Source organism: Sardina pilchardus, chromosome 2 (assembly GCF_963854185.1).
Source record: "Sardina pilchardus chromosome 2, fSarPil1.1, whole genome shotgun sequence".
Taxonomy (NCBI): Eukaryota; Metazoa; Chordata; class Actinopteri; order Clupeiformes; family Clupeidae; genus Sardina; species Sardina pilchardus.
In genome coordinates this window covers 28817554-28930460 of record NC_084995.1, presented here as the reverse complement: position 1 = coordinate 28930460, position 112907 = coordinate 28817554, and the positions used below count along the sequence as shown (strand labels likewise).

The following is a 112907-nucleotide window of genomic DNA, read 5'->3' as shown; positions in this document are numbered from 1 at the left end:
CAGGCTATACCATTTACAAGTTATATTGTATTAGGCTGTTTTGGTAAGGAATGCACGACCAAATTACATCATGCCTACACCAAAACAACCGAAACATCTCACAGTGGGCTAAAAAGCAACATGATTGGAATCGGTAGTGGGCATAGACCTAAAAGAAATGGACAAACAGACTCCGTCGTTCTCAATGAGAGGGGGCTGAAACAAAAAATCGTTTCCTGTTCATCGTACTGCGCAGACTCAAACTCATTTTGTGACGTTGGCCGCCCTGAACATTGCTGTAACTCGTCTGATAGATGTTCATACAGATATTTTGCCATTCGACCTCGACTGACTGCGATTTCTTGGATCTTGTAAGTACAATCTGATTCTTTTTTAAACATATTTTTAGTCTTTGTCTGAATCACTCATTTCTTGCAAAATGGTATTTCTGTACTGTTAAGTCGATGGTCACGTTTTTAAAAACCTACATCGAATAGATTAATAAAGCGTTAGACTCGCTAAAGTCTAGCTATGGCTAAAGTCTGAAGTGGATAGCAAAAGAAAACCGTTAGAGGCAGACAGGCTAACTTTTTACTGTTCATTATAGTTTCACTAACGTCAATCGTAATGTCGACCGTCAGTATTTATCAATATTTATCAGTAGATTGTAAATTATTAGAAGTGTTATATCCTTTAGTAGTGTTTGTACTCTAGGCGCCAGTTAGCATGTAACAGCATGTGAATGAATGAACTGGCCACACTAGCATGGTGCATTTATACCTGACGATCTCTTTCAAGACATTTGAATAAAAAACGGACATCATGGTTAGTATTTATAGGGTCTGTACATGTGGTCCCTAGCCTGGTTTGTCTGAGAATTAAGTAGAAATACCCTTTAGAAGTGTTTGTACTTTAGGCGCTAGTTAGCATGTAACAGCATCTGAATGAATGAACTGACCACTACTGTATGGTGCATTTATACCTGACGATCTCTTTCAAGTCATTTAAATAAAACATGGATATCATGGTTAGTATTTGTAGAGTCTGTAAATGTGGTCCCTTGCTTGGTTTGTCTGAAAATTAAGTGGAAATATCCTTTAGAAGTGTTTGTACTTTAGGCGCTAGTTAGCATGTGCCAGGTGTCATACCACTGCAGTAATCATCTCACTAAACACGTCTTTTCATATCCAATCTGTTCAACAGAGTTTACCAGTCAGACCACTACACCTTTGCCAGCACCACCACCCAGCAAGCTTCATCAACTCCAGCCATGCCGGTAAATACATAATACAGTGCCTATTGACAGCCTACACACCCCTGTTCAAATGCCAGTAGCTTGGTTCATTGTTAAATCCTGTTCTTAAATGTGTTATTGTGTTTTGGAAAGGTATTGCATTACATTACTCTTCACCTTTTGCTTTTGTAGTAGAAAACATGTTGATGGTAGTGAAAAGGTAGTAAATTCAGCTCAATTTTTTTGTATGAACCCTGCCATTGCAGTAATCATCTCACTAAATACGCCTTTTCATTTCTAATCTGTTCAACAGTTTACCAGTCAGACCTACACCTCCGTCAAATTCGCTCACAGCGCTGCCAATAACACCCCAGCAAGGTAGAACTGCATTTTCATTAATCTGGCACCAATATCAAGGGAGAAACAAGCCATGAATGTCTGTCACAACTTCTTTGCATCTTTACTTTTTGTGTCATGCCAATTCCAATCTATTCCTTTTGATTCATAGATTTTTACAGACTTGTTCTGCAGCACTTCTGAACAATTGAGGAGGAGCTGAAGGAGGTAAAGCAGCAGGTGGCTGTGAACACATCTATGCTGCAGAAGCTAGGTGGTGGTGGTGTGGTGGTGTGGCGGATCTTGGCCTCGTGGAGGACAACAACAGGCCATTGAGTAATGTTGAGGACCTGGACGAGTTGGAGAGGCGGCTTGCATCCGATGCGGACCTGAAAAATCAACTGGTATGTCTGTTTTTTAGTTCAAATCACGGAATGGGTGTCGAGAAGTGAGACCATGTGAGTAGCCATTGTTATCTGAAACAACTGTCGCATTTCACATCTCTTTTCCCTTCCCCACTACATTTTTGGGGAACAGACATCATATATTGAGAGCCACGTTATTCAACTCCTTGAGTGTTGTTAAACTTGAATCTCATTCCCAAGTGGAGCGTTGTGTGCTTGATACATGACATGTTGTCACTTTTTGTCATCATATATACCCTCTGTATTTGATGGTTGTGCATGAAATAGCAAAACAGCTTAAGCTGAAAACAGCTAAGATGTTTGACTGGAAGTTATGCCATTGTAATTTTGGTCTTTGTATTTCAGGTGAACATACTTGGGAGGGAAAACCACCGAGATGCTGTTAAGAGGATGCTGGGCCGGGCTTTGAGGAGGTCCCTGACGCTCCAAATTAATTAGACTGGTGCAGCAGGAAAGGTGGCTTTTAAGTCCTTACACCTGAAGAGTGTGTTGCATATTAATATCATTATTAAAAATAATTTTAATAAATTGTTTAAGCATGTAGAAGAAATAAAGCATGTAAATGAGCATGTAAAAGAAATAAACAAAATGTATTGAACCTAATACTATGTGTGGTGAGTCTGTGTGATAGTTGCTGAGGATAAATGTTTTTATATTGGATTATTAAATTACAGAATACATTTATAGGTTTCTCATCAGCAGGCACTGTCTTCACCTTAGTAAATTTGGTAACTTTGGTAAGCCCTGTAAATAATTGTAAATTGTTCTGATTGAGGGCAAATGGAAAGTGTTATAATGTATTATTGCTATATTTTAGTACATAATTTTAATTATTAAGGCCATAAATAAGGCCAATTAGAAGCTGGTGGGTAGTAAGCGGCAAAAGGGTGGCCCTTTATCTGGAGCCGCTTCTGAGCCGCCGGTGGACCGCTAGAGAACAGATGAGCAAAACTCCAGCGGGCCACTGGTGGGTACCGCCGTTGGACCGCCAACTCTGCCGCTGGTGGGCCGCCAGTGGGCCACTGACCTATTGCTATCTGGGTGTCTGTACTGTGACACAATATCAAAGCAACACACACAGATAAATAGTGACAGACACATTTTAGTTTTTTGGAGTTTTGAGAGGTTTTGGACACTTGAGAATGCCTAAATGCACCTATTAGGAATTGCTGTGTAGCACCTACAGCACATACATCTATATGTCTGCTCCAAACGTTGTGCAGTACCTCCCAAGACCATGATGAATCAGGAAATGCATGACCTGCACATACTGTAAACTCTACGACAGTAAACCTCAAAAACAATAGGCAAGTTTTATTTTTTGTATATGATGTTGTGAAAAAGAAACTTCATGAAGTAAATAAAATCCTGAAGGTAAATCTATATCTTGGCCCATGTCATGTGTCTTTAGTTTAAGCCCTGAGTGATCATTGTGCTGCCCGTGGAACTTGGCATAATGACTGTTATTGTATAAAAACAAATCGTTCAAAATTTGTTCAAAATTTGGCAAGAATCTCCATCTGCATTAAGAGGTTAAAGGTAAGTGCAGTATTTCCGCAGTGGAGGCAACACACTACTGAATTTGTTATCACTTATTACTATTTATTAAGCTCTAATAATAAATAAACAGTGATCAGTCATTAAAGTTAAACATTTATTTATGTATGTATTTATTACGTTGAACATTCATTATATCAAGCAGAGTAGAAGATATCATGTCGTGTTCATGTTGAAAACTACCACACATGATCATCTTCAAAACATTAATGGAGGAGAAAAAAGTTTGAGTCTTCTTTTCCAACGTTCGTTTTTAATATTAATATTATGTTGTCTTGCCTATAGGTAATGCTTTACCCTATCAAACAGTAGGCTACCGTGGGCTATACGCTTTTTCACTGATCTTGTGAATGACTTTCCGTCATGGTTTTCGTGCAGGCTGGACTGAGCTCTAACACATAGCTCTAACAGCCAACACTGAGCTTCTGATCCAGACATTACGGGAAATGTGACGTCGAACGTTAGCTTCCCTACAACCGACATGCTAAAATACTTCTTTACGGGAAACCAACGTAATATACGGGGAAACAGTGAATTAATTTTGACTTCGATACCCTATATAGAATACACAGAAGCTATAAGGGAGACAAAGGGCACATGTTACATGAAGTTATGGGATCGCAAAAATCTGAAAGTCTATGGCCGTCCAAGGGAGTTAGCAGAGTGTTGATCACCAGCTCATTTCGTGTTTCTACTTCCGGGAATATGCCTGCCCCCTTGGGTAGTGGGCATAGTGGGTAACGAAGGCGGAAGGACACAGTGTATAGACGAATCCGGCGCTGGATTCTCTATGACGCCATCTGGTGGCAGCGCCATTACTGCGGTTAAGCTACCGCAGCCACGACCTCAGCTCGTAGCGATACATTTGCTAACGTTTACCCGTGGAATGGAGTAAATCGTCTTTTTTCCCTTCGTTTTTTGGCTTACGATGTCGGGAAGAGCATGTTGTGTGTTCGACTGTTACAACAGCAGTGGGAAAATACAGATATGGAACAAAATATATTATTCACCCGCCGTTACACAGCCTGCTCCAGTGTACAACCAGGAGCAGATTTCTAGGGTCCAAGCTCTTCGTCAGAAGTGGAGAAAGGACTTCCAAACAAACATATCACGGTAAGTTTTATTTAACAGTATTAATCTTAAAGCTTGCCAGTTGCCACGATGACAAGCATGCTGTTGTCTAGTCTTGCAGTTGCATGGCTAAACATCAGCTAATTTTAACGATGTTGGTGGGTTAACATGTAGGCTACCAAATATTTGACGTAGCAAAACTGTAAAGTTAGTATGTAGGAACTTAAGTTGTCGTCAGAATAATTTTCTCCATCAACTAAATGGCACTAGTGAAGAATTATTCGCTTGAACTACTAACGTTTGTGCAGCATGGCCATCAACGTATGGTCGGACAGAAAACGCATGATAAGAGTTCGGGGGCAGGTGACACTATGCTAGTTGCATGATTGCTTTCCTTCTTTGTAACGTTAAACATGAAAACATCTATTTGGAAAAAATCTTTGTGCGTTTTCCTCCGTAGTATTGTAGCCTAATAAACAGTTTTTGGGTAGCACTCACATCTAAAACTCACTTGGATATTTGATGTAGATGTTGTGTAAAAATGTTCATGATTGTTTTTAGGTTAAATTTGTAGTCTACATATGGAAGTCAATTTCCTTTTCTCTTTTGTTGTATTTTATCAGGGATCAATGTCATCTGGAAGAGCACCTCCCAAAAGAAGATGTCTTCAGCCCTTACAAGAGGACACATCATCATGTGCTTGGAACTTGTGCACAATGGAATAAAGAACAGTTGTTGATGTATTGATTACAGTTTATTTGAACTTGACAAAGTCACTTCATTTAATTTATACAATACATGTATCACACATACAAATTGTTGTTATATTATTATTATTATTATTATTAAAATGTGACAATGCAAAATAATAGACCATATTACATTATATTTGGCAGATGCTTTTTAGCCAAAACGACTTACAACAGGGCAAAAACTTTTAAAGCTTTTAAGAGCTATTCTAACAACAATATATATATATATATATAAAAACACAATAAGTGCATCAACGAGTGTAGTAAGTACATCAATGAGTGCAATTGTCTGTCGTAGTGCTATGAGAGATGTTCTCTAAAGACCTGGGTTTTCAGACATTTTTTTGAAGATGGCGAGGGATGTCCCTGCTATAGTAGGAACAGGCAGTGCGTTCCACCAACGAGGGACTACAGATGAGAAAAGTTTGTATTGGCCATATGAGAAGGTTCAAAATATGCCAGCCCAGCTTATAGGCTGAAGTCAAATAGACTGGACCAGGTCAGTCTCTGTGGAAAGTATTTAGACAGGATATCAACAGTAATGGCTCAAATTTAAAGTAATGATTCAAAAATAAATGTAATTCTCTGTGTGGATAGGCTGTACAGTAGGGCCAAAAAGGTACACAACACGTAGCGGTTGAAAAGGGAGGTAGCCTATAGATTAATCAATAAATCCCTGTATGGAAGTATGTGTAAAAAAGACACACTAAACAGTAGTTATTCAAAGGTAAGTATAGATTTATCAACAAAATCCTGTGTGGAAGTATGGACGGAGCCTCATGAGCAACAGCTATTCAGGGACAGCTAAGTAACTTGATGGTCCTTATTGTGAGTGAAAAGCAATAATGGCGTACAAAAGTTGCCAAAAACTGTCAATGCCCAAGCAAGCCTATGTAAATTTTGAGTCTTTGTCATCAAATCATAGGCCTACTGTATATGGCCTACACTGATCAGTTTGTGTCAGTTTGTGGTCTGCAGTATCTGCTCACTGGATGCCAGCATTACACTTCTGCAGAGGCATATTTTCCAAATTACTGACATTCACCTCTACCTATCAGATTCAGTAACTTCAGGTTCAGCACATGATGCTCTTGTAAGGGCTGAAGACATCTTTTGGGAGGTGCTCTTCCATGGCATTGACCCCTGATGAAATACAACAAAAGAGAAAAGGAAATTGACTTAATGTAGACTATACCTCAGCACAACAAATTTAACCCACCAACAATCATGAACATTTTTACACAACATCTACATCAAATATCCAAGTGAATTTTAAATGTGAGTGCTACCCAAAAACTGTCAGATCTTTCCAAATAGGCTAACTGATGTTTTCATGGTTAACAACCAAAGAAGGAAATCAATCTTGCTAGTATTGCTTGCCCCCGAACTCCATCATATGTTTTCTGTTTGTAATGCCAATATCATGTTGATTTGATGGCTGCCCGAATAATTTTTCAATAGTGCCTTTTAGTTAATGGAGGTAATTATTCTGGCGACTACCGAAATTCCTAGCACTTACCTAACTTAACAGTTTTGCTTCTACGTCAAATAAAGTAGGCTACCATGTCACCAACAGAATGTAGCCTAGCTGATGTTTCGCCATGCAAGACAACAGCATGCTATTGAGGCAAACTGGCAAGATTTAAGATCAACCCTATTAAACAAAACGTACCATGATATGTTTGTCCTCGATGTCCTTTCGGTTGATGTTTACAATCCACTTCTGATGAACAGTTTGGTCCTCAGCTCGCCCTAGAAATCTGTGTGTTATGTGGTTATGGTTTTACACAGGAGCTGTGTAACTTAATATATTTTGTTCCATATCTGTATTTTCCCACTGCTGTTGTAACAGCCGAAAACACAACATGCTCTTCCCGACATCGTAAGCCAAAAAACGAAGGGAAAAAAGACGATTTACTCCATTCCACGGGTAAACGTTAGCAAATGTATCGCTACGAGCTGCGGTCGTGGCTTGGTAGCTTAACCGCAGTAATGGCGCTGCCACCAGATGGCGTCATAGAGAATCCAGCGCCGGATTCGTCTATAACACACGGAACTGAGAGATCGTTCTCATGTGGGTGGGTGGAACCATAGGGGTGGAACCTAGACCTTGCCTACTATTGAATACGTAGACTTAACTTGTGTCAACGACAGCGTAGTCTCAGAAGAGAAACCGAGAAACGAGGTAATCTAACGTCGAACTGAGAGCGCTTTGAGTGTCGATTGCTTGCTTTCTCTATATTCTGGCCTTAGAGTGTCATTTTCAAGGCGTTCAACAATGGTTGCGAAGCAAAGGATTCGTATGGCTAATGAAAAGCACAGCAAAAACATCACACAGAGAGGCAACGTAGCAAAATCGACGGTAAGGATGGGTTGTCGATCCAGCTGTTTCGGTTAATGGGAGGCCAATGGTTTTCTGTAAAGTTAGAATTGTTTTCTTTAGACATGCAGAATAGGTCTTGTGTACAGTATGTTTTGCCACTCAACGTTGATTCAGAGTTCAGACCCACCTTTACATTCTTTGTGAGATTCTGACGAAGGTCTGAGATCATTAATAACAATCTGGCCTAAACGTTTGTTTTTTCATGCAGAAGAGCAACTCTGATGACAAAGTTTCTGTGGGACCATGGCTTCTGGCTCTCTTTATCTTTGTTGTTTGTGGATCAGGTGGGTATTTCATTACAAAGGTGGAGTAGTTGACTATGGTGCCATCCACATGCATATTTATCCATTCTGACCCGTCATCTGTGTGATTGTGAAATAATGATACTTGGGTTGCTCAGTGAAGCCATATTATTGGGTTGTTGTTGTTGTAGGAAGTTTCTTTTTTTTTTATCAAGTGATTGTGTTGAGATAGGGACTGTGACATGATTTCATATTTGAAAAACCTTGGTGTGAAAGTGAAGGTTAGATCGCCTAGAGATAAAGACACACTGTATACACAAGGTTGGTGTGATATCAGGCATGTTTTTAAATGAGTATGCCTTTGCAGGTGTTCATACTCACATAAAATGCTGAGATCAGTCTTTCACCATTGCCTAGCCCCGCCCACCTAGATATTCTTTCTGGCAGATCTAGTAGTGAGGCTACTAGTGTGGAGCACTAATAGTTCTAACCATTTTCCTCAGGCAAGAAAAATGGCAGGCCAATCAGCGACAAGAGGGCAAGACGAAACAAAAACGTATTGTGATAAACAGTAGTGGGAACACCAAAAAAGAAAGAATGTCAAAAAAAGAAAAAAACATGAAAATACAGTTGGAAAAATGCAAAAAAATATTTACAGCAAAGGTAGACCCACATACATTGTTTCCTGACTGTTGATGCTGTTTATTGTCAGTTGTAAAGTTCAGGCAAATTAGGAAGTAATGTTAGGAATCTCTGATTAATGTGATTGGCAAGGCTGGACCAATGATTTCAAAGTCGGTGCCTGTCGCGATGCAAGTGTAGCAAGCGTTTCCCAATCGAGAGACACTACTCTGTTCACTTTGTGAATGAGTTTGGATTTTTCCAGGCTAGCCCTCTGCCATGGAATCCTGTCAGAGGTTACAGAGCTTAAAGATGATGACCAAGATAGGGCAACTGCCGTTGAGCACTCCTGAATTTAATTGGAACACATTTAAGCTCCTATTTGCCTTGGCACTGTTTTGACATGAGCTTTTTTATGATAGGAAAGTCAAACCACTGCGTAAAGGGTTCTTTAGCTCATTCTATTAACATTTAAATTAATTCTGAAATTCTCGGCAAGCGTTCTAATATGCGTATGTCATCATGGAATAAAAGAATTAATTGATAGGATTACCTGGTCATTCAGTACATTCAGGTAGCCACCTGGTTTTATTTGATAGCCACAGAACATTGCTAAGCCTAGACTAGCCTAGGCTTATACAGTGGGTACTATAAATGATGCATGACGGTTCATGCGCTTCATGTGCCTTGAAATCTTGACTCCTCAGACCTCATGACCTTTTGCCATTGCTCCAAAGAAGAGCAAAGCATTTCTTGTTATGATCTGGGATAATCTCCTCCTCTATGACGGCAGGGGTATATTCCAGGATGACACATGCTTTCCCCTCATTGAATTGGCTTTGGAATTAACAGCCTTTCAGGGCTTGTGTCTGTCTTGGGTTTACTTTTTCATTGTGTGTGTGTGGTTTTCCTCATGCTGATTGTTTTACCCTTTTACAGCAATTTTCCAAATCATTCAGAGCATACGCATGGGCATGTGAAGTGAGAGGACCAACAATGATTCAACATTCCAAAATGTCATCCATTCCAGCATGCCCAGGAGGGCTCAATGACTATGAAGTGATTTAGCTAAGATCCTTGTACCCATGGAGATCAATCTCCTGTTTGTGCCTTAAGACATACACAGAATAACTTCCAAAGAGCCATACAGTTGCATTCCAATTCCAGTTAAGACTGTCTGATTTGATTTAATGGCACTGGGTTGCAGTAGGAGCTGTTAAGACTATATTTTGGGATTCAGGGTGTAATGCTCAAATTCTGTAACCGTATAATGTAATTACCTACACTTGCTTTTTCCTCTCATGAAACATATGATATGACCAGATTTGCACAGGTCTAAATGAGCTTTAGCCTAGAAGATGACTAGAGTATACTATAAGCACACAGAATGTTCTAATTTATGTAGCTTATGTAGGTTTAGCTTGGTTAACTTTCTTGTAACATTGACAAATGAAAGCCACTTGTTTTAACTGCTTTGTACAGATGCTTCTGGGCAGAGATAGCCTATGAATAGGCCTGTTTCTTGAGGGAGTGAAAATGAATAATAAATCAAAGTGGCTAATGAAGGAAAATAAATAAAGATGCCATTTTAAAACTTTGTTACAACCTCATTGCATTATTTTGAAGTGTCTGTATACCAACCATGTCATACTCACTGTATAAATAAGGGTATATGTTTATCAGTTCTGGTCATAGCTATAAAATATCTTAATGCTCAGTAATTTTTTCCATTAAAACAGAGATCATTTATTATTGGCCTACATTTTTCATAATGATAAATGGTGTGCAGCATTTGGCCACTAGAGGGTAGTAAACCTACGGTTATTAGGCCTAATGGTAGGACAACGTAAGGAAATAAAATGTACAAAGGATATTAAAAACAGGCATACATCGACATTATTGATTCGTTCAAATTCTAGTAGGCTGTATTGATTGATTGATTGATTGATTGATTGATTGAAACCTTTATTTAATATTCTCGGGATTACATTGAGGGCAACCCTCTTTTTCAATGCAGCCGAGATAGCCTACAACAAAAGCTATGCATGAGCCTGTCGAGGCTGTGGGTAGTCTGACCAGCAACAACAATAAAAATCAGGCTAAACTAAAATATGCATAAATACACATTCATTACATCACACCATGTTAAAATTAAATAAACACCATGAGCAATAACAATTAGGTAGGCCACACATTTATTTTATTTTGTATAGCCTTTCAGTGCCGTGCACTGCAACTGCCTGCTTGATGTCCTCCTCACCAGCAGATGTCCCACCGTGGGGCGTCGGTTAGGCCTGTTAGTCAAGTTAGAACCAACCTATGGTTAGGTTAGAACTCATGCGACTGAAAAAAACATATCTAAAAAGATCACAGGAATTCATTTTAATAAATATCGGCTACATATTGACAATAAATATATAAGAAATGCTTGACGCATTATTCTGGTCATAGGAAATGATACACCAGTCCATCCTGCATTCCATATCCGTCATTTCCTGATTCCTGATGAGGTAGTAGTTGTAGTTCCGTATTAAACACTGTGAACGCTGTCATCGAGTTTGTACCTGCTACTGTTGCTGGGGTTGATAAAACATCAACCTTGTTGCTTTCTCGAAAGACTTAATGCGCTCTTTCGCCCGGTCTATGTCACTAACAGCCATCACTTACTGTTAATGACGGGAGGGTACACCTCAGATTAGGGTGTCGAGCTAAGAGAAATCAACTTAAAATCAAACTCCCCAGACTCCGACCTCTGCAAGGGTAAGTAAGCGTTTAGCTTTGGGGGAATTGAGCTTTGTGGCAAGCTAGCAAGACACATTTGTAGTCCAAACCATTCCTAATTTGTGCAATGGAAAAGGGTGTTTATTGGAGAATGATTTAAACGACACAAATCGTCATGCTAACACGACGAGTTTATAGTCTTTGCAACATTTTAGATGTTATCTTTGCTGAAGTTGCCTATGTTTACAACATGTCGAAGACTTGATGTTGTGCAATGTTGAATGTCATTTGCATTTATGTTCAGGCCATACACTAACTATAACGTTAGAGATTATATTAGACAACCTTATGTCAATGACAAAACATGCAGTGTTCAGGGCCACCCGGTCGGCTAACTTAATCTATCGTTAGAATGCTTGAGCTGCTTCATCATCTTAACCTTTGTCGGTTAAGGATTTCGAGTTGTGGTCTGTACATAAAACATGTTCAATCTTGTTTTAACGTTAACGTTACTGTGCTAGCCATTAGTACTCTAGCTGCTACTGATGCTAAGTTTGTCGTGATTGCAAAATCTGCAATAAGTTTGCTTTCCAACAACTGAACTGAATAGTGGTAACTTCAGCTGTTTTGTCTGTACAGACTGGGATCTAGGCTCTGTTGCTATTTCAGATGTAGGCTGACTGTAAATAAGATGGCTACAAGGCAGGACAGCTGCAGTAAGGCTACTCCTCGCCTTGGAGACTTGTCATTGTCATAATCAGAACATTTAACTATGCCTATTTTTATGCAAAGAACAGTATCGTTGCTTCCAGTTCTGCACATTTGTCTGCATAGTGGGCGTTACTTGCTTGATCACATGGGCAAGGATGGTGTCACTTAACACGAATCAAGACCTGTTTGCAGACATGTGATAGTACAATATGATTATGATTTGCAGATTTGTGCTTTACAGAGGGCCCGTTTAGAACACACGAGAATCCCAGGCCACCTTATTGCATTACCAGTAGGCTAAACATGGAGTAGTGGCTGCAGCGGTATGACACTTTCTATTTAGTTAGATTTTGGTGATACTGAATATAGCCTGGTGGGAATGCCCCAGCATTTCTGTTGACTATAGCATGACTGTACAATTTAGTCACTTTGCTGAGAACTGTGGCTTGAGTTTCCCACAGCCTAGTCCAAACATACTGTAGGCGATGACAATTTTGACAAGAGCAAAATAAAAACACTCATATGATTGGATGGTGCATAGACCACAAATAAATTAGTCTATGAACATAGTTTCCTTGCTTAATCTACTGTCTCAGGCTGAACCTCATACACTGTGTACCCATTTTACTCTGTGAAACTGTGAAATGAAAGCATTGAGCAGGCACAGTTATGCACTTCTAGTTTAAAGATGCTGTCATTTAGCCTAGCCATTGTCCCTCAAAATGTCCAGACCAAAAAGTGAAATCTCCTGTAAAAACAGCTGTGCTGGTGTACAGTTACACAACAGTGTAAGAGTGGAAAAGTTTTGGGACATTTGTTGTGTGTGTGTGTGTGTGTGTGTGTGTGTGTGTGTGTGTGTGTGTGTGTGTGTGTGTGTGTGTGTGTGTGTGTGTGTGTGTGTGTGTGTGTGTGTGTGTGTGTGTGTGTGTGTGTGTGTCAGGGTTCACCGTTAACCAACCATTAATGTCGAGCCTTGGTCTGTGTTTGTGTTTGTCTGACCTCGGAACTCTTTATGTAATATCTTCCCAGCATGGAGGCGCATGGCTCAGCACGACTGCTGTCCCGGAAGAGAAAAAGAGAGGGGTCAAATGGCGAGGCAGAGGAGGGGGAGCGGCCAGGCAAGATCAAGCGAAGCACTGTGGTCAGTCAGACGACATCTTCCATGTTTTACTTTCCCCCCACTCTACCGGGTCCTAAAAGGCATGCAGCTGTTCAGCAGTTACTCAGCATAGCGTTTAGTCACACACTTATAATAAAAGGGTGGCCCACATATCAAGGTGCACACATTTGTGACATTTGTACTTGACTTTAAGCGGGCGTTAGCCTAATTGTGGAAAAATAATTCAGTAATATTACAATATTGTGATGGAAAATCTTTTGCCTTTAGAATTCTTTCAACATCTTAAGCTAGAAGCATTTTTTAGTGTGAACAAACATTTAATTTCTGTTTTCTGTAAATCCAGTAAGCAGCTTATTATGCAATTGTTTAATGTTATACCAATGTTCTATTATTGCGTAGCCTAGTTTTGTAAGTAGTTGTTAGAGCAGAGAGCAGAGTATTTGCATTTGGTAATATAGCAGCATGACTATGTCGTAAGATAAATGGAGGTCAGATATAGTGTTGTGTTCAGTGTTTCTGTCCTGTTGGTTGCTCAGGCTTTGAGAGACCCAGCACCGTATGCAGATCAACTTGAGTCGGTGGAGAACCGGCCGTATGAGCGCGTGAGCATGGAAGAGGCTCTCAAAGGGACCGCACGTAAGTCTCTCTCTCTGACACAAAACATGATGATGAATTTATTTGTCCTTTGCGGAAAATTGTTCTGTGCCATACAGTACATCTGATACATTTATACAAAGACAGTAAGACAGACAAGACAAAATACAAGACAGAATATACAACAGAATTTCCCTCACCCCAACCACCCCCACCCTACCATACCCCCACACATACACAACATCATGTACATGTAGCCTTTGTAAACCACAACTGGCTCTGGCCGTATGGCAATTGCCGGTTCCATGCTCATGATTGGACGGTGGGCGAAGACCAAGTTAATGTGGAGAGAGAGCCTTGTAATGCCCTTGATCAGGTATTATGCGTAAACTCAAGACTCTTACGAGCCGTGGGAGTTGTAAATGACGGCTCAATGAATTTCAGCGTGGGAAATGCATCTCTCTCTGAGTCCGTTTTCATTCACTAAGAGGTAGCAAAATGGAAAAACATGGGGATTTTTAATCAGTTTTAATTCGTTTTTAATCAGCACGTACAAGTCATATACTTAGTGTGTAACCCCAGTGCCCCAAACCTCTGTGGCTTTGCTGATGTAGCGGACAGACCAGTGCGGGTGTATGCTGACGGAATCTTTGACATGTTCCACTCTGGACATGCGCGAGCCCTGATGCAAGCCAAGGGACTGTTCCCAAACACACACCTCATCGTTGGTGGTGAGCTCATACACATTTTAATGTTTAACTATCTCTTTCTCTCGCTCTCTCTCCCCTTTCACACTCTCTGTCTTGTCTCTTGGTCTGATTTTTGTCTGTTTGCTGATGAATGTTACTGGTGAAGGTTGTTCTGACTCTCAATTCAATTGCTTAGACTATTTCCTCCTTGTTTCCTCCTCTCGGTGTGTCCTTGATCATAAATGTAAGTTATAAAAAATGGATTTTGAGCCAAACGGTTCTTCGGCCCCAGAGCTTCTTAGTACCGATGGAGGTGTAGCCCTTGTGGTAACGGAAGTGTTGTATTCAGTGTCTTTCCCACCTCACCGCAGTGTGCAGCGACGAGCTCACACACAAACTGAAGGGCTTCACCGTCATGAATGATGTTGAGCGCTACGACGCCATCAGCCACTGCCGCTACGTTGACGAGGTCGTCCGGAACGCACCCTGGACACTCACACCTGAGTTTCTGACCAAGCATCGGGTAAGAGGAAAGGAACATTGTTGGGTGTATCCAGAGTGGAGTTCTTTTTTTGTTTAGCGTTAGAACGTGAATTCTTAATGGCTAGGCCTAGGGTCTCCTCTCAGAGAAACTAGTAGAGAAGGTGCTTTTGTATCTGAGTTACTTTTATTTACTGTTACTGTTTAACATAAATGTAGTTCATTGTGGGTGGTGATTGTACTTCCTGGCCTGTTTGTAACATCCTGACTTTTTGTTTTCAGATTGACTTTGTGGCCCATGATGACATCCCATACTCCTCAGCAGGAAGTGATGATGTTTACAAGCACATCAAAGAGGCTGGTAGGTGCTGATAGCCCCTTTAGATGCTGGCTACAGAGTGAACGGTTTCTTCAAAAGCATAAGACTTCCCATAATCTCTAATAATCTCTGTTTGGGGTTTTTTTGCCCCCCCTTTACGGTGATTTTTCAGGAATGTTTGCTCCAACCCAGCGGACAGAGGGCATTTCCACCTCTGATATCATCACGAGGATTGTCCGAGACTATGATGTTTACGTGCGCCGCAACCTGCAGCGTGGATACACTGCGAAGGAGCTGAATGTCAGCTTCATCAATGTAAGAACTGAGTGTCCTTTTTCAATAGGTGTTTCATTTAGCTGATGTCAGTAGATGCTGTGTAATAACTTGATATAGTATGCGTGTTATTATGATCACCGCTAGAGTAGTGCAGTGCAGCATGACCATATAGAGACCCTTTCAACAAGAAAATAAAAAAAAGCGCTTTAACGTTCAATTTTTTCCCCAAACGACTTCCGTTGCATTAAGATAACATATGGAATGTTAAAACGGAAACTTTGTGAGAACAAGACACTGATAATGGAACTCTCTTGAAACGGTCTATAAGTTTTGTCAGATTTGTCCGACAATCCCGGGACCCCGAAACATGGAGGCACATGCAATGTTATGGGCACGCTGCCCCACTAGACTGAGGCATAGAAGCTTGTTTCCCTGAGTCCACTTCCCTGCCCTTCTATTCTAGTTGTGGTTGTGGACGTTGGACGTTGTGTTGGCTAGAACACTATTTAAAACTGTTTTCACTGTTATCATAGGTTATTAGGTATCGTTTGGCAGTGTGGATTTGCCTTTACACCCCCAAAAGGTGCTAGAATGTCAGAGTTGTTTTGCTTTGTACCCTTAGTGCATATGTGTGATTTCCCCACGTTCCAGGAGAAGAAGTACCATTTGCAGGAGAGAGTGGACAAAGTGAAGAAGAAGGTGCGCGATGTGGAGGAGAAGAGCAAGGAGTTTGTGCAGAAGGTGGAGGAGAAGAGCATCGACCTCATCCAGAAGTGGGAGGAGAAGTCCCGGGAGTTCATCGGCAACTTCCTGCAGATGTTCGGTCCAGAGGGTGCCCTGGTGGGTCTCTTAACACTCCAAATGGTGGATGCGGTAGAGAGGTGGAAAAGTGCTGCTTTGTATAGGTTTTAAGTGCACAACACTTCTTACCTCACCTCTTCTCTCGCCAAGACCACTGATATGGATAATAATAGCCTGATGATAATAATAATAATACTGATGAAAATACTGATAAAAAGAAGGCATTACTTTCTTAAGTATCTCTAGTATCTCAAGTAAAACCCAAATGCTTTATTCTCTGCAATATTACTGTAGTTTTGAAGTATTAATCGCGGGAAGACTGAAAACCAGACCCCCGGTGTTTGCTAAAGTGTCTCTCCCCCTCGCTCCAACAGAAGCACATGCTGAAGGAGGGGAAGGGGCGTATGCTGCAGGCCATCAGCCCACGGCAGAGCCCCAGCAGCAGCCCGGCGCGCGAGCGCTCCCCCTCGCCCACCTTCCGCCTGCCCTTCTTCACCAAGACCTCGCCCTCCTCCTCCCCCCACTCCCAGCACGGCGGCGTCTCCCACGGCTACCAGTTTGGGGCGCGGGGACAGGTCATCAGCGAAGACGACGACGATGACGACGACGACGACGACGATGACGAGTAGGCCGATCCATCTCACGCAACTGTTTTAGCTGCTGACTGCAACAACCTCACAATCCTCATCATCAGCATTTTATACCCCAACTGCATTTGTTCCCTTGTCTTTCATATCACCATGTGTTATTATTACATTGATTCTCCCTAGTTCATGGACTAGCTCTTGCAGAAACAAACACACACTAAAACTTTAATTGGGGTTTTGTGTTGAGCGATCTGGATCAAGTTGACAGGGGACAGTATCCCAACAGCTTTGTTTTACTTTGACAATCTTAATGTATGCACTCAGTTTCAACACTCGTAGCATAGCATAGCAGGGTTGGGCGAAGATTGTGTTATCGACAGTCTTGCATATCCAACCCACAATACAGAGAGTTTGATTCTCTGTTGGCACAAAATATATAACTACACCGTTCCCCTGCTCTCTTTCAATTTCAGTATTTGGGAGGTGAAAATGCTCTTTATAACACAGTTATAGTTATTAGTCACAACTAATAAGTAAGTACTAAATAAGTTAACTAATAACTTTTACTATACTAATAGTATAATCATAATCATGATCAAGATCATGAAGATACACAAATGTAAAAGCATTAAACCCTTTAATTTGATCTGCATGTTGCTCATGCAGAGTAGATCTGCTTGTGGGTCATCAAGCTGTCTCTGTAGCCCAGCATGTGTTCAGGTGCAGAGTGTGGTTTTCCACCGTCTGCACACGGCTCTTGTTGGAGCAACACTGTTGTGTGAGCACAGTTGCACATCTGGCTCAGAGCTCCTAGTGACCCCAAGAATTACTTAGCACTGTGAACGTTTGTTTGTCTTTGTGAAAATATGCCAGTGGTTCAATTGTACCGATTCCACAGCAGTCACTTTATTTTCCTTGTGTTTGACCGCTGTATGTTATTTTACTTTTAATACATTTTTTGCACACTTGTTCACTGGAGAAGACTGAAAACAAAACCAGATGTATCTCTCAAATTGGCTGCCACTCTCTCGGTCCTGTGGCTGGGTTGAGTTTTGTATGACACTCATTAGTGGTCTATAAACTCACTCACCTGACACCCACTCAGAGAAAAACAAGGGTTGTTTTCAGGACAGTAGGGCAAAGGCCTCGAGGTCAGTTTGTCTGGATACAGTTAATTTTTCTTTAACTTAAACATATAAGTTCACGTCAGGTGAATCACTCCATGGTCAGTTTGAGTATGATCAAGTGTATGAACAGCTAGAATAGGCATTTTGTTTGTTTTATGAAGGAAGTGTATTCAACATTTCCTGTTTTAAATCAAGTAGATTGATAGAAGAATTTAAATGATCCTACCACTGTTTGTTAAAAAAAATTATATATTGTTTGAAGAATGTTTTATTATTTTCTTCAGGAGAACTGAAATGTTGCTGAAAGCACAGCGACCCTTGAGGCATTTAGCAAAGGTGTGCCTGATTGTTACTGCAAGTATTTTATCTAAGTATTTCCTTAAAAACGTACTGAGTTTTGTTTCTCTATAAAATCATGAGCTGTGTAAAGTTCACAACAGCCTGTTAGTTACATAGATTCACCTCTGCCTCTGATAAGGAACACCAATATTGACACAGACCATATTTCTGTATCAAAAAGACTGTCATGCAGGCCTTTTTGTTAATTTACCCTTGGCTTGTGAATGTACAGTTCATCACAGAAGGGCAAAAGAATCACCTAAATGTAAAATAAATCTCCTACTCCTAAACCTGTCTCTTCAGTTCACTGACACATCTGTAAAAGAGTATTTGACTCATGAATAAAACAACCTACAGACATCTCTCAGAACAAAGAGTGAAACATTTGAAACAGATGACAAAAAAAAAAAAGACACGACACAGCTCTGTTTCCATGATGTATTTTATACTGAACTAGACAGTGACCAAGTTACTGAAAGGGAGATCAGACACAGACACTAAAGGTATGATAGTCAGTAAGGGGCAACAACAGAGACCAATCCACAAAAGTAGAGCTCGCAATGAAGGGGTCCAGTGGCTTAGTCACATCGCATAGGCCTGATGCTCTGGTCCAGGCAAGGAAGGTAGCTGGAGGGTGCTACCCCCGACCCCTGCAAATACTGGGGGGAGGGGGACCAGAAGGTGATGCCTCCTGGTACAACAATTCAGTCCCCATTGGCCCACTGAACCAATTCATTGGGTCACTCAGTACACAGACAGACAAAGAAAACAAGCGTTCACATTTTGCATATTTCTTTTAAGCTTTGCCGTTTTTTGTTATATAATTCGTCCACAAATCGGGAGAGGACTGGGGAGATGGATATACTGTAGGTAGAGATAGAGGAGGGAGGGAGGGGAGGATTTCAGCTGTTCACTGGCTCATTAACAGCGTGTCTCGTAGATGCCACTGCGACCGATGTAACGCACCCATTTGATCACATCGTGGTCGCTGTAGTTCAATTTGGACTCAAACACCTTCAGGTAGCGCACCTTCAGCCCAGATGGTGCAAATGGAACCTGGAGTACATAAAAGGGATTTGAAATTAGTTTTGACCATAACAAACTAAGAAACAAATAGTCAAAGAAAAATGTGGGCAATAACACATGGAGAAATTCTAAATGCAAAAACATGCAACAGGAGGACTGTACCTCGAAGTTCATGGAGATGGGCGGGCGAGCCCACTTTTTCTTGTCATTGGTAGGGAGCAGCTCAATCTCAGCACTGATCTGGGACTCCTTCATTCCAGCCATGCGCTTGATCCTAACCGGAGAGGACGGAGACGTGCGCGCACACACACACACACACACACACACACACAGTCAGTTAGCCCTGCATAACCCACATGTAAGTGCACTATTTTTGTTGGATGCCACTGCATGAGAGAGCAAGAGAGAGGGAGTCAGTGAGTGAGAGTGAGAGAGAATGAGAGTGTGTGTGTGAGAGAGAGAATGAGAATGTGTGAGAGAGACTGAGAGTCAGTGAATGAGTGAGTGTGTGAGAGAGAATGAGAGAGTCAGTGAGTGTGTGAGAGAGAGAGAGAGAGAAAGAGAGGCAAGCCAGCAGAACACGGAGAAGCTCAGCTCCGCACACTCACTTCCACACAATGGCGTTCTCGCTGGCCTTGTACTTGGCCTTTCCCTTCATGCAGATCACCTGAACCCCACTTGTGTTCAGAGGAGTCGGGATGCGGACCTAGAGGAGGCACACAGCGAGGGTCAACACCAGGCTACAGAAAACCATCTGCCTGAAGAGGAGAGCTGGGCCAGGGGATGCAGCCGCTCGGGCACAGGCCTCGCTCACCTCAATCTTCTGTGCCAGTAGGGAGGGCTTGAAGTTGGACTTGATGACCACCTTCACCTCCAGCTTGGTGCGGCCCACCTCTCTCACCAGTGGAATGACACGGAAGGGCAGGATGATGTCCTTAGTGGTCCGATACCTGCCCGCAGCATTCACAATCAGGTTAATGGCAGCCAGAGTGTAGCTCAGCTTATGGACATTTGTAACCACTTGAAATGTTGTGTGTGTCTGTGTGTGTCTGTGTGTGTCTGTGTGTTGCTGTGTGTCTGTGTGTGTCTGTGTGTGTCTGTGTGTGTCTGTGTGTGTCTGTGTGTGTCTGTGTGTGTCTGTGTGTGTCTGTGTGTGTCTGTGTGTGTCTGTGTGTGTCTGTGTGTGTCTGTGTGTGTCTGTGTGTGGGGTAGGGTCCTCATTTTAACTGAATCTGAATTACACAGCAAAACATATCCCCCAAGGACAACTACAACACATGACAATGCACAATTTAAGCAGAGCGTATTTTTGTCATTCTGGGAGGCACACCAACAGCCCAGCAGGGGGGGGGGGGGTGGTGGACTACAGTTCTACTAAAACGTGCACCTCCTCTCATCTCCCAGCCGAATCGCACTTGGTGTCCCCACTCACCTCATGAGCTCATACTCGCCATCTGGAGGGATGAAGCTGATGCTGCGCTCCGAGTCAAACTTGCTGAGCCGCACACACTGGTGGAAGGTGCAGTCGTCGATGGCGATGGACTGCTTCCCGCTGCTACTGGAGAACATACACAGCCGGGGGAGGGAAGAGTGAGCTACGCTTATCTAACCTAAAAGGAGCTTAAAAGTATTGTGAACACACCTGATATCTACCTGATATCTTCAGTGATATCTACACAACCACAAGAACCTTATCTACTAATGGGGGAGGGGGGACACATGGCACAATGACAAGCTTTATGTTAATATCACTAACAGGTTATGAGCTAAATAGAGATGTTTAGTCTGGTGTATGCGATGCCAGTATGCCAAACGGAAAAGGGAGAGCACAAGACACTGAACACAGAGGGGGAGATGGGGGTGAAGGAACGAATGCCAGAGATACAGTACCTGCCCCCTAAATCACTGAGGTACAGCACAGAAAGAGAAAGCAAGGGGAATGCAACAGAAGTACACAGCTTCAGAACTCAAACAAAACCAACCGGGACGTCCACACCTCAAAGCATATACAAACAGCTAGCCTAACGAAATACACTGGATATATCTGTACACATGAACATAATGAAATAAACGTACAGAACAGCAGGACAGAGTTCACTAACAGCCTCCCCTTTACAATTACCCCTTCACATCGGCAGTCAATAAAAATGGCAAAGAAAGGCTTTCACAGACTCACCTCTTCCCTGCCTCATCTGTAGTTCCGCCCTTTCCCTGCTTGTCAATCACAATTTTGTCATTCATGCCAAATTTGCACTCGGGCATTCCGCTCAGGTAGCTCTTCATCACCACTCGCCCCGACACGTGCGCGCTGAGGACCTGACCTGCAACAAGGACACACAGCAGCAGGCTCAGTCAAAACAACATATGCTCCATACTATAACATTGCAACACAGTACAGGGTCATTAGCATAAGTTAGAACATGTGAAGAGGTGGGGTGGGGGGGGGGCTTAGCATTTTTACACTCCCTCTAAATATTAGCCTTAGTGTTTCAACTATAAGCCATTATATCATTTACAGTACATCTACTAAGTTTCCCCCTTAACTTTAGTCTCCATACAGACTTACAAAACTCATCACGGCACACAGCAGACGTTTACCTTGTGGGGACATGAGCAGGTTGACGCTCTCCAGCACGTCCAGGAAGAGCTCGTTGCGGCGGTATTTGATGCCCTCCCGACGCCATCCTATCTGTCCAGTCACCTGGCTGGTGATCTGAGACTGCTCCTCCTTGGTCTGTGGGGTCACAAGCAGAATGGTCGGTCAACAAGCCCCGAATTATGTCTGACATCGGACATTCGTTGATAAATGAGATTAGTCGAGTCCTTACCTGATGCTGTGGGTTTCAAGTTCCATCACAAAAGACAGGTGGGAAATGAAAAGAGAAAAAAGTTGTTTTTGTGAACATTCTTTTTAAATATCAGTAGTTGGATGTGAATTGCATTGATGCTTTTTAATAGCAATAAGCAGGCATCTCACCTGTCCCTTGATGCCCTGTTGGGTGATGAAGGTCTTCAGCGCTCCTGTCTCAGAGTTCTGAGGGTATCCAAAATCAAGGATTTCTGCAGAAACAGACACACGCACACACACACACGCACACACAGTCATGCATATAGTCTTCGCTAATTTAGAGGTCCTGAGCCCCTAGACTTGAAATGTCTATTTCCTTTAATCATCCCCACAGGCCTATTTTACCAGCCAATTAGAGCTACCTTGGTTATTTTATTTATTCAGTATGTCCCTTTCTCATTAAGAGAGCAGTCATGCCTGATGGCTGGATATGGATGCCAAGTAAAAAAATGTCTTGAATTTGCTTTGTCAGACTGACAAAATCCAAAGCGTTGTACTGCCAGATATCTCTATATATAACTAATTTATATCAAATAAATCAACGGTGACAAGACCGCCACGCAAAACCAACACGCTAAGTGGCTCAAAACGCCCTCCTTTACAGCGCACCATAAACAGAGGAAAAGACCAACACAGTGCACACAAAGGACGAGGAGAGTTCTGCTTCCTGTCCGGGCTGGGACAATGCCCATTGTTAAAGTTGCAACGCAAACAAAACTGAAGCGTCCCAACTTGAAAGATGAGAGGGTGAAGGCAGGGACAAGAGTAAGGGGCCATTTTGTCACTTGCCCTCAGAGCTCATATTTAGTCAGATTAGGTCTGGGATTTTTCAGAGACGGCTCGTAATGTTGGCATCGACCTGGCACCACCCATGTAGAACCAGTCCAGGCCTGACCAATGCCACCACTACTCCATCGATCAGATAGGGTCAGAAACTTACATTTGAAAACATGAGTAACATTCAAAGAGCACCAGACTATACAAAAATAGACTTTTTCTGCTATTGATAAATTGCATCAACTAACTAATGCCCTAGCTAGCCCATACCATCAAGCAGTTCGTAGATCAGCACAAAGTTGTTCTTGATGTTCTCCTCACTGATCTTGCCAAAGTAAGCGGTCATGACATCGCACATCTTGTAGAGGAACTCGAACACCATGGCAGCGTTGACATTCTGCTTGGTGACGGCAGCCAGCCAGATGTTGGCTCGCTTGACATGGAAGAAGCTGGTGCGAGCGATGTTGGTGACGGGCGAGCGCACTTGCTGCCGCGCATGGATCACATTCACACGGAACGCATCCACGGCATTGCGCCTGAAGGAGAGAAAGAGGGAGACAGACCAAGGCAAAAACATTAAGATTCATGTTGACAAACAGCCGCTCACAGCACCTCTACATGAACAGTACGCCACAGTTATCAAGGTCACAATGTTAAATCCCTGGAGGCACGCATTCAAGCAAATAGGTTTCCCTCACCACACTACGCCAGACACTTGGCACTTAATGATGTCCTCTATTAAGACAAATCCTCAGCTTGGCTTCCCTTCACGCTGTTCAGCCAACTGATGTCTTCAGTTACTGACCAAGAGTTATTTTCTTAATTCTGCCATGAGATGTTTGAAGAGTGGTATTACCCCTTGAAGGGTATAATATATTGATAATATCAAAGCTAACCTTCCTGGGCCCATTCAAACAATGTGCATGAAGTCATCAATGTACAATGTGTAGGTAAACACATAAATTGGTTAAATTCATCACAGTAAGCTCACTATTTTCACATGGATTAGTGAAAAACACATCTGCGTTGGGGTTCATGGTTCAGTTTACACCATTTCTTGTGAACATGCTTTAAAGGGAAATAAAAAGAGGAGGAACTGAAGAGGAGGATGAGTGGGAAATCACAGCTTGGATGGGACCCCCTATTGTTTAACTGACGGGTCTCTCTCCACGTTAAAGCTTTCCACATCTCATTGGCCTGCCCTGCCGGGCGCACTAAGAGACATCTTATAGCTATGTGCATGTTTGTCAAAGGTCATGCTTGGCGGGTCCTCAAGTCTTTTGCCATTGGTCAGGTGCCATGCGCTTGAGTTTGATCGGTTGCCATGGGTCTGGGAACATGCTTCTGAGGAAGTGATAGGGGGAACATCTCTTACCTACTCCTACAGTTGCCATAATGGAAATGTAGAGGTAGCAATATGGCAAAAAGGGATGGAGAGAATGAGAGGAGAGATACATAAACACAGGTAGGGTAGGCGCGTACTCACCCACACATACAAACTATAGATTGACACACACAAATAGACTACAGGGATGGCTGATGGTGTTACAATGGTACCAAAACACGGATGGCTTTGTACATAACTGCACAGTCAAGTCTTATATTGCACAAGAACAGCAGCATACATTTGAATCAAAATCCTCATTGGGTTTGACCTGCTGACCATTTATGACAACAGGACATGACAGAGTGTGTCTAGCAGAAAGTTCCAGAATCATGATCCCCCAGCCATTCAGAACATACCCAATATCATCACGGTAGACACGGGAGATAAGAACCTCTCCCTTATGGTTGTAGATGAACAGTCCTCCAATCATGGTGGCTGTCCTTCAGTCCTCACGTGTCATGATGGTCCAACACCTACACAAAGAGAGTACGTATGAGCCATATGCTATGCGTTCATGCATTCATTCATTCATTCATTCATAATGTGCAGCCTGGTTACTGTTACTGAGTCACAATGAGAAAGGAGACACCAGTCCGTGATCATGGGGTCAACCCCAAGTCTCCCCTATGGAGGTTGCTTAACATTTTCTCCATCTTTTGCATCTACAAGGCTGCTGACTTGTGGTCAGATCACTTTTGGGTCACCGATTGCTGCAGCTGTGTGGCTGGGTTTGAAAAATGTCTGCAGAACTGTCTGCACTCGAACCAATTATTAGGCTGTCAGAATGACCTCCAACAACACAAACAGAACGTAGTAGGCCTAGGCTATAACATTGGTTAGGATGGCACTGTTCTTATCACATGCTGCATGGCTATTATGAAAACGTGTATCAAAACAGATTTCCAGGATGTGCGCAAGCGAGATCTCGAATTTGACCAGTAGCCTACGTGGATACATGTATGATGGGTATATCCAAACCGCACGCGTTTAAACCAATAAGCAACTAAGGTTCTGAAAGAAGCCATATCCTTTCAGCCGGTTTACTCAAGTCTGTTGGTGTCACTGTCCACTAAGTGACCTAGCCTGGAATGGCAACATCGCTCAGCTAAGGTCAAAAATACCGCAAGATTGTATCATTTTTACTTCGAATCAACTCAAGCACAGAATGCAGTATGGGTGCAAATTGATACAACGTAGCGCTAGCAAATTCGGACATTACAATGGTGAAAATACAGGAAGTAGGCTATCATTCCCGTGGCTCGTTTATCGCAATATAATTGGTCCAAGATGTCTGCCTCACTCAACGGAAAGAAAATGCTCATGAAATGTTAATGTTTTTCACCCTTCCGTGTTCATTAGATTTTTAGTGATGTCTGCGCATACATAGCCTACATTCATCATTCTTTATAACCAACACGGACAAGGCATTTTCCAATAATGGTAATATAATTTGCTATCAAGCTACCAGTCCTCTTGCGAAATAGGGCAGAGAATTGCCGCTTATAATGAGGTCGTGACCGACGAAACAACACTGGGGCACTGGACCTACAGTTTTGTACTATTTTATAGGAGTGTGTTAAATCTTACCTGATAAATACCGCTACACAAAAAGCGCGGTATCGCCCTTTCCTTTTGCTTGGTTATTTCCAGGATCAAAGGGATTAGCGGGATTCTTGCTTCACCGACTCAAGCCCCTCCCTCCCATCATGGTCAGTCAGCTGACAACCATCAGTAGGCTACGCGCTTACGTCATTACCGAAATGTACTGTGCGTGGCCAATACTAAAAAAAAAAAAAAAAAAACCCAATGCATCCAAAACTGAATCGATATAACGTTATTTCTATCGAGGCTAAGAATCACACACACACACACACACACACACACACAGTGCCTAAGTTATCATACCCCTTTGAAATAGTTATTTTTTGTCATACAGCCTGAAATCAAAACCATTTTTTTTTTAAATATACTTTTCCAGTTTTATTTACAAATGTACATGGACAACATCAAAATAATGAAATAACAGCAATGGCCTGCTCTCTTCAAGTCAATCCACAGATTTTCTATAGGATTTAAGTCAGGGCCCTGACTTGGCTACTCAAGGACCTTCACCTTCCTATGTTTAAGCCACTGCTTTGTTCTTTTGGTAGTATGTTTAGGATCATTGCCATGTTGGAAGGTGAATGACCTGCCCATCTTCAGCTGTCTAGCAGAGGGACGAATGTTTTCCTCAAGAATTTGGGTGTACTTGGCAGCATCCATTTCCCCTTCTATCTTGACCAATTGCCCCTGCTGAAGAGAAACATCCCCACAACATAATGTTGCCCCCACCATGTTTCACAGTAAGTATGGTGTGTTTTGGGTGGTGTATGTGTATGTGTAGAAAATCTGTGGATTGACTTGAAGAGAGCAGTCCATTGCCGTTACCCACAGAATTTGACTGAATTTGAACAATTCTGCAAGGAAGATTGGGCAAATATCCCCCAGTCTAGGTGTGCAAAGCTAATAGACATATCCAAACAAATGAATGGCTGTAATGAAAGCAAAAGAAAGCTCTACAAAGTATTGAATCAGAGGTATGATGACTTTTCCAACCCTGTTATTCTAGGGTTTGTTTTTTTTTCATTTTTAAAATTAATTTTCAGAACTGTTGTCTTTTCTTTCATTATTTTGATGTTGAACAGCTACATTTGTAAAGGCTGCAAGACTTTCTATAGGCATTGTATACACACACACACACACACACACACACAATTCCCTTTTATTATACCTTTTTAACAATGTAGTCAGAATTACGCTGGAGTCATTTGGTCAGCTGGCTGAGTTTCCACTGCAGAAACTCGGCACAGTGCAGGGACATGTTGTTTAATCAGTTCATTAGGGGTCCAAGTAGTGAAGCTACAAGAACCTTATTATTCTATTTCTATACATTTACATGGTCTTAATTATTCCCGTCTCTTATTCTTCCCAAAAGTATATGGCCAGAAAACACTGACACAGACACCGAACTTGAGAAGGTTCCTGGCCATGCTATGATCTCATAATTGTAATTACCTCGTTAGGACTTTAGGAGGGTGCTACAATACATTTTGTGGCATGGCCTGTATGGCCAGGGGCAAGTGCAAAATCAGAACGTTATGCACCATTCTGCTGTGGTTTCCAGACTGAATGACCTGTTTGGTCACAACTGCGTGTAAGATTGTGCAACTGGCTTTTGAGGTAGTTTCCTCTCATTAGGTGGGACGGCCATGTGAATCATTAAACATTTGGTACACATTACCCACAAACCACGCAGACAAACATTTTTTTTTTTTTTTTTTTAAACTTGTCACTACGTTTCAGAGTTTCTCGCCAATCAAATTTTGGGCCATGGCCTGTATGACTCTATTGCTCATATCTTCTAATGTAAAGGTCCAATCATAACTAAACTTGGTACAATCACCCACAACATTCTCTGGATATAAGCAAATGTCATGAAATTCCATCCATGGAACAATCAAGAAACAGTTAACATATTATTTGGCCTCATTTGAAAACATTTAGAAAATAGCCAGTTAACTCAATAAAATGACCGATCCAATCAAATTTCAGCAGTCAATATGCCAGTGTAACTGGTTGATCTTTATGGAACTTCATGCTTATTCATAATGGCACAAAGAAGCTACCCATTGTGAAACAAATCATCCTCAAGGGGGCACTGCAATAAGTGCATTTAATGATTTAGTTGACATCACAGTAACTGCACAGTTGATGCACAGTTAATGATTTAGTTGACATGCACATCAACTGTTTAGATTCTACATAATGTATAGAACACGCCTACAACCACCAAATAATCTAATATTCTTTAACTGCCACTTCTGAATCCAACATTGGTTTAGAGTGTTGCTATATATTTGCAACTGTTGCTATACTGCTTGGACCCCCTTAATCTCCGCTTGCATCCATATTCTAAAACGTGATTGAATTTGGGGTTGCCTATATGCAAGTGGGTGTGTATCCCTAATAAACCCAGATACATAACACGCTTCAAAGAAAGACACACTTCATACTACAGATATAGTGATGATCATTTACCACAATTATTCATGTCTGCATATATCAAATAGTTAATTACAAAGCAATATTGTTTTGGGTCTTGTCAATTTCACTGCTAGTGCTAAATTCCACCTGAAAAACACATTCACACTTAATTTATTGAGCAAATAGTTAATTTATGATTGCAAAGAAACTAGTGAACTTTGTCCAAATGTCGTTTAAGGGGAAATTCTTTCTGGCCACACCCTTGATCTTTGTGGACTGGACGCCTAGCATTGCATTCCGGAGCTGCTGAAATGGTTTTCACCGTTCCAAACGAAAGCTTTCTATAAATGGTTTGCATGTCTGGTACAGTGTGCATTTCACTACATACATAATGGTCCCAGTGGCAATAACCAAGTACAAACTGGCTCCTACCCAGACAATCCAAACATAAGCAATTAGAACCTTAGCCACAGCTCCTTTCCAAAAGAGCAATGTGTGTCATTCTGTCTATTTAGACACTGAAACTGCTGCTTTGTTATGAGGAGAGAACACACACACACACACACACACACACACACACACACAAACACAAACACACACAGACACACAAACACACACACACACACACACACACACACACACACATCTGGATTCCAGATAACATTCCAACAAACATTCCGGGCCTGTAAAGTGAAATTCCTCACTTGTTTTAAGTGCACTCAACACGTCCAGCTAAAGGACAGTTATAGGCCCTGCTGGCCTTCTTAATAAACACACAGTCACACACAGAGGGATATCCCAAGCTTAGGCAATAAAACTATATTTATAAATAAAAAACATTTTCTCATCAAATGGAGTTTGTTTTAGGCAATGCATTTCTGTCAAGTTTAGCCTCAAGGTAAAAAAAAAAAGAAATGTTGACAAAATGGAAATGACCAGTACTAAAAGTATATGTCTGTGAGATACATTCTATCAGCATACTCATGCTCAAATGATGGCAGATGAAGCCGGAGCGAAAGCAGAGGCAGAAGGGGAGTACAGCCCTCAGTTCTCTTTTGTCACATCTTGAAATGGGTGCTTGCTTTGCTTTTCTTTCCTTTCTTACACTTTTTAAAAGTTTATCCACATTGATGCTGTTGTTCACTCTCTCTGACCTACATCTCCTTGCCAGGTGGCCACTAGAGACGTAGGAAGCCTATCACGAATACGGCACGTCTTTAAGTCTCTTTCATGAAGCAGGGGAAACACACATGCACACATCATCCGTCTAATCCATCCGTCCCGTTTGTCTGAACAACAGTGCAGGCGCCGCTTCACATGATGTCAACAAAGAACTCGCCCTGGCTGCCCACCGTGTGGCAGGACTGGCGCGAGCCGGAGAGTTCGGGGGGCATGGACACCAGCGTGCGGCCCGAGGGGGAGCCTGGCGCCGCCGCGGCTGCTGCCGCTGCCATGAAGGGGGGGTGGGCCAGGCGTACGGAGCCGGAGCTGTGGCCGTGGGAACGGGGGTTGCGCAGGCTGTGGGAGCTGCGCATGCTGCACTCGCTGGGGGCCGAGCGCTCGCTGGGAGCCCTCTCTCTCCTGACGTCCGATTCGCTGCCGTGGGACCCACTGCTACGGCTCCCTGACAAAACACAGACAGACAGAAGATCGTAACTGGGGTCTTATCTCAGTGAAAAATTAAGCATCAACCAAACATTTCAGTCTGTGTGTGTGTGTGTGTGTCTGTGTGTTTATTTGTATTTGTGAGTGATCTAGTACTCTATTTTCACAGCTATGTGTGTGAGTGTGTGTGTATGTGTGTGTATATATGTATCTAGTCACCACCACCAGTCATATAATCCCCTCACCCTCACTATGCTGGCTGCCGGCGCTACCGCCCCCTGCTTCACTGAAGCCATGGGGCAGCTCGGGAGCGTGGGGAACTGGGTACTGGTACGGGAAGGACACCGGCCACGCCGGCTCGCCGCCGGAGTGCAGGAGGGGAGCCAGAGTGTCCTGATCCGATGCCCCACTCGACCCATCGTGGTCTTGCAGGGACATGTGAGCCATGTCTGACAGGACGGGTAGAAAATCAGTATTAGGTCACACACACAAGCTAGTAGCATAAGTACAGTTAGCAGACAATCAGTTGGTTCTTGATTGAGTCCAGGAAAAAACACTAACAATATTATGACAGCCTTATTGTGCTCAGTCACTGTTATGCTCATGAGATAGAGAACAACTACCGTTTTCTGATTGGCTGTTAATGGTGGCTTTTAATTCTGAATAACAGGACAACTTTAAATTAGAACTGCCAAAAAAAGCGTAATCACTTTTCCATATCAATGCTTATTGAACGGTAACTATGACAACAACGGTTGAGCTAGGAAAGAGGCTACGGCTACGCAACAATGGAATCAACTGTAAACAAGTTAACTGTCCAATGTTATCACCGTCAGGACCAAAGAAGGTTGAACTGAACATGTCGGCCAATTTTTTAACTGAACTGCTTGTTTCCTTTGCCTGCTATAAAGGCATGACTATTGCCTATAGTGGAAACTGGCCGCTGTGGTGTCCCGATATACGGAATTAATTGACGAGGTGGAGGAACAGGAATCCCTGATGCACAAGCTCTATATCTAAGATTTATATTCTATAAACTGTGCAGTGCCTGAGGAGCTAGCCCCTGGCGAGGCATTTTAGTTCAAAAAGGAGCCACTGTATTAAGAAAGTCTTCAGTATTGGAATCAACAGGGGAGGTCACTCAATTAGAACACATAAATCAGAAGGTACCATGGAGGATAGAAGAGAGCCACATCATAAAAAGGACTTACTGCCACAGAGATCACCAAATATGTAGTAGCACTGCTCAGAGAAGGTGATCTTGTTGACAGTGTGGCGGATGAATCCCGCCTTCAAAAGGTTGCTGGCATACTTGCGGGCCTCACGGCGATCAGTAAAGCCCTCGACGTGATGGAAGAGCCAGTCCACTACATCTGACCCTGGAAACAGGATCTGACTTTAGTGCTAGAGTTGAAATGTTACTAAAAAGAGCCATACACCACTATTACCTAGACAGAGGGAGGCTAACTGTACCAACACAGGAGACAGGTAGATGACAACCATTAAGATGATAACAATCACTATCTGTACATAAACAATATTCACTAGTCTGTGCAGCAGTTCTATTGACTATTGATATTCAGACAGACAGAATGAAGACCGTCTATACTGCACCTATGAAGGCATTAGCAATGGTTATCTTCAGCCACAACCGATCACGAACTTCCAATCCAGAATCGGGACATGCCATTGCTTTAGCAACAGTTGCCATGTCACTGTGAACTGAGAGGTGGTAATCATCAAAGCCTGCAAAAGAAACAGATGAGGCAACAGTAGCCCAGTAAATCTTCTTCATCATCATCATCATCATCATCATATATTCACACCAGTGGGGTGTCCTACGAAGCAAGTTAGACAAATCTAGTGTGTGTATGTGTATGTGTGTGTGTGTGTGTGTGTGTGTGTGTGTGTGTGTGTGTGTGTGTGTGTGTGTGTGCGTGCGTGAGAGTGCATGCAGGTGGTCCTTACGCTCGGTCTCGGGGATGGAGCTGGTGATGGAGGAGCTGGTGGAGGTGACCGTGCTCATGGAGGGGCTCATGCCATAGGCGGGGTACACCCCAGTCATGGCTGCCGTGTGGGACACCCACGCCGCCGGGTCAATGGGCCTGATGGGCTCGCCTACAGAGGGCAGGACACAGCAGGGGTCACACAGGGCCAAGCGGCAATAATACTGATGCACAATACAAAGGGCAAGGCTGTCCGAGAGAACGGGGTCGGGGTCGGGGTGGTTGCAGAGCAAAAATACTCACTTCTGGGTAACGCAAAGCAGCTGTTTGGGTTTGGGTCCCAGCACTTGGCCACAGTCAGAGAAACGGGTCTAGGCAGATCGAGAATTCAAAATTGATTTCAAGGTTTTCATCTCTAAATCCATATGTTCATGGAATATTGTTAAGAAAAAATCTACAGTGTCATATGCCAAAGGCTTGTCATTCACCCCGGCTTGTGAACGATGTCCCTCAGAACACGCACTGCATCGTCGTTGCACATGTTCTCAAAGTTGATGTCGTTCACCTGCAAGAGGAGAGCGAATCCAACAGTCCATTCAATGCAAAATCATGTGAATCTACACAAAGCCCCATCAGGCATCTGCCACAGTATTCCACAGTTCTCTCTGGCTAATGTAAGCGTGTTACGTGTGCAGTGTTTACACACCTGAAGAAGCATATCGCCCGGTTCAATGCGTCCGTCAGCTGCCACTGCCCCACCTTTCATGATGGAGCCGATGTAGATGCCTCCATCTCCCCTCTCGTTGCTCTGACCCACAATACTGATACCCAGGAAGTTATACTTCTCTGTAGGGCGGAGGAGTGAAATAGGACAAGATAACACAGATGGTAAATGGAAAGACTGAAGAGAACTGGGAAAACAGTGATAAACAAGATGTGATAATTCAGGTTTTGTAAGTAGTTGGGGTTGTTATAGCTATGTTAGATCAGCAATGAACCAACCCAACTGGTTTGACTAATTGGGTTGTATCTCCTGGTTCTCAGAAGGCTGGTATTAAATACTGGGTACTGGGTGGATGTCGTAAACAGTGATTCAGATGTAGGACATGTAGGCAACCAAGAGGAGGGCCATGACACTCACCCATGTTTAGTGTAACAGTGATTATGTTGAGGGACATGGTGGAGTCCGTAATGCTGCTGAAGGATGAGGACTAAACGGAGAGGAGAGGCCGACAGGGATGTTATGCAACTATCATTGCACCACGCCGCTCAAACATGGCTCCATTTCAATTGCAAAAAATGTGAAACAAAACAAACAACAACAAAAAAGTAAACATGCTCACCCGTTCCATGTTTTGTTTAGGTCTCCGTCGCCGACGGCGAGGGCGTCTGACCAGACGTGATGAGCCGCTCTGCTCCGTAACACTGCTGAACCTGACAAGACACACAGCACTGAACATCACTCTCTCCAAGCCAGGGTAGGGCGTTGGTGAAAGTGGTGAAAGTGACAATATTCAAATGTATACATGGCTATCTGAACCAAGGGGGTTTATACGGTTTCCTGAATATAGCTGTTTGTGTTTGGAAAAGATCTGGAGTTGGACTGGGTCTACGGTCCTGACTCCTGTCATCACTCAGAACAGTCCTCTGGGCTGACGACTGGCGGTGGACCACTGCCAGCACATTAGCTCTGATGGAGCATGTGAGCCGAGCTTTCATTAGCACTGGGCCAAGTGGACGCCGTCCAGTGTCATCTGAGGAAGCGCGTTCCATGGATCAAATGAATGCACGTTCCGTGCACCAAGTTCCATGAATCAAGTTATTTTCATGAATGTATGGCTGACTGTGGTGATGCCTTTAATATAATTTGGGGTTTTGCCTTCATTCGGATGTAAAAGTGGAGAATGATAGGAGGCAAGTGGGAGACAGATGGACTGGGATTGGGATTGGATGACCGTGGGTCGGATTCAAACCCAGGTCCCCATGGGCACTTGGACCGGAATGTAGTGCGCTTACGCCACAGCTTCCCCATGGTGGAGTCTCTTACCGGCTGGTGGATCCATCGTCTTCCGAGTCGAAGCAGCTACTGGACTCTAGTTCGCTGCTCATGAGGGACGAGCGGCTGTCGTACCCGCCCAGGTCCAGGCCTCGGCCGCCCCGTGTGTAACCATTCATCCTCCCTCCTGGACCAAGAAAAACATCCCAGGATCAGAGCAGGCACATGGAAATTCACCATCACCAAGGCCAATGATGCAGTTGCTGTTCCTTCACCCAAACTCATGAAGAGTCACAGGGCAGAGATAAGTCATTTGTTCTGCTCATTTTAAGTGCCTTTTTTGATCGTTTAAAAAGAGCTTCTCATACAAACAACCATATACCCTTCCACAAAACTACTGTACAAAGATGAGACCCTGTGTATGACTATTTTAAATTACTATTCACAGTGCGATTTCCCCCAGGTACTTCACCTTAAATCATTGTGGTCACCAAAAGTCCTCGGGAGGGCTTTAGTACACAAGTGAAAAGAGAGAGACAAACAGTGAAAGAATAGTGCCAAAGAGAGCAGACCTGGATGGAAGTCACACAAGGCAGGAAATGAAAGAACAGACAGTGGAGGAGTGGCAAAGGACAGAATGATGGGAAACATGAAAGACAGCCAGAGCGAGACGAGTGGCCAACCTGTGTGGTCCTGGGTATGTTTCCGGCGTGACCGTTCCTTGTCCCTGTCCCGGCGATGAGACACCACGGAGTCGGTCTCGGTGTTGTCGTCCATGCCGTCACGACTGCCAGCCGACTTTGCACTGAGCCACACATAGAACAGGACATGGAGGAGGGAGGTTATGCTGATGATGATTTGTGATGCCATTAATGGCTATTACTCTTGACATGTTGGATTAAAAAAAAAACACGCTATACATTACAAGGTCTTATAACTTGACCTCATAAAGAATTTATTTGGCATATTTGCTGCAGAGCAATGGTTTGGATCTAAATCAACTCGACACATAGTTAAGCACATAATGAATTAATTAATGTGAGACAGGGCAAACAAGACAGAGAAACACAAAAAGAAAGCGAGAGAGGGATAGAGGCACAGAAAAAAAATGAAAACATAGCACAGACAGAGAGAGAAAAGGAAGTGAGTGTGGTGGTGGTACTAACTGAAAGGAGGGTGGTCGGGAGTCTCCGATGCCTTGGCACCTTTCAAGGGATGGGGGGCGATCTGACTGGCTCTCAGCCACAGAGCCACCATCTGAATGAGAGCCATCAGCAGACACCAGCTACAGAGAGAGAGAGAGAGAGAGAGAGAGAGAGAGAGAGAGAGAGAGAGAGAGAGAAAGAGAGAGGAGAGAGAGAAAGAAAGAAAGAAAGAAAGACAAAGAGAGAGAGTGAGAACACCACAACCAGCTTGCTATCATTACACTCACAGATCAGATTTTAAAGTTAACTAAAACTTGGATCAGAAAAAGGATGTGGTCATATCTATGTACACATAATGCCACATGTGACATTTCCAAAAGATTCTCTGTCCACATTCATCCTGTGACTGTTTCTTTTGGTTTGATTGAACCAGGTCCTGTGATTCAAGTTAGATTCATTAAGTCAGTCTTGTCCTTGGGAGGAATTGGCCTTTGCAGCAGACGGAGTTGAAATGAAGTGTTGTTGGTCTATTCCAGTGGATCTGAAGTATGTATAAATAAGATGCACTGAGATTTTATTAATGGCAACATATGCAACAAGCGCCATGCTTCTCGCGTATGTCTGTCACACTGTGAGAGCACGTGGATCCACCAGATGGGCGCAAATGACATCCCCTCACAGGCTACTGAGCATGTGGCAGGCGTAGGCTACATAAAGGGAGGTTGAGGTGCACTCTGGGTCAGGCGCCACTGATTTGGGAAAGATGTCCGTCTTCGAGCTTACCCAAGCAATGACACGTCCATTGTAGCAAGGAAGCCTTGCATTGTCGTCCGAAATCTCTTCCTTCACCACCCTGAAACAGCGCACAAGAGGAAGGGGAGACATTAGCCCACCAGCATTACTACATGAGATCTACGCTACGCAAGTCTGTGTAAGTGTTCGACGAAAATGTCAAATTAGCACAGTGCATGAGATCAAAGCACATCAATCACCTACAGCTTGGCTGGGAGTTCTGATGAATAAATTAGATGGAATCAAATAAATACAAAATGTCATTAGGATGCAGGGTGGGGGGGAGGGGACTCTAATCTGCTGAGCATACATCAAATAGGCACAGACACACATGTATGCATACAAACTCAAATACAAAAGCGAGATGAGCATGACAAGAAAATAAAACAGCAGAAAAACTGGGTCATCGATTGGGAGTAAGACCAAGAAAGAAAGAGATTCTTTCTGAGCATAACATGGGGATAGAGACAGACATGAGAGAGAGAGAGCAACTGGGAGTATTTTACGCAATTCATGATCCCACAAAACAGACACAGTAAACACACACACCCACACACACACACCATATCCATCATCATCAAACAGCCAACAGCTGTGTGAGAAGACTACAATCTGACATTTCTAACTGTCAATTCCAGCCCCTGGCTCACTCGCCTGCACTTAGCCTAATGTACAAATCATGAGCTAGGGGTGGCTGGTGTCCCTGTTGTGGGGAAAGTGGCTGGATGAGTCTTGGAGTTTTTAATTTGCACGTGGGGAGAGGAACCCTTCCTTGGGTGGAGTCTGACCTGGAACACATTTCACAGCTGAGGCCGCAGCAGTAAAGCTGCCAGCCCTCAGTGTGATCAGGACATTCCTGAGTGACTGACTGCAGTTGTTTCAAGGCAGCATTCCTGTCCAGCTTTAATGTACAGACACAAGCAGAAGGCCATTGGCAAGACAGGAGATAAATAGGTTGTGGGAAACAAGCCCAATAGGGTATGAGAGCCAGAGCATGTGAGTAAAAAGAGATATAAAGACACTTGAAACAATTGTTACTGTAATGGAAAACTGTGCTTTTCTCATCACTCAGAGATATTGTCCCTCAGGGAAGTTTCTCAGGATGGTGCAGTTATTAGAAAACGACCACATTGTTGTACAGTTAAGTGTAGTTTAGTTTTTGCAAGTAACCCAGGACTCCAGATGAAATATGTTAATAGAGGGTTTCAAACCTGATTTCCAGTGTGAACACATTAGCCTAATCCTCCATGAAGCTACGTTTCACTGTCAGCTGACCAAACATTCTATAGAATTAATAACCTAGATAATAAAAATGACAAGGGAGTGGGGGGTTCCAAATCTTTGATTTGACTACATGCTAGAGCCTAAATAGCCCAGGCTATACTATATGGGACAAAGACAGGTCCTCCCGAGTCAGCCTACTAGCGCACATGTGAATGGACCTAGAGATTGAAGGGATGGATTTGTGTACAGCCTTCGTACATTCAAAAAAGAGCATCTCTGGCTGTTCGGAATTACAATAAATAGCTATTTTACCTTGTAAAAAAACACATTACATGGTCAAAGACTAGGCTATGTAACACAAGCTGTAATCCAATTCACACTAACTTAGTGGTCTCAAAATCACTAACACAACTAGCTTAAGTGAAAAAGGCCTCTTGTGTTCATTTGCGAAAGAGGCTAGCTTACTACGGGGAGCTGTGGACGCGGCCACATTTTGAAGACTGTTAGCTACGTCTATTATTCTCTCACGGACTCCCCCATTCACTATACGTCGTAATCGAGATACAAAAATCCGTATTTGGAAACTAATCAGGTTGAACATGCGTACCGTTGGTGGAATCTGGCTAAATATGTCACTTCTCAATCAAATAAAACGTCTTGGGCATGTGTATCAAGGACAAAATGCAAGCGACTAAAACTGGTTAGGGAGACCTTGCTGACTCTTGTTGTAGTTGCCAAGTATGGAGGGAGACGCGAACAAAAAAATGTTAACAGTTTAACTGCTGTAAAAATGCAAGGTTGGACCATAATACAAAACAGAAGACAGGTTTACTAAGCAAACACACTCACCCGAAGTCATCATCCATTGATTTAAAGAAAAACTTAAAGTTCGGTTTCTTGAGAGCATTTTTTAGGTCCAAGAGAGTGACCCTATCGGCTGGGATGGGCAATTTGACCAGGTAAGGAGTTTCCTGGTCGTCGAGATGATATATTATTTTGGTCTCCCCCATTGCAGACCACCGGGGAAAGGTAGTCTTTGATCATCCAGCTTTAGTGGTTCTTGGATTTGTCTCCGGAACCGGCTTGTGCTGTGGTAGTTGCCTTTATTACAGTGTTTTTCTTTCTTTACTTTCGCAGACAGCGAGGCTTCCTCTGGACCTCTATGGAGCTCACACCGCCAAATGGACCATTCCTCCGTTCCCGTTTTCGTCTCTTTTGATCGCGAATAAGCAACTCCAACTTCGACGACAACACTCTTTTCTTAGATAAAGACTTCTGTAACAAATATGAACCGAAATCTGTTCAGTATCCAATGTCGCGGTTCCACTACTCGCACGGCTTTGTGGTGGTGTGAACAGTATTCCATAAAACTCCCTCTACTGGAGAGAAATTGTAAGCAAGGAACGTCGAGGAAGAAAAGTTACATTGTATCCATTCCATAGTGGAACACAGCGACCTCTGATGTTACATGACACTAAACGCCAGACAAATATTTTGCTACACCATATCAAATGTTACATGTAACACCTTCTGTTTATCATATGCTTGCCATTATTACGATCTATTCTAGGCAATCTGGGAATAATGATAGAGCCATATAATTTCAATTAAAAAAAAAGTTAAAATAAAAATCTTCAATATTTTATTCAATATTTAAACCCATCACTATGTCCACTTCAAAGTGTAGGTTGGAACCCAATCATTGTGTCAGGGAGAAAACCAGAGAAGTCCGTATGGAATTTAGTAGATACATGCATTGATAGGGGAGATTCATATGCACTCATCCAGTAAACATATATTGGAAAGATGTTATATATCTTACAAAGGAACCACTCAAGAATTAGATAAGGAAAACTTTATTTTGTACAAATGCAGTACATACACCCCCTCTCACACATACATACAACAAAAATAACTTCATATATATTAACACCCAAATAAACAGAAACATCAGCCCCATTCACTGTACCAAAGGACAGGCAACACAGGCCATGAAATTGCCTTTGCACACCTCTGTTGTAAGCCTCTAGACCTTCAAACACACAATGTTCATGAGACTTCTTCCAAATGGTGCATTTTGGTTCCTCTGTTACATCCATTTCATCCACACCTCAATACACATATCCCTTCACCAATGCTCCTGACAGCTTCCCCATGTGGACAAAATGGAGGTGTCGAATGGAAGATTGGAAGCATCCACCACCACTGACCGAACTCCGGTTTAGGTCTTGCTATGATCTTGATGGATTGCTGTTGAAATGGGTTCAATTAGCTAGACCTAATTAACATTAAATGACAAAAATAGACATCCAGTATAACAATCAGCTAAGGCCATCACTAGCCAATTACAGGTACTGGCAAAAATAAACAGAATAACAAATAAACAGCGAACATCTAAAACACAGACAATACAATGTTCTTGAAGAAAATGTCCAAAGTGCAAAATGCATGCATCTCTAGGTTGAAATCCCGTCAAGAATTAATGTATGCCTCAGTAGACACCACGCATCATCACTGAGAAATGAACGGGCAACACAAAGGCAAAGACCTCGTCCCACTGTTTTGACAATACAACAGAAACAAGGTTGCTGAAAGCCAACCTCATGTCATGACCTCACCTGGGTCTTGTAGAGGTCATTTAGGTGTACACGGCTGACTGATGTTGACACCAAACTTTACTGGAGTTGAGTGAACTTGCATTGGTTTTCTGCAAAAGACATTTACAAATCTAATTAAATTTGACAGCAGTAATATATTTGTAGAATTATTTCTCAGTGCCCAATGCCCATCATAACTTATGCCTTTGTTGACACCGCATTCACTCAATATACAATGATTTTTTTAGCTTATGTAGCTCTTACGTAGCTAAAAAACAAACAAAATATTTGTGTGATTCACGACCTCCATTACATGTGTTGACCACATGCTTAGGCCTACCATGTTTATCAGATGCTGTGCTGTAATCAAACAGCTCAGTAGTGCACCATGGCACAGACATGCTGTGGCATCACCCCATTACCAAGTCTCACTTGATACAACGCTCAACAAGTAACCTGCATAGAGACAAACCAAAATCAATCAATATGAATTTATTATTCACTGCTCAAACTTATGAAAACATTAAACACTAGGAGAATGTGCCTGAAGAGAAAGTGAAAAGTGCAAAGTTCACTTTTCAACTATATTCTCATTTAGAGTTGATGTATGCCTTAGTTGACACCACATTCACCAGTGACAAAGTGAACAGGCAACACATGAAGGCAAACCTTGCACTAGTCTTCAATCCATGGTGACGATCATAGGATGAAGTTTGGGTAACAAAAAACTAAAATGAGACAAACAGCATGGCTCCAATCACTGCAAAACCTACCTTTCGGGTCGGGATCCTCCCTAGAAACCAAGTCATACAGGGTCATCGTAGGCAACCATTTCGCCACCCCGATCTTGCACCGTCTGTAGGAAAACGTAACGTGACATGAAGCATATTCGCCATGGATCTGGACAATGTTGCAGATGGAATCACTTAAATTAAGATTCACGACAACAATACTCTGGAGTTCAGACTGATTTCCTCGGTTAGTTCAATTTTCGATAGCAAAGTCGTTTTGTTTAAAGTCGATAACACAATTTGTTCCTGGTCACTAACGTCAACATGTGGTTGCAAGCGAATGCTGGTCCACCATAAACGCCGAACCAAAGCTTTGCGCCGAACGCCTGTTTTGGACGCATCTCATGAAATTGCGCACTAAATAACAGTAACTCAAAGACTGATTTACTTTATCATTTCAAAACGTTAACAGAACGTTAATGTTACCAGACGACGAAATGCTCCATACATTAATTTCTTACAAAGTAGCCTACTGCCATAGCGAAAACGGACATTATTATTTTTTTAATGTTAATTTCGTAACGTAAAATATACATTACCATTCTAGTTCTGCAGTTTAGCTGACTCTTGCTTGGCTGTCCCCACGTGCGAAGTGCGTATGCGTGCAATGAACCTTAAAGAACAATCGACGCAGAGCATGCTGGGAAGACCATCATCATCAAAACCGCTCCATAGATTTTGGTTTCTATTTATAGTGGTATTGTTTACCTGTAGGCTAAATGAATATGTGGTGGTGTATAGGGTCTGTTAAAATGTAACAATGTTCACTCTAAACTTCCTCATAAACTTTATAGATTTCATGAACAAGTAGGCTACTATACATTCAAACTTGTCATAAGCTATGACCCCCATCATGATGAACTGCTTTAACCAACTGGTCAAGAAACATATTGGCTGAATCTCAATCTCAACCTTGAGTTAAGGTTCACATGTTCACAAGGAAAGGGTTCAGAAAGGGTGTGAGCGAGCTCTCAAGCACTTCACAATTTTACAGTGAGACAGCCCTAAAGCCTCCACGAAGTTTGCGGGAACACACATCAGAACATGTAAGTGCATATGGGATTGGGGCATTCTCTCCTCCCTCTCCACCTCACTAGACCTCCTGCAATTTCTTTACTGCCATCTCCTTCACTCTGCACTCAGCTTGATCACACTTGGAAAATAAGGACTGCTGTTCATCGATTTCAGTTCAGCTTCATTTTACACAATCGTCCCCCAGCAGCTGCATGGGGAGAAATCTTTGCAACTTCCAGACTACCTGACAGAGACCTCAGTCAGTGTGCATTGACAGCAGAACCTCAGGCACCAACATACTGAACACTGGCACCCCCCAAGGCTGTGTGCTCAGCCCACTGCTGTTCCCCCACAACTGCACTGCCAAGCGGGAATCCAACCTCATCAAGAAGTTTGGAAAAACTCCCTAGAATTGGAGATACATATAAGAAGAAACCTCGGACAGATCCACGACACAAGGGCCCAACCCATCTGCCTAGGTCCAGTTATACAGTAAGGTCATTTTTAGTGTCAGAAAGTTCAAATAGTCCAGTGTAGCAAATAAATTGTCCATTGCGATTAGGAATTGTCTTAAGGAAAGTAACTGATCGCTAGGATGTGTGGGCCAGGAATCTGGGCAAGGAGACAACAGGCGATGATAGGGCAGTCACAGGGATGGGACTTCAGGTGTGATGAGGGCCAGCCTAGCCCACCCCGTCCCCTAGTGTCAAACCTTGGTACTGTTGTATTCGCTACTGTTGTGTATGCCCGTTATTGTACCATAATGGTGACTTATTGGCCAGTCAGTCCGGGTGCGCCTTTTGGATGAGTTAGTTTGTGATTGGACCCAGAAGATGTGGACAGGAAGCAAGAGAGATAGATGTGCAGGTTTCCAGCCTGAACTGCAGGGCGAAATCCAAATCGCCGGTAGATGAGGCAGGGTTTACCCAGCCTACCTTCCCCCCCCATTTTTTTTAATTGTGTTTATTTCATTCTAAAATATCCACCAATACAGATATTCTCATTTTAATGAAAATTATAATATTAACTTGCTCTGGCTATCACCACTAAGCTCAATCTTTTAAGATGGAACATAGTCTCAGGAGTCAGCGCTTTATGCCTACTGCACTAGAGGGCTGATCAATGGGCATACCGGTAGTTCAAATTACACTGTACGCTTGGAACCAATCAGGGGATCAGGCAGGGGAGATTGATGTGCAGGTTTCCAGGCATAATCCAAATTCTTTAGTTTTAATGAAATGTTGACATTATGGCACACTAAATTCTGACTCTAACCAAGCTCCTAGTCTTTAAGTATTGTTCAGAGTGTAAGCTTGACTGCTCCTATAGCCAACAATCCTCACCCTACCCTTTGGGAATTTGCCTATTGAATATGATACTTGGGTGATGTTAAATAATTAAAATCATGAAAATCCACTCTTTTTGGTCTTGCCTCCTCAAAGACTTGGTGTCAGCTGCATTTAAAAACCAACGGTCTGGGTCTCAACTTGGTCTTAGTATATATTTCAATATGCCTTTATTTATTCTTCTTTTCTCACAAAGTTAAAAATAATCTGGTAAGTGAGTAAAAAAACAGTAACATTGTGAAAACAGCAAGGAAGTCATCTCATCTTTCAACATTTAGTTCCACTGGTGCTACAGATCTACAAATCGGTGGTAATGACGGGAGCGACTCCGTGAATAAGCAAAGTGGGCCCTACATCCCGACTCAACAGGTCCAGCTGGTGAAGGTAGGGGGCGTAGCGCCGCGTGTCTGCAGGGGGGCGGGGCAGATACAGGAAGCGAACGGCAGGGGGCGGATCGCCATTCTCACGAATCAACTGATTGATGGCGCGCAGATACTCATCTGACAGCAGTGTGGTGTTGCTGGGAAAGCTGTTGTGCACACCCTCCGGGGCTCCCTCAGTCTGGGCACTGGGATGGACCTGGGTGTCTTTCGCCCGCCTCTGTCCGTGCAGCGCCACCACGTGGTCCCAGGGCACAGTGTAGACGTCGGCCGTCATGCGCAGGTCCTTCAGCATCTGCTGGAGCATTTCCTCTGCCCCTTGCACGCAGCTGCCCACCTCCACACACAGGAAGAGGCGGAGCCTGGCGTGGCGCCACGCGTGCGACATGTGCAACACGCAAGCGAGCTGGAGCAGGAAGAGGGAGCAAGTGTCCACGTAGCCACAGTTGTCGGGGCGCAGCAGGTTCAGTGGCCACACATCAATATAGAGGCCAGACTGGCCTGGCTTGGCTCTGGCTAAAACCTCCGACTGGTTAAAAGAGCAGAAATATCGCGCTAGGGCCACACTCTTCTGCATCTTCACAGCGTCTGCGATGACATAGACGTACTCCTCAATGGACAGGTGTTTGGCAGAGGCAGCCTCGCCGCTCATTCGATCGCTACATACGGACGGGAAATGAAATATTCTCTTTTGTTCTTTAGCAGAGTGGGCACTAGCAGAAAGGACACAGTCCTGCAGGTTGTCCTTGGGAGGGCAGTCGTCATAGAAACCCAGTACAAGGATGTTGGGCCTCATTCCTCCTGCAGGGAAGGAAAAGAGTCAAAGTTGCCTGCAAATGTAAATATAACACATCTGACATTGATCTGAGCATAAACACAAATGCCTCGAAAAGCTTGTGTGTCAGCATTTTAACTGCACCAAGCAGCACCCAGTGTAGACACTGCAAAACAAAGGTCATGAATGAACATACCTAGACCAGAAATGAATAACAGGTGCTGGATTCCATGTCGAACTGAGTCAGCCAGAGTGAGACTGATAAAGGCCTTAATGTTAAGATAGTCGACCAGAGAGAACCAGGAGTCGTAGCATGACTGCAGTGGATCAGCAGGCAGCATCTCTTTAAGAGGAAAGACAGTCATCAGGATATTCATTCATCTAACTGCATAGTGCATACATTTTCCTCTTATGTCTTCATCGTATTGCACCTTATCCTTACAAGTGGTCTCAAATCATCACGTTAAATTGACTTGAATGCATTTTATGCAGTGCCTCTTGAAGTTCAGGACAATGTGCAATTATGAAAGAGTAAGCAGATACTAAGCTACATACTTAATACATGTATGCTAATTCTAAAGCTAAGCTAGATAGCTCTAGGTAACACTGAGCATAGGTATTTTTGAAATGGTTCAATTATTATTTCTCCACATTCAGTTGCCAATATGGGTCATTTATTTGAAACAAAATAACTAAATATCCTATGCATAGCACCTTTAACCGTGTGAGACAGGAACCAAATGGATCTGGCCATGTCAACGACAATAATCTGACATAATTCAAAATGTTTGGCCACACTGGAAAACTTCACGACACCATGAAGGTCCTGCTGCCTAGAGAGCTGCACATTTTGCTTACATCCTCTGGCTCCATTCTGGCTGTGACAATGTGACATGAATGACAAACTGCCAGCTTTTGTTTCTGATTTAGAGAACTGAATGAGATTTCAATGTAAATGAGACAGAATATGATTTGCCATAGACTATTCTGTTAATGGAATCTTAGTTTAAAAAAAAGTAAAAGAAAAAACAGCCAATGAGCTCCAGAACAGTCATTTGCTGGGCCACTTCCTCCTGCCAGAAAATGGCAATGTACCAAGATGATCTAAGCATAAATTATTCAAGCAATATGACAGCAGTGGGAATGGGGTTGGTAAAGGATCACCCGGACAGCTGTGATTTGATCATAAGCCAGAGGCCGAGGATTGAAGATAGTTTATGATCGAGCAGAATCTTTGCCATTATATTAAGTTGTCATATTAATCATTTATGGGGCTTTAAATATAGAGAATCGTCTAGGTATGCCATTTGGCTGAACCTCATCTTTGAGTGCTTATCCAGAGGTTTTGTTTTCAGTTGTTGCATCACAAATACTGCCAGCAGCCACTGAAGACGAAGTGTATCTGATAAACGATTCAAATTTTGAACCCCAATTTTCTCTGAGATGTTATCTATTCTCTTTCTACCCCACATCCGTCTTTCCACCCTCTCACCATTCATAGTGTGGTTCTAAAGTCATACATGCATCATTTTAGAATCAGTAGTAGGAAACTTAGGCCGTTGCTGGGTATTTTTTAAAAACTGAGATTTTTTTTAATGGATATTGAACTTGGTCACTGAAAATTGATTGACCAATATCGCCATCTGTTCGGTGTGTTCTTGGCAGCCTTCGACAGATGCTTTTGCGTATCTGTGTGGATGGAATTATTTTGCAATAAGAAGGATGAAAACATCTCAGTTTTTAAAAATACCCAGCTATGTGTGGACATGGCCTAAATGTGGATCACAGTCTTTCTCATCTTGAAATAATTGTTGATAGAAGTGGCAGCTGTTCAGTGTAATGTAATGCAATGGACATTTCTATACAAATACAACGTCATACCCAGCTCTCCTAACTGAACATGGCCGAGTACGTAGAGTCCACTCTTCTTCACATCGTTGATGAAGGTGATGAGGCCAGTGCTGCTCCGTGGATTGGCCACCATTAGCAGCACCTGTGGTCTCCAGAACTTCACATGGTCCTTTCTCACGTCCAGCATCAGCAGGTATTTGCGCACCTGGTTTGAGAGTGTGAGCAACATGTTTGCAGGTCAAGTCCAATTCCCATCTCCAATAACTAAATACGCCAACTAGTACAAACTTGTTGAGTAAATGTTGAGTTTGTTTGCCTTTCTGGGAAAAAAAAACATAGTAGGATTTCAGAGTGTGGACTTTTGCCCCACCTGCGTCACTAATCCCATAGAGAGGGATATTTGCACTTTCCAGAGAGGAGAGGTCTTTCATAACCATATAGCTTTAATGAACTCAAAGATCTACACTACGTTTGTAGCTTTTACATCTTTTAGAGAAATGTACGAGACAGAAGGAACCTTCTTTTCCATAACACATGTTAAACAACATGAATGTATAGACAACACTAATGACAACCTCTTTGCTTGATATGCTAGTGACAGTAGAACTGGAATGAGGTTACTCCAGAAAAAAAGGGAAACTAGAACATATAACAATCAAATATCTTGTTTCTAGACTGCATATTCAAGTCTGTATTTCTGTGGTATAAGCATACCTGATGAAAGATGAGGGCCTGAGAAACATATCCCCAACTACTTGTGGGACACAGGTAGTGGATAAGTAGCAGCAACACCAGCATGAAAGCAATACTGACCGAGGCGTAAATGGCATTGATCAGGAACATCATCACCAGACAACCCATGATGCCAAGCGCACAGGTATGCCAGGTGAAGTACCGAAAGGTAGGTCTATAATAATAATAATAATAATAGTAATAATTGTTATAATAAAAGCTTTGTTTGCATAGCACCATTCATACACAAAATTATTTAACACAATTAGTGAAAAAAAACTATGTTATCAGCCTGAGCCGTGCGCATCAGCACAGTTCACAAAACTGCAAATATACGTGAATATTATTTTCTACACATTTCTCAAATTAGGCTATAGCAATCGATCCATATTTGTGGAATAACTGGAAAAGTACCGAAAGTTTGGAGCAGAGGCCCATTCCAGGGCTAGACAAGCCAGATCAACAGCAGCATACACCAGCAAAAAAAATATGGTGACAATGCTAGCAATGGTGTTTAATTTCCCGATCAGCAGTACCACCTGTGGACACACACACACACACACACACACACACACACACACACACAAACTTGTTCAATCAGTGTCTAAAAGCAGTGTAACCTGGTTCCATTGCTTCTTGTATCCACCTCACCTGGACAAGTGACCAGGAGATAAGGACAGACACCCATGGGTTTCCGCCTTCAGATGTCCGACTTGCTGGAGCTAGTACTCCACCTGTAAAACAACATGGAAACATTTGGCCTTTATTCAAGTATATAGCTTCATTTTCAACTTGAACTGCGAGAATACAATGTGCTGCTCACCAAATAGATTGTCTCTTGATAAAGCAAAGAGAATCCGTGAAGCCCCAATAAGATTACTCATGGCTGCTGACAGGGTGGATAAGTATATGCCCACCATCACAAGAGGACACCAGATATTAATATCACGGAGAAAACTGTAGTTTCGTTGGAGTAGTAGACTGAGGATTGGGAAGCAATGAAAGTTGAAAAATAATTTAAACATATATTTTAATTAACAAAAGATACATCTCTGCTCAGAGACGCAGCAAAGTAACCATGTCCTGTTCCTCTGCCAGACACAACAACAACAACAACAAAAAGACAAAACGAAAAACGAAATTATCCATTTCTAAATAAAGTGTAAGTGTGCATTGAATTACCGGTCACAAGAGCATGACACCAACAAAGCTAGAAGGTTGTATGTGATGAATGTGAAGACGACTGCAGTCAGAGTTCCACGAGGAATGGAATAACTGGGGTTCTTTAAGTCACCTTGGAAGCACCGTGGCAACCGTTTGAAAGAGAGATACAAGATGTGTCAGTCAGAGAGACAACCCTGGCATTATGTTGAAATACCCTTTCTCTAAAGCACTCTGACATGGCAATGCACTCAGACAGCCCCTGGAGATAGTGTTGAAAGCTCACCTGACATATTGGAGCCAGCCATAATGCCAGTGCAGCCATTGAACATGACAGCAAAGACTGTGGTGAAACTCATCATGGAACCTGTGGTGTAGTCCACCGTGTAACTCCCTTTGACAAAGTTTAAATGACTATCAGCATCCATGGTCAGACAAAGAGTCATGACAACTTAATTTCCTGAGTTCACTACTTGCTTAACATGGCCATGTCAGTCAAATCTGTCAGTATCAGATATAGCATCGTTTCCCAACTGTGGGGTCGCCTGAAATTCAAATGGGGTCAGCTGAGATACAGGGTCTTACACAGGTACATTACATAAAAATATGTATTAAATAAAACATATTAAAAACATATGATATCCAAGTTAAGGAACTGATCCTTCTTTACAATCTAACAAGGTAAAAATAAAGTTAGACAGCCTGCAAGACATGTTTGATTAACAGAATTATGCTGCTTGATCAATATTCAAAACAAAGAAGCAAAGCAAAGGGTACATTTGGGTTAAATCAAAGTACCACTTTTGTCTGGATGTTACAGTAGTAGAGCTTAGATTCTCAACCCGAGTCTGCGTAAGGTGGGGCTGGATTTGTTGGGCCTGATCTAAGCTCTAATAGTAATGTACTAGAGATGAATTGCGCTCTCTCTCACAACATGCGAATGATTGGGGTCTGTGACATCAAAATAGGGTCACCTGCTAAAAAAAGTTGAGAACCCCTTGGATATAGCAATCAATACAAATCACCTATAGTATAGGAAGCTTGTTCAATAGGTGTAACAGATAACAGATATTTTAAGGCAACAAGAAGCAGCTACTATTTCAAGCATGTCTTAAAGGGCAAAGGGCTTCAGAAACATCATATTCATTTAGATTGAATCATGACGTGACGACTGAAGAAACCATGCATCAAGTTGCTCGGACTGCAAGGACTGCTAAACACACATTTCAGCTTTCTACCCAGACTATGTATTATGCAGTTATTTGGTGCTAGTTAGGCACTGCAGAAATGTACGATGCAATCAACTACACACCAAGATAAAATAGTAGAATGCTAGCGAGCCTTTATCAATGGAAACTGCTTGCTGTTGGTGGGGCAAGATTTTTTACGAGATAATTAGCTTGATCATTCTAGACCAAAACCCTCTCTTGCTGCTTTGAAGAAACAACATACATTTCATTTCTAACTGACTCAAGAGATTGGTCATAAAGCCAAGAACACCAGTTGAACCATGATTAACAGTTGGTCAGACACATTTACATTTATTCATTTGGCAGACGCGTTTATCCAAAGCGACTGACAGACAGCAATATGATAACATTTAAGATATTAACATTTAAGCATTTTAATAGGCTAACTGAAGATGCCCGACCAAGACTGTTGCACAAAAGTTGCATAAACTTACCCCACAAATTACCCAACAACGTGTCCAGCTTGAAGCCGGTGAAGTTGGCAGAGGCTGCCTGGGTAGAATTGCCCGACACTGCCGGCAAGACAACTACCCTTGGTCCAACAACGAAGAAGCTGATAAATATAGAGCTCAACACGGTCATGACGATGAGGAAAATGAGAAAGGTAGCCTTGGCATAGATATGGGCACCAACCAGACACACCCCGAGGCAAAGGAGAAGAATGGCTGAGGCATACAGGAGGGACCACCAGTACCCCAATGGAAGCACGTGATAGGGATTTGCCAAACCAGCTTCACCTATTAAAAGAACATTTCAGGATTATCTAATGGACACATTTATTTGAAGTGGCATTAGGTTTTCAAACCACACATTTCTTAATTTAACTCTTTCCAGACAATGGATCTGCAACTTTGACCATTTACCACATCAATTCAGAGCGCTATGCAACTGTGTGCAATTATGTGCATTCACTGAGGAGTGTGCTGCAGTTTATCTAAACTTTGTGTTCTGTGATAAACACACATGCACAATGTGCTCCCAGACAACAGTCAACCCAGGATATGACAACAGTACCAGCCACAGTGCTCTAATTTCCATAACACATTAAATGTATCACAATGACAATTGACTGGGATTCAGTCAGATAGGAGAGGCAGGAGGACATGTTTCAAACCTTCAGAAATGCCGAAAGACACAGTGATCGCTTCCACAAGGCCCAGAACATAGAGGGCACCTCCACAAACGTTGGCAAAAAAGAACATGATGCCTATGCTACCTCCAAATTCTGGGCCTAAGGCTCGACTGATCATATCTGAGGGAAGATGTTAGGGACAATGCCATGCCGTACCAACGCACAGCAATTTAGGTGTTAGGAAATGTGCACAGCACATCAAGAGACATTCTTCAGTGTGTTGGTGACAAATAGACCATCTGATTCAATCAGACAGCTGTATAACATAGGGACCATCTATGCTTCAAAGGCTGCAACGTCTTTCATCGTTGTGACTCATAGAGCAAAGAAAACACCTAAAATGGAGTGTAAAATGGTGATATATAATTTCAGGGGAAAAAATGAAGCACCCACGATTTGTCATGGGTGAAAGAAAATGTTTGAATTTACCAGGCAGTCAGTTAAGCACAGTGGAACTGAGACATTTAAACATTTGATTGGGTTCTTGTGTAAAAAGGATACAGTAGGCCCCACCAGCATCCAATGCTCCAGTAGTTGAAATAGCACAAACCGAAAGAACAGTCATAGTAATGATTAGATAAGCTACTAAGAACATCAGGATAGACTGATACAACCCTGCATGACCGACAACAAACCCTGCAGATAAACAGAGAGATCACTTATTATTTAGTCTGTCAAAGCGCCTTGTGATTAAGTGGAAAATCAGTTTTAACATCCGCCTTCACACACTCACCAATCCGAAGAAATAAAACAACGCTAAACATGGATAGGACAGTTGGTATGATTACTCCGAAGAACATCGATAGTTTCTTTGGAGGCTTATTTTCGGTGGTCTTCCGAGACACACGCGGCGATTTATCAACGGTGACCCCGACTGAATTACCCGAGCCATGGATGCTTGAGGATAGTCGGTAATGCAGCAGAGGCGTTTTCTCGGACATTTTGGTGGCGCTACACTACAAAGGTGAGTAAGATAAGCGACTGTTCACTTGCACACCTGCTTCTGATAGCCAACCAAAATTATTAAATGTTCAAAATGAACAGGGCTTGCACCTGGGCAAAAACATACAGCCTACTTTGTCGGGTTCTCTCTGTCGCCTATAGCTTTCACCTGCAGTCCTGAAATATAAGAAATGCTACAAGAATGTTTGTGTAATTTGACATGACCCAATTCACGGAAGAACCCACAAACGCAGCCATGTTTTAGGGGTAGGCCACTTATCCTAACTTGATCACATGGTCTACAGGTCAGGTCAGGTCAAGTCAAAATGTATTAGTATTTATAGAGCATCTTTATTAATTAAAAAAAAATCATGTTACAAAGTTATTAACAAATATAACATAATAAAACAAACAATAGAATTAGTTTTTTTTCAATTGTTTACACACAATTTCTGGTACTTGAGACACAATTCCAATAATATGTAGCTCATGCACCAACCTCCTGAACCGATTCTGCTGAACTATAAGCACAATTTCTGCTTTACACTCAAATTGCCGTTCTAAAACACACTGTTTTCAAAACACTACACACAATTCTCTGCATTTGACACAATTTTCATGAAGAAAATGTCTTGTTCTCTCAAGGAACACACTGCCATTCAAATTCTAAAGCTAACTGCCCTACCATGCACACTGACTCATCACATGGGCAAACACCTGTCACACAGTTTTACAATGATCAATCACAGCTTCAGTATACAGTAGTAGTACAGGCAGAGGCAGAGGCAGAGGCAGAGGAGTGAGAGTAAGAGGAGGAGGACGGGGAGTGTTTTACACTGAGCACATCAGTGTTCAACTGGTCCTTATAAATGTCTTGATATATAATGGTTTGTGTGTGTCTCTTGAGAACAAAAGAGCATTTGAGGAGAAATTACATTGTTTACATTTACATTGTACAAGTGTCATTTTGCAGGAGAATGGCAGGGTTTTGCCCATTGTGTTGTTTTGGATTTGTGTGTAGAGTTCTGAGAGTATGAGGCATGTTTTCAGAAAATGTGTGGTAACAACTGAGAAAAACTGTAATCAATAGCCTAGGAAGTGCATACAAATTCTATTTTATGAAATTAAAGACAGATCAAAGAAAATGTAAAGTCAAGAAAAAAAAATAAGGGACTTCAATTTAGTCACTCTGTTAACCAGATTCCCTTAGGCAGATCATTTCAGACCCTCATGGCACTGATGCTCTGTCCACTTTTTTTTGTAAGTGGGCTCTACCCGAGGATCTCGATAGGCTCCATGCAGGTGCAAAAGGCACAAAGACATACAGTAATATACAGTTCATGAAGTGTCCATGAAGTGTCTTAAATGTTATCAGTAAAATCTTGAAATCTATTCCAAGGTTGCCTTCACACTGGGTCCATTTACAGTGTTTGCCTATTGCTTACACACATTTTGCAGAATTTGGCTCATTATTTCAAAACTCTACACACAGCTACATAACACAGAGCACTTGGGGATAAACAACTCACATCTATGCCAAAATGAAACACTGCAATCAAAACATAACTCCTTTTTAAAAACGAAATTCTTGCAAAAAAAACCTAAACACACAAGCACCATTTGAATTACCCTACATATCACCAGTAAAACACTGATGCACTTTATATAAAACACTGCCGTCTTTGTGTTTCTATTTTTGTATTTTATTTGGTCATTTTCTCAGACCTTCTGTAAAAACTCAAAAGTAGAATTTCTGCAATATCACACACACACACACACACACACACATACAATGGGGGGGATTTATTCCCAATGTCTCCACGTATGCCTCTTGCCACATTGCCTGCAGAAGAGGTATGCAGGCGTGTGGTTGGCAATCATTTACTTTCCACCGCCATGCAGAACTATTTCCTCAATTGCATTCAGAAAGGGGCTGTAAGGGGGCAGGTATACAACTTTTGATATATGAATTGTCTCCATGCTTGCAAAGCTCTCAAAATGGCTTACTGGAGGCCTATTTGTAGTGTTAAGGTTCAGACCGATTGGTGTTCTGTTTTCTGTGCAAGTGTTTTCAAGGCTGTATGTAAGTGCCTACAATTGCCAGATGAGTTTTGCATTTTGAACAAGGTATTTTCCCAATGATACCAGGGGATTTTGTTTTTGCACAAAGTGTCTGTACGAAACGTGTGTAGTGTTTCGCAAAAAGTGTTTTGCAGAATTGCAAACAATGTGCAAAGCAGAGAATGTGTTTAAGCTATGGTTACACTGTGTGTAAAGTATAATACAAGAAGTTTAGGTATTGAGGCTTTGGTGTAAGCATTTGATTTTAGTGGGTAAGCCATAGGCAAAAACTGTAACTGGACTGTAGGCCTACCAGAAGGCGATTACTCCCCCTAGCCCTGGCCTAGCTGGACATTAACATTGCAGACTTGGGTCCATTTATGTCATAAACACTAACTTCTATTTACCAATATCACTTGGCAAGGGTGCAAAAACAGGAGTTCTAAAGTAGGGTTCAGACCAAAGATTCCCAATGAGACGAGCCACGACGTTCTAAAACCTTGCAACTGCGACTAAACATGTTGAATGCTCTGCGACGGCTTGCGACGGCCTGCAATACGTGCCACTTCTAATTCACACCACTGCAACTCGTCGGTCTCGTCGCGTCAGGAATCTTACTAGCCTAGAAATGTAGACGCTCCTAGCGACAGCAAATCTCATTTGCTGCCGGGGTAGTCTAGCAACTCTCCGTTTGACTTCGGAGCAATCACCGAACCAATCACATCGTGTATAGAGTGGGTGGGCGGGCTTAACATAATGATGGCTGACATGAGACCAGAAGTTGCGACCGTTACGGATCCTGCGTGGAGAGGAATTTGAAAGACAACTGTTTATCCCACCCCTCTGATTGAGCCCTGCTATGGTGAGTTTCTAGACCCTAAATCTCAACGTGGGTCTAGCTCGCTAGGCTACCAGACCACAGTTTTCTAGCAGACCCTTGTCTGCACCCGGGTATGGTAGACTGCGTTCACATTTGCAAACATCAGTGAACCATTGGTCCAAACAAACTCAGGTCCAGACCAAATGCGGAGTCAGTGCAGAGACCAAAACAGGTTTCAGGCAGTCTGAAATCAGCTCAGCTGCCACCGCCTCGTCCACTGGTGAACTCCCGCCATACTCACTGACTGCCTAGTCAGCTGGCACAGACCCATCCATTGGCTTCTGTATCATCCTCGGTCTCACACTTGAACACCATGGATAGCCAAATGCTCGTCCAGTCTTCTCTATATGGGTGAAGTGGTAGAGCCTGCCTGAAGGTTTTTCACATCCAGTTGCTAGACCTTGCCAAACACAGCAGTTCCTTAGGTGCATCAAAACAGATGAACATCTTGCTGATCAGGGGGTCATTTGTGGGGGAAGCACTAGTGCCACTCCTTGTAGTCTATCGTCACAAAGACATAATGGTTCCCTTGCTTGGATATGAGAATAGGGCCCCATGTTATCTGTCCATGCATCACACTTAGTCAACATGTATCCTACTGGCAGAGGGGGCAGTAGAATCTGGCCTGAATAAGCGGGAGCGTCCTTCTAAGACAAAATGACTGGCCCCTGCCAAGCCATGGACCAATTAGGAGTTGCAGGTAGAGAGGCACCAGCAGCTGCTTCTCCTTGCACTCGTCATGTAGTCCCTGCCAGAGTCCATGGCTGGTGGAGAAGGCGATCTTTGCTTGGTGTCAGCTCTTTGAGCGAGCTGCACCGGCAGGACCCAGCCACCTAAGCCATCTAATGCATCAATGCCGAAGCAGCACAAACTATCTTTCCTCTTCACCGAAATGCAGGGAAGGCCCAGGGCCCACTGCTGCTTGACCTGGGATGGGACATTCAGCTCCCATATACATATCCACCACAGCCGCCAACCCACTGCAGTCACGTCCACAGTATAGTCCCTCGCCTAGCCAGCAGGTCCAGGGGCCTTGATTTTGCTGTCTAGCAAGCTTAGAATATGTCTTTCAGACATTCTCCTGTCTTGTCAGGCATAAGTCATCCCTGCTGTTTATTGGGTACACACAAAGAACTATTTAGACACCGGCAAGGATGTAAACATGCACAAAGAGCAAAGGTGACACAAAGACAGGAGAAACAGGGGAAAGCACACTATAAAAACTCAGATTCACATTTCCTAAAAGGCGCATTCACCATTTTTTTACATTAGGTCTCATTCAGAATTACTAGATGCTACACTCACAATGATTACATCATTCACAAAACACAGAGCCCAGAATGCTTACTGCATAGTGTATACGGTCAGGTTTAGGATTTCCTTAAAGCTTGATGGCTCACATGCGTAGGCTTACATAATTTCCACAAAACTGACATTGAAGACTAAGAGACATACTGTACTGTGCATTGGCTGAATATAACAAAGACACTTTTTGATTTTGGACTATGTGATGATCCTTTTGTTAGCTACAGGAGAAATATCAGCAGACCTCAGCATAAGTCGATTCTTTCACAATCTTGGATATTGTCATTCCCTTCTTTTTTCACCTGTACTCAAAATATCAGTTGAATACAATAAAAAATAACATATTAACATCATAAAGGTAAAATAATAATAAAAAACAACAACAACCAGGAAATATGTAGGCACTGCATCATCCTCTACCTTTGGTCCTGGAGGAGTGTAATATTGTAGGAGTGGTTATGATCCATGTCCCTTAGCGTCACTCATTTACAAATGATAGTACAGCTGTGATTTCTACAACATGATACATTTAAGATTTGAAACAAATGACTAGCTCACTGTTGCCAATGTCTACACTGTGTCATACTGTATGCTGTGCTCTGTCAGTGTAGTTCAAAGTCTGACCGTTAGAGGGAGCAGTAATTCCATAACATGAGTCCTTCCCACGGTAAAGCAGTTCCCCAAAACTAAAACTTTTGTCACTTCTTTCCTGTTCCACAGTTCAATCAGTGACAACCAACGTCTAGTTCCGTCATGAGCCATTCCAATTTGCCTTTTAATAAGTTGTCAAAATATCTCAGGATCTGCTTGAGGTCAGAAGAGGACTTTTGGATTATGGGTGGTCTGCTCATCTCCCCCTGAAATAAAAACATATACACAGCCACACCCAGAGAAAGAATGAGTGTTGAAAGATCTGAGAGGACAGGCAAGATTAAAGTTTCTTAATAAGCTTTTTCTGTTTAACAAACATGATGATTCTACACTGTACCAGGCCAACGTGGATTGGTAGTTGAGTGGTGTGATAAAAACACTCTCATTATTAACACTGTGAAAAGCCCACTAATTGTCAACTGCCCCCAGTAGATTCACAATCCAGAAATCAATCAAGTCCCAACCAACACATATTTGGGTGTAATGACTAAAATCTCTCATGGACCCCTCACAAAGAACAGTGTGTTTATCTTCTCCATAGATTGAGATCCTTTGGAGCTAGTAGCCAAATCATTTCTTTATTTTTTAGAACAGGGATTCAGAGTATCATGCTCTATTGTAGCACAGCATGGCTGAGTAGCCTATTATTATTACAGTGCATGAAAATGCACTGTACTGTTCTTCCTAGACTTCTTATTATTATTATTCCGCTGACAGCTTTTTCTAACCGCAATTTCTCTTCAACCGTTTAACTTAGCAACTTCATTCAAACTTTGTAACGTAGGTATTCTAATGGATCGGGTTGCTATGACTTTTCAACTTTGTAACTTTTATACTTTTTGAACTATTAAATAAAAACTATTAAAATTTCCCCATAGACTTAACATTGGCCTCTATGACATCACAATCGGGTCGTTGAGCAATTAGAATCTTATGCCAGGTGGCCAGCCCCACCTGCAGCAGCCCTCTCTCTCTCAGGCTTTAAGCATACAATCTCTCTGTGAAGACTACATATCCTGTTAACTATTTCCTCTGTCCACAACTGTTTCAAAATAAAAGTCCTCACTGCAATAATACACTATTAAATCATTTACCCACTGAAACTACTCAACTATTTAACTGTTCAACCATTCCAACTGTCAGTTATCATCAACTATGCCTCCAGTCAACTAAATGAAACCTCCATGTACCTAGCAACCAACATAGCAACCATTAAAATTAAGCGTTTTTGGCAGTTTCCATAGCAACCAACATGATTATACTACAGTAACTTCTTTATTCCTGATAGTGGGCACCATGGATACCCTAGCAACTACTGTTTCAAAATAAAAGTCCTCACTAGCAAGTTAGCATTGTTAGCATGGTTAGCATAGTTAACATTGTTAGCATAGTTAGCATTTTTAGCATAACTGCTAAAAATGATTAGCTAAGTTAGCTAATCAACCTGGTTAGCATTGTTAGCATAGTTAGCATTGTTAGCATAGTTAGCATTTTTAGCACAACTGCTAAAATGATTAGCTAAGTTAGCTAATCAACGTGGTTAGCATTGTTAACATAGTTAGCAATGTTAGCATAGTTAGCATTTTTAGCATTACTGCTAGAAATCATCAGCTAAGTTAACTTATCAACCTGGTTAGCATTGTTAGCATAGTTAACATTGTAGAATCCCTGTTAGAAATTATTAGTTAAAGGGATATTCCGCCATTTTTGGAAATACGCTCATTTTCCACCTCCCCTCGAGCAAAACAATCGATATTTACCTTGTTCCCGTTCATCCAGCCATTCTGTGAGTCTGGCGATACAACTTTTAGCTTCAGCCTAGCATAGATCACTGAATCGGATTAGACCATTAGCTTCTCGCCTGCTAGCTTCATGTTTAAAAGTGACTAAGATTTCTGATAATTTTCCCATTTAAAACGTGTCTCCTCTCAAGTTAGAAAGTGCAATAAGACCAACTGAAAATGAAACCTGGCGTTTTTCTAGGCTGATTTGACATGGAACTACACTCTCATCTGGCGTAATAATCAAGGCAACTTGCAAACGTACCATAGGCGCAGAGATATCGTACGCAGCATCTGAAAATAGTCCCCATAGACATCAAGCAGTAGTAGTGCCAGTAGCTGCAAGTTGCCTTGATTATTACGCCAGATGAGAATGTAGTTCCATGTCAAATCAGCCTAGAAAAACGGCAGGGTTCATTTTCAGTTGGTCTTATTGCACTTTCTAACTTGAGAGGACACACGTTTTAAATGGGAAAATTACCAGAAATATTAGTCACTTTTAAACATGAAGCTAGCAGGCGAGAAGCTAATGGTCTAATCCGATTCAATGATCTATGCTAGGCTGAAGCTAAAAGTTGTATCGCCAGACTCACAGAATGGCTGGATGAACGGGAACAAGGTAAATATCGATTGTTTTGCTCGAGGGAAGGTGGAAAATGAGCGTATTTCCACAAATGGCGGAATATCCCTTTAAGTTAGAACAGGAATGTTTAAGCTTTAAAATGTCTACCTTAACACTATCAACTCTCTTTAAACTATGCAACCACCATGTTTACCCTAGCTACACCTTAGTAGCCATATCTACATTTTTTTGCATTTTCATGCACTGGTAATTCCTTGGAATTGCATTTCTAGTTATTATTATAATTACTCTTTGCCCATCTATGCTTTTATCTACTTTTACTGTTTGTTTTTTGTTTACATAAAGCACACTGAATGACCTCTGTGTATGAAATGCACTATATAAATAAACTTGATTTGACTATCAGTTACAAATAAAACAATATTTTATAATCAAATTAGAATTTGTTCAAAGATTATCAGACTACCTGTAGCATACCCCTTTCAGGAAGCTCATAGAGCTTAATTTCTTGAATTTCCCCTTGGGGATCAATAAAATATCTATCTATCTATCTATCTATCTATCTATCTATCTATCTATCTATCTAGAGCATGCTCAGGCTGCCCAGAAACATGTCCACTGACTCCTCACATGTTTTACACAAAGACTATCAGCTTCTTCCAAATTAAAACCCAAAGCAATATTTATTCGAGGTTACAAGTCTTCATGACCTTGTTTTTATGTTCCTGTCATCTTGTGAGACATGTATGCTTTGTCTTCTCTCTTGTGTGTTTTCTGTCTTCTCACGTGTGTTTACTGTTTATGTAATTTGTGGAAATGTTTCATGTGTATCCACTGGTGTTATACTTCTCACATTTATTTTATGTTGTTTTTCTTGAATGAGCTGCCCTGGGACACAAAAACAATTTCAGCCCTGACTGACAAATAAAAAGTTGTAATACTGCTCACAAAAAGTAAGGAAACTTGACTTTGGCCCATAATATCTCCCCTTTAGTAATACCAACTAGTAAAGTGTCTCATATCATTTTTATCGTCGATTTGCCACCTTTACAATGAGCAATACAGCCAAATGTCTGAGTAGTGCCAACCAAAAATGTGCCAAAATGGCCAGTAATAGGGTTCTGCTGCCAGACATCTCGTTTTGGGCTTCAAGTGCTACCAGGTGAGTTTAGATACCCAGATGAGATTCTGGAGCCAGTGGCAATTCCATATCTCCAGAATATGGGACAAAATGCCATCCTCCAGGATGACAACGCTCGCCCCCATAGAGCTGGGATCATCAGAGAGTACCTCCAGAATGTGGGAGTGGAGAGGATAGAATGGCCTGCCGTGACGTGAGTCCAGACCTCAACCCAATTGAACACTTGTGGGATCAGCTTGGGCGTGCTGTACGTGCCAGAGTCACCAACAGAACCAGGTTGGCTGACTTAACAGATCCTTATCGAGGAATGGAATGCCATCCCACAGCAGGATGTAGCCAGGTTGGTGACCAGCATGAGAAGAAGGTGCCAAGCTGTTGTGGCTACATATGGATCCTCTACACGCTACTGAGGACCCTGACACTGAGTATAAAATGAACGAATGTATGCCTAACATGCTTTGTTTTCCTCATTTCTATGGGAGAGTGCAATCGTCAATGAAGTAACAAAGGTGAATTCCAACAGCATAACAGGCCATTTTGGCACATTTTTCGTTGGCACTACTTACACGTTTGCTTGTGTTGCTCATTCCATGGGAGCACAATGCTTACAAGCTGTACCTCATTGTAAAGGTGACTAATAAACGATGAAAATGACATAAAACACTTTAGTGATTGGTATTATTAAAGTGGAGATATAATGGGCCAAAGTCAAGTTTCCTTACTTTTTGTGAGCGGTTTATTTGATAGAGTGGCTCTATATTTTAAAGAAGAATCCACACACTTCAAGTCTTTGTGCAAAAAAGCTTTACTGATTGCTAGCTTTCGGCCGTTAGACCCTCATCAGGTGGAGTGAATCATAGAATGGCTCTATGAAATGACGAAATAACAATGAGAAAAGAGAAGCATTTTTCATTCTTGACCAAGCATGTCATACTCTGTTCTGTCTCACTTGTCAAGTACGCTTATCTGTTTAGCATGTTCCTGAAGAAGGAAGTTGCTTGAGGTCAAACACGTGGTCATTATACTTTGGGTATGTGCCCATTTCTGTACTATTTTGGGGAAATGGTGGAATTTCGTGCAAATTAAGCATTACAGCTACTAAAACTATAGTACACTTTTCTTTATGACCACATTAAGAAAGTTTGTGCTCATGACGCCTGGTCTAGGTGGCGTCAGTGTCAATAAATGTTTATGTGGTATGCCTGCCAGTGGACTTACAGGATGTAGTCGTTCTACCTCATCAGCGACGCTGGGATGAGTCAGAATACCCTGGTAGTTCCTGGCGTTATGTTCCAATCTCTCTAGTAGGGAGGAACCACAGCCAGATTGCATGCGCTCCCTGGCAGCCTCCACATCCTGCACCAGATTACGCAGCGACTGCAGGACTTCAGCCATTCTGTCCTTAAACTGTAGACCGCACAGAGACACAGTGGTCAGTGTCTTTAAATATGGCCTACTAACAGCATAATGACATAAATTAAGCAATCGTGGAATATTAAAAACACAAAATACTGGCAGACTGACTTACGTGAATCTTCTCCCACGTCTTTTTATGTATCTTGGTGTCAGGCAACCGAATTTGAGAAGAGAGAGGCTGAGTAAGGTCACTGCAATTATCCTGTGTGGGAGAGACAAATATCAAAAGACTCGAAAGAATGGACATGTATTACAAATAAGACATAACATGTTTATATACATTCCTTTCCCAGCTTTTCTCTTGTCATTAAGCCCACCTCTCTAGATGTGTACTCTGCTTTGTCCATGTACCTGTGTTTTTTTTTTCTCTGTTTATGTAACTGTGTCCCTTGTCCATTGTTAATTACCTATGTGAAAACTGTAAAGCGTCTTTGAATGTTTTGAAAAGCAATACACAAATGAAATGTATTATTACCGATTGGACAATATATATTTTCTGGAGAATTAATTCAAGTTAAATTACAATCATTACAATTGCCTCAAAACACATGGAATCGATCACATGGCTATTCTTCAAGAAGTTGCCCCACCTTCACATGATTTGGAAATGTTTTGGATTGTTTTGGATTTAATGGTTACAACTAGAGAAAAAAAGAGCTGAAATTCTCACCATTACTTTGCACAAGTTCTCAGCTTGGTTCAGTCTTTGTCTTTCCACCTCATTGCAGAGAAACTCGCTTGGCTTGATGTGACTGTCACACACTGTTGATGCTACCCAGAACAGCAACAGGAGTAGGACTCCTAACGGTGAACACGTGCTGTTACTAACGTGTACTCTTCTATGTATGAACAACTTCGACAGACAAGTGTTTCTAAACTTTTTTCCTGAAAATGCGTAGCCTATATCATAATTGGTCTACGAGTCTGTTCTGTCTGACAAAGCATCTACCTAAATTATCTCTAAATTACATCCTAATAATTCAATCCTGATAAATGTTAATTGATTAGGCTATACTATTGATTACAACATGTAATACTCACTGCTTACAGCCATACCCCCCTCGCTGCATGAAGCGAGCGATTGGGTTCCATTAAATCTGTTCAAGCATGCGTGTATTGTATAAATCCTTTCCGCGAAATATCTTGCCTCTTGACTGTCATTTTGATTACAACTGTAATAGCTGTTCAGCTCGAATTCGCACTTTCCCAGGGTAATTCTTGAAGTCCCGAAACTCCTCCCCTCTAAACAAAACAGCATTCCACTGACAATCAGATCATAGCCTACATTTAGAACAATGCAAGAAGATGTGACCACTCATGTCGACGTTTTGTGATGTTGCTTCTCAATGCCCCGGAGGAAAGAGGGTGGTTTGAAGAGAGTAATGTATCAGTGCTAACATGCAAGATAAGGTTTAAGTGTTTTTTTTTTTTTTTAACTAAAGGCCTTGATTAAAGGGCGCGTTTCACTTTCGTCGACGATGCGATCTGTAGCCTACGGACTTCAACTGAGTAAATATTTACAGGAAGTGCCTAAACCATTGACATTGTATTTGACTTAGAATAGACCTTGCTCACTAACTATCCAATTTAGGTCCAAGCCTGCAGTTTCTCTAAACCATGCCATAGGCCTACTATCAGAAAAAAACCCTTATTTTTGGTTGACACTAGCATACAAATTAGGCATAGCCTACCGATAGCCCAAGATTTTCTCGAAGATTACTAGAATAGACTATATTTCCCCAGACACCTGTTGTAGGCCTAGGCTTTTGGATTCGTTGGCGAGTAGGCCAATCAGTTTCACTGGACTATGGCAGCCAAGGTGAGCACAATTCGCAAGCCTATGTTAAGTGGAAAATTAGGCTACAACTGGGTGATCACATTCGTTGGATAAAGCAATATGTTGAGGTCACTGCAAGGCATGCAATGTGATCATCTCTAAAGCATGGACATCTTGCCCCTAACATGCTTGAATAAATAAGGATGTAAGGACGTAACGTCGACAAACAAGCCCATATTTGCAGATCGTGTGAGCAGCAAGCACCGTCAATATTGATACAGATAAGTTTGCCTACTAGCTGTAATAGTAGCCTATAATAAAAACAATAATAATAATAATAATAAAACGAGCCGAAACTGCATTTGAAGACTACGTTAGAAAATAAAAGGAATCGCAGCGTTGTGTGATCATATCATGCGTCCACTTAGGCTACATACTTGTTCTTCCGAAGGTCGCGAGATTTAATTGTGACAAAATGCGCCACCGCATGTTGGAGAGATCAAGCGCGTCTGGAGTTTCTGCGGGGAGCTGAGTGAGCGAAGAACTAAGGCTGTGACGGAACCCGCATTGCATCACAGAATCGTTGCCCAGCCGCCACTCGAGCTACGGGCAGCATCTATTCGGTTAATTATTTCAGAGAAAAAGCAGCATGCCTTACGAAGGAATGTTGCAGCTGGATGGACTGCTGGTAGCATGTTGTTTTTTAATCAGTTAAGCATTCGTTGCATTGTTGTGAACTTTTTGGTTTCCGTGAATATAGATTTTGCTACGCCGAGTCATCAGCAACAGGGCGTCAAAGATTCAACAATTAAGCTGAACGGAGTAACCTGTTTGTAGGACTCAGTACAGTCACAAGCAGCGTTAAAGTTCTCGGCCGTTACTCGCAGATTGTATGATTTTTTGGAAATAATTAATGCATCATTCTCGCTAAATGGATCATCGTAGGTGACGGTCGGATTATTGGCTTTTTGAGGAGATCTGAACCATTTAGGAATCCAAAGCCGGAGTAGGAAAAATGTGAGTAGCGATGAGAAATGTACAACCTGTTTCTCCACCGCACATCTTTCAGAGACTTAACGAGCACGAGTTTCTCTCTGTCGGGTGAATGTAAGACAAGTGTTATCATCTTATAGCCTACATTTTATGTCATAGGGATGCGCACTTGGTCATCTTACTTATCGTGTTTGCTCAAGGGCATCATGATGTTCACGCGGGGATTCGAGCCTGCGCCAGTATTTCAACTGACTGTCTATTGTTAGAGCTAAATAGGGAGAAGAATGATTGTATCGTTTTCGTCCAGTTACAACAAACTTTGCAGACGAATGTAGGCTGCATAATGTAGACCCCCCCTCAAGGACCTCTATGAGTCTCGTCTACGGTGATATTTATCTGATGCTGCTTGCATGAATTCATGTCAGAATTGAAGTATAGGGCAGCTACAGTAGGGCTACTACACTTTAGAGTAAATCACGGTTATCCTGTGAATAGACAGGGTGATTTTTATTCAGTCGACCTTTATATAGTTAGTGACATAAAGTTTCATCTGACATATGACCTATACAAATGTTAGGGGAAGCTTGTGCCTGGCATCTGATATACCAGTTTGTTTTGGCAGCTAAACAGCAATGCTGTTGACTTCATTAGTGTACAGGCCTCTTATGCCCTGATTTATTGATTTTGAATTGATGTTATTAGACCATCTCATTTTAAGACACTACACTGCACCATACATGAAAACAGTAATGGCAGCAGCACACAAAGCCCCAAGGCCTATTTCCATTTTGGTCCCAGGGGAGGGTGAAAGGGCAAGTCACAGTGGCAAATGGTCTGTGCTTAATCGTGGCATTAGCTGAAAATTGAGGCAACAAGGCAGTCCACGTGGTCAAAGAAAAACAGGCTAATTTAGAAAACACTGGGGAAGTTTCAGGATGGAAGAGAAAGTGAATTGGGTCAGTATGCTAGTGCTCCTGGCTCCAGAGCACCCAGTTCCACTGCCACAGGGCTGTCGAGGCAGTTGTTTAAGAAAGGTGATGAGCTCCTTCCTTCCACCATATGACACGCCAGCAGCATGGATGAAGCATAATTGTCTGACCACTGTCTGTCACTTTAGTTCAGCATTACATGATTTCAGTTTGTGTATCAAGGCACTGATCACATATGAATCCTTCTGTAGTGCAGCTTAGAAGAATGAGTGCCTGTGGCAGCTTACTGAATGAAATCATTTGTAGACTGGTTTTCCTGGAGCTTGGGAAATACACCTGTAGCTGCTGTAGGCCCACACAAACCTAATTAAACTTTAATTAGCATTTTAACAACCTCTTATTGGTGTGTTTGACAGATAAACTGGTTTGATTCGTACATGGAATTCTTCGAGATAATGTAGCAGTACAGACTAAAAGCTCATTAAATCTGTTGAGATGCAATTGCATGGACTTCTGTCATATGGAAGCTTTTGGTCTGTTTGATAAGCACGGTCGTAGGCTATACTTGATACATGCACTGTAGAGATTGCATGTTGCCTGACTGCACCATGTGATAGTATGGATCAAGGCTGAAACTTTTATGTGAGAGTGTGAAGGTCTTTGTGGGAAAAAAAACACATATCACATCGAATTCAAGGCTTTCCCTGGTCCGTGCGCTGGCTCCAGACCTGTTACCATTCCACATGATAGCCTATCACAGGCTGTGACTCTATAGGGAAATTAGTTTGACAGCATGTCGAAGGCTTCAATACCCAGGAGAATTCTGTCTTTTATCCAGCAGAAAGAGTGTGCAGCAGATGCCTGGGGAATGAGGGTGAGATAGACACCGAGTAGCGCACGCAGCCTCCACTTGCCTATATTTAGTATTTACTGTAGCACTCCATGTAATATTTATAATATTAATGGTTGCTGTGCTGCCCACTCACACAGTGTTTAAACGTACTGCAAATGTAATTGAAAAACATAAGAAGGTGGACTTGAAGTTAAATCGCCTTGAACAAATTGCATGCTCGTAACCTTTTTTAGGATTCATCCCTAACTAGCTCCAATATCCTCTTTGCTTTAAGGGATAATTCACGGTCAGTTTGTTGTTACCTACTTAGCCTGTGAAATAAGGCCTACAAATAGAGATCAATAGCAGAGTGTCTCTCATGTGAGTAGTAGTACATTCTTTGTAATTCGTGACTGTTCATTCTGTGATGGAACAAACAGTCAAGCATTCCCATGAGCGAAGAGATAGTTGTACCTGTAGTACCTGTAAAACATTTTGATGCCATTACTGACTTCATTTTACTCCTACAGCGGAGGAGGATGCTTTTGCTTTTTATTAACCATCATTTAAAGCTGCCGTCTTCAAAATTCCGAGTCTAAAGTCGGAAAATTCAAACTGACACAACTTTCAGGTGCCTCCTCCAACCTCTACCAAGCTCCAAACCACCCCCCAACCCCCTCCCCCTCTGGAGACGAGGTTGTGCACGTGAGTAGCAGTGGCTCGATAGCATAAGCTGTGATTGAGGTAGCGATTCCTCCCCCCTAACGTGATTGCTTAAACAAACCGGGGAGCGCTCGATTTTTGCAAGCACGATTACAGGCTTTAGAGGGAGCTGGAGAATTCAGGATTTTTCCTAAACAGCCTATTTAACATTCTACTTCCAGAATCCCATGACAGTTCAAGCTATATGACTCAAAAAATGTTGCTGACGACAGCTTTAAAGTGGGAGGGAGATACTGTATGTCTATGTGTTTTTGTCAGAGCCATTTAGTCAGTGTTTGATAATAATTAACCCAATTCCTGTGGAGAACGGGGAAAAGAACACTAGTCAACTGAAGAGCCAGCTGCTCTTCTGCCTGTGGATAAATGGTTCATAAAACTGTGTAGCAAAGACACAGCATTCTAGAATTGCATTATACACTACTCCATGCTCTGTATTTGATCCGGCCCTGTGACAATGGAAAGTGAAGCAAGTGTCTTCATCACTCTGTGTGCCTTAGTAACAGTGGGTATGTGCTATGTAGTGTAATCTACCTTCACCAACATGACAATCAGGAATTGAATAGTCCAAGTGGTGCCATAGACCGAAACTGAGAGTTAGGTCATTGGGTCTTTGGAGTAGGGTCTATTGGGTGGCCAGTGGATTTGGGTTTGGGTCGGTTGCACCACAGTCCCTCCATTTCCTTATATTTCAAGTTTGAGTAAGAATAATTTGGCGTTTAAAGCAGCAGAGAGCTTTTCAGTGTGGTGACAAGAAGAGAAAACATGTTGACACTCAGGTCTTTGGGGATGGATGGAAACCAAATGGATGAGCTGAAAATGCATCCCAGAGACTCTTTTTCCATGAGAAGTCTAAGCATAGTGAGTGCAACAAGGACATGGTCAAACGCTCGTGGTCAAGGAGGAAGTGTGTCGCAGGACAGGAAGCTGTTACCCTCAAGAATCAGCCACTGTTGACAGGTCCACGTCAACCCTCCTAATGACCTCGTCTGCCATCCATCCAGAGAGATGAGGTGCTGTGCTTGACCGCAGGTGTGATGGGGGATAGGCCTGCTGTTTGGCCAACATAATCTACAGAGCCGACCAACGGGAAGTGACCGATTGTTAAAAGACTTGCTGTCCCATGCTAGCCTGGGTGTTCCCATCCTGCCTTGCATTGTGATTTCATTCACGCTGCAGTCTGGCAGTCTGGAACTATACCGCCCTAATTTTTTGCCTGAGATAGGGGACCAATCACAGAACAGGGGGGAAAGCAAGATGATGATGAGCTATGCACAGACGCATTCGATAGATGAACGGATCTGGAATTTTTTTCAAATGCGAGAAAATGGCCGCCAGGCACATCTCATTTGAGAAGTGGTAGGCGCTAGCCAGGCTAGTCCTGTGCTGTCTAATGTGAAGACTGAAAGTCAGTAAAAGTATACGCAATCTGTCTGTCACATGTGTTGATAGTAGCCCCAGAGGTCAAGAGGTCAATGCCCAATTGGAGGCACAAACAGCACAAACGGCTGCTGTATCCTCCACAGTCCCAAGAGTGGACTTCTCCCCAACAGTGTATGCTCACCAGCCACGGACAGGAACGCTGGAAGTGAGGGTGCAGCAACCACTGCTTTTCCTGCATTATCACAAATATCATATATATCTTAGAGAGCAGGTGCGCACATCCAGAGGCTAACAGGTGCCAGAATCCAAAAAGTAAAAGCATAAGATAAACAAAGCTGGGTCCGCACACCAAGCTCCACGTATAGTGTTTATTTAATCAGTAACGTTTCGGGCGCACGCCTTTCTTAAGTCTGAAGAGGAGCGTGCGCCCGAAACGTTACTGCTTAAAAAAGCACTATACGTGGAACTCATGTGCGGACCCAGCTTTGTTTATCTTACACAAATATAATATAGCCTATGTTAAAAGAAACATTTGTGCAGATATAGTTGGATATGGATCCATGAGTCAAACAAGTTTGCAAAGCAAAATCACACATGCGCTCGGCATTGGTGCACGGTAATGTTGGAACAGGAAGAGACCATCCCCGAGCTAGGCTTGGCCCCTTAGTTCCGATGAAAGGAACTCTGAATTTCTCAGCATTAACCAAGAGATTTTGGACGAGTCAATGCTCCCAACTCCCAACAGTTTGAGGATGGTCCCTTCCTGTTCCAACATGACTGTGCACCAATGCACAAAGCAAGGTCCATAAAGACATGGATGACAGTCTGGTGTGGATGAACTTGACTGACCTGCACAACCTCAACCCAATAGAACACGTTTGGGATGAATTAGAGCGGAGGCTTAGAGGCAGTCTCCTCGTCCGACATCACAAATGCACTTCTGAAAGAAGTAAACACACTCCTAAACCTTGTGGAAAGTCTTCCCAGAAGAGTTGAAGCTGTTAAGGGTGGACTGACATCATATTAAACCCTATATATTAAGAATGGGATGTCACTTAAGTTCATGTGCGAGTCAAGGTAGGTGACCCAATACTTTTGGCAATATAATGTATTTCAAGGAGCCTATACAAACAAACTCCCCAAGACTCTCAATCTTGTTGCCATATTTAAGCAATATGACATGAGTGAGAGCAGGTTGGTAAACAATATCCCCAAATTTAGAAAAATAATTTGAGATAAATCATTATTCATTAATTATTGTGTCATCCATCTGGGCTAATAAATGTGCTTTAAATAGGTGAAATCAGTACAGAAAGTAAGAGGAAACTATGGCCATTTTTTTGTTTTGGCTCTCCTGTAAAGTTGGTGAAATGTAATTTACGCCCTCCTGCCTCTCAGCCCTCGATATATAGAACTGTCTATGGCGCAAGCCATTGAAAATAATGTTTCATGGCACAGTGCTGCCATTTGCACGTGTAATGTGATTGCCGCTTGAATCATCGGCCTTTTGCACAGAGCACATCTGCAACCACAACAACTAGAAAAGCACTCGGAGAGCGCAGACCTCCGCCAATGTAATATAACAACCTTCTCCTGGATCCAGACGGTAATCCGGATCACTCCCAAAATGTAATGGTTTCTTCCTTTTTTCATCGAAATCCATCCTTGACTTTTTGAGGTATCTTGCTAACAAACAACAGACAAACAAACAAACATACAAACAAACAAACAAACAAACCCCAATTATAACAACCTCCTTGGCGGAGGTAAAAACTCTGAGACATCACCTCAACCAAGACCAACCTGGTGAAGTCCCCGTACTTTGTAGAAGTTGTCTAGCGGCTTATTGTTTGTAGCCAATGCTAGACATCACCCGGCCTCCCATTAATGTCCAAATGTAGTCAGTTGTCCTTTGTGTATTTGTTAGACATGAAGTTCCCCAGCCGCATCGATGTATTTTCCGTTGTTTACGTTCCCAAGTTTTATCTGCTATGCGCATGATACAGACATTAGCCAAATCGCCACAAACTGAGCTGAAAACATACAGTATGTACCAAGAAAAGTTTCCTACATAGACAGATAGATACTTTATTGATCCCCAAGGGGAAATTCAAGGTCCCAGACATACTGTAGTTACAACAGCCTCTATTCATTTGGTAATTTCACAAATGCTTTTAAACTTTCAACTATCAACTCTACTGGGCTTATATACTGACCCTAATAATGTTTTAACCATTATCATTTAACATTGTTAGGCCATGTGACATCATACATGCATACTTTGGCTATTATGTAGCAGATGCTTCGGCTAAACTCCAATAACCTGACTGTTAGGATTTACTACGGAAATTCTAGCAGAACCATGTGATGTTTGTCACACATTGTTTATTATTCCTGCACAACAAATTGCATTTTATCACTGGCAGTCGGAGGCTTTCTGGCGGAGCATCCTCTGTCACCGTTTCACCGACACCAACTCCTTTTTAATTTTTTTTTAAAATTGAGCACAAAATAAGTATACAGTCACATGTATACAATACAAACAGGTGAAGTATACGCCAGGGGAGATATAAAAAAAACATAATAGTAATAAAAAGAAAGAAAACAACTCAAATTTCCCTAAAGCATTTGAAAAGTACAAATAGTGTGTGTGTTCAGCCTTCTTATTACTACAACAGGATGTAGTAGAAATATAGTGTTTAATGTGAATGGACAGTTCTATGAAGTTAGATGTTTTATTTTGGAATTTGGATTTATGGATGTACAATTTTGTCAGAATTAATCATATAAGTATTTGTTTTTAATCAGATTTTATGGCACAAATGTAGCACAAATGAATAGCATCATTATGAATAGTAATGTTTGGATAACATGGGAGACCAGCTTCACTGGGGTCACAGACCGACAGTTATTACTGTTACACATGCAAACTACAGGCGTATAGCATATAGCTATATCTATCAATCTATTAATGACAGGAATGTCTGTGTGTGTGTGAATATTTAGTCCAGCTGATTTCAATCTTGGCAGGTGTCTTGCTACAGGCAAGAGTGAGTGCAGTACTAAGTTTATTTGGATAAGAAATGTAAAAAAAACTGTCACATAAGAGCTTCCAGCCAACCTCCCTTTCACACAGGAGTCTGTCATACCTGCTCCTAGTATTTGTTGAAACAAGTTAGAGCTAAATACGCAGGGGGAACCCTGCCTGAACTTCCGGCAAATTTGGATTTTTTTGCATGAGATAGGGGACCAATCACAGAACAGGGGAGAAAGCAAGACGATGATGAGCTATGCACAGACGCATTTGAGAAGTGGTAGGCGCTAGCCAGGTTAACTATGAAGGAATTAGATGTCATATTATATAACATCAGTGTGCCACCTTCCATATTTTGTCGCACCATAAGCTGTAGGTCATCCTGTATTGTATACTGTAAGTGTACAGCCATACATTTTGTCCTCTTGCACTAATGGAAAGGTATTTCAACCACCTAAATTACATATTTCTTTGAAGCCTATACTCTCTAGATGTGAGTTAAAATGTGTCCCACCTTCCTCCATACCATTCAAAATACATATTTATGTATGGCATATATTGCAAGGCTCTTCATAATGCTATAGATGGCTCCTCTGTGTTAAAGTTCATGTGCATCCTACACATTTCTTGAGAGATATGCAAACTCTGCATTTTCTATGCGTGACCCTATGTAACCTTGACCTCACAACATTGAGTGACTCAGATCATCAGACCCTTAGGTGAACTGTATCATGTTTGATGAAGGTCTTTCAAACAGCTATGGAGATATCTGATATCAAGATTTCCTAACACATGATTTTGATCAATATGGATTGTGGTTCATTGAGATGTCGTTACATTGTATTATCATGGTTCTCTTAGATTGGTCATCAACTTTTCTTGATAACAGCGTTGCTAATTGCTGACCATTATTTGTAATAGGCCTACTGCCGGGACAAAAAAAAAGCAACAATACGTTGGCGTTCATGATCCTTAACAGTCTGCTTCAAACAAATAGCTTACTCAGACTAACAGTGAGTCACGTAGTATAGTGAGTCACATTCCACTCTACAACTGAGGGCAAATATCACTGTGGTAACTCAAAGCGTAGCCTATAACTGCTGCCCAGAGAGAAAAAATAGCAATCTTACATTCTGCTCAGCTTTTACCACCCCCACAAACCACTGGGTTGAAAACCTCCAAAAGCATCCGCGGCATTTGATTCCTAGTAGCCTACCTGTTACACCAAGTATGAATTTTAGGCTAAACTCTAGACATATATCATCGGATTGAATTCAAATACGCAAGACGTAGCCTATGTACCGCTTTAATATTAAGAGATAAATGCAATATTAGCAGTGCTGCGTTGGCATACGCTTACGCATCGAGGTTATGGCTCGGGAACCTGCTGAGCATCGTGTGCTTCAATATCAGCAAACTTTGGTGAGTGCTCCGAACCGATGCGAGTAGCATAGAGCTACGTGACTAACTTAAACGAATTTATAAAATGATCTGAACAGTTTGTTGGCAGATTTTTCCATACACGTTGGCTCTGGACAACGCTTCGTCGTTATCACGACGACAGCGTTGTCCACTCTTTCGCGAGCCGCTGGTCAATCTCATCCAACAGCGGGATAAAGCTCAAGGTTGCTCATTTGTGTCTCAAATATCAGTGGCTTTGGGAACGAGTGTGTATACACTGTGGGCTATTGCCAATACCGCACTCAGTCGTGACTATTAAGTGTATTCAGTATGAAAGCACAGGTATTTTTACGATTTTTGATCGAATGGAAAGCCTGGAAACGTTCTAATGTGAGAGGCGTTTGTGGCTGCCGAGCATGAATGCTGAAGGATGTTTTAAGAGTGCAATGACAGAGCTGCGTAAATGGTTACTTTCATGAGCAAGTGATAAGAGGCTACACACTCTTGCACTACCACCCCTCCCTTTTCCTTTGGTTCTCTACAGATGGACTAAATGTGGATCCTTTCTGAATATTAATGGACTCATGCACCAGTTTTCCCCATTTCTGTCACTATGGGATTGACAGCTGCACCCTGGATCACTTCCCAGCAATATCTTCATAGTCAGACAAAAAGGGTAAAATGGAGACAGACAGGGTGTAAATGAGGTATTTTGACAATGCAGTTCAATTAGGCTACAATTCCCAAATCAATCCCAGTTCAGCAACACAAAATCTAATGCAGCAAATTATGGGATTTTAAGTATTAACTTACAAAAAGAGATTCTAATAACCAGCAATGTTTCTCATTGATGATATTCAGATATTCTGTGATTGACAGTGCACAACTTTTCGGACACTATATGACACTTATAGACCAATATGCTTGACATTGTTTGAATGCTATCTTCAGACCCAAGAAGCCAGCAGGACAGAAGCACTCTTAGCACTCTCAGTGGAGTGAAGTATTCACATGGTTTATGTGAATTAGAAAGCCTTGTCCTTTTATGTGGATTTCGTTCTTCTTTTGTTATCCTACCAATCATTAAACTGGTCCCCATGACCTTTCGTGTGATTGCTTTTAGTGTGTGAGGCAGTTGTGTGGTCAATTTTGGTGTGTGTTGTGCTGCAGTTCATATGAGCATTCTAACTGTCAAGGAGTGTCCATCAATAGGCAAGAATCAGGTTGCACCTGCACGAAACAGCACAACTGTTCACAATGCATTGTGGATGTTGGTATGGACACGAATGTGTGACATTTTGTGGTGCCTGGTTTTCCTTATCAGTGCAAAGATCAATAGATGTTATATATAAAATGGTGGCTGGTGGTGTGTCTCCAGGCGTGCTGTCTCTCTGAATCCTTCACTCTGGCAGGGATTGAGCATCTTGCAGATCGATTGCCTTATCATTCACTCTGTGTGCTTCTACCTCATTACAGGGTGCCACTGAAAAGCCTCTCTGTCATTTGTATGGAAGTCTGCCCATTTGCCTGTTTTTTTTTTTTGAGATACTTGTCTTTTGCCATGGTTTCTGTACTGTATTTAATTACCGTATTTAAATATTGTAACACTGTCTAGTCCAATGCTAGTGTTTGGGCCTATGTCTCTTGAATGCACATGGTTTTGTGACCTATCGGTACCAAGCCTACCAACAGTAGAAATGCTGGTCATTATGTGACCAGCAGACCCACAGACACACAAGTATATTTTTTACCTTGTTTAAGAATGCACAGCTTTGGCCCAACAAACACACTCCCCAGATTTACCACCCAACACACGCATGTGTGACCATGCATGCAGTGTGCAATAGATACTGCTTCAGGTAGGTGTATAGGAAATCCTTTGGGGTCTGTCATAGATCAGAGTAATTGAACTGTGATTGGTTTTCAGAGTGTGGAACCACTGGGAGGCTTTCATATGCCTTATATAGCCAGCCAGCATCCATGTCATTGACTTTTACAAATGCAATGTGGAGTTGTCCGTGGTACTGAAATGCATCTGTGAAAATGCAGTGTCCTCATTCAATAGTACATGCGTTTGTATTCGGTTTCTGGTGTGTTCTGACAATATGGCGAAAAAAGGTAAATAGTTATCAGTAGTATTTTTACCTCTACAATAGATATGTTTGGGGGTGAGAGTGGATGGAGACCTTGGAAAGCAACCACAGAGACAATGAAAAGAGGTCCCTAATAAATAATGAGTCATATTAATGAGTCACTGAAGACACCCCTTAACAGTTGGACCTTAAAGCGTAACTCACCAGAATGCAACCTATAGGGTCTTTTTGTGTATGTACCCGGGTCAAGCTTTTGTTTAAAAGCTTAATCATGTTGGAAGTGCCACTTTTAAGATTGACCGTATTGTCGTTTTCTGGTCAGATGGTCTTTTGAATGGGAATGTCAGAGGCACTACTATTTTGATGCATGATCGCATCAAAATGGCTATTTTTTAAAACACTAAGAAGGCTCAACACAACATGAAACTTTGATCGAAGTATCACCAGGATCTCTACACATGAGACTAGGGGCTCATCCAGGGCAACATTTGCACACACATAATGTTATTGCACACTATTCTTGGACACTGTGATAGCACAGCACAGCAGGTCCTATATTGAATCTGTCCTATCTTTTTCTATGGCATGCTGGTTTCACAACCTCAGTGTTACTGTAAAGCAAAAGAACTCTCTTGCCAAAATTGTGAAGGTCAGTGGTAAAATCATAGGTGCTCAGCAAAGTAGCCTCACTGACCTCTATAAGAAATCTACCCTGAGGAAGGCTAAGTCTATTTTATCAGTCAGCGCTCACCCCCTCCACCCTGAATTCCAGCTATTACCATCTGGTTCACGTTACAGATTCCCTACTGTAAAAACAAACAGATTTAGATTTTCATTTGTCCCTAGTGCCATTTCTCTGCTAAACACGGTTTTATCAGGTACAGCTTTGTATGTCTATGTGCAAACTGCACTTTATATGGTCTGTCCTGTTTTGTTACCTGTGTTGTCTATAAGTGTATGTCTTGCTGCACAATCAATTGCCCTTTAGGGACAATAAAGATGAAAAGTTGAAGTAGTTTTGCCTCATGACAGATGCTACAAAAATAAGCTTATAGAGTTTAGAATTTAGTTCAGAGTCATGCCAGTACATTCTGCCAGTAGCATTAACTCGACTGACTGCTCAGCTGATCTCTTGCTGTTATATTGGTGGGGGTCATTTAGGATTTAAGGATTCAAGGAAGTTTAATTGTCCTACATTTTCATGTAAGCGAAATTTGAAACTTGGTACACATAATAAATGGAAAAAGTATGGGTAAAACTATGTCTCATCCTATCAAAAAATATTTTAAAATTCTATCATTGTAATGTGTGCAGTGAATGACAGGGTGCAAAGTCCATGGGTAAGTTCATGACTAAAGTGGAGTGTGTCACAAGCAGTGTATGGTCAGATCAGAGCAGAGGTGAATTTATCAGTCTAACAACAGATGGGAAGAAACTGTTCCTCAGTCTGGTTGTCTTTGCCTCGATGCTGCGTCGTCTCTTGTCTGATTGGAGGGGTGCTTTTTCCAGTTAGCCTATTAGCCTGTTTGATTTGCATTGAGCTCAATGAGCATCAAACAGGCTAATTGGCTAACTGGAAAAAGCACCATGCCAATCTCTATCTATGGTGAAGGGTATGTGATGATGTGGGGCTATTTTAATTCCAAAGGCCAAGGGAACTTTATCAGGATGCATAATATCCTGGATCCATGAAATAGCTGGCCTTTAAAAATAAAAACATATAAAAAATCCTCCTGCTCCTATGGGAATTTAACATAGGGGTTGAATACTTATGCAACCTGTATTTAAGGAAGAACATTTATCTATTTACGATACATTCTTCAATCACAAAGAAAATTAGTGTCCTTAGCGGTTTGATTTTTACTCATTTTTTGAATTAAGGCATTACAATCAATTCTCAAAAGATGATTTTATATTCCTCTTTTTAGTCAACTTTAGCATGGGTGTGAATACTTACTATACCCACTGTAGGTACCCGCTCCACCGAAAATGTACGCATATGAGAGCTAGTGCCCAACACAGATTTTCGTGCATGGAGCTGGTTCTAAATGCTCCATGCGGCGCCATACTTGAAAATGGTGTATGCTAACATGCCGAAGCTAATCTGCATGGCCTTGACCCCCTGTACAGGGGAGATTATTTCTCTCGTGGCTGAGCAGGCGCCACTGGCTATAGACTGCTGCTAATTTTAGATAGGACCAAACACGCATTTGCCAGGGCTTCGGCTTCATGTCATTTATGATGAAGGTACTTCAACTGGCTTCAATGTTGGAAAATATATTAACACATGATTTTGACATGATTCGGTAGTCTGGTTTTCACTAAACTAAACTCAATCTTTTAAGATTGAACATTAGTCTGGCGAGGCTGCGCTTTGTTTCTACTGCACTTCGCGTCCCTTAAGTTTCGTTTTCAGCGCGTCACCGGCCAATAGCGTGCCAGGACTAGAGTATGGCCGTTTCTGATTGGAGCCGAAGATTCTGGCAGTAAACAGCGAAAATAGATCTCCTGGTATCCAGCCTGAGCTGCCGGGAGAAATTCAAATTCCCCGGAAGTTCAGGCAGGGTTCACCCAGCCTAATGATTCGGTTCACTAAAGCTCAGTCATTTTTTTTCTATGAAGGATTGGAGCTGTAGGCAACTGAAATTCTTAAGCTACATAAAAAGTCAGTTCTAAAATCCTGTGGACTGGCTACATGCATGTGACAGGGTTGATGCGGACTGCCGTGAAGCAGATGCCGGGGTCAGCGTTTTCAGATTTAGGAGGCCAAGGCTGCACCTGCTGAAGCAGATGGCAGCTAAGTCTGGCTACCTGTATGAGTCATGACTCATGTACGCGGATGGCTGCGTAATAAAGGGAAACGTATTGAAATTCCAGGGTATATAAGTTCTGCTCTGCCTTTCCTTCTTTCTTCCCTCTCTTTCTTTCTGTCCCTCCTCTGTGTGTGAATATTCAGTTTCTGCCTCTTTCTATTTTACATTTTTTCAATTTAATTTTACTTATAGAGCGCCAAAACATTACACATGTCTCATGGCGCTTTACAGAGTGTTAAACATTCAAAGAGAGCCCATGAGTAACAGGGGCAAGGAAAAACTCCCTAGAATTGGAGATACATATAGGAAGAAACCTCAGACAGATCCACGACTCAAGGGCCCAACTCATCTGCCTAGGGTCAGTAACAGTAGAGTAAAGTCATTTGTAGTATCAGAAGGTTCAAATAGTTCAGTGTAGGGAATAAATTGTCCATTAGTAATCCATTAGTAATTTCGGAAGGTAATGGGTCGCTAGGATGCGTGGGCCAGGGATCCGGGCAGGGAACCACAGCAGGCGATGGTAGGGTAGTCATAGGGATGACGACGGCAATGGCACTCGGGGTGGGGGGGGACTTCAGGTGTGATGAGGGCCAGGCACAAAGATGGCTGATGACTGGTAATGGTTTACCTCATAGGTGAGGTATAGGGGAAAGGGAAGAGAAATAAAGTGGGTTAGTATTACTATAAGTCATGATGGTTGGTATTAATAAGCATATCAATGGGGATATAAATTATTATACTATAGAGGGAAACGGCAGAGGGGGAGAGGGAAGTAGAGGGAGTTGAAAGACAGGACAGGGAGAGAGGGAAAGAGGGAGAGTTGAGAGAGACAGAGAGGGGAGAAGAAGACATGACATGACACATGAGAAGTCCATGACAGCGCTATGCTAAAGCAGCACAACTAAGGCATGGTGGAGGGTAGTCAGCATCAGCACAGGTTAGGTCAGTAGCCACCATGGGACGCATGACTGGGGCACCAGTCACACAAGCCCACAGCAGAGGTGGTCCGTTCCAATAAGACCCTGAAGTGGTTGACGTTCCACACTGCACCATACCTAACTATGGGAAGCACTAAAGAGATATGTTTTAAGTCTAGACTTAAAAATAGGGAGGGTGTCTGCTAATCGAATTGAGAGAGGAAGATTATTCCAGAGGAGAGGTGTGCGTGTGTAGCAACTTTTTTGAGCAACGCTGTTGAACAACCACATAACCAGCTCACTGTGTTCGGTTGGGATGATCGTGATAAACTGCCTATTGATGATTAAAGTTCTTTGGAAAACATTTTTGCCCAATATCACAGGGAATCAGATCCCAAATACTGTACCTATCTGAGCCCATGTGGCCTCACACACTCACTCACTCACTTAGCACCTGAGATCAATTAAGTCTGTGTCTTTAGTCCTCAGGTCTTACATGGGGATTGGGCCATCGGCTGCCTACGCAGCTTTGCTTGGGTGCACCAGTGCAACCACTGCAAAAAGTCTCAAATAACTTAATCAACAGAGTCAGTGTATGTATATGTAAGGTTTGCAAAGTGACAATATGTTACCTTGAAAGTATTTTTAGTCCTTTCGTGTTGCGACGTGTAAAGAGGGAGTCGGGACAACAGAGATAACGAATAAAGTGTTAAATTCTGTCAAAATTTGTCAAAACAATTAATAATCATCAAAGGATCAGATAAGGAAAGTAAAACCATGTATGCATGTGTGCATGCATGTGGAGGAGTGTATGACAAGGTCAGTATGATGTTCAAAAGATAGAAAGAAGGTGCCAGTGGTAGACAGATAACCCAGAGGTGCCTGCAAAAGAATGTGCCACAGAAAAGTGCCCCCAAATAAATGGAGAGAACAACCCCTTAAAGAGGAACTATGCAGGATTGGCGATTTCATCTCTGGTTTCGGTTTCGTTGTTCGTTTTCGCTCGTTTTATGCTTGCATTTTCTCTGCAGAGCTTCCCCGACAGCTTTAGCGTGTATATTTATTTATACATGTATAGGCTATATTTAAATATATAAATTGCGAGCGTGGTTCTACGTCTCAGACTTCCAGATGTAAACAAAGAGCGATCGTCTCCTGCAGAAAGTTGCATAGGGTCTCTTTAAATGCCAACACACTTTCACCAGGTGTGAGTGATTAGCTATATCCGTCATCAACAATGGGCGTTGCATGCAAAAAACAAAAGATTAATATAGCTGCAAGCAGCAATGAGGGGGGCAAGCAGTTAGGCCAGAGTTGCCATGGCAACTCAATGCCGTTACATCAGATATATGGCCGTAAACTGTCGGAGTATCCCCGCAATCCATTTGTCTCGTAAATCCCCTGCCCGAGTTGGAAACACCTACCTATTTATTCTGTTTTTACATACTATACTGCACTACACACATCGGTAGTGAAAAAAAAAAAAAAAAGAACACATTAGTCAGGCAGCCATGGGGTCAGAGCTGGTTTTGTAGGTTAAAGGGTTTTTTTTTTGCATAATCTAGTAGACTAGGGGTACCTCTTTAAGATTTAGAAGGGTGCCTGGTGATATCCCTTGGGCAATTTTGTATATTAAGCATTTCTTGTCCAATGTGTTGAATATAAGGCGGAGATAGGTGAATAGTGTAAAAAAAAAATAACAAGCAGATGTCACTATGAAACTTCACCAGTTGATTACTTAGATCAATATGAAAAATAAACGTATTACAAGTTTTCTGTAATTTAATGTTTGAATATGCAAATTAGGTAGGATGTAATTAAATATGTGCTGATTTTGACCTACGCAATTAACTGGTGAAGTTTCATAGTGATATCTGCTTGTTAATTATGTATGCATGTAAAGCATGTAGTATATCCACCTTATATTCAACACACTGGACAAGAGAGGCTTAAAGGAACACTTCACCGTTTTTTCATATTAAACTATGTTACTCCCTTAATTAAGACGAGTTGATACATACCTCTCACGTTTCAATGCGTGCACTCACTGGCTCTGGCGCGCGGCGCAACTTTGATAGCATTTAGCTAGCCCAATGCATTCATTAGGATGATAGGACCCAAACAGAGATGAAGTTAGAAGCGACCAAACACCTCCATGTTTTCCCTATTAAAGGGATAGTTCGGATTTTAAGACATGAAGTTGTATGGGTTCCCTGTCAGCAACGTAGTGCATCAGCACTGACTTACCCCCGACAGCGTCCTGTGAGCCGAGATCCAGCCGGTTTTTGATCGTTTTTGATGCCGGACTATTTTCTTCAGCAAGTTTCTGGGGTCACGAAAGTAAAGTGTTTTTCTTCTCAAAACCATATGCGTTCAACAGAGTGATATATTTGCACCACAAAAACGTTGTCCAGCTGTCAGTAGCGCGCAGTGATAGGAATCGCGAAAAATAAGTAAGTGATAACGAGGTTTGAATTTTTCCTGGACAACGTTTTTGTGGTGCAAATATATCACTCTGTTGAACGCATATGGTTTTGAGAAGAAAAACACTTTACTTTCGTGACCCCAGAAACTTGCCGGACTACTTTCTTCAGCATCAAAAACGATCTAAAACCGGCTGGATCTCGGCTCACAGGACGCTGTCGGGGGTAAGTCAGTGCTGATGCACTACGTTGCTGACAGGGAACCCATACAACTTCGTGCCTTAGTTTCACTTTAGAGTGAGGATATTACTGTGCAGAGTCTAAGTGCTCCCAATGTTATTCCGCCACACAATGCGTGCCAGTGAGTACACACATTGAAACGTGAGAGGTATGTATCAACTCGTCTTAATTAAGGGAATAACATAGTTTAATATGAAAAAACGGTGAAGTGTTAAGCCAATAGGTCACCTTTTTATCGCTCTCCTTTCATATAATGTGGATGACTTTTTATCAACAATAACGCGTAGGAAAAAGTCTTTATTTGAAACACTATACTGTATAAAGAATACAGATATTTTATACAGTATTCTCGATGTCAGGTTCCTACGTCACAGCCCTCCGCCATATTGAAATGGGGGAAAGAAAATCGTCTCCGCCATAGGAACCCATTCAATTTAGCGTCAAAAGGTATTAGTCAAACTTTTAATTAACGTGTCATTTTTATACTTTGAATCATTAGCTGGAGAGACTAAGGCCTTATACACAAATCGAATTTGGTCGGGTTGGATTATACGACGTGCCAGTACGAGGTACCTGAAGACCGGTGGTACTTCACAAAAAAATGAATGGGTTCCTATGGCGCCGCATGGCAGAGATGCGTTGTTTTCCCCCATTTCATATGGCTTCTAACTTCATCTCTGTTTGGATCCTAATGAATGTATTGGGCTAGCTAAGTGCTATCAAAGGTCATGTTATCCATGAACCTGACATCGATGTGTGTTCGATTTGTGTATAAGGCCTTAGTTTCTCCAGATAATGACTCAAAGTATAAAAATGACATGTTAATTAAAAGTTTGACGAAGACCTTTTGACGCTAAATTGAATGGGTTCCTATGGCGGAGACGATTTGTTTTCCCCCATTTCAATATGGCGGAGAGCTATGACGTAGGAACCTGACATCGAGAATACTGAACTTTCTGATATTCATGACCGCACAGTGCACACTTTATGCAGATTACTGTATAGCCTACTATTCATGTTACAACTCCGCCTCTTTAATTCAGCCGTCCGCTTGAAGTCTCAAAATATTGTAAACAAAGTAGCATACTTGGCTAGCTTATCATAGTCTACCGGTTGGACTGTTCAGTTTCCCCACGTGTGTTTAAGTTTGAAGGTAGGCTAATACTTTTTCTCCTTGGGACAGGCCCTTTTGAGTCTTGAATTTAGAAAACATTGGTATTGAGATGATCAGTCATCTTGAATGCAAGAGTTTTAATCAAATTTGTGCAGCATGCTATTGATGCTAACCGGATTTAATAATGAAATAGCTAGTTGTCTTCTATGCGTCATTGCTTTGACTGTGAATGTTTTATTTAGATTAAATGTGCGAGGGGGCGGGTGTTCAATTGAGCGCGCATGAGAGAGAGAGAGGGGGAGAGTGAGAGAAAGCAGGCAAAGGAGAGGGGGTTTACTTCTACTGTTTGGTGAAGTTGCACGCATAGTCTACAATGAAAACTTGTGAAAGAAGTTGCACCACTGCAACCTAGAATTTTTTTCAGGCGCACTCTTACAAATGTTGGGCACATGTGCGACCACTCTGGGCCAAATTGGCACACAGGCCTCCACTGTACCTTTGCAGTGTCATAGGGACGCTCTGAGCGGCCTGCACTTGACCTTGCAGGTCTAATTGTGTGCCATGAGTCTCCTGAAGGAACAGATGTTGGTCACAGTGTGCAGGTGTCCTCCACAACAGCAGACGGCTGTGTGGAAATTGTGACTGTCGGCTCGGATCAAAGCCTCTATCAGCAGGCCCTGGATAGGGGCCCTTCTGAGTGGCAGCAGCATATCCAAACATGATTAGCAGGGCACAGTGAGACAAGAAGCAGGCATTAAAGACCTGTTAGGACTGGTATATAGACTGGTGTAAAATTAAATGTTAAACCTACTGTACACCATCACATCCACATCAAAATTTACTCCCTGTCTGTTGCACCTACCAGGGCTGCAAGAAATGTAAGAGTCACGTTCGATAACCAACTAACTAGGGCTGTTCGATTTTGCCCAAGAATAAAATCTCGATTTTCTTTTCTCAAAATCTGATTTTCGATTATGATTACGATCATTTTGTGAAATGACAAAAGGCAAGAAATTATTTCAAATATGCTGTTTTTTATTGAACATTTTGCAAATAATCTCCCCAGTCGGCAGATTTGTTGTCAGTCGCTAGATACGATTTTCAGTCGCCAAAAGATGGCCAAAAGATCTAGCGACAAAGTCGCTAAATTGGCAGAACTGCAGCCATCCCTTTCTTCCAGCAACCAACCATCTCGACCCTCCTCCAACAGCCAACCGTCTTTCCAACTCTCCTCCATAAACCATGCGTCTCTCCAACTGTCCTTCAACAGCCACAGATCTCGTCCTCCTTCCACTGACAGCCACTCTTCTACCCCTCCCTCTTCCAACAGCCATCCGTCTCTATCTCCGTCCTGCAGCGGCCAGAAAAGCGGGTGACTGTCCATCCTAGAAAAAGCACTATGTGGTTTAGCTCATCATATCTAGGTGCACTGGTGGCATTGTGCTACGTATGCTCTGCCTTGGCAACAAATTCCCCGGCCAACTGAAACAAATCCTGCTTTGTGCTAACGACGATCCACACACCCATGCTTACTCACTCCTCACACACACACACACATTCAGTTTACAATCCACGTTAGACATTAGATGCAAAAGACTCATTTTATAAACATTCGTACAAATTCTACATACAGTATAGACATAGATTTCCAAAATTGTACACACTCAAAAACACCCAGTTACTCCAACATACAGCGCTCTGTTCGAAACAGGAAAAACTGCTGCCTTTTGAGATTTCTAACTGAGGAGCAAGTGCGGTTCGAAACTGAAAAAGATTTTTGCTGCCTTCAGAGATATCTCAGATATCGCAAATAATGGTCAGTTTTGAAGGCTTTGATGCTTTGATGTACACTTCAAGCTGCCTCCTACCCATAATCCTCTGAGGCAACGTCTGAAACAGCTGTGAAAAAGAAACAAACAAGGCTGCTGAATCTGTTGAAATGTAGAAGAAGAAGTGGTGATCACCACTTGGGGAATGGATTCCCATTGGTTAACGCAAGCCAGCGGTGAGGAGTGCTGCTTACGTAATGAAGTGACATCTTAAATTCTACGCAATATGGCAAAGCTCAGAGTTCACTTTCTGTGCATAGAAAAAAATGCCAAAAATACCTGCATAGTATTCATTTAGGTATTCTCCCATGCGTATAAGGGTCAGTAAATCCAAAAAAACGCGAAACTACGCGCATTTCACTCTACGCAAATTCTGCCCTCCACTTAAATCTGTCATTTACGCGTGATGGAGTTTTGGGTGGAGCAATCCCAGAATCGGGGCGTGTCTTATATAGCCTATACAACTCTTGCACGCATTCTGCCATAGCTTAAGCACTTATCCAGCTACACACTCTGGAGGGCTGTATTAGGCTGCGTTTAGACTGCAGATCGGATATGCTCAATTCCGATCTTGTGCTCATATCCGATATTTTTCGATTGCATGTTTACATCTACTTTCGCCAGTGACCCAAATCCGATCATGTGTGTTTACATTTGCCAGACACTTGAAATGGCCCGCATGCTCATGGGCTAAAAGTTTCTTGGAAACCATTATTTGTAGCCTACGGGCACTGCACCAGTTAACACAGAAAACACATTCAGACATTTTATTATAACACTGGTTAACAATTTCAGTCACACAAGACCTATAATCCATGTCTACGTCGAGTTGACTAATTAAGGCCATCCTTAAAAATATTCTTGTTTGCCGTAACCCGACCGACCCTGTCAATTTAGGGCCGACCCAAATATTTATTTTTTTCCCCTTTTAGTCCGACCGACTTGCCGGTTGCAAATTGCGTTAAGACCGACCTATTTTTTTTAAATTAGGCCTATTATTCTTCAAACACCCAATACAAATGCAATACAATAATATGATATTTTCTTAAGTATTGTGAATACAAATTGCCTACATACAAACGTAGGCTGCGTTCTTTCTTCCAGATAAAAACCTGTGGCGTCATATGTTTGTTTGTCATGCGCTACAGGCTATGCTTCCAGTCTCATTCACTATCAGTGGTTCGCGCTTGACTGTAGTGGCTGCGGCTGTAGCCAAGAAAATGATCGCGGTCAACGTCAAAACTTATACTAGTTCGGGCACTATTATCCACCTGAAAACGCATTAAAACACTTGAACATTTAGATGACTTGGCACGAAGTTATGTCCAGATATTTTCCCGGACCCATCCCTTCTCCCCATTCGTGTAACGGTGACCGTGTCAACAGACTTAAATGAGACATATGGTTTTGGTGGAAGAAACTCAAAAAATTGAGGACGTGCCAGCATTCAAATTGGTTTCTTTTGGATTGAAACATTTTGACCCGTTAAGGGATCGTTCTATAGGCTAGCAAGGACAGCTATTCTTCAAGTGGTTAAGAACTAGCTACTGGTGGAGAAAAGAAAGCAACGTAGCCATGTCTCTGATTTGTAGGTTGCATTGACACGTAGCGGTGGATGCAAGTAGGCCTAAACCGTATAATCTAGTTACCAGTAAAATCATTGAAATTAACATACTATTTTTTCATAATATATTTTCATATGATATATTTTTTGTTTACTTCTCTGACAGTAGGCTACAGCATATTTAAAGCTATATCCTACATTTTAGTCAAGTTAAGTTTATTTACATTTTATACACAGAGGTCATTCAATGTGCTTTACACACAAAGCAATAGTAACAAATAAAAGCAGAGAAGGGCAATATAGTCAAAGAATAATTCAAAAGGTAAAGATCATTATAAAGCAAGAATTTAAGCAAGAATTTTGTGTTTTGTTACAACAAATTGGATCTAGTTCATAGGTGTGCAGATAACATTATGGTTAATGCACCCTCTATAAAGTATGCTGATTTTTGTTAAGTCACGTTCAGAAATATTACTATATTGCCAAAAGTATTGGGTCACCTGCCTTGACCCCCATATGAACTTCAGTCACATCCTATTCTTAATCCATAGGGCTTAATATGACATTGGTCCACCTTTTGCAGCTATAAGAGCTTCGACTCTACTGGGAAGGCTTTCCAAGGTTTAGGAGTGTTTATGGGCATTTTTGACCATTCTTTCAGAAGCGCATTTGTGAAGTCACACACTGATGTTGGATGAGGAGACTGGCTCTCAGTCTCCCCTTTAATTCATCCCAACGGTGTTCTATTGGGTTGAGGTCAGGACTCTGTGCAGGCCAGTCAAGTTCTTCCACACCAAACTCTGTCATCCATGTCTGTATGGACCTTGCTTGGTGCACTGGTACACAGTCGTGCATATATACCTTGTGGAAAACCTTCCTATAACTTAAGAGTTGAAGCTGTTATAGCTGCAAAGACTGGATCAACGTCATATTAAACCCTATGGATTAAGAATAGGATGTGACTGAAGTTCATATGGGGGTCAAGGCCGGTGACCCATAGCCTGGCACGCCCTCCCAGTGACGCAACGCCTTCAGGCTTTTGCTGCTGGTCTGGTCAACTGCTCATTGAGAAGGATTTCTGAGTTCCCGAAATCTGCGGAACTGCCCCCTTTGGTCGAGAACCAATCAACTTTGAGCAGCTCCAACGGCTCTGGGTAGAGGCGTGTTCAAGGCAGAGGAAAGAGTGTTGTTATTGGTTTAAACTCGGCAATCCGCGTTCTGACATCTACCAGTAGCAAATCGAGGCACTTAAAGGAGGCGGGTCAACCAGCGCTGGCAAGAAACCGTGTTAGCACAGGCTGTTGGTCAGACTAAAGTCTCGCAGAGCCTTTGAAAGTCGATGGTAATCAGGCTAGGTGACCCAATACTTTTGCAATATAGTGTGTGTGTGTGTGTGTGTGTGTGTACAATATATATATATAACATGAAAATGTTTTTAAATTCATACCAACAAAATCGCCGTGACCAAAAATTCACTTTTTTTTTTTACCTTGAATCTTGAAAAAAAAAATATTTGCCTACCTACCGACCCAATTTTTTTGGGGAAGGGCTGTTACTGCAAACAAAAATATTTTTAAGGATGGCCTAACTGATTGGTTGCATCTGAAAACAAACACTTGAGTCATTACCGGTCGAAAGGTGTTTTTTCCGGCCGCCCTAGTGATCTGTAGCGGTAGAACCACGCTTGCAACTTCAGGAGACCTCGGGCACGCACCCATGCTCTACTCCAGGAAGTGTCATGTAAAGTCTCATGAAAAGGCACGGCAAACTGACCGATTGAGGAGTTTTGTCAAATATACACGCTAAAGCTATAGGGGAAGCTCTGCAGAGAAATATGCAAGCATAAAACGAGCGAAAACGAAAAGTGAAAGCGAAACCAATCCTGCATAGTAGGCCTATACCTTTAACAGGCGCAAAATTGTTACAGTTAATGACGTGTGGGGGACGCATTGCTCTGGAATATCCGATAATATTCAGCTTAATAAGCTGATACGGCTTCATAAGCTGATACGGCTTCATGTTTTACGCATTACAGTGTCACACAGTGGCATATTTCGCGACATTACCTTATCCATGAGGCTACATTGTTAACAGGTCATTGAAAATCCTCATGTTACTTTCCCATAGAAAAATTCTCAGGATATCGGACCTCGTTAGTTGGGCAAAGATGATAGATTTTTCGTAGGCGAACTTCAGAGGTCCAATTTCCAAGGGGAAATTCAAGGCAGTTTGCGTCTTCACCTCATTGCGGCCTGTTTGTACTGTACATACCTCACCATGTTTTGAAGCGCGCATTGCGAAACAAATATGCCTGAAGCAGGCGCAAAAGCGTTAGTACATCTGCCCCTCTGTCTGCTGGTGTGGTAAATTTCCACTGAAACTCCTTGGCAGGATTCTTTTTTTTTTTCGTGCAACGTTTCGAGCCCCTGGCTCTTCCTCAGGCTACAAACAAGTGTTATATGTCTCAGATTTATAGGTTGACATGACTTAATGGTGCAAAGGCATTCCCAAGACACAGTTTGAGATGATTACTGACATAGATACAGACGGTTAGAAGGTTGCCGCCCCCTCTGTGGGGGAAAACATGCTAACATCACACATGAAAGTCAATGGGCTAACTCGCTAGCAGAAAACAAATGTTTTCCCCCACGGGGGGTGTTTCAGCCATGGTTAACACGGCAACTGGGGGCGGTAACCACGACTATGACGAGATGCCGTCTGTATGTATGATTAAAAATTAGGTGGTTGAGAAACTGTCAAGAACCCCAAACCCATGAACTGTTTATCAACAAAACCTGAAACTAAGACCCAGTGCCAGTTTGTCCTGTCCTGTCATAATTAGTCTGCTGGGAGGGGAATTAGATCATGGCCCAGTGGTGAATTACTTTTTTGTCTTTTGTTGAGATACTTGAATTAAAGGTGGGGTAGGAGATCTTTTTCTGGAGCATTCCACCCATTTGTTACTTTTTCGTTGCTGTCCCTTTGTTTCATGAAATCTTGCTAGATCGACATAGTAACCGTTTTAGAAAAGCAATAAGCCACTCGAGTCCGTGGTTTATACTGTATAATCGAACAGCCTTCTGTTCGATTATACAGTATAAACCACGGCCTCTCGGGTCTTATTGCTTAATTAACTCTGATGAGACCTTTAACACAGAAAAGAGCAGAAGTGGGGCCTTCCAACGAGACTAGGCACTTGTCTGTACGAACAAGCATGACAATTTGTATCATATTTACAGTCACCCACGCACCCATTACTCTGAATTACTCGCGAACTGTGATCGCACAGATATGGCACGCATATCAGATGAAAGAGGAGACACTATCCATCGATACCTAATACATCCTTCTAGGTTATACAACAGAGGAAGTGACAGCAAAATAGTAACTTCATTTAGCTCCTTCCTCTCAAGTTAGAAAGTGTAATAAGACAAACATAAAATGAAATGTGGTGATTCTCTAGGCTGAATAAAATAAAACGATAAACTCCACATGACACGTGGATACATTTATTTTTTACCACAGCTTTTGCAACACACGCTGAACTTGAATCAAGCATTTTTTAGAACACAGCTAATCAACCGTCTGCTTTCACTTTTGAATGAAGTTCCCATTGCAAGAAGTGACCGCACTACTTGCGGAGTGATATGAAAGACTTGACAGTGGTCTGTTCTACTTAGCAACAGTCTGTTATTGAGAAATATCAGACCTCCGAACATGGGGAAGGTCCATTCAAGACTTCAAGTGAATGGAGCATTCTGCAACATTATGAAGAGCCATGTAATAAACAAAAAAGAGCGCACATTACTCCATTGTTTATTGAGATCCAATGGCTAGCTGACTCAAGGTTACACTGGGTAACCCCAGTTCTCTGAAACATAAATTCGGCTGTGTTCTGCTTGGACTGGTCAGCCCAATTGAGCAGAGCCGGGCTCTGGGAGGTTTCTGGAGCCTTCATTTCGTCGCCGTCTCCCTCTTGGTCCGACCAAGGCTGCTCTTCGACGCTCTGGGTGGCGACCACTTTAAGCCTCCAGCGTAGGAGCTTCTCAGGCAGAGCCATGTAATGACTGCAACTCTCTGGGAGAGTCAGCTCTTGAGCGTGCTTAGATAGATCGATTTATTTGTCCTATGCGGAAAATTGTTTTGTGCCATACAGTACATTTGATACATTTACAGACAGTAAGAGAGACAAGACAAAATACAAGACAGAAAATAGAACAGAATTTCCCTCACCCCAGCCACCTACCCCACACATACACAACATCAGGACAGAAGACACAGACCCCAAAACACATAAATAGGATAGTAAAGTGCAGTTGTGCATGTGCATACTGTGACAGTCCAGCTGGAAAGAAAGTGCATGGTGCTATTTAAAGTGCTGTCCTACAGGTAGCTTCTTATTCATCAATGTGATGCTAGTTGGGATGAAAGACCTACTGGCTCGATTTGTTTGGAAAGAAGGTGACCTGAACCTCCTCCCTGATGGCAACACCTCATAAGCCTGGTGTAGGGGATGTGACAGATCTTCTTTAATCGCTTGACCTTTCTTAAGCACCCTTCTTTCACAGGTCACAGCCATACTGTCTAGTTTTTGCCCCACAACCTTGCTGGCCATGTTGACTATCTTGCTTAGTTTGTTTCTATTGGTCACAGACAAAGAGAAATACCAGGCAACACAGCAAAAGAGTAGCATGCTCTCCACAAATGAGTGATAGAAAAGTAACATCATATCTCTATCCACTCTAAATTGTCTTAATTTGCACATAAAATGCAGCCTCTGCAGCCCCTTTTTTTAGATTGTGTCGGTGTTCCTGTTCCATTGCAACTTATGATCTATTATTGTGCCTAAGTACTTGTACTCGGCTACAATCGCAACATCCCCTCCATCTATAACCATACACTGTTGAGGCTGACTCCCAGTTCTGTAGTCTATTATTATTTCCTTTGTCTTCTTTATATTTAGAAGAACACATGGGGCTTGTAGCCCATGCAAACTACACAATAGGGATGGGCATCCCTGGCCGCAATGAGGGCATCACACGTGGTCGGGCAGGCACATGATGTGGGTTCCTGGGCGAGAGCCATTAAGTGGGCAACCTGGTGGCGAGCGCGGCGAAAATAATTTAACCAAAGGCGTCAGCCCGTTAAAATAGAAATTGCCAGCTTAATTTTCAGCTGGTAAACTGAGGAAAGGTGGAAGGTGCTCTCACCAATGAATGACATTCGAGGTGTTACAAGTGATAATCCCTTTGATGTTGAAGGACTTCCCTGTGCGCGGGTGGCTGAAAGTGCTCGTCTTCTGTGTGAAGTTACATTGGGCACACCTCCCGCACCTATAATTCCCAGGGGGCGCCGCCTGTAGAAAATGGGGTGTACACTGTAGTTAAAGGTGGAAGGTGTGCTCTCACCAATGAATTGCGTAGGTTGGGAGGTCTCTTGAAAACCACCTGGGGGGCTGTGGTAAGAACCTTGAGTCCTGGATCTGACTCCACTATGTGCCAATGGCTGTTGATGATGGATTGGATGGGTTTGCCCAGGGATGAGTACTGGATAATGCAGTTGACGTTAGGTTCCTTTTTCTGGGTCCTGGTCCGTTGAAGGCAATCTGTCTGAGAAACAAGTTCATAACGACTCCGTGCATCTTTTATCCATTTTGGTTTGTATTGTCTCTGTTCAAAACGCTTCTCCAGGTCGTCGGCTTGAGTTTGATAGTCTTCATCCTTGCTGCAGATACGCCATATGCGGCTAAACTGGGATATGGGAAGGGCTTGCTTCAGAGCTGTGGGGTGGAAAGATTGTCCATGTAAGATTGAGTTTATGTCAGTGCTTTTTCTATATTCATTTCAAATCCAATCCATCATCAACAGCCATTGGCACATAATGGAGTCAGATCCAGGACTCAAGGTTCTTACCACAGCCCCCCGGGTGGTTTTCAAGAGACCTCCCAACCTACGCAATTCCTTGGTGAGAGCACACCTTCCACCTTTAACTACACCCCATTTTCTACAGGCGGCGCCCCCTGGGCATTTTAGGTGCGGGAGGTGTGCCCAATGTAACTTCACACAGAAAACGAGCACTTTCAGCCACCCGCGCACAGGGAAGTCCTTCAACATCAAAGGGATTATCACCTGTAACACCTCGAATGTCATATACATGCTCAAATGCCCGTGTGGCCTGGCATATATCGGCAAAACGACACGGCCGTTAAAGACCAGAATTTCTGACCAGTGTTCCAATATCAGAAACCATGACCCTAAAAGCCCGGTGGGTGTTCATTTTACTCAGTGCGCTACTGTGGTATTGAAGTGGTTAAAACACCCACTAGGGGGGGGGGCGATACTAACTCTTTACTTCTAAAAAAGAAGCCTTTTGGATTTACACACTGGACACTCTAGAGGAATGAATGAAGACTTTGACTTGCGTCCCTTTCTTTAAACTGATCTTGGCCTGGTTTGGACTGTTGTGCTGTAACTTCTCTCTGATTTCCAATCTGTCAGTTTTTCCTGATTGTATCTTTGATGTTGTTCATGTTGTGTATATACAGTATTGCATATATTGATGTGGCTGCCTCTCATACTTATGTATTTAGTATTCACTACTCCTTAATGGGATCTAGTGGCACAATAGGTTATATGAGTGTATTGAAATACTGTTGTGCTTTGTGTTATTTATTGCACGTTGGCACTTTGCTGTATACTGGCATTTTTTGCACACTAGCACTTTAAGCACTTTGCACTCGTCACTTTAATCACCTGCATCATGTGATGTCAGGTGTTTAATTAGTATATAAGTATGGGCTGCTAGATACCTGTCTTATGTCTGAGGAAGGGCAGTGTGTCCCGAAGCGTCACATGTGGTGAATAAAAAGAAATAATATTGAAGCTTTAGTGTGTGGACTTTTTTGTCCTTTTGACTGTTGCTTTTTTGAGTCCAGCACCTACTTTTAAATATTCAGATGTGCGCACCCGCTTCTACACTAGTAGATCTGACATCCGACAATCAAAACATATTGCTACTTGCTCTACATCAGAAATGTGCAATGGGAGATATACTAAATCTTATTGTAACGTAGACAAATGTATCCAACACCATACAATGTAGTCGATGGCAGTAAATAAGGATCAAGGGTAAAGTAAGGAATGTGATTAATTAATAGATTGAAATTGCCGTGTAAATTTGACAGCCTTACTGTATTTGAAAGCCATGAGTAGGGATCAATGATGGACGATTGTTGGTGGAAAGCCGTGAATGCCGGTTTGCCAGTCCCTAGTCCCTTCATGTGGTTGACTTGCTTCCCTTGTCTCATTTTGGATTTCTTAGTTTTGAACTTTTTGGATGGTGGAAGGCTTAGTTCCGTGTGTGGGCTTATCTATTTAGATTGTTGATTTCAGTCTGGGCAACTGTTAACGTATTCATTTTGCTGTGAGCTCATTGCCAGGCTAGGAGTTCTTTAAATACACACTGCTAAAGACTGCTATTTATAAAAGGCACACATCATCCTAATGAACCCAAAATTCTCTCACTCACCATGCATGAATGTGGGACCCGAGGGCAAAGTTGACATAGTCCTCATCCATTACGGATCGAAAGCCATTAGATATCAAAGGGAAATAGTGAAGACAGTGCAAAAAACGAACCACTCTCTTTGGCTGTCGTTCACTTCAACCTCACACCCAGTCCAGTAAATTGAAGAGCAGGTATCAGAGTAATTGGATGTGTTTTAATTTCTTTGCCGCTGAGCTGGAGAAGCTTGGATGATGCTTTTTGTGGGGACAAGGAAGGATTCGCTGCATCTGCTGACAGCCCACTTTGCTTTGCTTTGCCTTGCTGTCTACGGCTCTTATTAATGTTAATCTGATCTATCCTGCTGCAGATGGAGCCATTATATTTATTGATTCTCAGGTCTGACACACACAACCCCTCTCTCTCTCTCTCTCTCTCTCTCTCTCTCTCTCTCTCTCTCTCTCGCACACACTCACACACTGATGAGTGAAGTATTGTGATGTTTCCCAATTTCCCGTCACTTTCATTATTGAATGTATGAAATTTGATATTCACAGGAAGACCTGTCAGTGTTGTTTCAGTGACTAAGGTTTGGATGAACCATCACAAGCAGCCAACAGTGGGGCAGCCGTGGCCTACTGATTAGGGTTTCGGGCTTGTGACCGGAGGGTTGCCGGTTCGATCCTCGACCAGTCCACGGCTGAAGTGCCCTTGAGCAAGGCACCTAACCCCTCACTGCTCCCCGAGCGCCGCTGGTTGGGCAGGCAGCTCACTGCTCCGGGTTAATGTGTGATTCACCTCACTGTGTGTTCACTGTGTGCTGTGTGTTCACTAATTCGGTTAAATTGGGTTAAATGCAGAGCAACGAAAATGGGATCATAAAAGTATATATTCTATTCTATTCTATTAACAGCATTAAAACAGTCAGCGTATCTGAACTAACCTTTCCCATCACTATTTTTTTCTTAACTTAACTGCCAGATGCTATTGTTGTAATCGTGTTGCAATCATTAGGCATTTAGTTTAAATCCTCTCATCCACCATTCTCTTTAGGTTATAGGATTACTGTATTCAGTGGAAAGATATGATCAAAAACACCCATCTTCCTCTTCTCTGTATCTGTTCATATGTCTCTTTCTCTGGATGTCTGCCTCTGTCTGTCTGTCTTCCCTTTCACAGTGGTGCAGGTTGGGGGGAGCTCAGCTGTGCGGGTCTACGCTGAGTGATCATACTGTAGCACACTTATGGTCGGTAAACACCCCACAGCACTGACCCACTGCAGCCCCTGTCATCATTTTGATATCCCACAATTCCCCTTTGCTGTGCAGTCAACCTTCCTCTCACCTTCTGTGTCATCTGCCTGTCTCTCTTTCTCTGTCTCTGTGTTTTTCCCTGTCTCCCTGTCTATCACTTCATGTGTGTTGGTCTCCTCCCCTTTCAGTCTGTCAGTCTCTATTTTTTATTTATTCACTCTGTTTACGCTACATTTGTGTGTTGGTTGACTGTGTGTGTGTGTGTGTGTGTGTGTGTTCTGTGGCTAAGTGAGCATCTGACTGAACAGGCAGCAGATGTCTGGTATGCCCAGTGTGTACCCCCACCCAGCCAGGTGCCAGTAGCCTCCCCCAGACCCTGTTGCCGACGGGCTCCCACTGTTGCCGTGCCCTTGGCCGATGTGCTGCCTCTGAGGACAACAGCATTGTGTTGGCCTCTTGTCCAGTTCCCCCAGCTGAGGCGGAGAACCTGGGAGACCGCAACCTGACCTGGTCCTGCTGTCCTTCCTGATGCATCGCGGTGTTCTCCGGCTCTCCTCTGCTCATTAGGGTGCTAAGGTCTGCTCCAGCGCCAAGTGCCGCTGAAGGGGCCGCTCGTTTAAAGACTCGTTTTTATTGATCCCCTAAGCCCGCCAGTGATGGATCTGTTAAAGGGAGCCACACTAACTTTCGATCCCTTCGAGCAAGCACAGCTTGGTGCAATTAGGGCTTTCATTATCAGCCCGTATACGCTACAGTAGCCTTTTAATTGCATGTGTTATATTCAGATTAATTTGAATTCTTAAACGGAATCTTTGAGGGTGATTTATGTTCAGTTGAGGAGCAGGGAGAGGCTTGTTAAGCTGGAGGTGAGCCTCGTCTGACACAATTAAAGTTGTATTATAAAAGAGCCTGCTGTGGTTGCCTACTCGTGTTAATCCCGGGGATCAGATTGCTAAATGTGATTGGAGGATGATTGATATCGGCTGCGTGTGAACCGGAGCCTTGGAGGCTAAAAATAGACAGGGCAAGAGATGTGGTGCGCTTTACACTGCCCCTTTATGGCGCCCGCCAGGCTTTTTTAAAATGATCGCCGTCAGCACCGTTAGACCGTTTGGTGAATACGTCGTCAGCGAGGGGAATGGCGTTGTGCATCTGTGAGGGGGCGATGCTGGTTTTCGGGGGTGCGGTGCTGGTTGAGGGTGGTGGTGGTGGTGGTGGTGGTGCATTTGAATGCAGGTGTGAAATGGAGGATGTGAGTGGCTGAGATGGTGGGGGCAGATCCATGAGCCGGGGCAGACGGGGAGGATAAGGGAAGGGGGCGATCAGTCATCAGGGTATCGCCGGCTGCTGCTGCTTTGCTTTCGCAGCGAGCCGCACCTGCTCAGGCGAGCGGAGAGAGGGAGTCTGGTGGAATCGTGACGCTCATCTCAATGGGCTGCGGCAGAGTCAGGCCCACAGATCAGAGGCCCCGGTGTTTACCACACAGAGGAGGGGGGAGAGGAGAGAGAGAGAGAGAGAAGTGGAGTGGTGGAGAGGGAGTAGTAGGTAGAGAGATAGATTGGGAGCAAGACAGGTAGAGAGAGGCTAGGAGGGATAGGTTGAGAGCGAAGAACAATATAGAGAGAGCATAGATAAAGGGACACATTTGAGAAAAACGCTTTAGACAGTCTAGAATCAGATGGCCACCAATCAATGGAATTATGTTGATAAAATGATTTTACAGTGAGATAGACCTTATTTGTTTATTTATTTATTTATTTGTTTATTCACTGGAAGGAGAATGAGGCAGTGCAAGAGAGAAGAAAATGGAAAGAAAGAGAGATAGAGAGAGATGGGGTGAGAGAGGGAAATGGATAGAGGGAGACACTTAGAAAACAGAAGAGAGAGAGGGAAAGAGAGAGAGAGAGAGAGATGGGGTGAGAGAGTGAAATAGAGGGAGAGCAAGACGCTTAGAAAACAGAAGAGAGAGAGGGAAAGAGAGAGAGAGAGAGAATACACAGTGGACCTTCAAAGTGCTGCCTTCTACCCTCAGTCTCTCCACAGCATTGAATGCACCTGCATGTGTGGGAGCCTTCGCCGCAGGCTCGGTTCCTGTACAGGAGTGAGAGAGAGAAAGAGAGGCATGGGAAGGAATGATGGAAGGAGAGAAAAGGAACATTTGTGCAATATTTCAGTAAAATAAATATGAAGAACTTGAAGTTGTCCATGCAGAAGACAGAAAGAAAGAAAGATAAACCAGAAGAAGGAAAAGAAAGGACAAAGGAAAGAGGTTTTATATAGGGTGGTGAGAGGGAAGTCTATTACAGTTCCCAAATGGTTTGTGAGTGTACCTGTAGTCATCCCAGCATTGCTCATATCTTTTACAGCACAGCGCAATATATAAATGTGTATATACTGTATCAAGGTCTAGTTGAGTAAATGCTACACTGATCTATGGGATAGGATAGGAATGTTATATTTCCTGATTATTATTATCTTATCCTTCCTCACCTTCTTCCTTTGCGGTGGCAATCTGACTGAAGAATGTGGTGCATACAGTGTTGCAGTAGGCCTATGCTTGACAAGAGCTGGTAAAGTGGTGTGCGCAATCTTGTCTGTGATCTTAAAAATGCTCTCAGCTAATTATCCATTATCAGCACAAAAATGTAAATCCACTTGCTATGCTAATTTTGTCACTTATCATTACCTATCGAAATGCCTTTAACACACAGTTGTTTGGTTTGTTCATCGCAGCATCTGTTGAGCATACTCTTGCATACTAATGCGCAAATATCCATCAGTAGTAACATAACAACACCTGCTGAGTGATCAAATGGATTGTCCTTCCCCCTGGGTAGGAGATGATCGTTCATAGTCGGCGTGGTGCTCTGAGGGTGGTTTGCTGTGTCTTATCACCTTTGTTGTGTCGGTTCCACTTCACTCAACACTGACACTGCAGAAATTGACCTCAGAATTTCGCCGGTGTGTGTGTAACAAGGTGCACATTTAAGGTTTACAACAAGACTTACGAACACACACACACACACACACACACACTCACTCACTCACACACACATATCCAATTCCATTCCCTCATCGGGCAGTTTAATTATGTATCTCGTTGATGAGAAATGGTCCAGAAAATATTTTTGCCATTGTCTATTAAATTGTGTTCAAGGAACTCCACTGTAGGTACAGTGCTGTGCATAAGTTAGGAACCCATGCTAAAGTTGACTAAAAAGAGGGGGGAGAGTCATCTTTTGACAATTGATCTTAATGCCTTAATGTAAAAAAAAATGAGGACAAATAAACCTCTAAGGACCCCAATTTTCTCTGTGAATGAGTCATGCATCCTAAATAGATACATGTTATTCCTTAAAATACAGGGGGCATAAGTAAGGAACTACCGATGTTAAATTCCCTTAGAGGCAGGCAGATTTTTATTTTTAAAGGCCAGTTTCATGGATCCAGGATGCTGTCCTGATAAAGTTCCTTTGGCTTTTGGAATTAGAATAATTGAAATAGCTCCATATCATCGCATACTGTACCCTTCACCATCCCTAGAGATTAGCACGGGGTGCTTTTCATAAGATCAACTCACAATGCAAATCAAACCAGCTATTAGGCTAACTAAAATAAAACCATGCCAATCTCTTGGTATGGTGAAGGGTGGGGCTATTTTAATTCCATTTACGATACATGATTATTCACTAAGAAATTGGTCTCCTAAAAGGACACCATTTCCTCATTTTCTTAAAATTAAGTCATTAAGATCAATTTCCAAACAATGATTTTTTAATCCTCTTTTTTAGTCAACTTTAGCATGGATTCTAACTGATACCATCGCTGCAGCATAACATGGTGGTCTTGTCATTCCAGTCACTCCCCACTCTCTCACACAGAAAGGGAAGAAAAGAGCAGAGCAGAGCCACGTGTGCGAGTTATTCATGCCCTTCTCTTCTCCCCCCCCCCCCCCCTCAGATGTATGGGAGATACACCCAGGAGCTGGGCGCCTATGCTAAAGAGGAGGCGGCGCGCCTGCGGGAGGACTCTGGCCTGCGCCGCTCGGCCAGCGTGCGTGGACAGACCCCGGAGCCGCTCGAGGACGAGAAGGACGCGTGCACCAAGTGCCATGGTGAGCAATGTAGAAGGCCGAGCCTCAAGAACGCAGGCAGGCGGGGGAAAGATAAAGAGCAACGGATAGAGGGAAAGAGAAAGGAAAAAGGGGGCATTCAAAATCACCAAATGTGAGGTGTGAGATGCTATCGATCTATAAATTGCAGAACGTCTGTCTGTCTGTTAGTCAGGTGTCTTGCTACAGGCTCAAGTCAGTGCAGTGCCATGTTTGACGTTGTTTGGATAAGTGATGCAAAAGATATTGACATATAAAGATTTTTGGATGATTATCATGTCGGACGTCAACAATAAAGATTTCCTGTATGCAGTTTGCTTGCATAAAATGATTAATGAACCAGCACATTTTGTGAAATGGTCAGATACTATTGATAAACGATGGAATGCGTTACATTTATCTCACATTCCCAGTGTGAAATTGTAGAATGTAAGAAGCATGCAGGAATGGATACAGCATACTTGTGCTATCATTGTCATCAGTGGGTTGAGTAGCTAAGGTTAGTTTGCAGTTAGTGGTAGTTTGTAGCTGAGCTTAAGCTCACGTTGTAATTGGGCTTGTTTGTAATATATCAAACAAAGGGCTTCTGCATGTGCCGCGCTCTTGACTCGAACAGAGGTCTGTGGCTCCCCCTGAATATTAGATCCGCCCCCTCCATTTCTGCCTTCAAATCCAGGCTGAAAGCCCACCTTTACGCCCTGGCCTTCCTCCTTGTTCCCTAACCCTGTACTGCTCATTCTCTGTATTTCTGTGTTTTGTGACCTGATACGTTTTAGTTATCCACTGTACAACACTTTGGTCAGTTTATGCTGTGTTTAAATGTGCTTTTTAAATTAATTTGACTTACTTACTTACTAATATTGTTTGAAAAATTGTGACACAAAAAATGTGCCACATGATAAAAATCTTTTTGTAAAGACAGAGAAAGAGGCTGTGAGCAGGGAGCGTTGTCTCTGTCGAAAGTGAAAACATCATTGCTACATAAAATGGCTTGTCAAAATGTCCCCTCTATCTTGTTTTGTAAAGGTGCTTGGTTCATCTCACATCCTTTTCTTACCTGTTGCATTTGTGAAGTGTTTCTGCTCCCCTCTCAGTTAGGCCAGTTTCCAGCATCACAGAAATGGCGGGAAACAGTCAGAACTACTTCTGGCATGAGGCAGGCTCTATTTAGCCTGACAGAGCAGGGTGTGGTTAGCATGGGTGTTGTGAAAGGGTAAGGCGTCACACATTCTGGCTCCATATCTGTATAATTTATTAATCAATCAATGACATGTCACATTGTGGCTTTCATCATATCATAATAAAATATCAAAAATCAAAAAAAGCTGGGCTAGCATGTAGTAGCCTGAAAAGAGGCATTGCAACAATGTTTACAGAGATACACTGTAAGGTTGGCTGCAAGGATTATGCAGACTGACTGATTGACTGACACACACACACACACACACACACACACACACACACACACACACACACACACACACACACACACTCACATACACACAGTTGCCACATCCAAAAGAGTTTTTGAGGGGTTATTTATTGAATCAGTGAGGAACTGTTTAGGCCATGGGTCTTCAACCGGGGGTCCGCGACCCCTAGGGGGTCCGCGGAGGTACTGCAGGGGGTCCGCGAAAATATTTCGTCTGAAGCATTTTTTTCTCTTCCAAAAAATAACATTTGTCAAAGTTAACATAATATTCAATGAAAATCGCTTCATATTCGTTTTTAAATAACACATTGTAGGCTACCCATGAATCATGCATGTGATAATGTGATCCCTGTAACATTGTGTTACCCAATGGAACACTTTCCCCCCCGTGCCTATTAGTTAAATAGCTTCGTTTTCAGCGGCATGACCATTAACAAACTCGTTCTTTTCATTCTGGGAGATAAATTACGTTTCGACTGTTTGATTCGTTTGCTTAATGTCGGGACTGATGGACCCTGAACTTTGCGGGGTAGCCTATTTGTTCTGTGTGATGTTTTGCTTTGTTTTTTTGGTTTTTTTAAATGAGAGTCTGAGGTCTTTGCACGGCAAGGCGTTCTGCGTGAATTCATTAATCCAACGTTCTCCGCGATGTCATACCACCAAAATGGAACGATAACGATAATCTTGTGTGTTTGTGTTTCCTTGTGTAAGACAAGTTATATTTACACAAGATGCAGAGGCTCTCTGTCTGTATCAGGTTGAGCAAATTACGCTTTGCCTGAATTTAGCTGAATTTATACCACCAGAGAGGGTTAAAGCGGAGCTTCTCACACTTGAATATTAATTCGCCAATGTGAATGTAACGGTAAACACAGCAACGTTGTATCTAAGACAGCGGCAATATAAACGAAAATGATAGTAGCAGTGGTATAAACGGGATAATCAACTCCGCGCCGTGCGTTTATAGGAAAATAATGCACTGCAATAATGCCTGCGGTGTCGGGACCTTATTAACACTTAAAACGTGCATTATTTTCCTAAACGCACGGTGCGTCGTTGATTATCCCTTACATATCCACCTTAGTTGACCCTTGCGACATTCATTCTATTATAGGGCGAGTTTATGCAACACTATGTAAAGAATTATCAGAAACGAGTTGTATAAAGCAGTTACCCCCCTGTTAATAATAACTTATGTTTAGAATGTGTGCGTTCGTGTGTGTGTGCGTGCGCGTAGGCCTACGTGCATGCATGTAGGCACTAATGACTGACGGTTCAAATGATAAGCATGATTTGAGGTGTGCCAGGTGTGGGGGTCCGTGCTCAGTCTCTCTCACAGCCAAGGGGTCCTTGGGCTGAAAAAGGTTGAAGACCCCTGGTTTAGGCTCTTCCATCAGGCCTACTGTATATGGCATTCACACATCATTTGACTCTTCCGTCTCTCGGTTTAGGTCTATATGGCATTCACAAATGATTTGACTCTAGATAAATTTCCTCCTCATCTATAAGAGGATTCATGGATTCTATAATGTTTAGTCTACTGTGTCCTGTATCTTTTGTGAAAGAAGGTAGATTCTCAGCTAAGGTCTAATCTAGTGAAATGATCCACATACTGTAAGGTGATAAGAGCCCACTACGGGTTGGCCTGGAGGTTGTTTAAGGTTTTGTGGATCTCTGGCAGCCCATAAAAGGTCAAAATAATTGGGTGCTGGGCTGGCATAGGCCCATCCAATGGTTGCACAGGTGCTTGAGTTAACTGCATTATAGTAGGCTACACAAGAACGATGTGTTTGCTGTACTGCTGAAAGGATTCGATCAGAATTTAATTAAAGGAGAAATCCGGCGAGGTTTCACATACAGTAGATCTCCATTTCTCAAGGTCACCGAGTAGCCTGCCGTCAGTAGGTAAAAAAAAAGAAGTGATTTTGCCCTAGCTGGAGTTGCTACTGCGGGGTAGCTACAGCGCTACTGTACACTGGGGGGACATGTTTGTGAGCTCTCATTTACAGTACATGCCGCTAGAGTGTAGCGCTGTAGTTGCCTGGCTGTGTTGTTAATGGTTGGCTATAACAACTCAACTATAACAATTTTTTTCATTTTTTTTACGTTTGCAGGTGTTGATGTTTCTGATTATCAGTATAAGTTTTGGTTCTGTCTTCCCATCTCGTCGCTGATTGGCCTGACATGTTTCTTGTCTGAGGGAAACGTTAGTGAATTATGGTATCCCAGACTTGGCATGATCCACCGGAACCCTGCACATCTATCTCTCCTGCTTCCTGTCCACATCTCCTGGGTCCAATCACAAACTAGTGCGCACCCGGATCCGGTTGGTCTGATTGGTTGAGGGACTATCCAAAACTGTATAGAGTCATTTGAACTATGCCCATTGATTACGCCTCTTGTGCAGTAGAAATAAAGTGCAGACTCCCCAGATTAATGTTCAATTTTAAAAGATTGTGCTTAGTATGGTGATAGCCAGACTAGTCCCAGACTAGAATCTCACTGAAAGAAGATGCCCAGGTAGTGGTTAACTGTGATTGTACCAGATACTGTAACGTAGCCTGTTTATGACCTAGGGCGCCGAGTGTCAGGTGCTTGAATGACATGGCTCACTGGTGTCAAGACACACTAAGAGGCAATAGTCTAGTATCAGTCCTCTCATTTCCCTTCAGTCCCAGCAGCTGGGCTGAGTAGAAGCACACAGGGACTGTTCATCTTATATCTGGTGGTGCGTGCGTGCGTGCGTGCGTGCTTCTTTGCGTCTTTGCGTCTTTGTGTCTGTGTGTATCTGTGTCTGTGTTAGTAAACGCATTCTCTCCCAAGACGAACATGTACAGTACATGTGCAGCCGGAAGGATGAAAGGGGCATCTGGAATCCCTCTCTGGGCTGTGCTTTCGACTACACCCTGGGCCTCTGCACAGCTTCACGTCCATTGACACGCACACACATGCACACTGAATACCCGAGCTGCTAGTGATTGCCCTCTGTTGTTGTAGTTGAGTTACTGCTGTTATTGTTGGCTGACCACAAAGGAAGGCTGTGTGGGCTGGGGCTGTTTGCTCTATATCTATTATGACAGGATCTTGGATGTCAATCAAAGGGAAAGATAACCGTGTTAAAATTTGCATTTTATACTGTGGGAGATTCATGTCAGATAATCACAGGGGTTTTCACCTTTCGTGTTCTTTCATGTTCAGAGACACTCATCTCGCCCTCTCTGTGCAGTTCTCCTAATACTCCAGTAGGGTGCATAATCAGCCTAAAGTTTTTTAACTAGAGAGGTTTATGTAATGACATTGAAGGTAAATGAAATTTATGTTTCAAATGTATGTTTATGTGTGTATGTGTTTGTGGGAGAAAGGCCATGTCTGTCATGGTGTGCTATATTTTGTGTGGAGGAAGGAGGATGTGAGCAGGTTGTTCTGTCAGGGGTGTTGTCTGTGTCATTGTGAATGGGTGGATTGCCGCTTTGGAGTGTGAGTTATTGTTTTTCTCTCCCGCTTTCTCTTTCTGTTCTGTGTGTGTGTGTGTGTGTGTGTGCATGCATGAGTGTTTGTGTGCGTGCGTGCGTGTGTGCATATGCATGTGCATGTGTACGTGTTTCCTCACAATTAAAACACAAACCTGTGAGTCAGTTGTGCTGCCCCTGTGTGGCCACCTCTGCCTGTCTAGGAGCAGAGAGGTGAGCGCCTACAGTACGCTTCTCGGCAGGCTGGCTTGTGGGCGCAGTTCAGAGGAGTCCCATTAAACCCTCCTAAGGGTCCCGCTGTCCTCCTCACCACTGTGACAGTGTCTGCAAATCCTGTCAGCTCGCTACCCACCTGCAGGGGAGAAATAGTCAAGTTCTGCATCACCCAACATTTCCCATCCTCCCATCCTTTTTCTTTTTCATGTTTATCTCTCTTGTCTGCCTCTTCTTCCTCCTCCTTTTCTGCTCTCCCTTCCACCCACAAAATATTTCTTCCTCCTCGTCTTCCCCTTGACATTCCCTCTGTCTCACTGTTCATTGCCTCTTGACAAACACCACTGTTTTTTTTGCCTACCTTCCATTTACCTTGAGGCAATTATTTATGAAAAACCTGTAAGGACAGCAAACATACTCAAGCGCAGCCCCCCTCGTCCAGGCCAGAGAGGCTTGTGACGGGCTATATAAACAACTATCGATGCTATTGATTTCCCCCGGCTAACTTTGTAACAATCAGACTTATATATAAATATGACTATTACTTAAAATTGGGTATTTCTTTGATCTGGCTGTATATTGATATGTCCCGGTCAGAATAATAAGAGAAAGCAAGGCAAGCAGAAAACGTCAGTCGAGTTTCAACATATATTTTGCACACACTCATTCAAACACTTTTGTACAACTCATAGTCCAAAAAGTTCTTAATTGTTCTTAATTCCATACGCGACACGTCACCTCGGATCTGCACACTCCCAGCGCGCACGCCTGTTCAGCCGGTAGGCCGAATATGCGCATCCGTGACGCAACTTTAGATGCTCCCAAACGAAAAAGGTAATCCACAAATCCCCAGAGTGAAAGCAGATGAATCCAGACACCCGTCTTAATTATCCATCCGAAGAAATAGCAAACATAACTCACGACGAGCCTTTAGAAGGAAACAGAAAAAGATGACTCCGGGTCACGAACTGATCAGTCTCACCGGCGCAACGTAGACTAGCGACAGCAGTTGTTGTTCAGCTTCCAAATAGTCCTCGAGTCCGGTGAACGGTGGTCTTTAGCTACTTCCACCACTAGCTTTCTGTGCACATACAGACGCGAAATCGTCAGGTCTCCAATGGTCTCCCTGTACGTGATAAGCGCCCCGTTTCTCCCTCTCTTCCGCTATTTTAAAGTCTTTCAAATTTGGCGCATCAGCTGATTGGAACGTCAGCTGACAGCTTTGGCAATCAGCTGACTAGTTTGCCCAGCTGATCAATTCCACCACCCACATACCATAATGAAAACGTGCATACACATAAATAAGATACAATACAGGTCAACAGGGACATAAACAGGATGGAAACAAAAACGATAGGAAATGCACTTAGGCTACCAATATTTATTTTCACTGTATAACCGAACCTAGTGACTCCTATATGCTAAATTATGTGGCAGTGTCACATAGACCCCCCCTCCAGCCGGAGGCTACTAAATTAAGACACCATTAAATATATTCATTTTAACCACATTTCTCTGTCCGTGGGGTGCTCCATCCTACCCTGTAGTTAGTACCCTGATATTTCTTTAATTGCTGGTCCTTCCCACTTGTAGGCACTAGCTTAATGTAAACTGGTTTTGATATTGGAGATAGGAATGACCTGACACAGCCTAAGTTACCCTTGTGAAAGGACGTCTCTTTCCTGCGGGAAATTCAAAACTTAGCACGTCTGGCCTGGTGCACTCCCACCTACCATTAGACATCCTCCACCCATTTCTCTTTGCTCTCCACTGGTTTGAAGGCATGTGGCTCTGAGGATAGTCTGTAGATGAGCCTCTCCTGGTGACGTTTGAGGTATCTGCCCCCACCAAATACACCGGGATCTGGCCAGGTGTCCACCTGGGCCTTTTACCTCTCATGAAGTCCCCATCCCTCATCTTCACTGGAGTTTTGCCACCTGAGCTCTGAAGTAACCGGGACGGCACGATGTTGTTGGCCTTCTGGTTATGGCAGGTTCTGCAGGTCCTTGTGTATTCCGCAACATCGTGACGGATGTCTGGCCACCAGGCAACCTTTAAGACCCGCAACAGCGTCTTCAGCCGCCCAAGATGTCCACCGCACGGCTTGGTGTGAAAGTAACACAGGAATTTTTGGACCAATGACTGCGGGACAACCACCTGGGACCTCTCACCTCCGTCTCGAGCCGGGACTATTCGGAACAAGACCCCCTGTTGCACCTCAAAACTGATGTAGTTGTGAGTAGACGATGACTGCAGGCTGGACCCTCTCAGTTCACCCACTCTTGGATCCTCGTCTTGAGCCTGGGCCACTTCAGCCAAGGTGGTGGGCATGTCAGGCGGTTCTTTGGAGATCACAGCCTGGCCTGCCTTGACCCTGGTTGGAACTTCACCTTGGGGCATGTGTTTCTTCCCCTCTGTTTCCCCCAATTCCCTGGAGGTGATAGAGGGCAGATCTCTCTGGAGAGGTTGAAGATATTCAGGGCAGTCTGTATTAAAGATGGCCACAGGGTCTGATGGGCCATTGGAGCAGCAGGGAGGTGCACCAGCTAGACTCAGGTTAACTAAAGCTGTTGGGCTTATCTCAGGGGTGACAGATGTTATTTTTTGTGCTATGGGAGAGCTCAGAGTTAGCTTGTGAACTTGCTTTTGCCATTGCTCATCTCTTCTTAGGAGACAGTTAAATATCTCCCTGTTTAGTTCTTCTATGTTTGCCATTAAATCTTTTTCTAGCTTGACTAACCTCATATCGACATACTCCCTGAAGAACACTTCTCTATTCACAGAACTCACCACAGAGTCTCTAAAATCAGTCTCTATGTTGAGCACTTGTTCTTTCATAGCAGCCACACCTTCTATTAACTCATTATAGTCTGTTTGTGTAGCCTGGTTTACATTCTCCCCTTGGTTCCTTAAAGACTTAGACTGACCCCCACCATCATCATCATCATAATTATCATCATCACCAGCACCAACAACATAGCCTTCATTAGCGTTATTGTCATCATTGTCATCATAACTGTATAATGTATACAATAAAGATGTTGTCATTGACTGTTGCTTTGCCATACTCTTAGTAGTTATTTTTTTCACAGTGACAAAATCAATACAGATCAATCCCGTACTGGCCACCATCTGTAACAATCAGACTTATATATAAATATGACTATTACTTAAAATTGGGTATTTCTTTGATCTGGCTGTATATTGATATGTCCCGGTCAGAATAATAAGAGAAAGCAAGGCAAGCAGAAAACGTCAGTCGAGTTTCAACATATATTTTGCACACACTCATTCAAACACTTTTGTACAACTCATAGTCCAAAAAGTTCTTAATTGTTCTTAATTCCATACGCGACACGTCACCTCGGATCTGCACACTCCCAGCGCGCACGCCTGTTCAGCCGGTAGGCCGAATATGCGCATCCGTGACGCAACTTTAGATGCTCCCAAACGAAAAAGGTAATCCACAAATCCCCAGAGTGAAAGCAGATGAATCCAGACACCCGTCTTAATTATCCATCCGAAGAAATAGCAAACATAACTCACGACGAGCCTTTAGAAGGAAACAGAAAAAGATGACTCCGGGTCACGAACTGATCAGTCTCACCGGCGCAACGTAGACTAGCGACAGCAGTTGTTGTTCAGCTTCCAAATAGTCCTCGAGTCCGGTGAACGGTGGTCTTTAGCTACTTCCACCACTAGCTTTCTGTGCACATACAGACGCGAAATCGTCAGGTCTCCAATGGTCTCCCTGTACGTGATAAGCGCCCCGTTTCTCCCTCTCTTCCGCTATTTTAAAGTCTTTCAAATTTGGCGCATCAGCTGATTGGAACGTCAGCTGACAGCTTTGGCAATCAGCTGACTAGTTTGCCCAGCTGATCAATTCCACCACCCACATACCATAATGAAAACGTGCATACACATAAATAAGATACAATACAGGTCAACAGGGACATAAACAGGATGGAAACAAAAACGATAGGAAATGCACTTAGGCTACCAATATTTATTTTCACTGTATAACCGAACCTAGTGACTCCTATATGCTAAATTATGTGGCAGTGTCACAACTTAATAACGCAACTCCTCGGTGCCCTCCTCTGCTTGCATTACTAGCGATTAATAACGTGGTCCGAGGCCTGTTCGGCTCGGTTCAGCTCAGCTGGTGTGCACCATGCAGCCACTCTCTGACTCCGGCTGTGACGAGTGCCAGTAGGCTTGGCATGAGGAGCCTGACAGTAGCTGTCATGTCAAGACAAAGTGCCTCCTCGCACCTCCCACACAAATCCTCCTCTTCTCCTCACATGGACAGCTAGGCCTGCTTATAAATAGATTGCCATTCTGTGTGTGTGTGTGTGTGTGTGTGTGTGTCTGTGGGCTTGTTAGTTGTAAGTTGCTACATTATGCATGCAGCCTCACATTGGGGTGTCAGGCTCTGAAGCTCACAGCACCCACCTCCTCCACCTCTCCTCCTCCTCCTCCTCCTCCTCCTCCTCCTCCTATGTCTAGCTTTACTCTGAGGAGGGTAACACCTTCACACCTAAGATGACACCTGTAGGGTATATTTAATTCTCTGTGTGTAGAGCAATGGAGTGTGTGTGTGTGTGTGTGTGTGTGTGTGTGTGTGTGTATGCGTGTGAGCTTGAAGTGGATGTGGTTCTCCATCCTCTAACTTAAAAGAGATAGAAGAGGTGTGACATCCGAGCTGACACCATGCAGTGTGTGCTTATCGGCGTCATTAAAAAATCCCCCCCGTGAGACTGCGTGGCGAAGCGGCCGCTGACAGGATCCCTCGCTTGGGTTACACGGCGCAGCGCCGTGTTCTTCTCTTAAGCGCTGTGCTGCTACTGGGGAGGGACGTCCATCCGCGTCACAACGTTTCCCCTCTCAGCACTGCTGTTGTCTCTCCACCAAGCAGATAAGTGCTCCTGCTGCTGCGAGAGTCACATCAGACACACACACTCACACAATCACACACACACACATTTGAAGAGTAGAGGGAAGATCTGTTCTATTTCCCTCTCAGTAGGGCTAGTGAAGCGCAAAATATGTTCCTCAAATATATCTCTATCCCAGCAGAATAAGAGTAAAAGCAGCGGGCATTGATGAGGGTATCACTTTCTCTCTCTCTCTCTCCCTCTCTCTCTGTCTGTCTGTGTGATGGTGCGGAGTGAGGACTCTGACACAGATAACAGCGTGTCAGATCTCGGTCCTCCTGTGTGGAGAGCGAGGGCCGGGGCTCCTGGAGCTGCCGCCTGTGAACAGGAGCAAGTGCCTCTCGGTTGCTGTGGCGGCCGCTTCAGTTTATTTTGGTCTGGAGACATCTGTCGTCTCCTGCTGTGGTCAGGCTGCCGTGCCCAGCAGCCGGAGGGCTTGTCAGGCAGAGGGCCACGCTGACACCCCCCCCCCCCCCCCAGCCCCCCAACCCCCCAGCCCCTTCCACGGAGGTCCACCTCTGCTCCATATTTCATTAGTCGCTCGTCTAGTGAAAGCTGTCATGCACATGCTCAGTAGATCATCATTCATTTGTTTCAAATTGGCTCGCACTCTAGAAAAAGCAAACAGTCCTCCGCGCTCCTGAAATCACTGTCTGGTGCGTCAACGGGAGAGGACAAACTGTAGTGAAGAAACAAGGTTCACCGGAGGAACTCAGATGTGAAGTTTTTAGATATTTATTTAAGGTGCCAACATTGTAGGACTAACGTTTCGACGTTTGCCACGTCTTCATCAGAGTCTAGAAGGGCTCGTTCTCTATTTGCTTTTTTGCCACTCTTAAAGAACTCTTGAATCCCATCATTCAACAGCAGTTGTTCTATCATTTCCTTCTCTCTGTGTTAAAAGTGTTTTGGTCTGGGAGGCCATGGTGTATAATTCGCCAAGCTCTCTTTGATGCGTTTCTCTCTTTCGTTGACCCCTCTCTACTTCCCCTCTATCTCTCTCACACAAGCACGCCAACAGACACACACCTTCTCTTGTCATTCTCTCGCCCTCTCTCTCTCTCTCTCTATCTCGCCCCTCTCTCTCTCTCTCTCTCTCTCTCTCTCTCTCTCTCCCTTGTCTTCATTTCCCTCGCTGCCGTTTCCCGTCACGCTGTTGGAGGAGCTGCAGGTGGCAGCGTGGGCCGCCTCATGCCATGCCGGCCACTGAAATCATCTGAACTGTGAAATGTGCGCGCTGGCTTCAGAGAGGGAAAGAGGGGGAGGGGGCGTGATGCGGGGGTTGGGGGATGGAGGGGGGGATGGGGGGGGCAGGGATGGAGAGGAGGGAGGGGGCTGTCTTTGACCTTGAGCTGTCCGTGTGTCTCTTGCAGACTGCGCCACGCGCTGCAGGAAGTTCCTGATCTCGCGGGTGGGGGAGGACTGGATCTTCCTCATCCTGCTCGGCCTGCTGATGGCGCTGGTGAGCTGGGCCATGGACTACACCATCGCCTTCTGCCAGCAAGGTGAGCTCAGGGGGACGGGGTGAGGGGGGGGGGGGGCTGAGCTAGGCTACCTGTCTCCCCGCTTGCTCACATGCTCTTCATCATCAGATGGAATTGGTTGAGGCACAATTCCCTGAAATTCGATTTCTCGAAATGCAAGAGCAATGTTGTAGTGGAGCTTAAAAGAAACACAACCACACTCAATCATAATATCACTAACATCTACACACACACATCACACACACACACACACACGCACACAATCTTTTGCTCTTCACCTCTCTTAGCCTGATCGAAAATCAATGAAAAGTTCATCTCACAAGTGCGTCAAGATCCCCCCCTCCCCCCCACAACAAAACAGCGATGACAAATAGTTGATGCACCAGCGACGTGCTCAACTCCTCTGGCCTGCTGTTCTCCCCTCGCCGTCCTCTTCCCTGGTGATGGCGGGTGGGGATCCCCAGCAGGCTGTGGTGTAACGATATGCAGTGCGGTTGTCCATTATGGCGGTCTGAGCTGTGCCGCTGGTGGTGGTGGTGGTGGTGGTGGTGGTGTCTCTGCTTTGTCTCCGCAGCCCAGAAGTGGATGTACGGGGGACTGGACAGCAACATGCTGCTGCAGTACCTGGCCTGGGTGACCTACCCCGTGGTCCTCATCACCTTCTCGGCAGGCTTCACGCAGATCCTGGCTCCGCAGGCAGTGGGTGAGATGGCTGCGCAGACAGTGGCTGACCGCCTCCGAGCCGCTCTCCCTCCCCGTGCTCTCCTTCTCTCTCTCTCTCTCTCTCTCTCTCTCTCTCTCTCTCTCTTTTGGACTCTGGAGTGTTGTCAGACTGTCTGTCTGTCTTTCCCTCTCTCTTCCTGTCTGTGTGTCTCTCTCGGCCTCTTGCTCTACAGCTTCTGTGTGTGACGCTACTTTTTTGTTCATAAGTTATGCACACGTGTACACACACACACACACACACACACACACAGGTACATACACACACAGGCACATGCACACACACACACACACACACACACTGGACTGGGTACATAGTACTCTCCTTGTTGTTCTCCCGCCACCCTAGGTTCAGGGATCCCCGAGATGAAGACTATCCTGAGAGGCGTAGTGCTGAAGGAATACTTGACCTTTAAAACCTTTGTGGCCAAAGTCATCGGGCTCACCTGTGCCCTGGGCAGTGGCATGCCCCTGGGGAAGGAGGTGAGAGATGTTCTTGCTCAATGGTCCTACCTCATCATGGAGCTGCTTTGAGAAGACCCTTGGTGGATAGCAGCTATATTATTTGACATGCAGAGGTTCTTTCAAATAACTAATCATAGACTTGAGACTCGAGTTCTTCGCGAATGTTTGCCAACATTTTGGAACACTTGCAGACAGTGTGAGGACACTAGGGAGCTGGATGATGGGTTACTGTTTAAAATGGAATGTTTGCTAAAAATCATTCCAATCAAACTGCTCAGACAAAACGTGTTCACTGCAAATGTTTGAATTTGAATACACCTCAATTTTAGAGGCTTTGAACTCAGTGATACGGAAGACGCACACAAGGTTGTAGATAGATTTTCTGTGTCCTGTGAAAGTGTGATGTTCTGAACAGAGTAAGTAAATATGTGTACCCTTCTTGTGGGCCCCCATCACCGCTCTGTGCACCTGACCTGGTAATATGCACTGTAAGAGAGAGAAGCTTACCTGCCCTGACCTGTTACAGTAATATGCACTGTAAGAGAGAGAAGCTTACCTGCAGCACTTCCACGTGGAAGTTCAATGCAGCAGAAGCTGAATGAAAACAATGGTGAAGGGGGGAGTGCCCATTATGAAGACATAATGAGTGCCCATTATGAAGACTTTGTGATGGCTCCTCTTGCAGGTAATTTCTTTCCCTTTTCTCTCCTCTTTTGTCCTCTCCTCCCTTTCGCAGGGGCCGTTTGTTCATGTGGCCAGCCTGTGTGCTGCTCTGCTGAGCAAGTTCATGGCCTTGTTTGGAGGGATCTATATGGTAAGAGACACTTTCATATGAAGGAGGCATTAAAGAGAAACCCCCACCATTACCCTCCCAACCAACAGCCCCCCCCCCCCCCATTCCCCTGGACCCCCAGGCCCACGCCCCTTGAAAACCCCTCAGTTTCTGGTGCCCTCTCTTTCTCCCTCTCCCTCTCTCCCTTTCTCTCTCTCCCTCTCTCCCCTTCTCCCTTTCTCTCTCTCTCCATGCTAACCTCATGTCCTTGACACCCACACAACTCTCACATGTGTCTCACCTGAACCATCCCAGCCTCGCCACTCTCTCCACCCCAGCGGAGCGCAGCACCAGGTGAAAAGATGAGGACGAGAAAAACACTGACCTCAAAGCGAAGTTGTCCGGTGAACGAGGAAACGAACAAACGAGCGAATTAGAGTCGCACGCACACAGTTCCTTTATTCAATGATTGGCCAATCAGGTTGGTTCTTGAACCAAGAAGTTGTACTAATGCGTGAAGTCACTGACGTAAAGAACAGCCTTTTTTCTTGAAAAGCCTCCGCCTTACACGCCGTGTATACTTCTCCGAGCCCATTTTAGCCCCGTGCTGCCTCCCACATTCAGGGCAGATTGGAGCCTTACGTGAATGCAGCCCAGAAATAGCGGAGACTGATGTCCATCAGATAACAGGGGCCTGTTCCAGAGATGTTGGAAAGGGTATTCTTGCCTGTGGCTGAAAGAGCATAAATTCATCTATTGCTTAAAGATGCGCTTGCCTTTCCATACAGAATTATACCACTGATTTGTGAATAGCCCTGGATGTGTTGTGGATACTGTCCATTCTCCTCTAGTTGTAAGCTTAGCATATTCATATTTGTGAGCAGAATGGCCTGTTTGCATGAGGTAAGCAGTTGTGTCTTGCTAGATAAGAACAGCTCTGGTCCCTGGCCGGCCATCGTTACAGCATGCTGAAGATGGAGACTAAGATTCTGACAAGTCTAAACCAAGTTTCCATTAATCTGTCAAATTCACAAAGGGTGTGAGTATGCAACTACAAAATAGTTACAAGTGAATTGTGTGGGATCGGCAAAGCTTTTCTGAGCCCTCACTCTCCTGTGCAGGCATGTCAACGGCACTTGATCGATTGTAGCCTCAAGCCTGTGTCACCAGTCACTGGTGTCATTGTTACATTGTGCTTCATTTTCATCGTTCATTTAAATCAGCAATATCACAACCGCACACTACAGGATGTGGTTCAACCCCTCTTGCTGAAGGGCATATTGTGTACCAGTATGTAAAAAGAATGCTCCAGCTTGTCCTACATGATAAAATCCTTCTGAATCTTTCACGTTCTGTTTGTCTGCAGACATTTTTAATTATGTAGCTTCAATAGCAGGAAGTTATTTATGAAGTGTGAGCCAATTATAAAGCCATCACACATCACACAAGGAAATGCAGAAACACCCACAGAGGATGGAGTTAGGAAAACAATCTAAGCACTGCACTTCATTTGAATATTATGTGTTCTGTTACCAGAGTTTGATGTTGAGTGCATAAAAAACT

The 112907-nt window shown here is 43.1% G+C and overlaps 7 protein-coding genes, 1 long non-coding RNA gene and 1 other non-coding gene across 12 annotated transcripts in view; 3 read left to right on the top strand and 6 right to left on the bottom strand.

Moving 5' to 3' along the window:
* The first annotated feature begins 7454 nt into the window (after positions 1 to 7454).
* LOC134069237 (stress-associated endoplasmic reticulum protein 1) lies at positions 7455 to 10194 on the top strand. The gene is made up of 3 exons (XM_062525143.1): positions 7455 to 7716; positions 7946 to 8021; positions 9540 to 10194. The coding sequence occupies exons 1-3, from the start codon at positions 7633 to 7635 to the stop codon at positions 9578 to 9580; spliced, it is 201 nt and encodes a 66-aa protein (XP_062381127.1). The 5' UTR covers positions 7455 to 7632; the 3' UTR covers positions 9581 to 10194.
* Positions 10195 to 11137: 943 nt separating this feature from the next.
* Positions 11138 to 18664, top strand: pcyt1aa (phosphate cytidylyltransferase 1A, choline a). Its single transcript, XM_062525132.1, has 9 exons — positions 11138 to 11360; positions 13062 to 13173; positions 13689 to 13788; positions 14361 to 14477; positions 14807 to 14958; positions 15198 to 15276; positions 15407 to 15549; positions 16162 to 16350; positions 16686 to 18664. Exons 2-9 carry the CDS (start codon positions 13063 to 13065, stop codon positions 16938 to 16940), a joined length of 1146 nt encoding a protein of 381 aa, XP_062381116.1. The 5' UTR covers positions 11138 to 11360; position 13062; the 3' UTR covers positions 16941 to 18664.
* A 124-nt stretch (positions 18665 to 18788) lies between these two features.
* Positions 18789 to 26123, bottom strand: LOC134069216 (AP-2 complex subunit mu-A). Its single transcript, XM_062525123.1, has 12 exons — positions 25990 to 26123; positions 24759 to 24875; positions 23286 to 23551; positions 22368 to 22450; positions 22219 to 22224; positions 21989 to 22124; positions 21567 to 21711; positions 20823 to 20948; positions 20205 to 20340; positions 19999 to 20096; positions 19553 to 19664; positions 18789 to 19420 (listed from the first exon to the last, which is right to left on the bottom strand). Exons 2-12 carry the CDS (start codon positions 24830 to 24832, stop codon positions 19286 to 19288), a joined length of 1317 nt encoding a protein of 438 aa, XP_062381107.1. The 5' UTR covers positions 24833 to 24875; positions 25990 to 26123; the 3' UTR covers positions 18789 to 19285.
* Positions 26124 to 29229: 3106 nt separating this feature from the next.
* Positions 29230 to 38519, bottom strand: LOC134069206 (segment polarity protein dishevelled homolog DVL-3-like). The gene is made up of 15 exons (XM_062525112.1): positions 37983 to 38519; positions 35901 to 35970; positions 35139 to 35257; positions 34656 to 34777; positions 34024 to 34159; positions 33320 to 33410; positions 33118 to 33187; positions 32683 to 32822; positions 32465 to 32541; positions 32280 to 32347; positions 31999 to 32148; positions 31645 to 31776; positions 31242 to 31409; positions 30276 to 30479; positions 29230 to 30049 (listed from the first exon to the last, which is right to left on the bottom strand). Exons 1-15 carry the CDS (start codon positions 38141 to 38143, stop codon positions 29739 to 29741), a joined length of 2019 nt encoding a protein of 672 aa, XP_062381096.1. The 5' UTR covers positions 38144 to 38519; the 3' UTR covers positions 29230 to 29738.
* A 454-nt stretch (positions 38520 to 38973) lies between these two features.
* Positions 38974 to 41173, bottom strand: LOC134101843 (uncharacterized). Its single transcript, XR_009941459.1, has 5 exons — positions 41061 to 41173; positions 40504 to 40586; positions 40071 to 40186; positions 39752 to 39840; positions 38974 to 39383 (listed from the first exon to the last, which is right to left on the bottom strand). It is a non-coding gene; the product is annotated as an uncharacterized LOC134101843 (long non-coding RNA).
* LOC134075767 (small nucleolar RNA SNORA13) lies at positions 40267 to 40396 on the bottom strand. The gene has a single exon (XR_009938489.1). It is a non-coding gene; the product is annotated as a small nucleolar RNA SNORA13 (small nucleolar RNA).
* A 1849-nt stretch (positions 41174 to 43022) lies between the features above and the next one.
* On the bottom strand, positions 43023 to 51376 carry LOC134069168 (solute carrier family 12 member 9-like). Of its 3 annotated transcripts, none has more exons than XM_062525060.1 (14): positions 51216 to 51374; positions 50896 to 51118; positions 50664 to 50798; positions 50145 to 50282; positions 49465 to 49767; positions 48067 to 48174; positions 47802 to 47913; positions 47443 to 47600; positions 47271 to 47353; positions 47034 to 47158; positions 46602 to 46794; positions 45918 to 46092; positions 44233 to 44379; positions 43023 to 44062 (listed from the first exon to the last, which is right to left on the bottom strand). In XM_062525060.1, exons 2-14 carry the CDS (start codon positions 51101 to 51103, stop codon positions 43179 to 43181), a joined length of 2769 nt encoding a protein of 922 aa, XP_062381044.1. In that variant the 5' UTR covers positions 51104 to 51118; positions 51216 to 51374; the 3' UTR covers positions 43023 to 43178. The 3 variants fall into 3 exon arrangements, with proteins under 3 accessions (XP_062381044.1, XP_062381052.1, XP_062381036.1); XM_062525068.1 differs by having other exon boundaries at positions 51239 to 51348; XM_062525052.1 differs by having other exon boundaries at positions 50896 to 51376.
* A 65-nt stretch (positions 51377 to 51441) lies between these two features.
* thpo (thrombopoietin) lies at positions 51442 to 63172 on the bottom strand. Of its 2 annotated transcripts, none has more exons than XM_062525087.1 (6): positions 63137 to 63172; positions 61964 to 62164; positions 61593 to 61723; positions 61035 to 61124; positions 60725 to 60913; positions 51442 to 56207 (listed from the first exon to the last, which is right to left on the bottom strand). In XM_062525087.1, exons 2-6 carry the CDS (start codon positions 61974 to 61976, stop codon positions 56076 to 56078), a joined length of 555 nt encoding a protein of 184 aa, XP_062381071.1. In that variant the 5' UTR covers positions 61977 to 62164; positions 63137 to 63172; the 3' UTR covers positions 51442 to 56075. The 2 variants fall into 2 exon arrangements, with proteins under 2 accessions (XP_062381071.1, XP_062381063.1); XM_062525079.1 differs by lacking the exon at positions 63137 to 63172 and adding an exon at positions 61240 to 61329 and having other exon boundaries at positions 61964 to 62604.
* An 8615-nt stretch (positions 63173 to 71787) lies between these two features.
* Positions 71788 to 112907, top strand: part of clcn2a (chloride channel, voltage-sensitive 2a) — a 57279-nt gene continuing 16159 nt past the window's right edge. The window contains exons 1-6 of the mRNA XM_062525099.1: positions 71788 to 72012; positions 97701 to 97854; positions 109277 to 109408; positions 109962 to 110090; positions 110457 to 110590; positions 111309 to 111386. Coding sequence (XP_062381083.1) covers positions 71962 to 72012; positions 97701 to 97854; positions 109277 to 109408; positions 109962 to 110090; positions 110457 to 110590; positions 111309 to 111386 — 678 coding nt within the window. The 5' untranslated portion in view covers positions 71788 to 71961. The remainder of the gene's footprint in view (positions 72013 to 97700; positions 97855 to 109276; positions 109409 to 109961; positions 110091 to 110456; positions 110591 to 111308; positions 111387 to 112907) is intronic.

Bases quoted from the DNA above. Each gene is read 5' to 3' on its own strand.
- LOC134069237 (XM_062525143.1), top strand. From the start codon at position 7,633: ATGGTTGCGAAGCAAAGGATTCGTATGGCTAATGAAAAGCACAGCAAA. The intron at 7,717-7,945 runs GTAAGGATGGGT...TTTTTCATGCAG, and splicing joins GCAACGTAGCAAAATCGACG to AAGAGCAACTCTGATGACAA. The intron at 8,022-9,539 runs GTGGGTATTTCA...ACCCTTTTACAG, and splicing joins CTTTGTTGTTTGTGGATCAG to CAATTTTCCAAATCATTCAG.
- pcyt1aa (XM_062525132.1), top strand. From the start codon at position 13,063: ATGGAGGCGCATGGCTCAGCACGACTGCTGTCCCGGAAGAGAAAAAGA. The intron at 15,277-15,406 runs GTAGGTGCTGAT...GTGATTTTTCAG, and splicing joins CAAGCACATCAAAGAGGCTG to GAATGTTTGCTCCAACCCAG. The intron at 15,550-16,161 runs GTAAGAACTGAG...CCCACGTTCCAG, and splicing joins TGAATGTCAGCTTCATCAAT to GAGAAGAAGTACCATTTGCA.
- LOC134069216 (XM_062525123.1), bottom strand. From the start codon at position 24,832: ATGATTGGAGGACTGTTCATCTACAACCATAAGGGAGAGGTTCTTATC. The intron at 21,712-21,988 runs GTAAACGTCTGC...TCCTTGTTGCAG, and splicing joins CCTGCTCATGTCCCCACAAG to GTCAGGTCCTCAGCGCGCAC. The intron at 19,421-19,552 runs GTACAGTCCTCC...TATGTACTCCAG, and splicing joins CCATCTCCATGAACTTCGAG to GTTCCATTTGCACCATCTGG.
- LOC134069206 (XM_062525112.1), bottom strand. From the start codon at position 38,143: ATGGGGGAGACCAAAATAATATATCATCTCGACGACCAGGAAACTCCT. The intron at 32,542-32,682 runs GTGTGTAAACAC...CTCCTCTTGCAG, and splicing joins CGGGCGATATGCTTCTTCAG to GTGAACGACATCAACTTTGA. The intron at 31,777-31,998 runs GTAAGGACCACC...TTTCTTTTGCAG, and splicing joins CTCCATCCCCGAGACCGAGC to GCTTTGATGATTACCACCTC.
- LOC134069168 (XM_062525052.1), bottom strand. From the start codon at position 51,103: ATGTCCGAGAAAACGCCTCTGCTGCATTACCGACTATCCTCAAGCATC. The intron at 49,768-50,144 runs GTTTGAAACATG...TTCTTTTAATAG, and splicing joins GTCTTTCGGCATTTCTGAAG to GTGAAGCTGGTTTGGCAAAT. The intron at 47,159-47,270 runs GTGAGGTGGATA...GTGTGTCCACAG, and splicing joins TCTCCTGGTCACTTGTCCAG to GTGGTACTGCTGATCGGGAA.
- thpo (XM_062525079.1), bottom strand. From the start codon at position 62,180: ATGCTGTTTTGTTTAGAGGGGAGGAGTTTCGGGACTTCAAGAATTACC. The intron at 61,724-61,963 runs GTGAGTATTACA...GTTCACCGTTAG, and splicing joins GGGGGGTATGGCTGTAAGCA to GAGTCCTACTCCTGTTGCTG. The intron at 61,125-61,239 runs GTGGGCTTAATG...TCTCCCACACAG, and splicing joins CAGAGTACACATCTAGAGAG to GATAATTGCAGTGACCTTAC.